This window comes from Pteronotus mesoamericanus, unplaced genomic scaffold, assembly GCF_021234165.1.
Source record: "Pteronotus mesoamericanus isolate MK-2021 breed Mesoamerican mustached bat unplaced genomic scaffold, CSHL_Meso_final contig_33, whole genome shotgun sequence".
NCBI lineage: Eukaryota > Metazoa > Chordata > Mammalia > Chiroptera > Mormoopidae > Pteronotus > Pteronotus mesoamericanus.
The window spans coordinates 9,695,406-9,835,911 of record NW_026555135.1 but is presented as its reverse complement, the minus strand read 5'-3'; the positions used below and the strand labels follow the sequence as shown (position 1 = coordinate 9,835,911).

The 140,506-nt window shown below is 39.5% G+C and overlaps 1 protein-coding gene, 1 long non-coding RNA gene, 1 other non-coding gene and 1 pseudogene across 5 annotated transcripts; 3 read left to right on the top strand and 1 right to left on the bottom strand.

Moving 5' to 3' along the window:
• Positions 1-19,541: 19,541 nt before the first annotated feature.
• LOC129072793 (uncharacterized) lies at positions 19,542-48,524 on the top strand. Its single transcript, XR_008529378.1, has 3 exons — positions 19,542-19,616; positions 22,668-22,895; positions 48,469-48,524. It is a non-coding gene; the product is annotated as an uncharacterized LOC129072793 (long non-coding RNA).
• A 6,458-nt stretch (positions 48,525-54,982) lies between these two features.
• Positions 54,983-131,684, top strand: RAB30 (RAB30, member RAS oncogene family). Of its 3 annotated transcripts, none has more exons than XM_054576344.1 (5): positions 54,983-55,193; positions 114,446-114,546; positions 118,085-118,168; positions 123,750-123,933; positions 126,040-131,684. In XM_054576344.1, the coding sequence occupies exons 2-5, from the start codon at positions 114,454-114,456 to the stop codon at positions 126,288-126,290; spliced, it is 612 nt and encodes a 203-aa protein (XP_054432319.1). In that variant the 5' UTR covers positions 54,983-55,193; positions 114,446-114,453; the 3' UTR covers positions 126,291-131,684. The 3 variants fall into 3 exon arrangements, with proteins under 3 accessions (XP_054432319.1, XP_054432320.1, XP_054432322.1); XM_054576345.1 differs by lacking the exon at positions 54,983-55,193 and adding an exon at positions 97,831-97,955; XM_054576347.1 differs by lacking the exon at positions 54,983-55,193 and adding an exon at positions 100,376-100,392.
• On the top strand, positions 68,332-69,326 carry LOC129072791 (ADP/ATP translocase 2-like; annotated as a pseudogene).
• Positions 71,336-71,527, bottom strand: LOC129072849 (U2 spliceosomal RNA). The gene has a single exon (XR_008529395.1). It is a non-coding gene; the product is annotated as a U2 spliceosomal RNA (small nuclear RNA).
• Positions 131,685-140,506: the final 8,822 nt, after the last annotated feature.

Genomic DNA, 140,506 nt, shown 5'->3' with positions numbered 1-140,506 from the left:
GTTAAAATTTAGGAACTTTCTGAGTTCCTGTTTTCTGGAGTGAGATAGTGTCTGGGGTGAGATAGTCCTCTAACAGTTTTCCTTGTAATTTTAAAGGTGAATTTAGTTACTAAACTTTGACTTAGAGAACATATCTGCTTGTCATTTTTAAAGATTATTTTAACAACCAAGAGCACTTCAAAAAACATAAAAGTTTTCAAAGCTCTGATTTGGCTTCTATTTGTAAGCCTCTCAGGCAACACGCAGAGTAAACAATATATGCTTCGGATATAAATCAACAAATCTATGAACCCGCAAAGGACATGGAAAACTCAAGAGTGGGGTAGCAATCTTATTCGAATTATGTGCTACACTATAACAATATTTTTCTTTATATCCTCAGAACAGATAGCAAACTAAGATAATCAGTATTTTTAAATATATGAATAAATGCATGAAACTTCTTCCATGAGAGTTTCAGTGACAGTTCTTTCATCAGAATATGTAACTAATGCCCTCTTTGCACCAATACTAAGCCCCAGGTACAGCCCCTCTCTGTGTTACTTGTAGCGGTGAACCTGATAGGCCCATGGTCCAGACTTCATGAAATTTAAAGCTCAATTATAATTATAATCTCACGGAGTAATATTAAAAAGTACTACATTTGACTAGGAAACTGTGGGTATTCCAGAGCTATTTTCAAAAATGAAACTCACTGGCTACTGTGTTTCTGAAGAATATGAAACCTTTCCATTATTTTGAGGAAATAACTACACTTCTTCCTTGGTTCACAGTTTTGCAAGAGAAGAGCTGATTTTTTTAAAAAACCAATAAACAAACTTTGTTCTAGGCAATCAATTACCCTTCTGATGTCAATTTTTAATATTACTAGAAATACTAAAATGTGTATACTAAACATAGAAACTAAGGGAAATAAGGAAACAGGGATTAAAAAGTAATCCCTTTGATAAGTTTTATAAATATCTTATCACTGGGTTGTGCACCTAAAATAAATATAATATTGTACATCAACTGTAATTGAAAAATATATAGAACCAACCCCAAAGACACAGCAAAAATTAAAAAATAAAAACATCTTCAGTTATTGTTTAAAAAAAAAAATCAGTCCCTTTTAAAACAGGTAGTTAACTAGCATTGCCAGCAGGTGGAATTTTGCCTTTAACATGTGAATCCAGTGTATATAAATAATATGCAAGAATAATATTTACACCACATATACAGTACATGTATATACAGGATGGGGCAAAAGTAGGTTTACAGTTGCATGTAAAAAAGTTTATTCTTGCCTTCTTATTAATTATTGTATTATTTTCCATATGAACAACTGTAAACCTACTTTTTCTCCACCTTGTATAATATTTATATGCATATATAATATATACTATATATAATATATGTTGTCTTATGTATATATAATATATAATATATTCTTACTATAAATATGAAAATGTTATCCATTTAAATATCCTTTATTGCTTACACATTTTTTAAATTTATTTTTAGAGAGAGGGGAAGGGAGGGGGAAAGAGAGGGAGAAAAGTTTCCTCTCCATGCCCCCAACTCAGCACCTGGCCCAAAACCCAGGCATGTTCCCTGACTGGGAATCAAACTGGCGACCTTTCAGTTAGCAGGCTGGCGCTCAATCCACTGAGCCACACCAGCCAGGGCTACATACATTTTGTAATTCAAATACAAGTATGTCTAAGAATTCAAATACAAGTTTGAATTTCTTTTTCCTTCACAATTTTATAGACAGAAGATTCATTCCTACCATAAAACTCAGCAACCTCAGCATATGATTATTTTTCTTATCTCTTTAAGTCAAGACCTTTTACCTTTTCATTTAAAGGAAACACTTTACAGCTTCTCTTTGGCATATCCAATTGCCAGCATCATTACTCTTGAGATTTGGGGACATTATTACGTAAAATAAGGGTTACATGAACACCAGCAGTCCTTTGTTCAATCAGGTGAGGTAATACAAATTAAAAGTATCTCTGATTCTATTTTGCTAGTTTAACTTCTCATTAGATTCAGATTCACAGATACAGAGAACAGACTGACAGCTCTCAGAGGGGACGGGCATTGGGGGGCTGAGTGAAAAAGGTGAAGAGATTAAGTGAAAAAACAACAATAACAAAAATAAAACTCAGAGGCACAGACAATAGTATGGTGACTACCAGAGGAAAAGGGAGGTGGGAGGAGGTAGAAGAGGGTAAAGGAGAATAAATGGTGACAGAAGGTGACTTTGGGTGGTGAACACACAAAACAATATACAGATGGTATATTATAGAATTGTATACTACAAACTTATATAATTTTTATTAACAAATGTCACCCCAATAAATTTGATAAAATTTTTAAAATATTTCTGATTATTTGAAATGAATATATCATTCTTTTGTTTAAATACAACAATAATCAGCTTTGGAATACATTTGGCTGCATGACATTCTTCACTTCAAAGAACTTAGGGGCCAAGCAGTGTAGTGTGGTTTCCTACTCTCTCTATTCTGCAGCCAGAGCCACCATTCTAAACATCTGGGGCAAAAACTTAAACCCTTCCATTGGTTTCCATTGCCACTATGATCAAGTCCTTAATCCTACAAGGTCCCACTTAACTTTAGTCCTTGCCTGTCCCTGAACCTCAGGAAGCCAGTCTGCCCTGATTCTCTATCCAGCCACAGAAGCCCAGCTCCAAGCCTCCTCCTTTCTAAGGGCTGTGGCAATGCAATTCCCTCTGCTTGGATTGTTTCCCTCAGCATGCACATGGCTACTGTCACTTTCCAAAAGAGTCCTCCTCACTCTTCAGACTAGGTTAAGGACTCCTGGTTTTAGTCTTTGATAAAGCTTAGCAGAAATCATATCTCTTTATCATAAGGTTGTTTAGGCATTCCTTAGCCAGCTCCCTCGAAGGTATATTTAGATTGTGTGTAGTGTTTAATTATTATATACAATGACTCAGTTAGCACCCTTCTATATTATTAATATACTACAACAGATGCTGTCAGTGCCTCATGGATATTCCCTTGGCACTCACTATTTCCTTACACTCAGAATCTTTTTCTACTTCAAGCACTTGTTACTTGGCCTTAGGCATTCTCACGAGGAGGAGAGAGCTTGGTCCAAAAATGGGCAGGTGGATATTGCCAACTCAGCTCGCCATCCAGTGATGGATGGTAATTTGTGAATAACTACCTCAGCTTCTTTGGGTAAGACAGCTTTAAGGCAAATTTTATATAATCACCTGAGGATTGACCCCAGTTGCCTACAGTTGTAATATGTTCATTAATCTTGCACCCTGTATTGCCTGTATTGGCTTTGCCACCCTTCCCTCTCTCATTTCCTCACTTCCTCATCAGTGATTCTGGAGTCACTGTTCCAATTAACCAGTTATTCTCATATACTTATTTCATGGACTGTTTCAGGAATAATGTAACCCAAAACATTATCATATATTTGCTTATTTAGATTTATTTGATAATTACTAAAGTAGAATTAAGAGTAAAACATTTTAAATTTTGATCTCTAATGCCAAATAAAAAATGTGGGTGTAAGGAATGCCTATTTAGCAAAGATCATTTAAATTTTTTATTTTTTAACATATAACTTATTTTATTTCATACAAGATTTGAGACACATTTCTAGCAGTGAGCAATCGTTTGTCAAACTACTTACTAGGATCTTTTGGTAGCTTGTTAAGAGAACAGGGGCTTTGGATCAGGTAAACAAACCCAGATTGGAGTCCCACATCTTACTGATTAACTTACTTGTTGATCTTACATTTTAACTATGTGACCTTAACAGGTCATTTTCTTTACATGTAAAACAAGCAACAATAATAATAATATCATTTTCACAGATTACATGAGGATTAAATGAGATAATACATTTAAAAACAACTTAAGGACTTTTGGCCAAGATGGAGTTGTAGTTAGATACACTTTGCCTCCTTGCACAACCAAAAGAAGGACAACAACAAATTTAAAAACAAAAAACAACCAGAACTGTCAGAATATCAAACTATATGGAAGTTGGACAATTAAGAAGTTAAAGAAGAAACATTCATCCAGACCAGTAGGAAGGGCGGAGAGAGATACCCAGGATGGAGAGGACACTAGGCAAGGCTGCAACTGGAGGACTGGGCAGGCGAGACAGCGATTGGAGGTCCCACATTTGCATGTGGATGAACTGGGAGGAACATCATAGGAGTGAGACAGACCACACAAACCAGGGTTCTAGAGCAGGAAAAGAAACCTTCAAAACCTCTGGCTGTAAAAACCTGTGAAGGTAACAGCAGTGGGAGAAACTCCTAGCCTCACAGGAGCGTTTATTGGAGGCACCCACAGGGTCCTAGAATGTATACAAACCCACCCACCCGGGAATCAGCACCAGAAGAGCCCAATTTGCTTGTGGGTAGCGGGGAAAGTGGCTGAAAGTAGGCCAAGAGCCAAACAAGCAGCATTGTTCGCTCTAAGACCACTCCTGTTCATACAGCGTCACAACGCAGTAACCTGGGTTGCCACACTCTGGCAAGTACCTAAGGCTCTGCCCCTTCCAATGTTAACAGGTGCACTGAGACAAAGAAATAAGGCCCAAATGAAAGAACATATCAAAACTCCAAAAATAGAACTAAGCAATGAAAAGACAGCCAACCTTTCGGGTGCACAGTTCAAAACACTGGTAATCAGGATGCTCACAGAAATGGGTGAGTATGGTTGCAAAATAGAGGAAAATGCGAAGGCTATGCAAAGTGAAATAAAGAAAAATATACAGGGAGCCAACAGAAACGGGAAGGAAACTGGGACTCAAACCAATGATTTGAAACAGAAGTAAGAGATTAACATTCAACTAGAACAGAATGAAGAAACAAGAATTCAAAAAAATGAGGAGAGGCTTAGGAACCTCTATAACAACTTTAAACAGTCCAACCTCAGAATCATAGGGATACCAGAAGGAGAAGAGGAAGACCAAGAAATTGAAAACTTATTTGAAAAAGTAATGAAGGAGAACTTCCCTAATCTGGTGAAGGAAAGAGACTTTCAGGGGATCCAGGAAGCTCAGAGAGTCCCAAAGAATTTGGACCCAAGGAGGCACACACCAAGGCACATTATAATTAAATTATCCAAGATTAAAGATAAGGAGCGAATCTCAGAAGCAGCAAGAAAAAGGAGACAGTTACCTATGAAGGAGTTCCCATAAGACTATCAGCTGATTTCTCAGAAGAAACCTTACAAGCAAGAAGGGCCTGGAAAAGAGTAATCGAAGTCATGAAAGGCAAGGACCTCCATCCAAGACTGTTTTATCCAACAAAGCTATCATTTAGAATGGAAGGCAGAGAAAGTGCTTCCCAGAGAAGGTCAAGTTAAAGGGGTTCATCATCACCAAGCCCTTATTACATGAAATGTTAAAGGGACTTATTTAAGAAAAAGAAGATCAAAACTATGAACAGTAAAATGACAACAAACTCAGAACTATCAACAACTGAACCTAAAAAAAAACAAACAAACTAAGCAAACAACTAGAACACGAACAGAATCACAAAAATGGAGGTCACATGAAGAGTTATCAGTGGGGAGGGGGAGCGGGAGACTTGAGGGCAAAGGTACAGGGAACAAAAAGCATAAATTATTGCTACAAAATTGATAAGGGGAGGTTAAGAATAGTATAGGAAATGGAGAAGCCAAAGAACTTATATGTACGATCCATGGACAAGAACTGAGCAGGGGGTGAGGGGTAATGCTGGAGGGAGGGGGTTGCAGGTTGGAGGGGAATAAAAGGGAGAAAAAAATGGGAAAATTGTAACAGCATAATCAATAAAATATACTTAAAAAAAGAACAACATAGTGCCTGGCAAACACTATTAAGAGCCCAATAAATGATAATTATTATTACTCTAAAAGAATGATGGCATTCATATTTATGTCCTATGGTACTAAGCACAATATCTGAGACCATGGAAATGCTCAAATGTTCATTGAATTACCTAAACTACACTAGGAAACTAGAAAGAAGCAAAGTGTTTGAAAACTAGAAAATACTCTAGAAACATGGTGCTACCAGTCCCCGCCCAACAACCTGTAACTGGTCAAAAGCCTCAATTTTTTCCAGAGAATAGTTGGCTAGGTGTATGTCACCCTTCCTATTCTTATCAAAATCAGTATTTGGGGGCATTTTTAGACTTTACTCTGTGTGAAACTTCCATTTCTGTGCCACCAAGCTCTCAGGGACAACTGCTTCAGCATGGAGTCCTACTGCCTATCAGCCTGAATCAGACTCCATTAGGCCCTGGTTTTGTGTCACAAGTAGTCAGATTTGGGTCAGAAGGATAGAGTTTTGATCTTGTTTTTTTAAGACAGTCCAAATTTCAAATATCCAGATAACCTAAGCCAATTTTTGTGAATTGTTATATTTCTTTTTATATAAATTTTCTAACACCAAATTACTCATTTCATTAGATTTTTATTGAATACCTGTCTGAAATAAGTAAGCTATGATATTGAACAAGACGGACATGATCCTCATCCGCATAGTGTTTATAATCTAATAATTACACAAATCACTAGATATGGTTTGATTTTTATGCTTTGCATGACTTTTTATATGAATAAATTCACAAATTGGAAAAAAATTTCAAAGTTTGTGTCCATATTTTTTATTTGAAAAAATTTTCATTGTATTTTTCTATCACCATTTCCTTAAAACCTTTACCCACTGCAATCACTACATTGCTATCTATGTCCATGAGACCCTTTTCCTTTTTCTCCATCCCTCCACCCCCTAACCTCCCCCACCAATAGTTGTCATCCTGCTCTCTATCTGAGTCTGTCTCTATTTTGCTTGTTAGTTCTCAGTTTGTTCTTTAGATTTCATATATAAATGAAATTGTATGGTTATTTGTCTTTCCTTGAGTTGCTTGTTTCACTTAGTATAATATGCTTGAGGCCCATCCATGCTGTCAAAAGGGTAAAATTTTCTTTTTTCTACAGCCGAGTAGTATTCCATTGTGTAAATGTCCCATAGTTCTTTTATCCACTCATCTACTGATGGACCCCTGGGCTGTTTCCTTGGGCAACTGTAAATAACACTGCAATGAACATACGGGTGCTTATGCTCTTTTGAATTAATGTTTTGGGTTTCTTTGGATATATTCCCAGAAGTGGTATCCCTGGATCAAAAGGCAGATCTATTTTTAATTTTTTGAGGTATCTCCACACTGCTTTCCACAGTGGTTGCACCAATCTGCATTCCCACCTACAGTGCAAAAGGGTTCTCTTTTCTCCAGATCCTCATCAGAACTTGTTTGTTGATTTATTAATGATAGCTGTTCTGAGAGGTGTGAGGTGATATCTCATTGTAGTTTTAATATGCATTTCTCTGATGATTACTGATGTTGAGCATCTAAAACTCCTAGAAGAAAACATAGGCAGTAAAGTCTTGGACATTGCTCATAGCAATGTTTTATCTGATATATATCGCCAGGCAAGGAAAACAAAACAAAAATATAAACAAATGAGACTACATCAAACTAACAATGTTTTGCACAGCAAAGGAGACCATCAAGAAAATAAAAGATAACCCATGGAATGGGAGAACATATTCACCAATATATCTGATAAGGGGTTACTATCCAAAATTTATCAAGAACTTAGAAAACTCAATACCAAAAAAAACAAACAACCCAACTCAAAAATGGGCAAAGGACCTGTACAGACATTTCTCCAAGGAGGACATACAGAGGGCCCAGAGACATATGAAATATATTTTTCTTTTTTAAAAATATGGGCACTTTAGTTGTGAGCAGTTGCAAAGGATCATCTCTTCCCCACAGCTCTTTCAGAAAGAGAAGGAAGAAGAAAGAGAATTTTACTTTAAAACCAGACACTTCACTTAAATTATCTAATTAAATCATAACAACTTCAGAGGAAGATATTCTCATCTCCATTTTAAGAAAAACTGAGACTCAGAGAGGCTAAATGTCTTGCCAAAATCTACCATTAACAAATGCCATTGCTAAAATTAGAACTAAGTGTTGTCTAATTTTCAAACCCAAGCTCTTTCTCTAACTCCATTCTATCCCAAATCAGCAACCATTAAGCCAAATTAGTATTAGCAAATATTATGTTCAATAATGTTATGTGACATGGGTGGGTTACAAAAGAATACAGTTCTCAAATTCAAGAGGCTTCACTCTGACTGGTGTGGCTCAGTGGACTGAGTGCTGGCCTGCAAACCAAAGGGTCTCCTGTTCAATTCCCAGTCAGAGCACATGCCTGGGTTATGGGCTAGGCCCCAGCTGGAGTCGTGCAAGAGGCAAGCACACATTGAGGGTTTCTCTCCCTCTCTTCTCTAAAAAATAAATTAAAAAAATCTTTTTAAAAATTCAAGGGGCTTAAATATGTGACACAAAATGACATGAACAAAGCTAAGTGACTCCAAGTATAATGAGTGCCCAGAACATATACATAAGTGTGTTCTTGAGTGGTTCAAAACAGTTTTGTAGAAAATACATATGTTGCCCTAAACTCTTCAAGATGTGTATTTTCCATGCTATTAATTGATATCTCTGATCACATTGTATTCAATGATATTTCTTGCCTTCCTTCCCTCCAAGAATGTGAGCTCCATGAGGTCAGGAGCCACATTCTCATTTCAATAACCTTTGTGTCCCCACACTTTAACACAGTGCCTACCACATAATAGATACTGGGAGTTTGAGAAAAGTTGAATTAAATTGAGATGGGTTCTTGAGAACTGGTTATGGAAGGATGATTTAACATTAACAAGGGAAGAGCACAACAGATGAGGGAGACAGCGAGGACGAAATTGAGGAAGTAAGATTAAATACGGCCAAGTGTGGTAGAAATAATCTGAATGGAGCAGAAGTTTGAAAAACTCAATGCCACAGCTGTTTCAGTGTTGATGAGGCCTCCTATGACCCGGAAAGGGTGACTTTTTAATCCAAAAACTAACCTGAGATTATAGATACTATAAGGAAAAATGGGAAAATATAGTTATAACCATCGTGAAAACAGAAGCAGCTGAAGTCCTGGAGAAACCTGCAAAATGCGCATGATCTCCCAGCAACAACTGGGACCTGGACGCCCCTGAGCAGCCAGCCCAGAGGAATCAGACTATAGCAATTATGTCATCAGCGTTGCTAGCCAGCATTCCAGGGCTCAGTTAATGATCCCATCTTTTCATTTGATCAAAGTATAACTCTAGGTGAGGCTCATGAAAACATCCCTGAGCACTAAATGTAGCCAATAAAAGGCTCTTCTGTCATTCTAATCTTCGCCCTGCTGCTTCTTCCACCCTTCCCACTGGGTCTTCCCCTGCTGGAGCCCACATAGCATAGGTTTCAAGCACAAGAAGGCCTCAGACTCTGGCTGCTATTTTGTGTTAGATTCAGAGAGGGTAAAGAAAGGTCTTGTCATAAATATTACTCCTAAATGAAGCATATGCGATCCTAGGACTACTTACATCAGAGGGAGAAGACCAGTTCAAGATGAGCAGCCTCAAAATGTGAAAGCTGCCCCAGCTCACGGAGGCTCTTCAAGGTCTAAGAATAAAAAGGAGGACCTAAACTACATACACACACACACACACACACACGTGTGTGTGTGTGTGTGTGTGTGTGTGTGTGTGTGTGTGTGTATATATCTATATATATATCTTTGCATCTAGAGGACTGGGAGGAAAACATTCTGAAATTGTTTTAAAAAGGACAAACTCCTCACATGGGTAATTTAAATTTGTTCTTGCTTGAAACCATTTCATTTACAAAGAGCTTTCTCTCAAAATCATTGACTTGATCACAACCACCATGTGAGGTCATTATATCCCAGATTAGAGTTGAGGGTTTAGATGTCCAAAGAGGTTAAAAATATTTAAAGACGTCACCTGGGAGGAAGTTCCAGGATTGGAACCAGGTTGTCCTTAGCCTGGTCTTGCACAGTATTTTTTCCACTAAGCTAGTAATTCAAAAGCGACTTTATGGTTTTTACTCTCACTCGAAGAATCAAAATGCCACCTCAGCTCTATCATCTCGCTAATAACTCAGAAAATGTATACTGAGTCTCAGTATGAAATGGGCCTTAGGCTGGGTGCTGGGAAGATAGAGATAAATAAGTTATAGACTTTACCCTCAAGACCCCAGAGTCCAGATGAGGAGGCAGACATGTGAACAATTAAGGCAATGCAGTATGGTAAGTGCTATAATTCAACTAAGAATTGAAAATAGAGTTGAATAAAGAAAGATCAACTCTATTTGCAGTGACTGGAGAATAGTATCCCAGAAAAAGAGATGACTAAGTTAGAACTTGAAATGTAAGTAGGAGTGTACTTTGTGAACAATGGGAAAACTCATTCTGGGCAGAAAAAACAGCTCATGCAAAGGCATGGAGGTGTGAAACAATAAGACTATAACAAAATCATCATATGTTAATGTGTACAAGATACACTTTCTGGAGCAGCTCCTTCAGTCAGCAGTGCCCACCTCTGGTGCAGTTTGCACCAGATACCATTCATTCATTTTTTTTCCCATTCTTTAGCAAGTATTTATTGAGCCCCTACTAATTATGAACTCTGTTCTAACGCTGGAGATACAACAAAACAAGCAAAATCCCTGCCCTTAAGGAGCCTACATTCTAATGGGAGGAAGCAGGCAATAAAAAAATAATGTGTTGAGAGTGATAAAGATTATGTAAACAGGAAGTAGCTACCATAGTATAAAGTCCCAGTTACAAAAATACATTATTTAGGATTTGTTTGGCTGCACATAACAGAAAAACCCAATATAACAGAGACGTGCACAATATAGAGTTTATTTCTCATGCAAATAGGTAGTCCAGGGCTATGACAGCAAGTTATCAGTTGTCAGAGACTCAGGCCTCTTCGAACATTCTATTCCGCCACCTCTGGGGTGTGGCTCTAATTCTTCTGTTCCAAGACAGATGCTGGAGCTCTAGGAATCACATCATTGTCTAGACAGCAGGACGGAAGAATAGAAAAGGGTGGACCCTCTTCCTATTTAGAAGATATAAGAACGACTATATATCATTTCTACTGCCGTGGCCCTGACTAGCTACAAGAGAAACTTGAAAAAATAGATTTTTGGCTAAGTAGCAATGAACTCAGGTAAAAATGAGCATTCTGCTTCCAAATAAGGGGAAAATAAATATTAGGAAGTGTAATAGTCAAGATTAGAAACAGTTGGCACGCTCAAAGTTAAGGAAGGTTTATTTACAAATTTATAAAAGTGATGATCAGCCCTGACCAGGTGGCTTAGTTGGTTAGTGTCATCCTGATAGGCCAAGGCATATCAACCAATGAATGCATAGATTAGTGGAACAACAAATGGATGTTTCTTTCTCTCTGTCTTTCCCTTCCCCTCTCTCTCTCTCTCTCTCTCCCCCTCCCTCCCTCCCTCCCTCTCTCTCTCTCTCTCTCTAAAAATCAATTTAAAAAAATTTTTTTAGCCCTGGTGATGTGGTTCAGTAGATTGAGCACTGGCCTGTGAACCAAAAAGTTACCAGTTTGATTCCCAGTCAGGGCACATGCCTGGGTTGCGGGCCAGGTACCAAGTAGGGGATGCACAAGAGGCAACCACACATTGATTGCCCCTCTGTCTCCCTCCCTTCCACTCTTTCTAAATAAATAAAATCTTTAAAAAATAAAAAATAGAAATTTAAAGTGAGCATCAGGGTCCCACAAGGCACAGGCGCCAATAGTAGCTGTGCTATAACCAAGCCAAGGTCCAAAGGACAAGGGGAGTGAAGGGTTTCAGAACCTAGAACAAAAGAGAAATGTGTAGATTCGGTGCCCTCAACAGGAACTGTGAGTTTGGTTGAAGGACTCAGTCAGCCAGAAGTGGCGCTGCAGGGAGGAAGCCAAGGGCATTCCTTTATTCCTACTTAACTGAAAGCAGGAAGAGCCTGAAGCCCTAGGCATGGAGTGGGGAAGGAAAGTGAAGAGTGGATCTATGGGGCGAATAGGAAATAAAAAGCACAAGAGGAGATGGCATTCTCAGCCACAGGGCAAGTCTAGAAACACCAGACCCTCTTTCCGCCCTGAGTTTTGCATTCAGTCCTAATTCTCTCTCACAGGTCTTTTTCCTCTCTGTTCTCTCTCTCATGACCGGTAGGCCTCCTCCCTGCCTGCTCCTAATCATGCTATTTTGACTCTTCTTGATTATGGTTCTGTCTTTCCAACAGACAACCAACCCTTCATTAGATCACTTCCAAACTCTTGATCTAGAACTTGTGAATTAATAGAGGAAACATGAACTAAAACTAGAGTCAGGAAGGCCCAACCTGGAACTCTCATGCTCTGCGACTCCCATTGTTAATTACCCCAAGCAGGAAGACCATGTCAATTACAGCCTCAGTTAATTCAGTTTCAGACTCCAACAGGAAGAGAGGCACCTTGCACTCACAAACAGGAAGTGCAGATACTTACTACTCCAACAGGAAGAGAGGTTTTTTTCTCTCACCCAGCAACAAGCCTAGCCAATGGAAACGCTGCAGCTTAGTGGATGAGAAGTCATTGTCACCTGAACTCTTTCCTCCAATGAACTTTCAATTCTCTCCTGCTGATGCCTCCTTGTCCCACCCTTCTCTCTATAAAAGCCTTCCATCTTGTATAACCCCTGGAGTATATAACCTCTCTCCACTTGCTAGGTGAGATGCCACCCAATTCATGAGTTACTTAATCCAATTAGATCTTCGTACGGGGTGCTCCCACTGCAGCCTGTTTCTCTCCAAAAAGTAGGTCTAGTCCAAGCTTCATAGAAAGTTACAAAATCTGAAATATAGAGAGTTCATCAATAATAATGCAAATTCAGTTTATGGATCAGTGCTCCACAAGCACAGGAAATTTCAGAACTTTAATCACCCATTTTGCACCTACGATTTTATTCCTAATTTGCTATTAATTGGAGTGTTCTGTTGGTCTCTTTCTTTGGGCTAGAATTCCAGGGGTCTGCTAATAATAGAAAACATACATACTTCCTCAAGCTTAATAATCGATATCTTGCTGTTCCCTGTTGAAGATACTGATAACCAATTCAATAAATAAACCCCAGGAACAGGGCAGTCTACCCAGGCACAATACCTGATTATTGGAAGAACATCAAGGCAAGTGGGGTAACCACAAATCGTAGGAGAAAAAAATTTGATGTTAAGCAAGGATTAAATATTTCTGAGAGTTTCCTCCTTTGTGGTTGTTTTTTTGTGGGCAGTCTGTGCTCTGGCAACTACGGTCTCCCCACAAAACTTGTTTATTTTTCCTAAAAACAATAAAGTAATCTTTAAACCATTTACTCTAATCCTGAGGTAATAATGATTGTTCCTATAGAAAAAACACCATTAAAACTTTTGCATTAATTTACTTAGAACAGAATTAATGGAATAAGTTTCAGTATAGTCCCAACCACTTTGTATGTGACTTCAAGCAAATTATTTCAACAGCTAAACCTCAGATTCCTTATCTGTAAATTAGAGATAAAAGCACCTTCCTCCCTGGAGGTTGTAAGGATTAAGTGAGATCAAATTTGTAAAGCTAGTATCACAATGCTTATCATTTAGTGGGCACTGAAGAAATGCCTGGGTTTTTTCCCTCCAACCTTCTTGAAACTATTATTTAATGTAAAATTCTGTAATTATAACACATCAACTTCCAAGCAGGTCTGGAAAGATACTTTGAAGTCCTGAAAGTAATTATTGGCAAATAATAATATTAAGTTTAAATTTTCCATTGTTATGTGTCAATTATAACTCAAAATTTAAAAAAATTCTCCCAGACATTTCTCTTCTTGATTAACATAGTACCTGGTAATAATAGATGCTCAATAAATGTCTGTTGAACAAATGAATGCATAATCAATAAAATTCTTTCCTCTTTGAAGCCCTATATCATGTTATTTGTGTTTCTGTCTCATTTTATAATACAAACTTTATTTTTAAAATTTATTTATTTTTAGAGAGAGAGGAAGGGAGGGAGAAAGAGAAGGAAGAGAAACATCTATTGGTTGCTTCTCTTATGTGCCCCGACTGAAGACCAAACCCTCCGACTAGGGACCAAACCCTCAACCTAGGCATGTGCTTTGATTGGAAACAAACCAGGAATGTTTCACTTTGTGGAATGATTCTCAACCAACTGAGCCATGCCAGGCAGGGCTAAACTTAATTTTTCTGAGGAGTTTTAAGTTCATGGAAAAATTGAGAGAAGGGAACAGAGGCCTTGACACTGCAGAGCTTCTCTCAATATCAACAACCACCACGAATTAGTACATTTGTTACGATTGGGGCACCTACATTGACACATCACTATTATTCAAAGGTTATAGCTTACATTAGGGTTCATACTTGGTGTTGTTCATACTACAGGTTAGGACAAATGTATAATGACATGTATCCACCATTACAGTATCATATGAAGTAGTTTCGCTGTCTAAAGTCCTCTGTGAGTCACCTACTCATTCCTCCTTTCCCCTTAACAACTGACCATTTTATGTCTCCAGAGTTTTGCCTCTTCCAGAACCATGTAGTTGAAGGTACACAGTAGGTAGCCTTTTCAAACTGGTTTCTTTCATTTAGTAACATCCATTTCAGATTTCCCCCATGTCTTTTCACAGCTTAATAGCTCATTTCTTTTTGGTACTGAATAATATTCCATTGTCTGGATATGCCACAGTTTATTTATCCATTCACCTACTGAAGGGTGTCTTGGTTGTTTCCAAGTTTTAGCAATTATGAATAGAACTGCCATAAACAGTCGTGTGCAGGGTTTAGTGAGGACATAAATTTTCATCCTCTTTGAGTAAATAACAAAAAGCATGATTGCTGGATTGTATGGTAAAAGTATGTTTAGTTTTTTAAGAAACTGCTAAACTGTACCATTTTGTATTCCTACCATCAGTGGAGTTCCTGTTGCGTTGGCCATTCTAATAAAGGTATAGTGGAATCTCACTGTTGTTATAATTTACATTTTTCTGATGACATATGATGTAGGTATCTTTTCATATGCTTTGTGTTTTTCCTTTGACACATTTCACATTTTATTTTAGTAATATCTGTGTACTTGCTTTATTCTTGCTGCTAGCTTAACTCTACGACCTTCCCTTGTCTAAGGATACTTCAGTTTATTACATACTGTTAGAAACCATTTGTCCAAAATTTTCCAGGATTGTTTTACTTTAATTCTTTTCCATAAAAGCAACAAAATTTATTTTTATACTACTAAAAGAATTTTCACATACACTCCCAAATCAAAATAATAATAATGAAATCTTTTATCAGATTTTATGTGCAGATGGCTTCCACAGGTATACTTAGCCAAAATTTCTATTTAAAAATCTAATAAATCTAAATGACAAAATAATAAAGGGATATAAAACTAAGTTACCTTATATAACAAGATAACTCATCAAAAACCAGGGTGTATGTTTTTCAATCAATTTATCTTGAGTTAAACACCCATAGCTGCTTTGCTCATGTTAACCGGGGTCTTCACTTACCTGGCATGCTGGTTAAAAGTGCATATTTCTATGTTCCACCCCAGATATTCTGATTAAGTTGGTTCAGGATAAAACCCTGGAATCTATATTTTTTGTTTATGTTCCACCCCAGATATTCTGATTAAGTTGGTTCAGGATAAAACCCTGGAATCTATATTTTTTGTTTATTTTTTAGAGAGAGGGAAAAGAAAGGAGAGGAATATCAATCGGTTAACTCTTGTTTGGACCGAACCCACAACCCAGGCACATGCTCTGACTTGGAATCAATCCAACTTTTCTCTTTGTGGGACAAAGCCCAACCAACTGAGCCACACTGATCAGGGCTGGAAACTATTTTAAAAATGTATCCCAGACCAGGAAAAAAACTTCCTTGGGGTGATTTTAAAACTTATTTTGCTTTACAAGTTTGTTTTGTACATTGTTTTGTACGGTTTTTCTATTTTGACTGTGCATTGTTTTTTTTTTTAAAGGAAAAGAAAACCAATACTTCAATATTTTAAATTAAATCTTCCAGGCTATGTCCTGGAAGAATAGCTTTTGGCTATGTCCAAGCATAGAGTTTGGAGGTTTAATTGATTCACTCTCTTAGATACTAAGGCAAATTTAGAGTTAATTCCTGAGAAGAAATTGTAGTCCTGTCTTGGGGTACACCTTTGTCCTAACCCCTCTTAGGTTATTCCTGATCAATTGACAGATTTGACATTATTTTCTGAAAGTTCCAAGCCAATATCAAGAGTTAGGCCCTAATGGCCATTCTTCCTTTAACCTAAAAGCATTAAATGAAGGAGATAGGTCTAAACTAGATGAAATAGGGGAAAAGTAATGCTTTTAAGGACCTTGATTAGATGAAACAGATAAAAATAATATATAAATGTGTACACATTGGTATTTTCTAAAATACTTGCTTAGAAATCATGATCTAACTTTGTAATTATAAAAATTATATATAGTTACAATTATAAATTAGTGCATACTCATTAAATACAACTTAGAAAACAAAGAAGGAAATGATTAAGTGCCCATAGATTACAAACCAAAAACAACCATTGTTTCATTTCAGTTATTTCCATTCAATTTTTTTTTGTAATACACATCAACTATACTGTATTTTAAACACCCCTCTGTCGTCTTGTTGATTATATTATGTTATACTCTAGGATGGTTACCCCCAAACTTTTCACCATTAAGGACTTGTTTTTTTTTTGTACACATACACCACACCCCTACCATCATAGGTCCCAAATTTTGAAAAATATTGTTAATCAAACTATGTTAATTAATACACATTATTTGTTTCATCATGTTTAAATAGTCAGGATCATCTGTGACTGCCTATCAGAGTGATAGCACACTGAGTTAATCATTGCAACCCCAAAGTTAACATGTGAGTTAGCCTGATGTGTCCCACTAAGGTTGAAAGTTGTTCTAGAATCTCCATTACCCCTTTCATAAACCCCTTAAGTATCTAGGAACCCCACATTGTGAGTTAGTCTTAAGAAGGAAGTGTTTGCAAAGCTAAGGTAAATTTACCTTAAACCCAGTCAAAATTAACACCAAGTCTAAACAGGTGATATTTAGATTAATGAGAGTTCAGAATCCATTTGTTCATATGCTAACAGCTGGATCTTCACCTTGGACCTAGAATAATTTCCTCATTAAAAATATGCCTTGGGTGGAACCGTTTGGGATTCTTTTTTTAAATACGGCGTAGATTCTGCTTAAAAATATAAATTTGTGAAACTTCCAAGAATTACATTGTTTACTTCAAGAAAAGTCAGTGTCCATTATGATTTCTATAAGACATATTACAGCAGAGGTGTCGACCATATTCTTAGCCACATCCTCAAATGTCTTAATGAGGCACTCAGCAAAACCTACCCCAATTAGATGATAGCATTACAGGGTTAAACACAGTTGAATCCTAGGGCTTCTACAATGAGTCTTTTTATATAGTCAGTCTGAACCTTAAAAGTATTTTGGTATCATTAATTTGATGGCTAGAACCACAGACTAACTAGAACAAAATCCCTCTCTCTGCCCCTTATCATGGCTTTAAATCAGAGCTACTAACTTGGTGCCCAGAAGACTTACTCTTAATGTTCTATTTTAAGAAAAAACATTATTGCCAGATTTACCCCTTCATTGTTGATTGAGAATGCAGAGTGCTTCCAAATATCCCTGAAGACAGACTCACGCGCCACAGCACACCTGAGTTCACATAAGTCATCGACCTCACTCCACTGGTGAAATGTCTGGGCTTTGTGGAGGTAAGGGGAAGATTCGCAGACAAGCCTTAGAGATATCACCATGTCTACAAGTCAGATAATGGAAACATCAGTGGCTTTGGACAGTCCAAAGTTCAAATCCTAAGTCACTTCCTGGCTAATCTGACTTTGGTGAATTGAACATGTAGGACCCCTAATATCTCCATCAGTATAAATTAGATCTATAAATAATACTCTATAAAGAGAATTAAATGAGGAAAATATAAACAAGGCTTTCCAAATGATGTCTCCTTGAAGGAGAATGCGCCATCCAAAGGACCTCTAAAAGATGTCATCCTCTTCACACTTGGCAGTACTTACTATTACAAAGTCATTATCCCTAGGGCAACTGGACCCTTGACAGTAAAATATGCCTCAGTTTTCCCCTGGCTCCTCTGCACCAGACTGGTTTGGAATTTTAGCCTGTGTGCAATGCAGCCAACTATTTTGATCAAAGAACAGATAAGGGATGCTTTTCTGGGAAAGTGTGGTGGTTTTTTGGCTTTGGACAAAGAACTTAGAGAGAGAGAGAGACTTGAACATATTTCTTCAGTTTCTACTATGTGCAAGGCATGAGAGAGAAGGGTACGGTGCAGTGGTTTTGAGCATGGACACCAGTACCAGACTGCCTGTGCTTACCTGTAGTTACCTGTAGGGATATCAGTTTCCTCATCCTAAAATTGGTATTAAAATATACCTGTTATGAAGATTAAATGAGGTGATGTTTGCAAAGTGCTTTTAGTAAGTGTTATGTGTTTGGTAAATTCATTTTGTCTTACAGTGTGGGAATTGGCTGTGAGAGCAGGGGGTGGGGCATGGGATGGGTGGAGGAGGGCAAGGGGGAAAATTGAGACAACTGGAACAGAATAAAATGATGGAAGGAAGGAAGGAAGTATGGAAGGAAGAAAGGAAGGGAGGAAGGAAGGGAGGGAAGGAGGGAGGGAAGAGAGAAAGAAAGAAAGAGATTCATTTTGTCTTCAGTATTCACTTCATCTATGTAGGTCTTGGTTTCTTCCACTGGATTATGAATCCCCACAGAATAAATGAATCTTGAAAAAGGAAGGAGAAACTCACATTTCCCTTTGTATTAGGGAGTGTCCCTATACCTACTCTGTGTTAGATTGTGTTTTATATCCTTTGCACACATTTAATTCCACCTTTTGAAAGAGATGTTATCAGAAGCCAAAGCTCAGAGAATACGGTATTGGATACAGAATTCAAATCTGTGCTAATGTCAAACTCCATACTCATAGACCTTAATAGTTACGAGGACATGGAGGGGAGAATCCAGTGCTTGTTGCATAATCATGTTCTGCTATTACTCTTATCAGTCACTCTAAAGTGTTCTGTGTATGTTTCTGAAATAATACAAGGACATATAGTTAATATTTGCCCATGGATTAGAGGCACAAAAACATTCATCCTACTTTCCCAAAGTAAATACAAATTCGTGTCAGAGGAAAAGAAAAGAATAATAATTACATTTCAAGGGGGAGGGTAAAGGAGTGGAAGAGATGAAAAGTGGGGTGAAGAGGAAGGGAAGGGGAGATATTTTGCTCAGTAGTAAACACCATAAACTTGATTTACAAGACTGGTGAACACAGACATGCAGGACACATCCTAAGGGACACAGAATTAGCTTCTACCTGGAGAGAAGACAAGGCCAGCAAACAAACATGTCACAGGCCACCAGGAAGCACCCATGTGAACAGTCTCAGGTGCAGTCAAGCATAGGAGGCATCCCCAGGACAGATCAGTTCCAAGCCAGGTATTAATACAATAAGGAGCATCTGAAGAGAAGACTGGGGCCCATTATCATTGCTACTGACCTTCAGGTAAGGCTGACAAATCAGTAGCTTTTGGAGTTGGGTTTTCAAAAACGCTGTTCAGAGCACTTGTGAAAGATTGTTCCGTAAGACAAGCAACGTAATGAGAAGGAGAAAAGGGATGGATAGGACCGATGTAGAACAGGCAGGAGGAAGGGAAAAGGGGAAAGACAGAATGGGGTTAGTAGAGAAGAATATTAAAAGTACAGATTTTTAAAAATCACACCCTCAGTCAGACATTTTGATTTAGCACCCACTATATGCAGAACACTGAAACTATATGCTGAGGATACAACAGAATAATAATAGATACTACCATTTTTTGAATGTTTACAAAATGTCAGGTGCTATGGTAACAGGTACATATTTTCTTCTGTTTTGTTCTCAACAACAGTTCTGAGTTGGGGATTGTAGGCTAGAAAGTTTAATCAAATCTAGTTGGTGGCAGTCAGGAATTCCTAAACTGGGTTAATCAGAATTAAGATGACATACTTTCCTTCTCCTCCCTTCTCACCTTCCCTTCAATTTTTATAAGATTTAAAAAATGCATTTATGTATATTGTAATTGTAATAAGAATACATACTCACTGTAGAAAAATTGGGAAACACTGCTGTTAGGGTAAAAAATAATAAGATTTTTCAAATCTATACTATTTTAAAGAAGTACAAGAAAGAGCATCCTGAAGTTGATTGCTAAAGAATGGATGAAAGGCCCTGTTCTTACACTCAACTCAACGTTGAGCATCATCATTTCTAAAAATGCCCATTTGATAAAAAGAAAAGGAAGCTCACTGTTATTTCAATTTACATTTCTCTACTACTACTGAGGTTTTATGGGTTTACATGTTTTGGCCTCTACTACATTGTGCATGTCTGTGTCACACACTAATATCCTTATTTTTCTTACTGATTTGTAAAATTAATTAAGAATATTAACTTTGTCTATTAAATGCAGCAAACATTTTTCCTAGCTTCTCTTGTTTTGTTTATAGTACATTTTGACATAAAGAAGCTTTTCATTCTTGTGGAAGCAAGTCCATTGAACAATATCTTTAAATTTTCCTCTTTTGCTTTCTCTACTTTGGAAAGGCTTTTTCTGCCCCAAGACAGGTTTTGTTGTCTTCTAATGGGCTGGGTTTTGAAGGAGGCAAGGGACATGGATTGACTCAGAGGAGGAGGAAGGGATCTAGGGACTCAAGGCAAGTAGAATAATAAGGCCCATGTAGCCAGAAGCAGGGACGAGGCCCAGGGATTAGCAAATATAACAGAAACTCGATTGCCCCAGTGTACTATGGCATTTATGGAGAGGACACTATAGGCTTAGGGACTTAAAAGCTGGGCTGTAGAGCCTGGTATTGATTTGTTAAACAGGAAATAGAGACTCATGCCAGCTTTTCCCAGAGGGGAATCCCAGGTGGTAAACGGACACTATATAAGGATAAATGAGAAGCTGCACAGATACAGGGAGCCAGAAGGCTGGGACACTGTTGCTGCAATCCAGGCCTCAGGTGATGACACACCAAAATTGCAGGTCCAAGAAACATTTTTGTAAGAAAAACAACAAAAAATAAACAACAGCAATAATAACAAATACAGGATTTTGTGACTTGGCACACTAGAAAACACACAAAACGTAGGTTAAAATGTCTTCAGTGTTTGGAGAAGGAGGCGAGACTTCTGTTTCAATGACAGCAGCAGAGAGATTTGTAAGGATGAACTGGTTTCAGGTGCAGTGCAGGTGAAACCTAATTATAGTGTTAGGATGATCTAATTTCTTGGCACTGATGGAGTATTTACAATCACTTATCCTATGACTAAGACGAGAGAGAGCAGCTCACTGGTGGAATGAAGGAAGTTTGAGATCAAGCAGGAAAGTAGGGGGCTTGAGTATCTCTTCCCAAACACATGACTCTGAGAAAGGCCTGGGCTTAGAGGAAGATAAAGCAACTGACTGACTTCTTAGGAGTGTTTGGAAACTGACTAATTAATGAGCCAGATCTTGAAGGGAATAATATTGAGAAATGACAACTTGCATTTTGGTGTTAATACTTGGGGTGAGACTCTCTCTCTAAGGAGGGTTGCCAGATAAAATATAGGTCTCCGTTACATTTGAATTTCAGTTAAGCAGTGAGAAAAATTAGTATAGTATGACCCAAATGTTTTATGGGAGATATTTATACTAAATTTTTTTTTGTTGTTTATCTGAAATTCAAATTTAACTCGATGTCCTATATTTTTATTTGCTAAATTTGGAAACCGTACCTCTGTGGGAGATTCCAAAAGTCTCCAAGAATATGACAGTTTGTACTAGCAGTTGGTAACTGCTGGTAAATGGAAAACACGCCAGGAAATGTCAACTTCCCAAGGAAGGGAAGCTGAAAATCAAGCAAGAGGAGGATAAATGCAGAATAGATGAATTAATCAATATGAATTTCTTGAGCACTTGTTTCGCACTGTGCTGAGTACTTTGGGGGCTTCATCAGGATCTTACAATGAGTTTTAAATTAATTCCTATAGTCAGTCACTTAACAAGCATGTATTGAGAACCTACAGTGTACTGGGTTCAGGCCTTGACACTAAATTATCAAACAAAGAAGATAGTATTGAGTTCACAACAATAGGGGAGACTAGGGTAACTTAGGGAAAAAATGTGGAGACCAATTCCAGATGGAATATAATTGGGAACTAAAGCTGTGGCTTCTAAGAGCAAAGGGGTGAGCTAAGAAGTGATTGATGTCTCCTCTATCTTCATGGCTTGGCTTAGGCAGACATAGTTCAAAAGAAAGTAGCTTTGAGAGGCAGACATAGTTCAAAGGGAGTAGCAGTCAGCTGAAGGCCACACATTAATTAAAGGAGAGGTGCTTTGAACCAAGCCTTGAGTCACTGCAGAGCTCTTTCCATGACACCATACTGGTATTGAAAGGGAAGAGCTCATGAAACATGCCAATTGTTTCCATTGACATGAAGATGAAAAAGTCTGCTCTCACGGCAGGAGTGTTTTTCTGAAAAGAAACTACTGGGCAAGAGCCTTCTTCCTAAAGCCTCCCCTTTTCCTCCAAGGTCTTGGACCCTTCATAAAGACGTTTAGAGTGATGATGAATTTCCATGATGAAGATGAAGGATGGTGAAGTGATCTCCTTTATATCTCCTCCCCTGCAATGATGGTGGCTCAGTATCTGATAAGAGATTGGCTGTGAGGTCATGAGACCTCTACAACCCAGCTGATGGGAAACTGCTTAAAGGATCAGTGCCTGGCTTGAAGTTCTAATCACAGATCCTGACCTGCAGGTGAGGACCACCGACTTTTTTCTTTTTTAAAGCTCACATATTTTGAGTTTTTACTATTTGCCTGGTGATATGCTAAATATTTTTTGTATTCATCATCTAAGACTCTGATTCCTTATCTGTGAAATAGAGGCAATAATAGTAGCTACCTGGAAGGGTTATATTAAATGAGATGATGATACTAATGGCCATAATTTATTGAGAGTGAACCATGCCAGGCACCATGGTAAGCACAGTAACAATTTCATTTAACCCTTACAAAAGTCATGGGGTGGACCCTGACTGGTGTGTCTCAGGGGGTTGAGTGTCATCCCACAAACTGAAATGTCACCAGTTTGATTCTAGGTCAAAGCACATGCCTGGGTTGCAGGCCAGGTCCCTGGTTGCAGGTGTGAGAGAAGCAATCAATCACCCCCTCTTTCTCCTTCCCACCCACTCTCTCTAAAAATAAAGAATTAAAATCTTAAAAAGAGAAAAACCATGAGGCAGGTACTCTTATTAGCCACATTTCACAGATAAGCACATTGAGGTGCAGACTGGTTATATAAATTACCAAGCTCACAAGAAAAATAAATGATAGACTTTGGACTCTAATCTTGGTTGGTCAAAGGTTAAAGCTATGTGCTCAACTACTGATTCATGGTGTCTTCATAATAAAAGTGGGAGAAGATTTTAATGCATTTTGGTAATGGTTGTCCTATGTTTGTTGTTTCTAATCCATTTTGCAACACTATTAATAAATAGTTTTAAAAGTTAAAATTTTCTCTGCTAAACCAAATTGGACAGATTTATTCTTGACCAAACAAATACAAACACAAGGTTATCCTTTGAGGACTTAAAAGCTGAAGTGACTACATTTCTACCACATGCTCCCTTTTTACCTTTTTTTTTCTGGTTAAAAATAAGATTTGGTGACTTATGAGAGCAAACTTGAAGGGAAAAAAATTCACCAAAAAGCAACATATAGCCTGAACTCAAAATGAGAATGGTGGAGAGTGGGAAGAGAATTAATATTTATTAAACTCCTCCATATAGCAATCATCTTAAGTATTTTATTCACTTATTTTACTCAACAAAAATTTTTGAGCACCTACCGTGTGCCTGGAATCGCGCTGATGATGAGCTATCTAACTCTTACCACAACATTGCAAAATGAGGACACAGAGCCGCAAAGAAGTTAAGTAATTTGCCCAAGATCATATGACCAGTTGTTGACAAAATCTAGTTTCAAATTGTGGTCAGCCTGCTTTCAGTCTGTACTATTTACCTTCCTTTCTTTCTTTTTCTTCCTTTCTTTCTTTCTCTCTCTCTTTCTTTCTTTCTTTCTTTCTTTCTTTCTTTCTTTCTTTCTTTCTTTCTTTCTTTCCTTTCTTTCTTTCCTTTCTTTCTTTCTTCCTTCCTTCCTTTTTTATTTTGAGAGTATGTTTAGTAAAGCTGGGGATAGTGAAACAACAGATGGACTTAGAATAGAAGAAACAGCAAGAGAGCCTAGGCAATGCTCTGCTTTGTTGCTCCAGAAATGTTATAAGAAAGAAGTGAGCCACACAGAGCAGTGTGGACTCACTGAAAAATATAAGTCACAGTGACAGAGGTGTGCCAAGTGGAGCAGCTGTTGGCTCACTGAAAAGCCAGAGAAAAGGGGGCCTTAGAGACAGGTTTAGGGGTTAGCCTGGGATGAGCTGTTGTTTTCTTCTGCTCCCTTGGTTGCAAGTCTTGCCAGGACCCTTAGAGCTTAGTAGAAAAAGAGCAGAGATACACCTGTGAGAAAAGGGAAAGAAAGGCGTGTGTGTGCTCCAGAGGAAGCCCACCAGTCTGTGCTGGTTTCACTGTACCTTTCACTTTGCCTAGGTGATGCAGAGAAAGAAATGCTCTGAGATTCTAAGTTGATAAGCCCAAGGTTTAAGTCCCAATCGATAGGCTCAAATGGTACCCCTTTGATCTCCATTGGTTAACTCATACTCACAGAGCAGCTGGGAAATTAGGGGAGACCCATACATGATTTCCACAAGAAATCTTTCTTATAGACTCAGGAAGCTAAGCATGGCTTTAAGTACTATTTTGGAAAATTTCCAGGAGCTTTGAATTTGGCTTTGAAGAAATGCCTTTTAGGGATTGCTGACTGGTCTAGAAAGTCTCTTAAATACCACAGTGTTTATACATCTCAGAGGCAGGTCACTAAAGCTGGTGGGGACATATGCTTCTTCATTGACACATGATAAAAGTCCAAAGGGAACTAGAAGCTAGAGGCATCTAGTAAAATGTTTCACAGAATAAACCACAGGGATAGTCTCATATGCCCCCATCAACTATCTGAAGACACGTGAGTTTTTAGAAACTTTTGAACTGTTCTCCTGGCCCTGGCCAAGTACCTCAGTTGCTTAGAGCCTCATCCTAATACACCAAGGTTGTGGGTTTGATGCCCAGTCAGGACACATACAAGAATCAATCAATGAATGCATAAAAAGTGAAATGACAAATCAATGTTGTTGTTTTTTTTTTTTGTCTTTCTCTCTCTCCCTTCCTCTTTCTCTCTCTCTAAAAATCAATTAAAAAAAGATTAATGAGAACTATCCTCATGCACTGGACAAACAAACATCAAGGAAAATAGCTTGAATTCTGTGGCTGCAGTGTTTAACATCAGTGCCATTTTTCCTTCTTAACTTGTTTTGGTATGATGAAGACACAAATTAAAATAGTTACTTTTTTAGAAAAAAGTGGCAGGTTATAGTATTTACAGGTCATAAATATCTGGTTGCCTAAAGAAAATCATCTAACTCTTCATGCTAACTCATCTAAGCTGTTATTGATGACTTAACATGCAGCAGTCATCGTGATAATTACTGAAGATAAAGTGGTGAATGGCTCCTGTTTTCAAGAAGCGTCCAGCCTAGTGGGGAAATAGCACAGGCGTGCAGAGTCATACTCAGAATACAATGGGGTATTTTTCACAATTGAGGTACTCTCTAGGCGGGCTTTGGGGAGGTGGTGCCAGCTAGGCCTGGCTCGTATCCCTTCTGCTCCTTTCTTTTTTGGACAATTTTTATAAAAGTTTATTTGAGTCAGAGGGTACTCCTGGAAGCAAGATCTCAACAGACTGAGAAAATGCTTTCCCTTCTGCCTTCTTTTTCTAAAAAAAGATTTTATTAATTTATTTTTAGAGAAAGGGGAAGGGAGGGAAAGAAACATAGATGCATGAGAGAAACATTGCCCACCGGCAAACCAGGCACAGACCCTGACTGGGAAATGAACTGGTGACTTTTCGCTTTGCAGGACGATGCCCAACAATGGAGCCACATTGGTCAGGGCTCCCTTCTGGGTCTTAATTACCCAAGGACTTTAACCTGATACCCAGTCTCATCAATCATCAGTTTAGCTCTCTGTTAGAGATAAACAGTGCAACTCATAGTACTGTTTTGAGATGCAGCACAGTACCAGACTTGTATCATTGCCCTGTTACTTTTGAAAAATAGTGTCTGCTGAAAAAAATCAAACAGTACTAAAAAGTATAAAGCGTCTCTCTATTACCTTGCACCTTGTCCTTAGATAGCTGCCCCAAAGACAAAACTTCTCTTCAGTCTTTTGTCTATCACTCCAAAGATGTTTTAATACTTGATACATATGCATATATATCTTCTTAAAATTTATACAAATAATAGCATCCTACATAGCACAAAAACTGCTCTGCACTTTGTTTTTATTTTGAAAATTTTCTATATCAGTACACATAGATTGCAACATTCTTTTTATTGGCTCTGTAGAATTACATTTTATGCATATACTACATTTTATATAACCATCATCTTATTGCTATTTTGGTTATTCTTCATCTTTTGCTATTAAAATTCTTCAGTGAATAGTTTTCACCAACATCTTTGTGTGTATATTTCTGTAGGATAAATGAAATGTTAGATCAAAGTTATGGTCATTTTTGATAGATACTGTCAAAAAAGATAGAACCAATTTATACTTACATGATTAATATATGAGAATGTTTCCCCACACCCTAGCAAAAACAATGTATGTCAACCTTTTTGATATTTACCAAACTGATAAAATTACCTTAGTTTTATTTGTCAGATCTGTTATTTAAGTCAAGCTGGACATCTTTATCACATGTTTAAAAGCCACTTATATATATTTTTGTTCAGAAAGTTTGCCATAACCTGATTCAATTATACAGAATTAAAGAAGCTAATAGAAAGGTAGTTAACATAGAACACCCTGTTAGACATTTGAGATGAAAGATGAAGGAGACAGATCTGTGCAATAAAGATGGTCATGAAAAGTATTCAGGCAAGAGAAGCTGACTCATAATCAGAACTGTGTTTTGAGAAACTCTGGATGGTGTGGAAAATGGCTTGGAAATGGCAAGACTGGAGGAAGGGAAATAAATTAATTAAGTTGTTAAAATAATCTAGGAAACAGACAATAGTATTCTGAACAAAGGCACTGCAAGAAAGAATGGAGATGATGATGATTTACAAAGCATTTCAGAAGCAGAATCAAAATAACTTGATGACCCAATAAATGTCAGATATGAAAGAAAGAAGTAATTTAGGCAACTTAATAGATTAAAAAGAAAAGGAACACATGATAGGGAATTTGGCCTCTACCATTACTAAACACCTGCTAAGAAAAAGTTTTCATTAGTTATATATACATTTACATATAGATGAAAATTGAGCAAAAGAAAATAATATGCACATACTGCATTTATTCAATTTCACAGTAATTTTATTAGGAAAATATTACAATCCATTTAAATATTTTGAAAACAAATTAGAAAAGTAACATATGCAAAATAAAAAAACCATTAGGTTGTCCCAATTTATATCAGAATTCGAAGTCAGACGTATCTGACTGCAAACTGATGTTCTTTGCACTGTTCCAAGTTATCTAGCATGAAAGAGATTGTTTAGGGAGAAAAAATTATCTTAATTCATGCAGGAAAGCAAACTGCCCACAACATTGGCAAAGCACAAGGAATTATTCCTGAGCTACTGTATATCAGTTTAGTTTAAATATGACAATTCTCAGAGGAACCCATTATAATTCGCTGCTGCCTCCATTCTGGATGGACCAGGGTCACCCTCTTACAGACAAAAAAGCCTCTTCTCCTCCCTCTCTGTCATTTCTCCGCAACGCATTTGGAGAAACGTGTCCAATTGTACTAAGATTTTTGACACTGTAAATGTAGTCATATTCAAATGTTACACAAAAATGCCTCCTCCAAATGATAACATCTTCATTAAATATATGGACTGTTAAATTGGATGGGGATTGTGAACACATAATTAACATAACTACTTTGGAAGAGTAATGGGCTGTTGGGGGAAAAAAGAAACACTTGATTATTTAGAACTCAATCTTATAGAGTATCTGCCAAAATAGACTCTATATCATTGCCTTTCTTGGAGAAATCATGTATTTACATTTTACTCAACATTAATCAACTTGCCAGCTTCTTTCCATATGAATCATTATTTTATTCTAGTCTTTTCACTGGACAAATGCTTTCATCATTGTAACCAGATAGTGTTTGCTGAGCCTAGCACGGTAATTGATTGCATGGTTGTTTAGACTTTTGTTCCCAAAGCTAATTATACACTTAATTATACTAAGTCCTTAATGAAGACAGTTAAAATAAAATACTAAGCCAAAACCAAAAATATGAACAATAATATATAACTATAAATAAATGAACATTAATTCCCTAGGTATTGAATTATGGAGTAAAGGTAGAGATATGACATAATAAATCTTCAGAAGAATAACACAAGTTTCAAGTTTCTCAAATTTGGATAAGGATCAAGAAGGAACTTGGTGTCAGATCAGGTTAAAAAAAGGGCGGGGATGATAAACCCACAAAGACTATGATCATCTCTGCAAACATTTAGTAATGTGCAAGGAGAGAAAACAGACCAACAAAATAGAACGCAAAGCCCAGAAAATAGTGGGGAAAAGACAGTCTTTCAGTAAGTGGTGCCAAGTCATTAGATGTTCATATGCCATAAAAAGGAAAGACAATATATAAAACTCAACATCAGGTGGATTATAGCCCTACATATGAAAATCAGAACAATAAAACTTATATAGGGTTATGTAGGAGAGTAGCTACCTAGAAGTAGATGAAAAGATCCTAAACAGAGCCCCAAAAAGCACAATAAGGATAAGACTGAACAGTTGACTACATTAAAATGAAGAACTTCTATTTACGCCCAGATAGCATTAAGAAAATGAAAATACAAAGCACAGATAGAGAGAAAATATGTTCAACACATAATCTACTACAATTTATATCTAGTACAAAAGAAAAACACCTACAAATCAATAACAGAAAGTCAAACCAGCCAGTTTTATAAATGGGCAAAATTTTTCAACAGACTTCTTCACAAGAGAGGATATATAAATGGGCAATAAACATTAGTATTCAGGAAAATGTTAATTAAAACCACAATAATATACCACAACAGACCCACTGAAATGGTAAGTATTAAAAAAGAAAAAGAAAGAAAAGGATGTGGAGCAACAGCACTTACACATTGCTGATGAGAATATAAATTGGTTCGACCAATGAAGAAAACTCTTTTGTATTAGCTATGGAAGTAAATTTTATATACACATCAGTTCTGCTCCTAGGAATATACCCAACAGGAATGTATGCACATGTGCATCAAGAGACATACACAAGCATGCCCCTGTGTATGTTTTGTGTATAAAAATTCAAGTTGGTGATTACTGTTTCATGGGAGGAAGGGGATGCCAACAGTGTTCTAGTTTTTTTAAATTTATTTATTGCTTACTTTTATTTAAAAAATATGCTTATTGATTTTAGAGAGAGCGGAAGGGGGAGAGAGAGAGAAACATTGATATGAGAGAGAAACATCTGTTGGTTGCCTCCCATAAGCTCCCCAACTGGGGATTCAATCTGCAACCTAGGTGTGTGCCCTGACAGGGAATCAAACTACGACCTTTTGGTGTACTGGACAACGCTCCAACAAACTGAGCCATACCGGCACGGGCAGTGTTCTATTTCTTGATATTGGTGGCGGTTACATGGCCGTTTGCTTTGTGATCATTTCATTGAGTTATACATTTTGTTTTATGAACTTTCCTGTATAAGCATCATATTTCAGTTTGAAAAATATATTTTTTAAAAACTATAGAGAGAAAGCAAATGTGGCAAAACATCAACAGTTGCTGCAACTAGGTGGAGGGTATATGGATAATGTACTGCTCTTTCTACTTTTCTGTAAGTTTGAACATTTTCGACAAGTCAGAGGAAAAACTCTCTTTGACCTGCCTTCCCGGGGGATGGGACGCTTCATCCTTTCACCTTATGATAAAACTTCTTAAAAGTCTCCAGGTCCCTTCTTCCAACTATCTCTTGAACATATTCCTACCAGGATTTTGCTTTTACCACAGCAGTAAAATGGTTCTTCTCAGGGCTACCAATGATCTCCATGTTGCAAAATCCAATGATCGTGTCTCATTTGTCATCCTTATTTAATTCTATAGCATTTTTCATTGTTGAACTCTCTCCTCTCTAAAATATTTTCCAGCTTCCAGGATACCTGCCTGACTTTTCTTTTACTATTTCAGATGCTTCTTGCTATTCTCCTTTCCTGGTGCTCTTAACTTCTCTGACCTCTAAATATTGGAGTGGCCTAGGGCTCTGCTGCTGGAAAGCACAGGGACACTTCAAGTCTTTACTTAAATGTTTTGTTTTTTCAATGAGGCCTTATCTGGCCACTCTTATCTAAAATTGTAACCTGATACTTAACTCCTTTAAGTTTGTTAAAATAGTCTCCTTAGCACTATCCAAAAAGGTTATTTTAGGTATTTTGATTACTGCTTGTCTTCCCTCCTAGAACCTAACGTTCTATAGTTACTTTCAGTGTTACTGCTACACACCCAGAACCTAGAGCAGTGCCTGGCATTCACTAGGCACCCAATCAATGCTTGTTGAATACTTACTAAATTGCACTCAGAGTAAAATCCATAGTCCAAGTTTACAAAACCCCTGCCTAATTTGTCTTCTGCCAGCCTTTCCACTCTCATTTCATACCCCTTTAATTTCTCTAAACCCACCAAGCCCTGTCCCCACTCAAAGGCTTTTACACTTTGCCCTCTACTGAGATTTTTCCTGGCTCTTCCCATAATTGGCACCTCAGGGCTCAATTTAAATATTTCCTCCTCGGAAAAGGCCCACTCTGACCACTCTGTTTGCCTCCCATCCTACCAATTACTCTTTTATACATTTCCTTCATTAGTTCTCTCATTTGTTTGTTTGTTTGTTTTGTCTGTCTACCCTGGAAGGATGTAAATTTCATGAGGCTAGGAGTCTAGTCTGTCTGTTTTCTCATTTATTTCCTTAAGATCTGGCACATAGTTGGTGGTCAAATAGTGTCTACTGAGTGAACAAATGAATAAGCAAGAAAATAAATTTTTTAAAAATCAACTTTCCCAGTGTTTAGAGCAGGATTCAAGTAGGCACAAAGAAGCAATGCCATCACTATCCAGAAGAGGACAAAGGACATTTGGCTTGATGTATCAAGAGCCCAAAATGACACGCTCAGCATTCCTTTAGAGTTACCTTCCTTACAAGACCCTTTTCTCCTCTGCATAGTCTGACCAGTCACTGAGGGACAAAGAGCCAATGTAGAAATAGCCCACCTGCACCAAATGGACTCCTTTTGATGTCTAAGCAGAGATGGCCTGCAATGCCTGGTTACAGACAATTAAAGGCGACTGGGCTTTGTAGTCCGTGCTGGAAACAACGGTGGCTGTGTGGGAAGAGGAGCTGGCAGAGTGGCTTCCTGGTTGGGGGCAAAGTACACTGTGTCCCACCCACTTCTCCATTTTGTTATTATATGTTTGAGAACAGGTTTTACAGCAAATTAAGATCAGGTTTAAAGGGAAAATGACTACAAAACAAAAAAAGTGCCACTTGGTGCATAGATGTTGGAGGTGCAGAGGGCCGGATCATTTTCATGAGAAGGGTAAAGAATGTTACATAAATGACACCACTGAATCTTCATAATAACTCTTCATGGCAAGTATATCATTCCTGTTTAACAGATGAAGAAATGGAGGTCTAGGTATATGAAGCATTTGTTCAAGTATACACAGATTGAAATTTTAATCCCTCTGACGTCAAAGCTCATGCTTTTCCTACCATATCTGATAATCTGTCCCATATTCCTCCAAACGAGCATTCTTAGACTCCCCCAAACTGTGATGCCTGGAATGATCACCAGAGAGCTTCCTGTGCAATGCTACCTTGTGATATATTTCTCTCCATTCTCAGTGACTAGCATAATATTCTTCAGTAAATGTCTATTGAATATAAAAATAAAAGAATGAACAAAGGAGATGCCTTAGACAATATAGCTTCCTTTATGATTTACATGAGAATCAAAAATACTTAGACAGCTTCCTTGGGTCTTCCTCTCCACTGTATTTCTCCAGGGAAAAAGAGCCTGCAGTCAGTCTGGTGCTGTGCTGTTCACCCTGGCTGTAATACCTGCAGGATTATCTTCTTGTGATATACTGTAGTTGTTACCAATAACAATAGTTAGCATACTTGTATATTGAGCAAGTCCTTTTTGTGTTTTCCTTTATTTAATACTCAGAAGCCTGAGGTAAATCACAGGCAAGGGAAAGGAGATTTGGGCTTGGCTACAAAAAATCAGCTGCCAGTTTGTGAGACACATACTGTAAGGTCCCTTCTTTTCTCTCTCCTTTCTTCTCTCCATCTCTTCTCTTCTTAAGATGTAAAAATATGCCACAGAAACTCAGTTGTTTGAGAATAGAGGCATCAGGACAAGATTTGCCTAGTCCAAAGACTCAAGAATACATAAGACATTCCATTTGTCCAGATAAATGTGTTATAACAAGGCTGCTCTAAAAAATATGTTATTTTTAGGCCTGGCTGGTGTGACTCGGTTGGTTGGGCATCGTCCCACAAACCAAAAAAGTAGCAGGTTCAATTTCCAGTCAGAGCACATGCCTGAGTTGCAGGTTTGGACCCTGGTCAGGGTGCATGCAAGAGGTAACCGACTGATGCTTTTCCCACATCGATGATTCTTTCCCTCTTTTTCTCACTCCCTTCCCTTCTCCCTAGAGCCAATAAATGAAAAAAATATATTATATATAGTTTTATATATATTATAGGTTATATATATTTATATATATAGTTTTTATAGAAGAGAATGCTTTACATTTGATGTCAAAAGCCCTGGGTTTGAGTCCTGGTTCTATGACTGACTGCGGGTCTTTGGTTGCCATTAACTTTGAGAAGCCTCAGTTTTCTCACATATGAAATGGAAATATATATAATACAGCCCTTTCCTGATGGGCTTGTACTAAGGGTTAAATGAAGGAATGTTATTTGAATAGAATGAACCTGTCTATAAATGTTGACTATTCTCCTTCTGTTTGGAGGTGAGCTGGGCTTCCCTGGGACTCCCAAAGATCAAGGTCTACCATGCAGCCTCACTAGAATGTTCCTTGCCATAAGAGCTGGCAAGTGAGCTTGTGTTCAGGACTGTACAGAACAGTGCAAGGAAGGTTTCTGAGACACCGGGATTCGGGATCCAGGATCCAGGTAGAATACTTTATCCAGCAGTAAGAAGCAGGGTGAAGATGGTCTGAACATAGTATATATTTCTCCATTTATTTATGTCTTCTTTGATGTCTCTGAACAAAGTTTTAGTCTTCTCCCTAGAGATAGCCTCATCTTTTTTAACATTAGTCCTAGGTCTTGATATTTATAATGTTATTATAAGGTGTCTATTTCAGATACTTATAAAAACAATTTATGGCTGACATATAAAAATGCAATTGATTTTCATACATTTGTATTTAGTAACTTTCTAAGCCTTTATTAATTCTAATAGTGTAGTTGTTTTTAGATTTTTCTTTCTCCTTTTCCAATCCTTAATACCTTTTATTTATATATTTTTCTTGCTTTACTGAGCTGCCTATGATCTCCAGGACAATGATGAATAAAAGAAATCTTCTTGATTTCAAAGAGAAATTTTTTATCTTTTAACCATTTAGTGTGATATACTTTTAAAAGTTATCTTTTATCAACTTAAAAAAGTTTTTGTTTTCTTAAGTAGAAGGCTTTTAAATAGATATCATTTATCAGTTTACAGAGTTCTATTCACAATTTGCCAAGAGTTTTGTTTTTATGGGTGCATGCTGAATTTTATAAAAATGTTTCCTGCATCTTTGAAATGACTATATGTGTTTATCCCATCAATCAGTTAAGATACAATTTACATCTTTGATTTTTAAAAACACTGAACCAAACTTGTATTCTTGCTGTGAATACATAGTTATGATTTGTGTTTTAGGTTTGGTTCACTAGTGTTTTATTAAGCTTTTTGTATCCATATTCACAAGTGAAATCAGCCTAAACACCCCATTTGCCTTAGCAAGGTGGTTTTTTCCATCAATTTCACAAAGTGGGTGTACCATCTCCATTTTTCTTGTGACTCCTAAGAAGTTGAATAACTGACCAATGTCACATAGAGCTAGGTGGTGACTACTCCAGGACTGGAAATCAGGTCTGTCTGAACGCAAAGCCTGTTTGTTTCCTCTGAGCAACATAGCTTCTGTGAATATTTATCAAGGCTTCAGAACCAATCACGCAGCTCCTGAATGTTTTAGAAACATAAGGTTGAGAACAGATGCATGATGAAGGTAATAGCTGCAGTCTTTGAGGGGCTGTACTAATAATCTGATTCACCAAAGTCAAGAAAAAAATAGCTCTGGCTGGTATGGCTCAGTGGAGTGAATGCCAACCTGAGAACCCAAAGATTGCTGGTTCAACTCCCAGTCAGGGCATGTGCCTGGGTTGCGGGCCAGGTCCCCAGTTGGGGACAAGTCAAAGGCAACTGATTGATGTTTCTTTCCCTCTCTTTCTCCCTCCCTTCCCCTCTCTCTAAAAATAAATAAATAAAATGTTTTTTTAAAAAAGGAGAAATAATTCCTCTTTATCTCATATTTGAGGAGAAAATGTGAAGCCAGGAGCCTGAGTAGCTATTCATGTAATTCTATAAGAATCAATTTTACCAATAAGCATGAAAGAGAAAGAGAGGAAAACATAGCAATAATTGCTAGACCAAAAATATGGCATGAGATCATTCAGAGACCAAGGGTAATCCAAATCATAGGAATTCAAAATCTCAAGGTAGAAATACGGCTCCAGCTAAATATTATAATGTGCAGAAAATGTGTTAGAATGAAGGAAACTATTGATTACATACAGGCTAACTTGAGAGATCAAGATGGAGGATCAATCCCCAATGCAGTATAAAAAACATATTTATACTTGTATATTTTTATAAAACCTAGAGAAATGTGTTGAGTTGAGGTGATCTCAATGGTGTCTATGAAAAGTTTGGAAACCAGAGTGTAAATAAAGGATTTCTGACATTTTCTCATACTTTACCCAAAAGACTTTTACAGATAGATGCAGATAAGCTATCTCATAAAAGTAACCTTTATCTCTCCTAAGTCAATGTGGTTAATTACCCGTTTTTATGATACATCATGTGCCAGACATTGTAAACAATCTATATTTCCCTTCTCTGTGTTCCTATCAAACTTTGTTGCATTAGGGTGCACTAACTTCTGTAACAACCCCACATCTCAATAACTTAAAATAGTAAGAGTTTAATTCTGGCTCACATCACAATCCAATGCAGGTTGGAGGTAGGAGGGGGGAAGAGAGAGACCCTTGCACCCAATGGTTTTGCTTGCCCTCTGAAAGATGATGGAAGAGAACACAGAGAATTGCAAAGGAAAGGTTCATGGGACAGGCCTGGACATGGTGTTCATCACTTCTGTCCATATCTCATTGACTAGAACACAATAATGTAGCTGCAAGGGAGGTCAGGAAATATAGTCCTTTTGTGTGCCCAGGAGGAAATGAAAATGTTTTGGTGAACAACTATTTAGCCTCTACCACACTAGTATATTGTGAAGATTAAAAGAATTTCTCGTAGAGTTTAGCTCAGCATCTCTGTGCATGTCATGAAGGTTTAATAGTATCACATTAAACTCTTCTCAGTGAGATAGGTGTTGGTATTAATCATCCTCAAGTCAGAGGTGAGAAACAGATTCAAAGAGGTTGTTGCTTTCCCAAAATTGCATGGCTAGTCAATTGCAGAGCTGGGATTAAATCTAAGTACTTATGACAAGGCCCATTTTCTTAAAAACTAGAATGCATTTGTTTGAGGCACTTGCCAAGTTAGCTTATGCCTTTTCTAGGGACAGGCCACACTCTCAAAGGTTCAGCTATGCTCAGCTCTTCTGATTTCCTGGGAAGTCTTTTTGTACCCTTAACATTTGCCGCCCGTAAATGAATTTTGACCAATCAGTGCTAAAGATGGGAGTGGTAATTCCCATTTTATTGATGCAGGTTTTGTTCCTTAGCTCACCGATCTCCAAAGTGGAATGTGCTCACTCTAAAGCAATGATTTTCAACCAGTATGCCACAAGAATTTTTTAAACATGCAATACCTGAGTATTTAATCAAGGGCACTGACCTCTTTCCCCTTAGATTGTCAAATTAAAAAAAAAAAATGACAACAGCCAATACAACAACAGCTGTCCAGTGTGAATGAATCAAAATTATACCTATTGTTTGTCAGATCAACAAAAAAATATATTTTTTGGTGTGCCACAGAATTTAGTAATTAGTTTGTATGTGCCATGAAATGAAAAACATTGAAAATTGCTGCTCTAGAGGTATGCAAGACAATCCACTAAAGTGTGATAAAAATTTTGTAACTTCAGTGTATGTTTGTAATTCATTTAAAAATAATTAACTTCTATTAATATAGATTGAACTTGGCATGCCCTCATTGTCCCTATATTTGATGCTCACATGTCACATGAGGTATAAATGGAAGTTCTTTCACTTTCAGCATTCAGTGACAAATGGCAGTTCAAAAAAAAGATTTATAAATTTTTTAAAAATCTAACTTTCACTAAATTAAATCTCACAAAATAAACAACTGGTTTAAAAAGGTTGCTGGAAAAGAACCCGATTAATTGAAGGATTAAAAAAAAAGTCAGAATCTTACTTAGTATCAGTCACATTATGAGATTAAATACAATGATGATCTAATCAAATCTGATAAATTGACCAAAAAAAATCCCCAAACTATTATGTAGCCTATTTAAAACATTAATTTATTTTCACTATTAAAAACATATACCGAATCCTAAGTATATCCTTTGACCTGAGGTTAATTCACTTATTTCAACTTTATTTCCTTTCTTAAAGTTCTCGATTTTATCTACATCTCATAATGGGCATCATATACTACTAGTGAGGTAATCTACATATATTGAGGATACTTGCCCAAATTAAGTGTACTTAATTTGAGACATAGTAGTTCCCCCTTATCTGTATGAGATATATTCCAAGACCCCCAGTACATGACAGAAACTGCAAATAGTACTGAACCCTACATATACTATGTTATTTCCTATGCATACATAAAGTTTAATTTATATATTAGGCACAGTAAGAGATTAACAATAACCAATAATAAAATAGAAAAATTATAAAAATATACTGTAAGAGTTATGTGAATGTGGTCTCTCTCAAAATGTCTTATTGTACTATACTCATCCTTCTTCTTGTGACAATGTGAGATGATACAATGTCTCCACAATGAGAGGAAGTGAGGTGAATGATGTAGGCATCATAGTCACCTAGAGTTAGGCTACTACAAGGGTTATTTGAACACAAGCACTTCAATACTATGCCAATAGATCTGGTAACCAAGCAGGCTATTAACCAATTAATGGGATAGGTGTTATGCAGGAGTATCCAACATTTTGGCATCTGTGGGTCACACTGGAAGAAGAATTGTGTTGGATCACGCATTAAATACACAAACACTGATGAAAACTGATGAGCAAAAAAAAAAGATTTTAAGTAAATTTATGATTTTGTATTGTGCCACATTCATAGCCATCCTGAGCCACATGTGGCCCACAGGCCATGGGTTGGACACCCCAGGATACAGAATAGACTTGCCGGACAAAGGAATAATTCACATCCAGAAGGAATGGAGTGAGAAGGAGCAAGATTTCATCATAGAACTCAGAATGGTGTGCAATTTAAAACTTATAAATTGTTTTTATCTGGAATTTTCCATTTAATTTTCAGACCATGGTGGACAGCAGGTAACTGAATCCTTGGAACGTGAAACCACAAATAAGGGAGGGACTACTGTATGGATTTAGACAAAAAACCTTCCACCTCTCTCCAGTTAAAAGGCAAAAGATTTACACAATCTGAAGAGAAACCAGAGTATCTACCTCTCCCCAGTTAAGAGTTCTGGCCTATGAAAACAGTAGTGACTCATACCTAATGATCATGCAGTAAGAGTTATTGCAGGAGGGGGTTGTATGGAGGTGGAAAAGGGTATAGGGGGATAAATAGTAATGGAAAAAAATACAATTAAAAATTAGTAAGAAAAAAAAGTTAGTTGCTATTATTTGTATTAGGTTCAGTCCAAAAGCCCAAGGTGGTGCAGATAATTCTGATGTAGAGAGATTTCATTTATATAGTAACCCCTTACCATTTCACTTCAAGTAAACAACATAAACTGGTCTCTTGGGAGACAGGTGTTTTTTTTTTTTTTGCAACCATAACATTTGCTGCAATAATAATACTAGATCTAAAAGGCAGTCATATGACTTGAGAAATTCCAGAAAGCCCTTCTTCTAACCCCTCTTTTATGTACTTGAGGAAACTCAGAAAGACCTCTTTTAACTCCTCTACCAGTAAAAGCCCCTATCTCATTCCCACTTGAAGTCTATTAGCATTTATTCCTGTGAAGGGAACCCAACCCCTGTCCCAAGTTACCTTCCCTCCTCTGTGCTCCCGAGCACCTAGTACAAACTTCAATAACCGCACCTTGAATGCACATATTTGTTTATGTGTCTGGCTGCCTGCTGAATAACATGTTCCAGCGTGGATAAAGGCTATCTTATTCATAGACTTTGGAATTAGTGTTGATTATATGATCTTAAGCATGTAACTATACCTCTCTCAATCTAGGGTCTTATCTATAAAGTGGGAACACACTTCATAGGATTTCTGTGAACCTTAAATAGGATAATAATTTTACAAATATTTGGTTCACTGCTATGGTGCCCCAATCCTAAACCCACACTCCTTAGCTTGAGCCAGCTCTTCGCCAGCTCTTTGCCAGCTCTTAGGAATGACAGTGCAAATGCTATTCACAAAGATGTCTTCCCCTGAGTCCCTGGATGTAAGTTTGGAGTCTGAAGAATAAAAATCAATTTCCCAAAAGAACTTGGTTAAAATAAAGGAGACATTATATATAATTTTAGGTGTTAAATGAAATAGCTGTTTTCTTTACCCCTCCCAAACAACAAAATCATAAATACCTGGAGTGTATGTTAAGTGAAAGAATGATGAAGCATTAATTTACTTTGTTTAAGCTCTTATAAAATATAAGTTTTCTTTAAATAATAATAATATTTCAAGAGTGTTTGTTTAATTTTCTCACAACAATCACACGAAATAGGTACTACCTTAATCTTCACTTCATAGATGAAAAAACTGAGGCCTAGTCATTTATCCACAGTTGAGTGGGATCCAAGATTAGAATCTGACTCTCAGGCCCATATTCTTAACCACTGTGTTTACGGCACAGAAATACTTATGATTTAAATACCCAATTTTCAGCCATGCTCAGGGCTAGAACAAAGCTGTGTATATTTGGATTTAGGACAAACACTGCCTTGGCCTTTGACAAACACTTCGGGGAGACCATCTTGTTCCCTCACCCATAAGACTGTGCCCTCTGAAAAGCAGTGCACATAGCAGTGCCAGGAATCAGATCCTTTGAAGTACGCAGCCCATGAAATCAACTTGTCTGGGCTTTGGCCAATCAGCCAGCTCTGAGTCAGCTGGCAGGCAAAAGGGACAGAGGTTCCGATGTAATCAGTTCCTGAACGGGTTCAACCACACCACCTCCACCTTCCTCAGCCTTTCTTTTATCCTTCCAACCTAATTTCACTAGAAACTTATTTGCAGAGGAAGGCAGCACATCTCAGAAATGGTTCAGTAACTCCCCCTTAATCCCTCCCTTACCAACTGGCCTCACCTCAGGGACAGCAATGATTAATAATAATGCTTGGAAGCTTTGGTAATCTATTGGAATGGAGTCAAGACTTTGGAGTCAAATTAGCCAGTGTTGAACATCTCAGCTTTTTAATATTGTTAGACAAATTGTCTTATCTCCTTAAATTTCAATTTTCTTTCTTTTTAAAAAAATCTTCACCAGACAATTTGTTATTACTTTGAGAGTGAGAAGACAGAAGAGAGAGAAGCATTGATTGGTTGCCTCCCACATGTGCACTGACTGGAGATCAAATCCACAACCTAGGTGTGTGTCCTGACTTGGGACAGAACCCTCAACCTTTTGGTGCATGGGATGGCGCTCCAACCAACTAAGCCACCTTACTACAGCAAATTTCAATTTTCTTATTGATAAATTAGGGATGACAATATTAACAATATTTTACCGAGTTTTTCTAAATATTGAGAAACTTCTGAATGAAACTTTGCTTACAGGAAGAGATCAAATGTTAGCTGTAACTGTGTATCCTTGGATAAGTAAACAATGGGGATTCTCTCGCTCCCACCCAGAAAGCTTTTGTGTAAATTAAAAAGCCCCTGGCACAGAGTAAGTGCTCAAAACATTAATTTATTTGATCAAAAACTCTGTTTTCCAGTTTAATAATAATAGTAAACAACTCGAGCTTCTTCCATTGCAAACCTAGTGAAATGCATGCAGTCTTGCTGTCATATATAACAGGGAAACTGTCTTGGAGATTAGGTAAACATCTTGTTGGACTGTATAGGTCCTGAGATTTTATTTTTTAAATATATTTTTATTGTTATTACAGATGTCCCATTTTTTTTCTCCCTTTTATTCCCCTCCCTGCACCCACTTGCACCCCCCACCCCCTACCACCAGCATTCCACCCTGCCTCCTGCCCTTAGTTCATGTCCATGGGTAGTACATATAAGGTCTTTGGCTTCTCCATTTCTATACTATTCTTAACGTCTCCTTATGTATTTTGTACCTATTATTTATGCTTCTTATTGCCTGTACCTTTCCCCCCGTTATCCCTGTCCCCCTCCGCTCTGATCTCCATTTCTGTGATTCTGTTCCTGTTCTAGTTGTTTGCTTAGTTTTTTTTGTTTTTGTTTTTGTTTTAGGTTCAGTTGTTGATAGTTGTGAGTTTGTTGTCATCTTACTGTTCATAGTTTTTGATCTTCTTTTTCTTAGATAAGTCCTTTTAACATTTCATAATATAAGGGTTTGGTGATGATAATCTCCTTTAACTTGACCTTATCTGGGAAACACTTTATTTTCCCATCCATTCTAAACGATAGCTTTGCTGGACAGAGTAATCTTGGATGGAGGTCCTCGCTTTTCATGACTTTAAATACTCCTTTCCAGGCCGTTCTTGCCTGCAAGGTTTCTTTTGAGAAATCAGCTAATAGTTTTATGGGAACTCCTTCATAGGTAACTGTCTCCTTTTCTCTTGCTGCTTCTGAGATTCTCTCCTTATCTTTAATCTTGGGTAATTTAATTATGATGTGCTTTGGTGTGTGCTTCCTTGGGTCCAACATCTTTGGGACTCTCTGAGCTTCCTGGATCCCCTGGAAGTCTCTTTCCTTGGCCAGATTGGGAAAGTTCTCCTTCATTACTTTTTCAAATAAGTTTTCAATTTCTTGGTCTTCCTCTTCTCCTTCTGGTATCCCTACGATCTGGATGTTGGAATGTTTAAAGTCATCCCGAAAGTTCCTAAGCCTCTCCTCATTTTTTTTTTTAATTCTTACTTCTTCATTCTGTTCTAGTTGAATGTTTATCTCTTCTGTTTCAAATCATTGATTTGAGTCCCAGTTTCCTTCCTTTTTCTGTTGGTTCCCTGTATATTTTTCTTTATTTCACTTTGCATAGCCTTCACTTTTTCCTTTATTTTGTGACCGTACTCTACCATTTCTGTGAGCATCTTGATTACTAGTGCTTTGAATTGTGCCTCTGATAGGTTGGCTATCTCTTCATTGCTTAGTTCTATTTTTGGAGCTTTGATCTGTTCTTTCATTTGGGCCATATTTCTTTGCCTCAGTGCACCTGTTATGTTGGAAGGGGTGGAGCCCTAGGTATTCACCAGAGTGGGGCAACCCAGGTTGCTGTGTTGTGATGTTGTACGTGGGGGAGGCACCTGAGAGGGAACAACGTTGCTTGCTCGGCTCTTAGCCAGCTTTCACTCACTTCTCCCATTGCCTACAAGCAAATTGGGCCCTTCTGGTGCTGATTCCCAGGTGGGTGGGTTTGTGTACATTCTAGGACCCTGTGGGTCTCTCCAACAAACTCTCCTATGAGGCTGGGAGTTTCTCCTGCTGCCCTATCCCCCATAGGTTTTTATAGACAGAGGTTTTGAGGCCTTCTTTTCCCCACACTGGAACCCTGGGTTGTACAGTCTGTCTTGCTCCCCAGCTCTTCCTCCTGGTTTATCCCGTGGGACCTCCCAGTCCCCCAGCCACCACCTTGCCATACATCCTCTCTGCCCCGGCTGCCCATCTCCACCCCTCCTACCCGTCTGGATGAATGTTTCTTCTTTAACTCCCTGGTTGTTTGACTTCCATACAGTTCAATTTTCTGGCAGGTTCTGCTTATTTTTTCTTTTTAAACTTGTTGTCTTTTTCTTAGTTGTGTGAGGATGCAAAGGGTATCTACTTATGCCTCCATCTTGGCCGGAAGTTGTTCTGAGGGTTTTGTATCAAAACAAGTCATTACTTTACCTTTAACTAGGCTGATCCTCACAGTTTTATTGGGGTAGTTCTCAAATCATATTTGTAATTATTTAGAATACAGCTGACCCTTGACCATGTGTCTACTTTATATGTAGATTCTTTTTTCCAGCTTAACCAGAGCAGTTCAAACCGTTGTTCATGGGCCAACTCTTCGGTTGAGAATCACTATGCGTTGATGGCTGTCTGTAGTTATACCTGAATTTTCCACTGCATAGGAGTTTGGCATCCTTAATCCTGGTGTTCTTCAGGTATCAACTGTATTTGTTTTACATGTCATTCTTCTCCACTATGAGACAAGGCAGATTTTTCATCATCTTTCTCTATCCAGATAAAATGTTATTGATAAGGGTACTGCCCTAACAGTGTTTTAAGTGGGTATTTGAATGGGGAGGGGTAAAAATAGAAAGCCAGAAATGTGTTACTTACATAAGGTAATGCTAATCCTTTGGTTGTATCACACATTAATCGACCTAAGTTCAAGTCAAATACAATCTTTGCTCAAAAAAAGAAAAATGGACATGACCATTAGTTAATGCTTAGGAGGCATTGTATAATTTTCCCTCATCTATAAAGGACCAAGAAAGGATGATAGCACTGTTAGTTAATGAAGCTATGCTTCTAGACTGCCTGGATACCCAGAAATGTTCCCTGGGCTGAGTTCTTAACCTGGACCTCAAGAAGAGAATGTAAAGAGGCTAAAAACATTCCAGATACAAATGTGAAGGTAGTTAGGATGAGAATGACTTGGGCTCTGTGTGTGTGTGTGTATGTGTGTGTGTGGAGGAGGTGACATCCTAGATGGGTCCATAGCTTTCTAAAATTCTTAAAAGGTTCATGGACCCTAAAAACCACTACTCTAGGATATAAGAAAAACCCCTATTCATTCAACAAACATCCACCAAACTCTACACAGAGGCACTAGGCTGTCTGTGCCGTCATAGTGAAGAGTAACATTAAAAACAATGTTCTGAATAATTCCAATTATTTAAGGTATGAAATAGTTTTTTTCTTTTTGTTATCAAAACAAGCAGGCTCACCCTGGCTGGTGTGGCTCAGCTGGTTGGAACGTCATCCTGTAACCAAAAGGTTGCAGGTTTGATTCTTGGTCAAGGCATATACCTAGGCTGTGGGTTTGATCCCTAGTCCGAGTTTATACAGGTGGCAACTGATCAGTGTTTCTCTCTCTCCTTTCCTCTCTCCAGAAAGCAATGAAAAAAATGTCCTCCAGTCGGGGGAGGGGGCGGGGAAGCAGGCTCTCTTTGTGATGCCTCTACCTATCTGCTTATCTCAGTCACCTGAAAAAAATAGGCATGTATGAAGTGCCTAGCACATAGTTAGCCCTCAACCGTTAGTTCATTTCCCTCCACTTATCAATTTAAAACCACATACATCCTCCCTGTTCTTCCATTCCTTAGTGCTACTTTTAATATTCATTGAATGGAGATCTTGCTGTAGAAATATGTTATCCAGGATGGCAATAGGAAGCATGGTGTGATTTTACCATATCTGTATGTCTGTTAAGGATGGCAGCAGTATAAAAGTCCCTAAATACTGTAGGTCAAATACCTTACATTCGAAGTTCTGGCACATAAAAGCTACTAAATGAATAGTGGCTAATAAAAATAAACCAAAAATTTTAAAATTAGAACAACAGGTGCAAACACAGAGGAAGTGAGAAGTAATACTGGTAAGATTTAACAGGTTTCATAGTCATAACATATGAGAACTACAAAGAACATTAGAGTATATTCAGTCATTCTGTACATGAGAAGGCTGAGGCATTACCAAGCTAGTTCACTGGAGCCTAGTTCAGATGAGCCTAAACTTTGCAACTTCTGATATCAACTTACATGAAATTTTAAGAGACCATAATGCTTGCTGAGTTTGGTGGTGGTTGTCTCATCTGTCTCTCTAGTTAAAAATGGAGGAGAGAAAATGAGGACACACTCATACTCACTCACACACACACACACACACACACACACACACACACAGAGTTTTACTTGTAGCTGGAGAACACTGAATTAGACTTTGGAACATACTCAATCTAACCTTATTTTTTTATACATGATGAAATTGAGGCCCAGAAAGGGGAAGTGACTTTTCAAGACAAGTTACCGGCAGAGACAGTACTGGAATCTCAATTATGCAGCTTCAAATAAAGACAGATCAAATGTTACATGAAGGCCAGCCTTCTTCAGGGCTCATCTCCTCTTTCTTTGGTGCCCCCTATCTTTAAGAACTCAGGGCCCTTAATAGTATTCAAAACACAAAACACACTACCCATATCTATCATTGCATGCACATTGTTTGGAACACATTGTCAGGCCCTAATGCCAACTCCAGCCACTGACCCCATACTCTTTCTAGCCTAACATACACGCTACATATGCCACATGCACCCTTTACCTATTCTGAGTCTTATTTTTAACAGCTTGATCTACAAACTAAGGTGTAGATAACTTACAATGGTATAACAATTTAGCACCTCCTTGGATATCTGTATTTCTGAAGAGGTACCTTTTCTTATTAGAAAAGGTACTATCCCAAATATGTTTTTTGAACAAGGACAAGTTGTACCTGGAACATTCAAACATTACTTTTTGAAAAGTAATTTTTTTTACCACAAAAAATTATAAAAGTGGCAGCACAAGAAAATTTGGGGGTGGGTATAATGGAACTGTTTGCTATATTGATTATGGTGGTGATTACATGACTATGCATGTTAAAACTCATAGGATCATACATCAAAAGTATGTCTTACTGTATTAAACATTTTAAATTAACAAAACATTTTAAAAAGAGGGGGGAATAAAGCAATTTCATAGCCCATTAATGGCCCTTAGTTTTCCTGTCCAGAGGTAATAGTGGTCTTATAAAACATGACATTACTTTAGTGAATATTTAGTCATGGAGGCAGACGTATTGGGTGGATATTTTTAGAAATGATGGTTGTTAATCATCTCAAACCAGGAACTCTCCTACTCCATAGAGTATATTAGACTGCAACTTTTTGGCTTACAGATCTATTTCTCACCTTTTTTCCACAAGACTGTTAGCCTAAAGGCATGTATGTCGCTATCTTGGTGTCCCAGAATCTACCTAGTATATCTGACACCTAGTGGATACTCAGTGAATATCTGAAGAAACAAAAGTCCTGCTTTAAGCACAGGAAATGTGAACTTAGTGGCCATTTTGCAATGTAGTTAATAGTATACAAACACAAGTGGGAAATAAGAGGGCAGAAGGTAGGGAAAGACTGAGTGTAGGCTGATCATGGAAACCTTCAACCTATCTTAATGTTCTAATATAAACGTTAGTGCTATAGTGTACAACAGGAGACCTTTTAATGTCCCTTCATAAAACTATGGCTGATGATGAAAAACCTTACTGAGTGACAGAAAAATAGACCAGATGGAGATAGTCTATCTAATAATGCTTTACCTAATTGCAGAATGAAAAAATATATATGGCCAAAAAGTTCTTTTGGTTCATTCCTTAAGATGGTTCTAGTGGTGCTTAGTTATCTCTAGCTTCATTTGAAACAACTGTTAGATTGTATTGTGACAGCTGTCATACCAGCATGCATTTTTTAAAAACATAAAAATTGGTGAATTTTTGTGTAGTCATTTTAAAATTGAAGATGGAAGAAAATAAGCAACATTTTCAGTATGTTATGCTGTATTTCAAGAAAGGTAAAAATTCAACTGAAATGCAAAAAAAGATTTGTGCAGTGTACAAAGATGCTGTGACTGATGGAAATGTGTCACAAGTGGTTTGTGAAGTTTCATGTTGGAGATTTCTTGGACATGTAGACCAGCTGAAATTGATTGAGACATTGAGAACAATCAGTTATTCCACGGGGGAGATAGCCAACATACTCAAAATATCAAATCAATAAAGTTATTGGTCAAAATAAAAAATGTGTCTTTTATGGAAAAAATGGACTTTTTGGAGATTACACACACACACACACACACACACACACACACACAGTCTCCAGCCTTTGGCAAATCTGCATCATCTTGAAATCTGTTAAGAATTAGGTCCCAAAGGAAAACAGTAATTATTGTTACCTTAAAGTCATTTTGGAGTAATTTTGCAGGCTTCCTTTAGAAGATAAACTTAGGCGTTACAGTAATGGCTTTATGGTCATGGCATTAAATGCATGGCACAAAGCCCAGCTATAAATAAATATTTTATTCTCACATATCATGGTCTTCTCTGACTTGGGAATCAAGGATTCCAATGGAGTTTCCTGTCCATCTTGAAGAACTTCATCAAGCAATGTTCTATTTCCTTCACTGATATAGTCTACTTCACTAGCACAAAATCTGTCTTAAGAGTCAGGTGGTAAGGGGTGATGTAAATCTAAAGGACTAAGCAATGAAATTACTATTAATTTTATGATAATTTAACAACTTATCTATTGAACAACTGCTGCAATGTCTATTGTGTATATGTCAGGCAGAAATATATTACCTATAGGGAGTAATAACATCTGGTCTATGAGCGAGTCATTTTGCAACTTTGTGCTACAAGGGAGTTAGAAGGTAGAAATAAGTCAGGTCCTTTCCTAGACATCCTAATCAGCTTTTAGGGTGCACTGTGAATTTTAAAGGTGGTCTTCTAATTCTCTTCATTGGCACTCAATTAGCCACTGGTTCTACCTTTTACAGGTCAACTAATAAATGATGCAGGGTACCCATAATTATTTTCAAAATAAATCATGTGGACTGCACAAAAACTACAAGTTAAAAAAGAATACTGAAAATGAAAATTGTTCTGTAAAATCTGGGATACACTGTCACTGTGTTTATGCTTCTAAGTACCAAATCACCTAGATGACCTTTGTGGAAAGGAACTAAGTACAGGTCAACAATCCCTTATCCTAAACCCTTGGGACCAGTGTGATGCAGAATTCAGAAATCCTTGACATTTAGGATGGCAGTAAGGTCCATATCCTACGTACTATGAAACATCCCCAGCAGGGTCAAGGTCAGCACACTGTTACCAAACAGTATTTCTGCAGCGAAGTAAATGAATGCTCACACCTAGCAGCATGAGTAAAACTGTAGTTACGCATCACCACAGATTAGGCCAGGGTATACTTGCCAGTTGCCCAATTTCCTCATCTGTAAAACGAAGTTCAACTTCTTTAAATTATGAATTGACCAGCATTAGTGCCTGAGAGTCAGAACTGAAATACTATGTACCTGCACTATGCATTAGACATCAGTCTAACGTGGCCCATATGGGTCAAAAAAGCTTGAAAATCACTATTAACTTTCATTTTTTTGCAGCAGTTTTTTTCTGTAAGCTGCTTTACAGCATTCTGAAAAAGCTATGTGAAAACATACCCACTGATATTGACGAGGGGTAGAAGGGGAATTAAATCCTTTCAGCTGTAAGTTACCAACACAAACCCCAGAAACTTCGAAATGTTTTTCTTGGGAGGGTAGAAAAGATTCGAAAAACATTGTGAAGGAAAAAGTGAAAAATGCAACATAAAATGCAACTTTTTTTAAAAAACGTGTTTGTTATGAACCTTTTGTTTCACCACGCGGTCTGTTTCACATGGTTTTCTCTCTGTAAAATGTGGGGGAAAGACCCTATCTGTAGCCTTGATCAAATGGAAAATACGTCTGGGATTTTACTTCCTTGTTTCGCCTAAAACAGGGATCCCCAACATCCCCGGGATGCAGCCTGCTACAAACTGGAGGACACAGACGAGTGGCGGACAAGCGAAGCTTCACTGGCATTACAACCTGAGCTCCGCCTCCTGTCCCCACCCCACTGCCAACCGGTTGGGGAAGGCGGCCCTAAGATACTGTTTGCAGATCCTGCGTAGACTTTGAAAGTCAACCACCTGGGTTCTGTTCCTAATTCCTTTAATTATTAATGGGTGACATTGAGCGGATTTGTGCCTTAATTTAAAAAGGGAAGCTAAAAATGTACTCAGAGCAGGAGTTACTAGCTTTCTGCTGAGAAATTCTCTCGTTCACTTAGTGAACATCTAAGAAAGGATTTTTACTTTCCACAGTTGGAGGTAGGTTAATGCTGAAATGTTTAAGCAGTGTCTATAGACAGAGGAACCACAGATTTGAGTCTGATCAGGTGAGGAAAGAGTTGGTTGTACCAGGCACTTGCAGTAGGCATTTGTAACACATCAGTTGAAATGAACCACACACACACAAAACCTTCCCTCATGGAGCTCACACAACAGTGGGACCACTTGAGGATGTTAATCCTGCTAATTCTATTTAGAGACTATGTTACAAAACAGCCCCTTCCAATCAGCAAATAAAGCATTTAATTCCTACTATAGTATTTCATTTTTCATGTTGTACCTTGGTGAATAATTTAGTGTTCCCAAATTGTGAACCCCTTATGAAAAAGCCCATTCATTCATTCATTCTACTCTTGATTGAGCTCTTACTACGTTCCATGTATAGTGGATATAGACAAGCATGGATAATAAATACACTTTCAAACAGCAAAGCAGCCTCTTTCCCTGCTTGCCTCTAAATTAAACAAAAGCAGATAATTTAGTACTTTCTAAAAAGCACATCCTCACAAGAAATACCAGAATTTCCTTAAATCCACTTTATGGTATATTCTGATTTTGAATTATAGGAGGTAAAGCATCATAGTGTTTCAGTGAATTAGGTCTCTTAAGTTCTTAATCAGACTTTAGGTGCGGTAAAAAAAAATTACATCTCTATTTTCGGTAACTTCTAATGAAATCTGAATGTAGGCAACAGACCAGTGTTAGCAGTGAAGGTAGACAACTTGAAATAAATGTTGTCTACTACTGTTGAAACTGCATAATTACATCCAGGGACAGATCTTGTTAACTAGTGAGTTAATAAAGCATATATATTTCTGTATCAAAAAAATTGATAATTATTTCAATATTGGCTCCTTTTGTAACCCAGTATTCTGTACTTTTTTTTGAAAATGACACTAAACAGATTGAGTTTAATGGTCTGATGGATCACAGTCACCATATACCTCTAGAGCTTTGTCCTTATTTGGTAATTATTCCATATTTACAGAATGAAATGGATTTGGAACTGGTTGGAATACCCATTACTGATACTTTGATGTCTAAAATAAGAGTACTGCAGGGTTTATTAAAAAGTATCTTAATCAAATGCATTTGAAGACATGAATCATGTAACTTGTTCATTTCCCTAAGAAAACTATTACACACCTTCGTTAAGCAATACTTGTTCACGTGATTGATTATATTCTTCATTGAATATATGCACACAGAGACAAAAAAATTTGGCATCTGTGTCTTGGAATTTCAGAAAGAGTAAGAGGTACTGAGCACAATGGAAAAACTAAATTAGGAACATAAGAGAGGGCATTACACTTAGAGGTCTAAATTTGGTAAATTATTTCACCTCAGTGCTATTAAGTGAAATTAGATGGACAGGAATCACCTGGTGAGTTTATTAAATGGCTATATTCAAGAACATATTTATATTTGATTAAGTTCATTTTCATATACTTATTCTTACAAATTTTCTGGTGCCACCTTAATTACCCAAACCTATAAAAACTAAGGAAGGCAGACTTCTCCGGTTAATAATTAACTGTGTACATTTGGATTTTAAATTTTGACTTTGGGGTATTAACCTTTACTGGCATTTTAAAGACAGAGGCTGAAATTATGTCAATTTGCTACAAAAACAACTCAACAAGACTAGAAAACATGTTTTCTTTTCCTGAATATTAACTCAAACTGTGAAATGTAAAAAAGTTTACGAGTTAAAAATCTTCCTTAGGAAACTGCTGAACATGAAACTGCTCATGAAAACATGAGCAACATGAACATGCTTGTGTCCACTTACAGAAATGTACACTGTAGAAGACTTTTAATTCCATCAAAGGTGAGGCCTGAAAAGATCTTTTGGTAAAGTGTTTTTTCCCCTTAAGCTTGCTAGTCTCAACTCTGTGATCAGGTTAGAATGATTTTAATGTGACTGCTGGGTCTACATCACCTTTGGGTTGCTTGCATTTCTTTTCTGAGACAGGTAAGAAAACTGATTCTATTTTGGAAAATAGATATAGAAAGGCAGACAACAGATAGCTTGTTCTCTCAAACTTCATGGCTTGGACTATAAAAGCATTACTTTAGAACTGTGTGAAGCACGGAATAACCTCTAACATTTTTCATAATTTAGATGATCGTTTTCTTCTAGATAACTAACTACAGCAATCCTCAATTAAGAGGGGTCAACTATCCTATCAGCTGTGGACCTTTTGCAAGCTAGAGGTACACAGCAAAATCTGTTATCACAAGTTTTACTTTTTTTAACTTCAGCCACCCCAAGCACTACAATAATCTTAATAACACAACTCAACAATGGGAATTTTACATTCCTTATGTGTTAAGGTCTGAAAAGAATTGTTATTGCTATCATAGGAAGAAATGAAGCTGTATTTTGGTAACAGCTGGCATGTACGTTTGACTTACTGTTTTAGAGTAAATGAGGTAATACCTGTCTTTGGGGTTCTATGTACTCTGGGGCTATTTTCTAACCACACACACTCTCTCACTCTCTCTCTCTCTCTCTCTCTCTCTCTCTCTCTCTCTCTCTCTCTCTCTCACACACACACACACACACACACACACACACACACACACACACACACACATCGCACGCGCAAACATCTGGTCCAAAGCCCTAGCTATATGCTTTACATAGATTATTCTGTTTAATCCTCTCCCACACCCTTGAGGCCATTATCACTGAAGTTTAGAGTGCTGCTAGATTTCAGCCCCGACTGGTATAGCTCAGTGGATTGGGTGTCATCTCCCAGATCAAAAGGTCACTGGTTCATTTCCTCATCAGGTCCCTTGTTGGGGGCCTGCGAGAGGCAACTGATGGATGTTTTTTCTCCCTCTTTTCCCCTGCCTCCCTCTCTAAAATAAAATCTTTAAAAAAAAAAATTTCAAACTGCAGCAGTGCGAAGGAAGCCAGAGGTCAAGACACTACAGTTGAGTTTTCACTTACCAGCTCCAAGAGGACCTTCTTTCTCCAAAAAAGACAGACCCCCTTATATGTCTCAATCTGGGGGCTGCTTTAAAAATTTCAAATGCTTGTTCTCTTGAGTTTTATTTTTCTTTAGCAGATATGGTTAAAAGAATGCTACAGGATTTTGAGTATAAAAAGCTCAAATTTAGCATTCAAGTCAAATTTGGAACTAAAAAAAAGATACTGTATTACCTATCATGTGCCCAAATATCAAGAATGCTAGTATCAGAAATTTTTAAAATTAGGCTTCAGGGAGTTATTTGAAAAATACTTTCAGGAAATTCTAGTATCTGGTTGCTTCCACCTAGAAACTTCTTTCTTTACCATAATTCTGTCATAGCATTACTGGATGTGTCTCTTTATCACTTCCTTGGCATTAGACTAAGCCCTTACTCTCAAACTATCCAGGTTAAGTCAAGATATTTTGGTATGTATTCTCAAGGCTAAAACTGATCTTTACTTCCCTCTCTTACCAACTACCAAGTATAAATTAATCCCTAGGTGAGTTCTTCATCACACATTTTCAAAATTCATGTATGGGTATTAGTTATAAACCTGAAGTCTTTGACAAAACTTATTACTAGTGTGACATATCACTGAAAACACAAATATGGGATGTGAAAGACAGCTCTACCCTACCCTTGTATAGTCACCTATAGTTTTAAAAAATACACAGTAACTGGTTTCAACCCTGGAGAATTTGGAAGGGATGGGTGGGTAATAATTATATATTTTAGAGTTCCACAGGTGATCCTGATACTTAACCCCTGCTCTAACAGCAACTGACTCAGTACAACTCTTTAACAAGTTACCTATAATTATAATAAAAATCAATGTCATAATTCTCTTTAGAGATGAAGTAGGTTTCTGTATCTATCTAAGGCATTCCTAATTCTACCTTTCAAAGTTTCCCTAACCCAATGTTTTTGCTGGGACACTGAAGTTACTGTTTCAAAAGCTGACATCACCAACTCCTCAAAAATTACTTCTGCAAATAAAATTTCTAAAAAAAAAAAAAAGTATAGATTTTTTCCCCCTAAAAGTTAATGGTTAAATCATGGAGTCTTTTTGTAGATATTAATTAGATCTATTCCATTTCTTTATAGTTAGATGTCCATAGGATATAAGGCTGCAAAAACTTCAAACTACCCAAACACATGACACATTACAGAAATCAGTTCATTACACAGGTCTCACTTCTTACACGTGAGATTTTTGAGAAATCTGCTGGAGCTTCTTCCCCCACAAATATGCCATCCACAGTAACTCAAATTGAGGAAGTTATTGCTTATATAAAGAAATATAAAGTGAACAAAATTCACTATACATAGGACACAAAAACACCCTAAATAAACAACTCCTAAAAATAATTTGAATTTGAAACTAAGCCTAAATATAAATCTGTCTAGTCTCTTAAGCTTAAAACTCTTCTATAGTTATATTGAAGGTTAGAAAGAAAATAGTAAACTTTTTTTTCCCCCTTTTCCTATACTTACCACCATTACTTGCAAAGGTATTTTGGAATGACAGAATTATTTGCATGTGCCTTTCCCGTTGTATTCATGGACAAATGAAACCAATACGTATTACCTTTGTTTAAAACTGAAACAAACCCATTCATCTTGTGACTTGTTCCCAGAAACATGACATGTAAGATCATTCTTCATAAAACTGTTTTTGTAGTTATCTGTATACATTTAAGATACTATTTCTACCATGTTTTTATCATTTGTAATCATTGTACCTGGCCTTTCTTTGATAAGAGAATTTGTTTATCAGCTACAGTTGTATTAACTCTTAACAGGTAAAGTGCATACCTTACTGACCCAAAGTAACTAGTTAATTTTGTTTTCAGAATAAAGTGAACAGAGAAAGAAAAACAGCACAAAGTATATCAGCATTTTTAACCCATCAGACACCCTCAGGAGGAAAAGAAATCTCCCATCCTTTCACAGTGTAGCCTCTGAAAAACAAACAAGAGCATTGTTTTAGTAACACAATTGGTTAAAAATACAGTTCATTTGAGATACTAGACAAGTAACAAGTGATTTTGGTTTCAGTTACTTAGTTTAAAAAAATTAGTTGTTAAAGTAGTTGTAAATACAGAGTACCACAAATGTAAATAAGCTGGTTATGCATGCTAACATCCCATCTCTGCAGTATTTTACCGTATACTCTAGGTTGACCCAAAAACCGTGCTACTCGGGAACCGATCGCCAACCATCAATAAAGTCCCTCTTCAATATCTCCCTCCTTCGGCTGGAAGGTACAAAGATGTCATTTAAACCGGGGTGTATTTCTCCTTTAGGTCTCTCCTTATCTTTCCTTAATTGCGGTGGCAAAGCACGGTCTGTTCCAAAGTGCTCGTCTACCTTACCAACATCGATTTCTTTGGACCCTTTTGCAAATCATTCTGTATGAAAAAACCAACGAGGGTCCGAAACCTTGGGGAGGGGTAAGGAAGGATGGAAAATAATTTAGAAAGTTAAAAATAAACTTGGAAGGGAGAGCCCAACTCCATGGATGGAAGCCTCTCTGACCACAAGCGAGAAAGTCGCCGTCCGACATCCCCGCGTCCCAACAAAGCTACCAACCACCCCGACTGTCCTGTTAAATGGTCTAAATCATGCTCGGGGCCGAGAAATGAACTGATTCCCTCATACCTTCCTCAGAAAATAGTGCAAGAGGCGTAGGAGGCCTATGCAACACGTGCAGGACCGCGAGGACGAGGCCCACTCGACCTCTGGATGCCGTCTCCGGCCAGACCCACCCTATATTTGTCGCCGGGTGAAGCCTCTACTCTCCGGTTCCCAGGTTCGGGCCCCCGGATCTCTAACAGGCTTCCCCGCCACCTCACCGTCCCCAACGCACTACCACTCGGCTTCCGCGCCCCCTAAAACCTCAGCGCGGCTCCGCAGAAACGTCCCAGCAATCCTGACATGGCGACAGAGTTTTCTTCACTCCTTTCGTTCGCTCTGGGTGCGTCCTACCTAGGCGCATTTTGGGCATTGTAGTTCCGGCAATAGCCTCAGGGTTTCAGCAGGCCGTCAGAAGACTACAATTCCCAGAATGCAGCGCTCCTGAGCATGGCTATTCGGACCTTGTGGACAGAGGGATGATGTCATTGCAAAAACCCCACTGCATTCATTGTGCTACGGTCTATCCGCCCCCCCTGCTGCTGCTGGGCTTGTGATTGCCGCTCGCTCCAGCTGAGCTAAGAGTAGCAGCGGCATCAGGGCAGGGACTCACTCCAGCCCTCGGACTTAAGACATCGTACCACCATACGTTGCGTGCGTGACTCATTCGCACTCATTTCTGTTTATGTCTGGGGTGGGGAGAAAAATCCCAAACCAGGTGAGTTGAAGTGATTTATTCAAATGGTTATACCAAGTTATTCCTCCCGCTTAATTCGCTAGGCTTTCTTTTAGGAAGATGGGGGGCGGGAGGATTGTGGAGGTGCTCGCAAGCGCTGCGAAGCGAAAAGCTCTGTGCAATTTGGGTCACTGCAAAGAACAACTCCAGCAACCTTCCCCCGCGGGAGGACCGATTCCTGCCAATTCTCTAGTCGCAACTCCCCTCAACCTTTTTGAAGCTGAGAGAGGGGGCTGGGCTGGGGAGGATGTTGGGAAGTGCTCTTGGAAAATCAGAAAAAGGCAGAGGTGGGAGACTGCAGTCCTGTCATAAACGGCCCGAGTGCTGAGGTTTGAGTATGAAGGGGTGATGCGCGGGGAGAAATGGAGACAGTGATTTAATGTTGTCGCACTACTTTAGAACATTTCTGTGTCACTTGGGCGAGCACACACTCTTCGTTTTTAAGATAAGCGTGCTTCTTCTGAGTAGGTTAAGTTTTGTGGGGCTCTAATTTATATGTGTGTCTATATCGTTTGCCTCGCCTTTTCTGCTGATTTGAGGTGACAGTGTCCTTTAATGGTGCACTCCGTGCCAGTCAGAAATATTTCACGTGTCTGGGGAAGCTTCTCTTAGACTGCTGGAAGCAGCATTTTTGTTAAATGTTCTCCCGACTGCAGGATTTCAGGATTGTTTGGAAGTGGAGCCGACAGATTTGTGCTTGTGTGTTTTAAATTACATTGCAATAGGCTCCTTGCCACCGGCAGTGGTACGTACCATAATGAGCTGCTGTTTCCTGAGGCACAGTCACCAGCTACAAATAACGGTTTGGAGAAGGGATCATTAAGGAAACCTGGGTTAATTTTAACGCATTAGGGAAGGGGAAAGTTAGAAGCACTGTTAACCTTCACTTGCCATTACTGAAAGGTACCCACGGAAGAGTGATTTTGGCCAAGGAAACCAAGGATCATAGTAGTGTTTTTTTGGTTTTTCTTTTTAAAGGAACTGACACATTTAACAGTACAGAAAGCATTTTTGACTTGTATGATGTTGGCTTTCTTGTAAGTTATTAGGGTGATTAGTGCAATAAATATGTTACTTTGAGATAAACAGCTGGCTGACCCAAGAGCAGATGGGGCCAGTCTTAGCTGAGAGATCTACAACCTTGGAAATAAATGGACCTGGGGTCAACCACACCTCCTTCTTGGAATGTCAAAAGAAGGAGAAATGCCAGTACTTTAAGCTTAACTCTAAAATGCCAAACCTTTTTATAGTCAAGTCAGGCATTGGAGGAAAGTATTTACTGGTCGTCTTCTGCTGCTGAACTGATTTTGTCCATTTTTAATTCAGACCGTTAGATCTCCAAAGTTACAGATGGTGATGCTTCTTTTAATACTGCTTGTTCCTGAATGCAAAGGTCAATCCATTGTATGAGCTTTTTAGTAGAGTGATTTATTGGAATGCAATGAGCAGCTTTTGGGCTTGGGGAAAGATGGACTGCCTGGCTTTGCCTCTCTCTGTTTCTCTGTTGCTTACTATCTACTTTTGGGGGGGCACCTTACCCTTTCCCACCCTTCTACATCTCTTGAAGCTCTTTCAGTTTCTTACCCTGTTTCTCTATTTGCAATTCTCATTTTCCCCTCTGTGTTTCAGAATCTCCCTGTTATCACCAGTATATCACATCTATTTATTTATGTCTCTTTCCAATGTCTGAATACCCTCCCTTCTCCTTCTCGACCTCACTCAGAAACTCCAGGCTGCGTGTAGACAGGGTGAATATTTATTCCACAGGATTCTCTTTGAGGGAGCTTTGTCTTCCTTTTATCTTGGAGTTGGTGCTTGGCAGGATGAGCAACAATGAGCCTGACCCCTTAGCCTGGTTTGTGGCTCCTGTGACAGACATAACTTGGCCCCAGGCATGTGAACAATGAAATGTTGCAGTAGAGCTCATGCCCACTGTATTGCTACCTGTGTTAAGGACCGCCATTGGGATAGCAAGGTTTTTAAATGCTTTACATAAAATGTTCTCTTTTTATTTTTCTTATCTCTGCTCCAGTAAGTGGTGGGATGGTGGTCTTTCCCCCTTCCCTTCTCTTTTGGTTACTGAGAAGCACTATCCAGGTGCAAAACTCTCTCTCTCTTTTTTTTTTCAGGGTGGAAAGAAGGGGACATTTGAGCAAAAAAATCTTTCTTTCCTGTGGTTTCTTCTCATTGTGGATAAAAGTAGTTTGTTGTTTTATACCCTCCTCATAAGAGAAAGAGTGTGGTGGTAGTTATATTTAACAGTAGTGCTTCTTTAGGCATGGAAAGTCTGTCTGGCAGTTAGTCTTTCCCAGAGGCAACTAGTGTGACTATCAGATTCAGAAGCTGTCATCCTAGACCTCTTTATCACTACCTTCTCATTTCTAGCATTCTTTTCCTAAGATGCTCCCTCTTCCAACCACACTTTTTAGTGTTTTAGGGAGGAGAAATGCTATCTCTCTGACCTTGAATAACGACGCGATTCAGGGATGTCTCAGTTTACATATTTGCAAAGGGATAATGATCCTTGCCCCTTGGTTTACCTGGCCTCATGTCATAGCCTCCTACACTCTGGCCCCAGCCTGTCATTCTGACAACAAATCTTAATTGAGCATCTACTGTGCTCTAAGGACTATGGATACATCAGTGAAAAGAGAAGCTTCTCATGCCCTCATAGAATTTATATTCTAATAGAGAAGATAATCATTGGACAAGTTATTGCAAGTGTGGTGAATTTTACAAAGGGAAATGTATTACAAGGTGGAATAGAAGTGCGTAACCAGTACTCTCCCCTTGTCTGGGGAGTCAGGGAAAGTTTCCTGTAGGAGTGACATTTCCAGAGACTTGAATGAATGCAAATACTTTAGGATGTCAATGAAAGGTTCTAGGAGGGGCACAAAGAGGGTTTCTGACAGAGGGAACTGCATGTTCAAAGTACAAAGGAAAAAGTAGTGAATAGGAGGATTTGAAAGCAGATCAGTCAGTATGCTGGGGAAGAGACCTGAATGAAAAAGAATGAGGCTGGAGAGGTGAGCAGTGTTCTGAGCCACAGGGAATTTTGGCCTTTATCCTAAGAGCAATAGGAACTTAGTAGAGGCCTTTAATTAGCTAGATCAATTACATATGTAGAAAGATATTTAAAACATCACCGTGGCTGTAAGTGGAGAACAGATTGGAGAGAACTGGCCAAACTGAATGGGTAAAAACCAAGTAGTCATTTTTTGTCTATGTAGGTGATGATGGTAGCTTTGATCTGGGGTGGTGGCAGAGGGCTTGGAGAGAAGGGAAGAGATTAGGAAGACACTAAATTTGATAAGATTGCTGATTGATTGGATGTGGGAATAGGGAGAAGAGAGAATCAAGGTGACTTGAGTTTTTTCTTGAGCCACTGGGGATGCCATTTATGGAGAATGAGAACACTGGATGGGGACCAGATTTCTGTTGGCTTTTTTCAAGAAAGAGTGACTTTTCAACATGCTGAATTTGAAGTTCGAAGAAGACATCTAAGAGCTCTCTCTCACCCTGTGTGCATGTATGATGCAGTGCAGTGGAGTACAAGGGAGCTCTGGTGAGAGTTCTCGCTAAGACCAGGTACTACTTACTTATTAGCTGTATGATGTTGGACATGCCATATTTTTTTCCTGACCTTTAATTTCCTCATCTGTAAAATATAACTATTCCATGAATTTATCTTGATCACCAACTATTTATGTACTGTTCCAGGAAGATAGCATTGAATAAGGTAATATTTGCTTTGGAAGAATTTGCCCAGGTGAGGGAGAAAGACAAATAATCACACATAGATAGGTGTGCAGGTCTTGATAGGAGAGCAAAGCCCCAAGGGAGGCTTTTATTCTTCTTTCCTGCGGTAAGGGATAGCATCTACAAAGTGGCTGGTGACCCTTGACCTGAGACGTGAAGGTGAGAACTCTCCAGATTGTGTCCCCAGGCACCACTTAGAGCACCTTGCATAAATTAGGGACTCTGAATATTTGTTGATTGAGCTAGGTCACTAAGGGCCCATTCAAAAGCAGAAAATATCCACATATTGGAAGAGGGTAATTAGTAATGCAGATGTCAAATGGGAAATGCTTTTAACAGTTCAATTAACATGTATTCCTGAGACCTGAAGCCTTTGAGATATTTTGTGGATGACTTTTGGGGAAATTCAGAAATATTTCTGACTTGTTTTCCTTTTGATCTGCACTTCCTTTATTCAGTTTAGTTTCTAAAAAATAATTTAATTGTAGTTCCCAAAATCAATTGGTCTTAGACCTTTGAATTTTATAGGTAAGTAAAATTACAAAAAATAAGATAAAATGGTGAAGAGGGCGAGCTGTTGACAATGGTTATTTTTCTATAGCAAAGAATTTTGAAAAAATTTAGAATTTATTTTAAATTTATTATTTTACTATATAATATAATTAATATTATTTTGACCCAAGATTGAACCCACACCCTTGGTGTATCGGGACAGTGCTCTAACCAGCTAAGTTACCTGGCCAGGACCTATAGTAAAGATTTTTAAAATTTTTTAAAAAATTCATTGATTTTAGAGAGAGAGAGGAAGGAAGAGAAAGAAATATCAGTGTGTCAATCCATTTATTTATGCATTCATTGGTTGATTGTTGTATGTGCCCTGACTGCGGATTGAACCCACATATTGAACCTTGACATATTGGGAGGACAGTCTAACCAACTGAGCTACCCAGTGAAGGCATAAAGATATTTTCTAATAATGGAAAAAAATACAATAAAAAAAGAAAAAGAAAGATTTTTTTTTTAAAAAGTCCCCTTTCACTTATAACTCAAAAGGTAAAGGACATTTAATAACTAGAGTTGTAGGAAGAGCATAATTTTAAAATAAAATTAGCTTTATGAAAAATTCTTTACATTTTCTTACTTTGTTGAATAATAGTTAAAAGAAAAACATTAAAAATATTTAATATTATAATAATTTATGGGAACATTGCCCTATGTTCTTGGCTGTGTTGAAAGTGTGGCCCATCTTCAAATAAGAACATTTCCAAGTATGGAATAATTTTATATGGGCTATAGATATTTTATATTGTTTCTTCCACATAGGAATCCAACCTTTAGAAACTAGATAGGGCTCCTCAAGATTAGTTTGAAGTAGCGGTTCTTAATTTGTCCCTTGAGGATCCTCAGGGAGACCATGAACCCCTGAGATCATATGTTAATGTGTATGTGTGAGTTCACATGTGCATACACATGTTTTTATACACTACATGTGTGTCCTTGGGCAAGTTACCTAACTTCTTTGAACTTCTCTTTCTTTGCAAGATTTTTGTAAGTTTAAATGAGCTAAAAATTTTAAAAGTCTGGTCCTATGCCTGGTATAGCTGGTGCTCAAGGTAGCTGTTTTTAACATTAAATGTATTTCTTGTTTTAAATATTTTATTTATTGTCTGGTGCTTGCTTAGTGCCCACAGTGACAAAATGAATAGAAGATAATGAATAGTGTAGCTAGAAAACCTGATGCAATGGAAAGCACATAACATCACTGATGTGGAATTCTTGCCAGAAATGTTTAAAGTAAATCTAATTATGATGAAATAAATAATTGGGCACATCCAGATTGTGGGACACACTGCAAAAACAGCTGACCTGCGATCTTTGAAAATGCCAGTGCCATGAAAGACAAAATGAAATACAACAAAATGTATGGGCAGTTGATCTAATAGATTAAAGGAGACCAAATAGTTGTGACAACCAAATGCAACATGTAACCCTTGATTGGATCCTGGATTTAAAAAAAAAAAATAAAGCTATAAAAGACATTTTGGGGACAGTTGAGGACATTTTGATGGGAGCAGCTTATTAGATAATCAGTAACATGTAAATTTCTTTGAATGTGATAATGGGTGCCGTCCACTTAACCTGACACATTGTCTCCAGGAATGTTACAGCAAAGCTAGAAGACATCAAGGGCTGCTTCAGAAGGTAGCGATTTTCTTGATCACTGCAAGTATTCAATAGCGTATGTGCTGAAATGCCATTTGTTGGGGATATTGTAAGTGATCTTTGTGTCTTTTCTAAACAGATCCTGTCTATTCTATAAGAATGCAAACTTCTATAGCTGGCACTCTATCTTTCATATTACTAGAGGTGGTAATGCAGGCAGAGCCGCAGACTAGCTGTTTCCAAACTGAAAAGGAAAGCACATGAAAGGACACATAAATATTGACCTTAAATTTGTTTTTTGATTCTAGACAAAAGATTAATCAACATTTATTACAGAAATACACAAGGAACTACATAGGAAGAGTTCCCCTTAATTCTACCCAACAATGATAATCAACTCTTGAAATTTTGATGTGTATTCCTCCGTCATTTTCCCCCATACATAAAATAATTACATCAGTATAATACATATTATTTTGCTTGCTTTTCTTAATATATTTTGGGAATTTGTTCCATATATTTACATTTTGCTCTAACTTACCCACTTTAATGGCTGTTGGGCACTGCTGCAGTGAGCATTTGAGTATGCATCCTTTAGTGATGAATACTAGGTAGAAATACTAGGTCACATGGCACGAACAGTTCCCCTTTAATTGTCCCTTGATTTAGATTCTTATGAACAGTCTTTGACAGTGCCATTTCTACATACCTTTGCCTGGTTCATTAACCACTTGAGCTAAACTCTTGTTAAGGGAAGGAAGTTGCGATGGGTGGACAGAAAGTGGACAAAAATGTAATTTCAGCGTTCCTGCTGGTTCTTTTGATGGTTGTAAGAAAGGTTGATATGTAAATAACATGGAAACCTCTGGAAGAAAGAAGTAAAATACATTATCCCTGCCTGCAGTACAACGTAATAGTTAAAAAGTGAACTGAAAGAATAAAGCAGCCAAGAGTTTTCCCCAGAAAATTCTGCAGGAAATTTTATTTTTGAGTTATGGTTAACTTCACCAAAATGTGGAAACCATGAAAATAAACTTCTTTTGCTTACTTCCTCTCCATTTCAGTCACATAACTACACTAGAAAGGGGAATTCAAGCTTCACTTTTAAAATATCTGAAGCAGTTGGTGAAAGGCCTGATTGTTCACCTTTCTGGATATCAATAGAAGCAATCCTAGGGCAGATTTTTGACATTATTCTGTAGAAAAGGTATGAGGTTAGGAGTGGCCATCAGTAACTCACTCTGCCCCAGCACAGACCCCGAGGAAGAGATTGTAAGGATCATGAGCTGTGAATTATTTCCATTCTTTTAGCCATTTATTTCCATTCTTTTGTGGCTGAGTGGAGCATACCCAAATTTGAGTTGTGTGCTAAGTGGGTAATTTATCTTTTCAAGCTGCAGTTGCTTCATCTATGAAATGGGGATTATTGTGAGGCTCAAATGAGATAATACGTATAAGGGATTTTGGCAAATTTATGTGCACATAAACATGTGCTGTTGTGAAGGCGGTGCTGTCTCTGACTGGGCCAGCTCATATTAATCTTCCCTTTAACAGAAGTTGTAGCCCAAGAGACATCTGTCTCACGTTGTCTCTCGTGACTTCTTTAACCAGTATTTGTGAGCATAAGCTAAATGCAAGGTCCTGTGCTGGGTGTTCTGATGGGGAAACAAAGGTGGCACCATCCAGGAGTTTTCCTTCTTCCCCACTTTTATTCTAGGAGACTAATATCTTTTAAGAGTCTTCAATAAAAGATGTTTTACAAAGGTGCATTATGTATTCTGTCTTATTCTCTCAACCCTAGGTGTAGATTTGAGCTCAATTTTTCCATATAAATGAGGAAACAGTTCTTAGTGAGGTTAAGTAACTTTTTTTTTTTAAAGTTAACTAGCTTAAAAAATTTTGCAGATTTAGGCCCTAGGTAGATTTTCTGGAACCAAAACTGGTGCTTCTGCAGCTGCTTCCTGTTTTTGCCTTGCCTTCTGATCAGAATATAAATCTCATGAAGGCAGAATGGGCTGGTGGCCTTTATTTTAATGTGGTTCATTTTACCTTCAGGCATAGGGGTAGGAGCTTTGTATAGATCTATTGAGTTAGCTGAAGCCGTGATGGGAACTATCATAGCATCTTCTGGGTGCCAGATGGTTTACATGTTTTATTTGATTTTACTCCCCCCACCAACGTATTTTGAAAATTTTCAAACATATAGAAAAATTGTAAAATATGACAGTGAACACCCCATACACCCTTCCTCTATATTCATTTGCTTTCTTTATTTACACACACATATATTTTTTTCCTAAACCATTTGGAACTGCATTGCAGACATCACAACACTTTATCTCTAAGCACTGAAGCATGTATCTCTTAAGAACAAGGACATTGTCCTGTGTAACCATAATATGTTACATCAAAACAATAATATTTTCAGATTTCCCCCGTTCCAATGTTGTTTATAAACCTTTTTTGGAACCCAAGACACAATCAAGGATTGCATAAGGTAGTTCTGTCTCTTTAGTTTCCTTTAACATATCTTTTATGACATTGCAATTTTATTATATTATTTAAATCCTCACCTGAGGATATGTTTATTGATTTTTTTTTAAGAGAGAGAGGAAGGGGGAAGGGGGGAGGGGAGAGAAGAAGAGAAACATCCATTCGTTGCCCCCTCTATGTGCCCCAGCCAGAGATCAAACCTGCAAGCTAGGTATGTGCCCAGACCAGGGATTGAACCCTTAGCCTTTTGGTGTACAGGACCATATTCCAACCAACTGAGCCACCTGGCTAGGGAGATATTGAAATTTTGAAGATTCCAAGTCTGTTGCTTCGTTGTAGACTGTAAGTTGGATTTGTCTGTTTTCTCACTATTAGTCTCAGGTTAAACATTTGTGGTAGGAATTCCCTGTAGGGAATGTTGCATCCCTCCCCTTGCGTCACATTAGGTGACACATAATGTAAGTTTGTAACACCCTTGGTGATGTGAGGTTTGATCATTTCAGTGAGGTGGTACTGCCAGATCTCGGCATTGTAAAGGTACCTTTTCTATTTGTAATTAATGACATTATTTGTGGGGTGATCCTTTGAGATTGTTTAGATATCCTGCTCCTCAACAACTTTCCTCCAATGATAAGGATTATCGTATATTAATAAACTTTGCCTGGGTGAGTTGGTATCTATTGGTGTTTTCCTGATTGATTAGCTTTCAGCTCCCCTCTTCTTCCTTTTTTTGTATCACTTGAACTCTTTTATCCACCCAATGTATTATAATCCATTACCAACCTCCTGTCTTACTTTTTTCAATATTATGATATTTGATACATAAATTGTCTCAAATTTGGCCACAGGGTATATATCTGTCTAATTTTAACTCTAAAAGCAACCTAATAAAGTAGATGAGATTTTGCCCACTTTATAAGTGAGGAAATTAAGGCTCAGAAAGTGCAGGTTATCTTCCCAGAGTCACATAGCTAGTCAGCAGACAAGGCCAGATGCAAACCCAGTTCTGACCAACCTCAAGTTCTGAGGTTGTTCCTGCTACTCATGCTGCTTCCTGGCAGTCCAGGAGCAGAAGGTCATCTGATGAAACCAAGTTAAAAGCATTGCATCATTGTTGGTAATAGCAAAGGATTGGAAGCAACCTAAGTGTAGGTCAGTGGGAAACCAGTTAAATAGGTGTGTTCACACAAGGGAAAACTATTAAACTACAAACAAGAATTGGGATATTCTTCAGGTACTAAGATGGAAATGTCTCCAAGGATATATTAAGTGAAAGAAAGAAGGTGGTAGAATAATGCATATTTTGTGAAAGAAATGGGGCTAAATCCCATATTTCAATTACATCCCTGGAAGGATGTAAAATAGCACAGTTGTTATTGGTATAGGGCAGTAGGAGTGAGTGCGTGTGTGTGTGTGTCTGTGTGTGTGTGTAGTGAGATTTCTTAACATTTACTATTTTATATGCTGACTTTTTAAATAGCTTTATTGAGATGTAATTCACATGTCACATAATTCACCCATTTAAAGTGTACAATCTAGTGGTTTTTAGTATATCCACAGAATTGTGCAACCACCATGAAACTAAATTTAGAACATTTTCATTATTCACAGCAGAAGCCTGCACTGATTAGCAGTTGTTTGCCATCTTCCTCACCTCAGGACCCCAGCCCCAGGAAGCCACTGATCTTTTCTGTCTGAGGAGATTTGCCTATTCTGTACATTTCATATAAATGGTTTCTTTAATTAGCATAATATTTCCAAGGTTCATTGTGTTGTAGCATAGATTAGCACTCGATTCTTGTTTTATTAGCAGGTATTTTATTGTATGAATATACCATAGTCATTTATCAATTTATGAACATTCAGGTTTTTTCTGCTTTTTGGCCATTATATGAATAATGCTGCTATAAACATTTCATACAAGTTTTTGAGTGGACATTGTTTTTATTTAATTTACACCTGTATCCAAGAGTGCAATTTCTGGGTCACCTGGAAAGTTATGTTTGAACTTTTGAGGAAATACCAGTTTCCCAAAGCAGCCGTACTATTTACATTCCCTCCAGCAATTTCGCCACATCCTTGCATCCTTGCCGACACTTGTTATCTGTCTTTTTATTATAACCCTTCTAATGGGTATATCACCTTGAGTTTTGAACCATATGAATATATTGCCAATGTAATATCTATTCTAAAAATAAAATAAAGTAAAAACAAAAAAAATAGAATAACAACTCAAAAAGAAGTTTCAGATGGCCAGCCAAAAAGGGTCAAGGTGTGGTGAGATGGCCTTAGGGTAGGGTTTTCCTTGTTTGGCCTGGTATCTTGATGTATGTACATTTTCTTCTGCTTTTCTGTACCAGCTGACTTTTCCTTCTTCCGTGTTCTCCCAGATTCATTGCTCAGAGATTTGGGGGCTTTGGTATAGTGTTGACTTGAGGATTTCTTATACTTCAGAAGCAGCTCTAGAGACAGAGTGGCTAGGACCATGTTAGTTCTTACGACCAGGGAAGTACCAGGATTCTGTGGGCCATGATGCCCTCACATTGGTGTCCCCCATTAGCATGGTGGGGACATTAGACAAGGTTGCTTTGGGCATTGGTGACTGGTCTTGGAGGCATGGGGGCTTTAGAAGAAACCCAAGTATGGGAGCCTACAGCCTGGAGTTGGAATTTGTGTTCTGGCATTTTTAAGCTGTGTGATCTGGAGCAAGTTACAACTTCTCTTAGCCTCAGGTTCCTCATCTATCATAGAGGAGTCTAGTCTAAAGTAACTCCTCTGCAGATACTTTATTAATTACAAAGGCGGAGAGAGTGACTTTACAGTGGAGAAAACTGGCAGACACCATTTTTACTAAGTGATCACAGTTAATTCCAGTGATGAGACATGTAATTTGTGTGGCATTCCTGTTGAAAATACATGATCTGAATCTAATCACAAGGAAATATTAGATAAACCCAAGTTGAGAAACATTCTACAAAATAAGTGGACTGTATTTCTCAAAAATGTCAAGTTCATGAAAGACAAAGACTGAGGAACAGTTCTAGATTAATGGTAACTAAAGACACATGGAAACTAAATACATCACATGATCCTGGATTGGATTGGACCTGAGAAAATTTTTTTCTTTTGCCATACAGACATTATTTTATGAATTGTTGAAATCTGAATAAGGGTTGAGATTAGATTGTAGTATAATATCTATATTAATTTTCTGATTTGATAATCATATGAAATATAATGAGATGAAAATATAAGAGAATGTCCTTATTTTTAAGGAAATACCAAGTAATGATAATGTAAAATCTATTTACAGAGAGAGAATGATAAAGCAAGCATGGGAAAATATTAACATTTAGGAAATATGGGTAAAGGGTATATATGAATTCCTAGTCATTTTGCTTTTTTTTTTTTTTGGTATGTCTGAAATTAATTTTTAAAAAAGGTTAAAAAGGAGGGAGGGGAGATGCCAATACCTAGAGTACAGGGTTGTTGTGAGTATTAAAAAGGGTCCTGTGTGTCGAGTCTCAGCATGGTGTCGGTCACCTGGTGGGTCTCGAAGTACATGTGAGCATCCTGGATGGATAAGGCAACCAACAGCTCTTAGCCATAGCTTGGGAGCCAAATTAAAATGGACACATGGCACATGGTAACATTATTTTTCTGAATCCAAAATTGGAATTCATGGTCTGACAAAGAATATCTTTGTTTATAAATTCATTGAATTACTCAGTCTTAAAAAAAATACATGTGTGTGTGTATTTATATGTATACATCTCAAATCTCATTTAGTTATCCATTTAACAAATCATCTTAGTGTAGTGTTAAATTTACATGAAGTCATGATTGACCTAAGGAAGTACGGGTTGTTTACTTGGGGCCAAATTTGGGCCAGTATTAGCATTTAGGCAACTTCCATTTATCTTTTCTTTTCCTTCCCGTCTCTCTCCTCTGACACACAACCAAATTTCTGATTTTGTCTCAGAGAGCCATTTTAATTAGCCATGTCAAATGTTAATTGTTTTGTCAGACAAAAAGAAACTTAAGAAGCTTTTTCTTCTAATACTTAAAAACTGTACTTTCTAAGAGTTAACTTTGGAGGGAATGTTTCTGGTCTGGAAAATCCGGATAACAACCTCAAAAGGAATTCATGTCTTAGAGGAACTGGGAGTAGGGTGGGGAGTTCAGTTTCCTTTCAGTCAGATTGAAATAAATATTTCTGTCTGAAATAGTTATAAAGATCTATTTATTTCTTTTATCTTTTTGCTAAAAGCTTTAAAACATGAATGATTAAACTCAAAATAGGTTTAGCTGAGGTACCAAAAAAATGTCAAATAATTCTGATGAAAAAAACATTTATGAGATCTTGGACAGGCTGCTTTGCTAAGTGAGGTGATCCTTAGTATAACATTTAGGCCTGTCCCTTTGAAGTGAAAACATGTCCAATTACTGGAGTTGCAACTCTGCACCTCAAGATTCCACATTCAGCAGATACCAATCTGGATTCATTGTTACTGCTGTGATAGTATCTGTTTTGACTGTTACTTGCCATAAATTGTTTGGTCTCAGAATATTGCATGCTCTTTGCTCTTAAAGTTCATCGTGGTCAAGAAGTTAAATGGTGTGTTTGTATGTACAATAACTGACTTTTATTATATAACTTTATAATAATAATATTGGCAAACAGTTTTTTTTTGCATATATGATGCTCCAAGCACTGTGTTGCTTTACATGAGTTATAGCATCTAATTGTGGCAAAACCACATGAGGAAGGCCCCAGACTCCCAGCCGGTTACAAGCCCAGTCCTGCAGTTGCCTGCTTCTTCTTTCCTTTCAACACGACGTGCCACCGTGTCCTTTGCCAAGGACTTCCTGGCAGGTGGAGTGGCTGTGGCCATCTCCAGGACAGTAATAGCGCCCATCAAGCAGACAGGCAATACAAGGGCATTATAGACTGCGTGGTCCTTACTGCGGAGGAGCAGGGAGTCTTGTCCTTCTGGTGTGGTAACCTGGCCAATGTCATTAGATACTTCCTTACCCATGCTCTCAATTTTGCCTTCAAAGGTAAATACAAGCAGATCTTCCTGGGAGGGTGTGGACCATCATACCCAGTTTTGGTGCTACTCTGCAGAGAATCTGGCATCAGGTGGTGCTGCTGGGGCCACCTCTTTGTGCTTCGTGTATCCTCTTAACTTTGCCTGTACCTTTCCAGCAGCTGATGTGGGCAAAGCTGAAGATGAAAGGGAACTAACTCAGAAGGCCCAGTGACTACCTGGCTAAAATCTGCAAATCTCATGGGATATAGGGATTGTACCAAGGCTTTAATATGTCTGTGTTATTATCATCTACCAAGCTACCTACTTTGGTATCTATGACACTGCAAAGCGAATGCTTCCAGTTCCTAAGAATACTCACATCTTCATCAGCTGGATGATTGCACAGTCTGTCACAGCAGTGGCTGGGCTGATTCCTATTTGTTTGACACTCTTTCTTGCTGCATGATGATGCAGTCAGGGTGCAAAGGAACCAATATGTATAAGACACATTCGACTGTTGGAGCAAGATAGCTTGTGATTAAGGAGGCAAAGTTTTTTTCAAGGGTTCATGGTCCAGTGTTCTCAGAGGCATGTGGTGCTTTTGTGCTTGTCTTATGTAATGAAATCAAGAAGTTCACAGAAATTATTTCCTAGTCTTTCCTCACCCACCCCCCATGAACAAGCATGTTGTCTGTGTAACATACCTTAAGCATTTTTGACAGACTGTTGGCTGTCTATTTATCAATGGCAGCTATTGAGTGGTTGAAAGTGGGAAGCAGTAATATTCATCTGATATTTTTTCTTAAAGACATTTCCATGATAATGGTGGGACTCAATTATATATTTTTATTTCAGTTGCTCCTGATAAACAACACATTTGAAGAAATAAGAAATATACAAAATATTAAAAAATGAAACAAAGCAAAACAAAAACCACACAAGGAAGTTAAAGCTCTGAGAGCTTGAGTATTGATAAAATGCTTCAGAGCCAATGACTAGTAAGAAGCAGATCCAGGATCAGGAATGAAGACTGTCTTACTGGAAAGCCTGTGTTTTTCTGCTGTGATTTTGCCTTTTGGCAAATTTGTGTGGAAATGATTGCTTTTTCACTTTGTGTTTGGAACAGAGTTTTGTCTTATTTACTGGATAGACATCTACTGTCTATCACCTCTCAAGCACCTTGAGAACTGTAGAGATGATTGAGATCCAGTCTTTGCCCTTAAGAAGTTCACACTTAAGTCGAGGCAATAAAACAGACATACCCCTGTACACCTGTGTTCATAGCTACATTATTCACAATAGCCAAAAGATGGAAACAACCCAAGTATCCAGCAACAAGTGAATGGATAAGCAAAATGTGGTATGTACATGCAGTGGAATGTTATTCAGTCTTGAAAAGGAAGGAAATTCTGACACATGATACAACAGGGATGAACCTTGAAAACATTATCCTAAGTGAAATAAACCAGACACAATTGGACAAACGTTGTATAATTCCATTTATTGAGAGGTACCGAGAGTAGTCAGATTCATAGAAACAGAAAGTAGAATGGTGGTTGCCTGGGGCTGGGGTGAGGGAGAAGCAACTGGGAAGCTGTCATTTAACAGGTATAGAGTTTCAGTTTTGCTGAATGAAAATGTTCTGGAGGTTGGTTGCATAACAATATGAATATACTTAACAGTACTGAGCTGTACACTTAAAAATGGTTAAGATAGTAAATTTTATATTATGTGTATTTTGCCACAAATTAAAAAACCCAAACAGATACAACCCCTCTACCATGTGGTAGAAACTAATTAGTGAGACAGGGAGGTCTGATTAAGTCATAGGAATTAGAGATGGCTTCCTGGATGGGGTGGCTGTGGCTGGGCAGTGCGAGATGGGTAAGATTTGTGTGGCAATGAGGAAGGTGGGAAGGGCAACCCAGGTGAAGGGAGCAGTGAGCAAAGTTACTGAGGCTACTTAATGTTGCTTTAAGATCCAATTCTAGCAAGGAACAAATCTCCAGGTATGTGGTTCTGTAATTGTGGGTGTCTCAGCCTTCTTCCATGTGGGCAGAGACTTAATGCAAAGTCTAAACCATATTCATGAGGTCGTGGTATGCTGTACAGGGACTCATTCATGATTCATTCAGTAAACATTTATTTAGTACATAGTGCTATGCTAGGCACTTTATGTATGTTGGCAGATTTAATACCCCCAACAACTCTGAAGTTATTAATAGTTCCAATTAACAGATGAAGAAATTGTGACTCAGAAATGGAGTAATTTGTGCAAAGTCACATGACTGATAGGTAGCATGAACAAAAAGACTTTGCCTGTGGAGCCTATATCAGTCCTCCAAGCTATACTGCCCCCCCCCCCGGGGGTGAATGAGAAATGATATCTGTCTTTGACCTCGCAGTCAAAAGGGCATGTAACTGCCACCCTTATCCTCTTCTTGCTGCTTTTGAGGCTACCTTGGCTGAGTTATCTTAGAGCTCTGAGGCTCCTTTTTTATCTGTGAAATGAAGACATGTTTTAGACCACATTATTTCTAATACTTCTCCCAGATTAAAGACCCTATTCACCCCTCCTTCCATCCATCCAACATTAATTTATTACCTATTATATACCAGGTACTATGCTGGTGGGTACTGGTAATTGAGATTTCACAGAATACTATTCTTCTTTTTCTTTGGTCCACCATTTCTGGAAGTACTGCAATACCAGGTCGACGCGTGGAGTGGATGGAGCAAGCCCCTGTTCCATCTCCTAATTCCAAAAATCCATAGAATATATTGTCCTTGGATAGAGGATGTTTCAGATAGTAAATCTTATAAGAACAGACACTACACTTGATCTTAGCCAAAAGGCCGAAAAGCGATAGAATACTATTCATATCTGAAAGGAGATTATATCCTAGGGAGGGAGACATGAAATAGATGGTTATTGTACAGTATGGTCATATTGCTGGTAGTGGTGTATACGGAAGACTAGAGCGTAGAGGAAGGGTGCCTGACCCTCTCTTGGGTAAGAGGATGTCCAAGAGGAGATATTCCAAAGATCAGGAGAATGATTAAGAAGACTGCAAGAACCTCATCCTTCCTGCTGTCCCTATGGCTATATTGATTAAATTCAATAAAATATAGGTAAAGTCAGAACTCCTTTTTATTTTAAGCCTTGTGGAAAGTTTAGCTGAATTTGATCATTGTTGAGTACAGCTATGTGCTGAAGATCTGTAAGGTCTGGATTCTCTTTCAAATTAGAGGAAGATTGTAAAGTTGAACAGAGACCTAGGAGTTTCTCTCTCTCTCTCTCTCTCTCTCTCTCTCTCTCTCTCTTTCTCTCGTCTCCTCCTCCTCTTGAAATTTAAGAAGCACAGAGTAGGCTAGTAAGAGGCCCAAGGGCCCAGAGTTATTTGAATATGTTCAACTAAAGTCACAGATGGTTGTATTTCAAAGAGGCAAGTAAAATAGTCAAGATACTGGATAATACGCGTGATTTTCTCCAGATGACTAAGGACTGGTGGATTAATAATAATTAGCGTGACTAAGTATTAGAATTCCAATACTAAAGAATTGAAGTGAAGTTGAGGAGGGAAACTTAGGAGCTAACATTCATTGAGTAGCTACTGTGTATCAGGCACTGTGCTATGCCTTTTAGATTCACAGTTTTGTTTTATCCTCCCCATAGTCCTATAAGGTAGGTGTTCTTACTCTTTAAGATATAGAAACTGAAGAGGTTGTAACTTGCTTAAGGTCACAGCTAACTAGAGATAGCACAGGTTATTAAAATCAAAGCCTTTGCACTTTATACTACCTCATGCTTCTTCAGGATCCTGGATTTTCTATTTCTGGAGAAACTTCACTGTGGTACAGGGCCTCCCTCTCGTCCTTGGAGCCTAGGAAGTTACAATAGTCAGGAGAGTCTAGCTGTTTACATTTTCCAACATGCTGAAGGACAGCTCCCTCCATTCCCTGTCTTTCTTCTGAGTTAGTGGATCACCAACTACCAGGGATAAATGGCTCTTACTAAAGTGTTAATTTTTCCCCCCTTTTTTTGCTTTTCCCAGACAGTCTATGAATGTTTTTGACAATTTGTCTATTATAATTCACTCATAGAAATCACGTGACACAATGCTGATTGAGACCAGTGAAGTCTGTGTAGTTGATCACCTCTCGTTCTCCAACAAAGTGTACCTTTAGCTCATTTGCCCTGGATTCTATTTTTGGAGTCCCAGGAGACCTTGTTTTCTGGCTCTCCACAGCCTCCAACTATGAGATTCTGACAAAATCTCATGGAGTCCTCTGCACTTCTAACCCATGCCTCAGGCTCCCTCTTCCTCCCTCAAGGCCTCCCTGTGGGCATAAGCTATGGTGTCTTATATGAGGGAAATTTTCCCAGCTGGATTTGGAGGCAGGCCAGGCATCTATCCCAGGCCCTTTAAACCCCGGCAAGTTCCCACATATGGCTGCATGAAAGAGAGAAAACTAGTCTCCAACATGGGCTGAAGAATTATGGCACTGGGAAGAAGTGTCATCCAGCCAGGCCATTTCCCTGCCCTGGAACTCCATCGTTTGCACTACAGTGAAATGGACAGAGGATCTGGGGTTAGGACACTGGACCTCAAGTCTTGGCTCAAGTCACAAACCCTGTGGCCATGAGCACATGACCTTTCTGAGCCTGTTTTCTCAGCTATAAATGAAGGGCTGATGACAATCTCATCTTTGTACTGTTCTGAGAGTCAGATAACTCAATGTATAGTATAAAAGTGATTTACAACAAGACCATAGAATATATCACAGATGTCAATGCTTGTTGTTATAAAACAATTTTGGCTCGATGAGAAACATTTCTGGAAACCGAGTAGGATGCATGCTCTGTCATCACTGGCCCCCAGTTCCCAGAAAAACTTTTTATTGCTCAAGTAGACATTAATGGCATCATTCTCCTGTTTATTTTTGTACTCTTTTCATTTATAGTCTTATAAATGCTACCAGAAACTTTGCTGATTCTTGAATATTTATCTTGGAAAACTCTGGTCAGGGTTGTACACTTATACCCAGAGCTATTTACCCAAGATTAATTATTTGAATTCTTAGAGCTGGATGTCAGTCCATTTCCCAATAAATCATGGGACAGGAGAGCTGGTTATGGATGATAAATGAGGTTTATCTTGCTTGTTAGGACTCTAAATGGCTGAGGACTACTGAGGGTATCTGATAGTAGGTAAACCCTAAGGCCGGTTTATTAAAACTTGGTACATGCTTCTGGTAATGAAATGAGAATGGGAAGAGAGTATCTTACTGTAATTGGTTCATGATTTTAGAGCTAGTAGCCCTTGGAAACTGAAGTCTTTTGTGTATTGTCGTCAGTGTGTTCGAATTATATTCTGTTCAGAGAAATTTTCTAGCTGTTCCCTAAACACTTGGGGATTGTTGCTTGCTTCTTTCTTCTTGCCACTTCAAATGTTTGCAGTTTATTCTTCTTGACTGTGTGCCTCAGAACTCCTGAAGTTGTAAATGAAAGACCCCAACTCAAACTAGCTTAGGCAAAAGGGAATTTATGGGAAGAACACTTGGGTATTTCATGTAGCCATAGGAAGGATGGGTGCAGCTGGAACCAAGAAATATTAGAGCACATAGTTGCCCAAACAACTCTCAAATTTCAATGCTTAACACGAAGTTTATTTCTTGTTTGTACAGCAGTTCAACATGGTGTTTCCTGGTTAGGCCATCCAGGCTCCTTCCATCTTGTGGATCCCTTCTTCTCTAGGTGTCTCGAAGTTCTCTCCTTTTAACCTGCAGGTGGAGAAGGAGATTGAAGGGTCTTGTGTGGGAGGTTCTCATGGGCCAGGTCTGGAAGTGGCTTATATCATTTCTGTCCTCCTTCCTTCAATTACTACTCAATACATGACCCCATGTAATGGTAAATTAGGCTGAGAAATATGGTCTGTTTGCAGAAAGAAAAAGAAGTAGGTTTGGTGAGCATATAGCTCATTTGAGTCATGAAGGGAGTCAAATGACATGAAGTTTCTGTTTCTTGCTTTTGCTTCTCTCCTATGCATCAGGGAGCATGACCACAATTGTTCCTGAATTTAAAAAAAAAAAAAAGCATTAATTTTTGAGAGAGAGATTTATTGTTTCACTTATTTATGCATTCATTAGTTGATTCTTGTTTGTGCCCTGACTAGGGATCAAACCTGCAACCTGGACATCCCTGAACTCTTAATCTCACTGTTTTTAACAGCTGAGAAAACTGACCTACACTCTTGCTTCAAGTAAAAATTCTTTAAGAGTAAGGACTGGGTCAGTTTGGTTCCACTCAAGAGACCACTCTGGAACCAATCAGTGGTGGACAAAGGGGAAGGGTCATTTAGCATCCACCTGGCCACTGAGAGCCCCACTGGGGCTGCTCTTAGAGGAGGAATCATTGTGAGGCAGCCACTCCACTTGCCAGCCTCTAAAAAGGCCTAACCTTTCCTGTTGTTTCTACTCTTGTGGAAAATTCAGTGCGGTTTTATAGTCATCTTTCTAATCCTTCTTACCACAGCTAAATCAAATGATTATATTTCACTGGATAGATGCCATCACCATTTGTAAAATGCATGACTTTCTGTGTACTACTGAGAAAGAGAATAAGGTTCCAAATAAACTGCAGCGGCACCTCGGTTCTGGAACTCTTTGATGAGTGCTGAAACTGACAAGTACTGAACAAGCTTTTCCCATAAGAAATAATGTAATTAGAAACTTTTTACTACATTAATATTAAATAATGAGGTTGTTTTGTAATACAGAACCTTAAAACTAAACAGACATGGACAAAAAACCAATTAATTACATAAAAATAAGATAAAATTTAACTTCGCTTTACCTGTACTGAGAGTTCCTGGCATAATGGGATGGTGGAGAGGTAGAGAAGGAGGAGGAGAGGGGTTAATTGTTAGAAGAGGAGTCCTCTTTCAAGACAATGTCAGGGGTTTCTTCTATTTTCTGTCTCTTGGCTTCACTGAACACAACATTGGAGACTCAGATTTAGTGAGTTTCTCTAAAAACCTATCAAGAGAAACTTGTTTCTGTCAACATTTCAAAATGTTTCTAAAGTGTGACATTGTTCATTAAACAGGTCCACATTCCAGCTGCTTGCTAGAGCTTTGTATGGGTGATACTTTTCCAAAAAGTTTTGAACCTATTTACCCTATATTTCTTTCATTGGTTCAGTAAACACTTTCTTCCTTCCCTCCTCCCTCCTGCTGACCTGAAGAACTGTCCTCAGCCACTCTCTGTTGCTGCTCCTTTTGAAGTTCCGCTCCTCAGTGTGGAGCTCTGCTCTGTGCTCCTCCACTAACTCTCCCGCATCTTTATCAATGACCTCCAGGCTCATGGACTTGCCCAGAGACACAATATGCTCCACTATTGGGCTTCCAGGTAATATCATCCTCAAAGCCTTCAAAGTCCCTTGAATTACAGCTTCTGTCCACAATTTCTTTCAGGCACAGTTCATGGTCTTGTAAGAGACTTCACACCAGGCCTCATCTATGAGAGTAACACAGTGGAGGATATTAAAATGGTCCTTCCAGAGTTCTCTGAGTGTCAACTGTTATCTGAGGTTACTTTAAAACACCTCTGGAAAAGGACCGCTGGACAGAGTTTTTTGACATTGGAAATGACCTGCTGGTCCATGGGCTGGAGCAGAGGAGTCAGGGGGCAAGAACTTCACAGTTATGAAACTGAACTTCTCCACTAAGTCATCTTCTACCCATGGAGGGTAAGCAGGAGCATTGTCTATAATAAACAAAGCCCTCAGAGGCAGTTTGGTTTCCTGCAAATATTTTTTCACACTGGGGCCAAAAGCTTCGTTCATCCACTCTCTAAAGAACTTCCCTGTCACCCAAGCTTCAGTACTGGCCCTCCACATCTCACTTAACTTGCTTTTTATCACATTCTCTCTTGAAAACTCATGGGTTTTCACAGTGATACCCTAGTAGAGGCTTAAGGTTTAAATCCTGACTAGCATTCCTACACATCAACAGAGTTAGCCTGTCCTTCATCAGCTTATACCCTGGCAACGCCTTCTCCTCTTGAGTGACGTAGGCTGTGTTAGGCATTTTCTTCCAGAACAAACCAGTCCTGTCACAGTTAAACACTTGTTGTGGGACAAAGCCCTCAGCCTCTACATACTCCCTAAACTCAGTGACATAGCTTTTGGCAGCTTCTTTGTTGACACTGGCTGCCTCTCCATGCCTCACCACACTAGGAATGCCACTTCTCTTTTTAAATTGATTGAACCATCCGTGACTGGTTTAAAACACTTCGGTGCTGGAAAACAGTTTTTCCAGGCTTGCCTTTTTAACAGATCAGCATGCGATTGCCTAGCTTTCTCAAAAATGATCGCCTCAGAAATGCTGTCACCTGCTGTTTTTCGGTAATCCAGATGTAAAGCAATTTTTCAGATCCTTCCAGTGTCTGTGAACATTGCTTACTCACAGACTTTACACCTTTAGCAACACTTGCGGCTTTAATTGCTTCCTTATTTCTCACCATCGTCGAGATCATCGTTCTTGGCATCTTGAACATAAGAGCAGTATCAGTCACACCCACACCATTCTCATACTTAGCTACGATTTTTTTTTCTTTCTGATCATGGTTCTAATTAACTACATTTTAGGCTTAGTGGTGTCACTCTTACCTTTTTGTGACCCATGATTAGCACTAAAAATGCACAGAAGTACAGGGCAGTAACACCGAATACGTGAGGATTCTGCACTGTTTGCAAGCTGCTGGGAGACTGATGCATTGACCTCTGTTTCATCAGGAGAGAGGGGCACCGCCTAGCGAGAAAGCGACGTGTGCTGAAGCATTTTCTCTTGTGGGACAGTGTCCTGACTCATACAAGTTCTAGCACATGTGACAAATCCCGAGCAAGCGCTGAGTGCTGAAACATTTTTTTCCTCCTCAAAATGTGACGAGTACAGGGTTTGACGAGTTTTCAAGCCGATGAGTACTGAGGTCCGGCTGTATTACACATTACCAAGATGCCTTCCATTGTAAAATGCATCCTAGCTTCCAAACTGCCAAAATGTAAGAATGTTTTTAGAATTAATGAAAGATGATATTTATTACCCCACAACCAAGCTCTATACTTTCATGCCTCAGTACCACTGCTCTTTTGTTCTTTAGTCCATCCATTAGTTAAAAACATATTTATAGGCCAGGTAACAATGAATAAGACAGATTCAGTTGTTGCCCTCTTAACGCTTACCATCTCTCCCCCTTTTCCACCCTGATGTTATGTAGTATCTCCTGTTGGACACTGAGGACTCACAAAGGAATAAGATGGGGTCCTTGTCCTCAGGGACTTAGCCTGGGGTAGTAGAAGCACTGGGGTGTTCGGAGACAATCATAGACACAAATGAGTAAATAAAGGGTCACAGGTCCTGTTATTAAAGTCCTTACAGGGTACATTTCTAAGGACTGTCTGACAAAGTAGAGAGAATGGTCAGTTCTGCTGTGAGGCATGAGAATGGTTGTACTATGTTTACCAAGATCAATGTACACTAGTCTGTTTCGAGTATTAATATGCAATTTCCCCATATATACTTGATAAGAATAGGAAGGCCACCGTGTTTTCCAATGCTTATTTGAATCGCCTCAAACTTCCTTTTAAACTTCACCTTCAAAAGGCATATGAGTCTCTTCTTTGTGTAAATATTAATAAATAGTCTGCGATGCCTTTCATAGAGACAAAGTATGTGGATAGCAGTTTTATCTTGTGGTGGAGGCAGTCTGCATTTCTGTACCTTAATTACCTAGGCTCCTCCCAGAGATTCTTTTTCACTGAGTAGTGATTTTTCAGGCCCTAGCGGCTGTCCTGGATCACATGCTCTGCTGGAGAAGAGCAAGAGCCATCAGGAAGGGCTGAGGCAGGCACTCAGGGCCGTGCTTGGCACATGAAGCAGGGATTAAAATGGTAGGACCACGAGAAAATTTGGTGAGGTTCTGGGGACCAGGGAGCAGAGAACAGCCATTGTGGGTTTTTTCCTCAGACAGTCCCAGAATCTGATTCTATAACCTGAGTGCAGGATCCTTGTCTTTCTAGCGAAGGTTATACTTACCCTTCAGCTAACATTAGGCTTCTTTTTATTGATTTAAAGCACATGAAAACAAGAACAAGACTCTGGAAATAAAGGGAATTTTCTGAGGTACATACAGAGGTTAGCAGAGGGCCAGTGTCTGTTTGTCTCTTCTGGCTTAGAAAAAGCTTGCCTAATGAGTCAGGAAGACAAATCCAAACTTTTTTCTCTTCTATGGTTTATGAAGAGCCTGGAAATAACCATTGAGATATACAGGTCAACCTTTTTTTCAGCCTTCCAGGTCAGTGTGTCTGGAGCATGGTGCCTGGGGGCCGGGTGGGGAGTGACTTGTGTGAATCCACCTCATTATTGGGCGGGGGGCGGGGATGGGGGGCTTTCAGGCTTCTGGTCAGTTGAGAGGAGGGAGAGCTCCAAGTCGCTTCTTTAGAGGAAAGTAAAGAGAGCAGAATCTCCAGGTCAGCTTTGCAATTTCTAAGGACTGTCTGACAAAGTAAGAGATCTGAGTGTGCTATACTTGTACTACTGGAGATGCGTGATTGAGGGATAGCAGAAAAGCCTCCCTAGACCCTTTTGGGAGAATGCCCTGTGGGCATACAGAATGAGGAAGAGCAAAGGGAAGGGGGAAAAAGAAAGAAAGAAACCCGTCTTTTGAAATCAGCAAAAGGTATATCCTTAGGAGTGATTTATGGGTGTACAGGGGAGGAACATTAAAAGAATAATTACTGGCTGTTTATTTTGGGCAAGTGTGTGTAGTGAGTGCAGAGGCAGGGAGCTTTGTTTTCTATTTCACCTTGATCCAACTTCCATTAGTGTTAATAGGATCATATATTCTAGACTTTCCTTGGCTTGCTGCCCTGATAGAACTGTTTGAATTCCTTGTTTGGGTATTATATATTCTTAACAACAGAGGGAAAAAAGAAACAATGTTGTGTGCTGTATTATTACATATGGCTTACTGTAGATGGGATTTATTCCCTTGGGTCCAGGGCTATTAAGATAATCTGTTCAGATGATCTGTGTTTCTGATAGCTACTTCTAGATAGCTTTATAATTTGCCCAAGGGGTTTGTTCAGGGGATGCCTAAATGTCTTTTTTATTTGGTGGAACAAGGTGAGCCTTAATCCTGGTTATCTGAGCTCCAGGCTGGTACGGGACCACTTTCATCCAAAGAGCTAATAGAGCCACGTGTTCCCCTTGTTGTGGGGAGTCAATCCTGGGGCATTTATTAGGCGGTCATTTGATACGCATTGACCCTTTTGGTGGGGGACTTAGTTCTTAGGGTTACTGCTGAAAAATCCATTTATTCAATACTGAATACCAACTGAGTTTCTGCTGTGTGTGCCTTGAGTATTATTTCAGTCTTGGGACTACTCTGTGCAAAGAGCCAGAATTGGACTGTTCAAGGAAATCAGCAGTTCTGAAGGAACCTAATAGATAATCTAATCAAGGGCAGCAAGCTTTTTCTGTAAAGGGCCAGAGAATAATTATATTAATTTTAGGGCACCACAAATAGTTTCTGATGCATAGTATTCTTTGTTTGCTTTTACAACCATTTAAAAATGTGAAAATTATTCAAAGCACGGGGGTGGGGCACAAAGGCTGGATTTGGTCCACGAGCCAGTTTCATAGTTTGCCAACCCTTGATATAATCAATTCCCCTCTTTTTCAGAAAAAATCAAAGGAGAAACTTAGAGCCAGAGGGTGAAATGACTCCCCCCGCTCGTTATTTTTCCCTCCTGCCCCCATGGTCACACAGCTAGTTTTTGACACTGCTGGGTTGGTGAACCTTAACGAAAGGATCCCCGAAGGGCCTAGTCATTTTGCAAATGTATAGTTTTAGTCCTGAGGGAGGTATGAATTTTACTCAATTATTAAATTATTAGGTGCCTACCACATTCTGAGCGCTATGCTTTGGACCGAGGATGAAAAGTTAGCACGACAGAGTCTCAGGCCTCAATCAGCTTAGCTGTAGGTACAGGCAGATAAGATGGCAGTGTGGAAAGTGGGATATGCAGACAAGAAGTGGGTGCTGTGGGGCACATGAAGGCGCTCCTCCTCAGTATGTGGGATGTTTCTGTGGGTGAATGAATGAATCCATTCATTCACTGAGCCTCTCCCACTTGTGTTTTGGATGCTGCTACCCAGCCTAAAGGAAGGGGACAGGGGCCTGGCTTCTGCCCCCACTTGCTTGTTTTTCTTTTTGGGGACTCATACCTCATGCACAGTCTATGTATGCATGGGTGGGTTATGAAATAAAGGAATTAATGTGAAAAAAAGATTCAGACCCTCACTAGAGAAAGATGATTTAATTGGCACTTGCTTTTTTGTACTGGTTTATTTAAGCAGAGGCACTGAGACACATCTGAAATCATGTAATATCAATCATAGAGCCATTTAATATTCTAGAAGTGGAAAGACTTCAGAGATCACTTAACTATATACCCTTTCATTTAGCAGGTAAAGAACACGAGGCCCAGAGATGTTAAATTTCTGGGTAACACAATTAATCCATAGAATCTTAGTGCCACAAAGGACCTTAAATGATATCTAATATAACCATCCAAATTATAATAAAGAATAATAAGTATAGCTAATATTTGTTGAAAGTTTATTGACATGGCCTTGGCTGGATAGCTCAGTTGGTTAGAGCATTGTCCTGATACACCAAGGTTACAGGTTTGATCCCAGGTCAGGGCACATGCAAGAGTCAACCAATGAATGCAGAAATAAGTGGACCACCAAATCAGTGTTTCTCTCTCTCTTTCTCTCTCCTTCTCTTTCTCTTAAAATCAATAAATACAAACAAGAAGTTTATTGACATATGTAGTAATATATATTATCTCATTTAATTCTGACAGTAACCCAATGTAATAGGTAAAATTACCAACCTTGTATTACAGCTGAGGAAACTAAGTTTGAAAGAATTAAGTAAAGTTTGCCTAAAATTCACCCAGCCAAGAAGTAGTAGAGCCAAGATTCAAGTCCAGGCTCAAATGCTTACCCTGTTCAGAGTCCTTTACTCCCACTTGCCCAAGTATTTAGACTGTGCTTCTTCATTAGCTTGTGAGCTCCTGGGGGCAGGGCCCATGTCCTCTTCATGTGTGTTTCCTCATTCTGGGATTGGCACATAAAATTTGCTCAACAGGTGTTTGTTCAACGAGTGAATCAATGAGTCAGTCAATCAAATTCTACTTTAAGCAGTTAACACGTTTAGTGACAAATGAATGGGAACTCAGTAGCTGAGCTAGACCCCATGCGCAAGTCTATTGATGTCTTATCCTTTCACCAGGATAATGTATGTGCTAATATGCAGATGTGAACCAGAAAAGCCTATTACTCTGCAGCTGTCTTAACACTGTCACTGAACAATTCTGAGAATTAACATGCATCGTAGAATTCTCTTTGAACATCAAAGGTTCCTTGAAAATGTGACAGTCTGGTTGGTTTCTGTGAATCAGATGAAGTTTGTAGAGGCAATTGGAAGATTCTCTCTGCATGTGGTGCCTTCTTCTTCTTCTTTTTGTTTTTAAAACCATTTGATTTAAAGTTGTATTATAGTTTCAAACTATAGTCTGAGGCATTCTGGGGTTTGTGGGCTAGAAAATTGAGGGATTCTGTAAAAAGGTGTGGCCAAGCATGGATTTGGCTTTGAACCAAATAATACCCAAAACAAATATCTTTGCTGCATTAATTTTTTAGTTCTCTAAGATGGGACAACCAACTCATTAGATGTACGGTACCTTGTGATGTTTTCTTTCCTTGTAAGTTGAATACTTTTCTCACCTGACAATGGTAATACATGGGCTTGTTTGATTGGAGGTTTTGAAGTCAAAGACATTTTTAACAGATTTCTAGAGATTGTTCTTAAAAAAAAAAAAACCTCTGTCTAGATTACTGCTTTTTATATAAAGAACAGCATGGGCATTTTTTGCCATTTATTATAAGCACAGTTTCTCTGTATGGCATAGAAAAGCTGAGGTTCTTGGATTTAAGCTCAGAAAGCTATATCCTTTGAACCTAGGCCCCGGCTTGGTTCATATAAGTCAATACACAACATTAATAATTGCTGCATATCACTTGGAGGAAAATGCAAATTAAATAAAGGAGACTTTCATTAGGTTGTAAAAAAACAGATTCGGGCTCTATTGGTAAGAACTTGAGGGATTTTCAGGGGGAAGAGATATAATACAAAATACTCTTCTCATTAGTAGGCATTTGAGAAATCCCTTAAAATAGAGAAACACATGAATATTTGTTTTCTAACACAAACTAACTCCAAGATCTGCCCCTGATTTTTGCCAAACTTTTTTTCTTTTCAGGTTTCAGCCAACCACCACAATTCCACCCCGCCCCCCACACTCCCTAATTACATTAGGGAGAAAAACCTCACTTAGTGATTGCTTGCTATTAATATCCACTTTTAAACATTTCTTATTTATTAATGAATCTTTTTCTTAACTCTACCAGGATGTACTCCTGGTTTACTCCACCTCCTCTTCAGCAGCAGTAATCTCTTTAAGTAAAAAGGGGTAGACCTTGGAGGATGGCAAAAAAGGACAGAAGGATCTGTTCACTCCATGGTGGCTGCTGTGTTACCAGATAAGTGTTAGTGTTACCATGTTCTGGAGATAGGTGCGCATTTGTATTTCTAACTTGTCAGTTTCAAAACTTTGAAATGAACAGGTTACTGTAAAGGATATTCAAAAGGTCTTAGACTTACGAATTCTTAATGTTTTGCCACATTGGCTTTATCTTTATGTATGCGGATTTATGTCTTTTGGGGACAGAGATCATGATACTTGATCTCTAAATATGTCAGTATTTGTCTCCTAGGTATAAGGGCATTCTTCTACATCACCACAACAGCATTATCATGCCCTAGTAAATTTAACATTGATTCCGTAATACACAGTCTATATTTAAACCTTGTCTTTAATCAGTTAACTTTTGCTGCATAACAGATCATGCATCCCCTCCCTCTTTAACCCATTCATCTAAATCATCTTAAGACCTGGTGTTCTTTCCCATAATTCTAATGAAGTTCATTAGCAAATTCCTAGTTATTAAGCCAGGCTTTGTTCTCTTAGATTCTCCCTCCTTTGGAAGGCTTCTCATCTTTTCTTTGAAACTATTTCTTCTAGGCTTCCATTTATTGTGTACTCCATCTTCTGCCAACTGCTCTGAGCACTCCTCTAACTGTCTGACTTTCCAAAGAAAGAACAACAGTTATTCTGGCTTATTTTGGTGTGTATGAAAATGACATTTCTTAGGACTTTCTTTTTTGGACTATGGGCTATTATGTTGGCAATTTATCTGCAGTTTGAAGATTGTGGTTTAAATGACAGACTTGCATTTAAATTGATGTTCTGCAACCGTAGTTTTTTGATGCTGTGTCTGGGAGGAACTCAGTGTTTGCTGGAATGATTTATTCATTCAATTATTCATTTATATATTCATTTTAATTTTTATCCTTCTTCTTAAAGCAAGCCCTTTGACATTTGTCACAGTGCTGGTTTGGTGGTAACATACTCCTTTAGCTTTTTCTTGTCTGGGAAGCTCTTTATTTCCCCTTCAATTTTAAGTGATAGCCTTGCTGGCTAAAGTAGCCTTGGTTTGTAGGTCCTAGCTTTTCATCACCTTGAATATTTCATGCCAGTCTCTTCTGGCCTGAAATGTTTGTTGAGAAATCAGATGACAGTCTTATGGGAGCTCCATTATAGGTAACTAACTGCTTTTCTCTTGTGGTTTTTAAGATTCTCTCCTCGTCTTTAAGCTTTGCCATTTTAATTATGTGTCTTGGAGTGGGCCTCTTTGGGTCCATCTATTTTGGGACTCTCTGCACTTTCTGGACTTGTATGTCTTTTTCCTTCACCAGATTAGGGAAGTTTTTGGTCATTATTTCTTCAGATAGGTTCTCAATCCCTTGCTCACTCTCTTCTCCTTCTGGTTGTCCAGTGATGCAGTGAAGCACAATGTTGTTGTGCTTCATGTTGTCCAAGGTGTTTCTTAAGCTCTCCTTATTTTTTTAAAATTCTTTTTTCTTTTTGCTGCTCTGCCTGGTGGTTTTTTTCTACCTTGTCTTCCAAAACACTGGTTTGATCCTTTGCTTCACCTAACCTACTGTTTATGCCTTCTAGTGTATTATTTATTTCAGATGTTGTATTTTTTATTTCTGAGTGGTCCTTTTTTATTGTTTCTATGTCTTTTTTCATGCTGTTGAGCATTTTTATATTCATTACTTTAAACTGTATATCTGATAAATTGCTTGCCTCCATTTCATTTAGTTCTTCTTCTGGAAAATTCTCTTGTTCTTTTATTTTGAGCCTGTTTCTTTGTCTTCCCACTTTGACTGCCTCTTTGTGTTTCTATGTATTAGGTAGATATGCAAAGACACTGGTGCAGTCCTATGTCAGGCGCTGCCTGTGACTGGCCCTGGGCAACCTGTTTGGAGCAATCAGCTTGTGGCTCCCTCTGCTGGGCCTAGGTGTGTGCAGAAAGAACCAGGCTGCACACCAAGGCTAATTTGTACCAGCACCCAGCCCAGGGGAGGGTCAGCTAAAGTTTCAAAGCTCCTAGAGATCTGCCTCCACTTGCAGGCTTTCTGTTAGGTTTAATCACTGGAAGTGCCTCCAGATGTACTCCTCAGCAACCAAGGTTATGCTCCACATGGTGGGGAAAGAGGGATTCCTGCTGGAGGGCTACTGCTTCCTCTCAGGCTGATGCCGCATGGAAGGGAGTGTTCTGCCCAAGAAAGATGGCTTCTGCAGTATGGGCCATGACTGAGCACAGGAATCCTGGTAGCTGTTCCTTCAGTTTTCTCCCCAGAGCCACCACCCCTGGACTCTTCTCACATGGCTCTGGTCTCATCTGCCCTCCCTCTGCTGGAGCCCAGGGAAAGTGGCTGCAAACAAAACTTTGTGTGTTGGCTCTTTAAGAGACTCTCTGCATCCCTAGCCATCTTTCCCTAGTGGAAAGAAACCCTGCTGCTTTTCACAGCCATATGTTATCTGGGTTCCTTTTCTGGTTCTGGTGTGTAGGCTGGGGAGCCCAGCTTGGAGTTTAGACGCCACAGTTCTCAGGGGGAACCCCCACCTCCACTGGCCACTGAAATATCCTTCTGAAACTTCAGCTGCCATCCGTGGGAACCCAGCTGGCCCTCTCACACCTCCTCCACACTCCGTGCTAGTCTTGTTGTAGTGATGTGGTTTCTTTTCTAAGTCCTTGGTTATAATAAGTCTCCAGGTAGTGTTCAGTTGGTTATTCAGGATGATTTTTTGATAATTTAGTTTTAATTCCAGTTTGGTCCTAGGAGGGGATTAGTGTAGCTTCCACCTACTCTGCTGCCATCTTGGATCCTCCTTTTTCATTTATATGTTCAATAAATATTTACTTACTAAATGTCTAGTCAGTGGATTAAATTGTATGTTAAATTTAACAGCAGTTTACATCTTTTCCCCCAAATTATGTATATATGGGTTTCTTTGCCTTTTTCTTTCAACTTTTGTTGGAATTTATTTGCTTTTTTTTCTAATTTGAGCAATAACTAGCTATATGACTTGTGGATAAATGATTTAACCTTTAGAAATTTGTTTCCTAATTTTTAGTACAGGGATAGTAACAGTGCCTACCTTCTGGGTTTTTGTTTTTTGTTTTGTTTTTTTGTTTTTGGTAAGCATTAAATGAAAAAATGCACATGGATTACATAGTACATGCTAACATATACTGATGGCTCAATAAATGTCAGTTATCTTTATTCTTATTATAATGTTTGAGATATTGGACTTTGGTCCTCACAGCAATTATCCTGAATTAGGCATTGTTTTCCTCATATTTTTCAAAGAAACGAAGACTCAAAGGATTTAAATAACTTGTGAGATATCACAGAGCTGGTCTGGACTATCTGATTCCATAGTTTGTGCCTTTTAGTTACACCGAAACCTTTCATCAGCTTGCGTGACACTTAGAAGTAAACTATGAATTACTTTATATTGACTGAAATAAGCTAATACTGTTCTCATTTGCCTTTTAAAATGTAGGATTTGCAAGGGAGTTGTGCCCTGTTGTGGCAACTCCAGTCCTGAAATGATTTTATATTAATAATATAAATAATGATTAATAATGATTTTATTGTATATCCATGGAATTCTAAGATTGAGAAGGATTTTAGGCTTACGAGGGTTTGCTTGCCCAATTATTGAATTCTTTAACCATCTAGCCAAGGGGTCATCTGGTTTATTTATTTTTTTAACCCTCACTCAGGATGTGCTTATTGATTTTAGAGAGAGGGGAAGAGAGGGAGAGAGAGAGGAAGAGAAACACCGATGTGAGAGTGAAACATCAGTTGTTTGCCTTTTGTACATGCCCCAACCTGGTACAAACCCACAGCCTTTCAGTTTACAGGACGAAGCTCCAACCAAGTGAGCCACACAAGCCGGGGCTGGTTTATTCTTTAACATTTCCAATGACAGGGAAGTCATCAGCACCCCAGGGCAACTCATTCCACTTTCCACAGCTCTGACCAGGAGACAGCCCTTACATCAGCTGAACCCTTCTCTTGTATCTGTCCTCATTCCTAATTCTTGCCCTTCCCCTCTATTCTGTCTTCCATCCAGTAACCAGAATTCTCTCTTTAAGGCACAAATCAGATTGTCACTCCCCTATTTAGAACTCTTCTTTGATTTCCTATTGCCCTTATGACAAAATCCAAACTCTTTTCTGTGGTCACCAAGACCCTGCCTCACTTCAAACATTCTTTCTTCCTTGTTGCTCACTCAGCCTTGGTCCTGGTGGCCTTTGTGTTCTCTGACATGCCAAGCGTTTTCCTGCAGACAGCTCTTGCACTGTTTTTTTTTTTTTTTTTTGCCTGTGCTCTTCTTTTATGAGCTTTGCAAATGGCTGGCTCATTCTCATCTTTCAGGTCTCAGCTGAGATGCTACTTCATCCAAGATGTCTGTCCTGATCTCTCATCTGAGGCTCTAGTCTCATCATCCTGTACCTGTCTTTCAGACCACCTTCCTTCTCACCTCATGAGAGCATACATTCTTTGATGACTGGACCTATGCTATCGTGTTAGCAGTTGTATCCTCTATAAGTGGCACAGTAGCTGTCCTCACAAGGTGTTCCATAAATGTCTGAGGAATAATGAATGGCCTCATCATTGACTGAATGTAAAAATGTGGAGTCATATTAAAAATGGAGTTGAATCAGAGCTTTGTAACTTCCTGTGTGACTTTGGGCAAATTATGTTACCTCTCTGGGCTTCAGTTGCCTTACCTGTATAATAGCAGTTTTATCTACCTCACAGAATGTTTTGAAAATAATTAAGATACCTGCTATTAATGTACCTGCCATATTACCTGGCACATGTTAGGTGTTCAGCTTACCTCAAAGCCTGGTGCTTAATTCTGAACACATGCAGAAGAGTTCTATGAAGCTTCAGCTTGATTAATGGAACTGTCTAAAGAGTGTGTCTGCGTGTGACCCATCGCCTGGGTGTAAGATACATGTGACTCCTTTGAGGTAACAACATTTGCATGGCTGGGAAGACAGTTCTAACCCTGGATATCAGTTGTTGTGCACAGTGGTGTTCAGTCTGATAACACAGGGGTGCCAAGTCCATAGCCTTCACTGGGCCACTGAACATACACACCCACAACTAAGTGCTCAGATGTGACTTTGTTGTGGCCAGTCTTTTGTCAAGATGGATTGGGATGCTCTGTCTAGACAGTTGTCTCCCTTGGGAAATCACAGTTGCTCTAAGAGGAGGCACATGGTCTCCTGTTAAGAATACAGAGTAGGCCTGTGAGCTGTTTTGTGGGGAGTGGGTGGAGGGTGCTGTGAGGCGTGTGGGCCTGTGGAGCAGAGTGTGCGGAAAGGAGCTGTCAGCATCTACCCTCACATGCACCTCAGGATCATGGTGGCAGCCTTCTCTTTCACATGCGCAGTGTCGACAGAGCGCACAGTCCATGGGAAGGTGGAAATGTCACTGTCACTTACCCAGAGCCAGTGATTCTGTGCCCTCACTGAGGAATGCTCAGGAGAATTAGGAGGTAACCCTGGACTCCCTGGCTGGTGTGGCTCAGTTGGTTGGGCATCATCCTGCAAAATGAAAGGCTGCCGAATCAATTCCTGGTGGGGGCATGTATGAGAGGCAACTGATCTATGTTTCTCTGTCACATCGATGTTTCTTTCCCTCTTTTTTTCCCTCCCTTCCCCTCTCTCTAAAAATAAATAAATAAAATCTTTTTTAAAAAAAGGTAACCCTGGAACAAGGATTACCTGCTGGCAAGGGGGACAGAAGTCTCTGCAACTTGCTTACTTGGCACGATGGCCTAGGTGGTTCCCCTTCGTAAGCTGCTAGGGTGAGAATTTTAAGATGGGGGCTCTGAAATGAGATAGACCTGGGATCAGATCCCGACAATGTCATGACCTTAACCAAATTACTTACCATGTAGCCTTAGTTTCCTCATCGAAAATGGGGATAGTGATGATTCCTATCTTATTTGGTTGCTGTGAGGATTAGATGATACAGTCCATGCACAAAATCTTAGCTTAGTCCCAGGGCCATTGTCGACGTTCAGTAAGTAATGATTCTTTTTATTAGGCATGACAGGATAGGATTCTGAGTTTATTTATGACAAGTGTCACCCAGGTTGAACTTTGAGTCTTAGTTCACCACTTGGCCAGCTGTGTGCCTCAGACAAGTTAGCTAACCTCTGAGTCAGTGTTCTTATCGGTTAAATGCAGTTTATAATTCCTACCTCAAAGTGAATGTAGAATGAGATAAGAGTGCCTGACACATAGTAAGTGCTCAATATATTAATTTCCATTACTTTTGGTTCTTGAGTATCTGAAATACGGTCCCTTTAAGCTTGTTAAGATTCCTCGCTGCCTTGTATGCAGCTGTGTTCAGGCAGCTTTGGCAGAAAGACAGTTTTTTTTTTTTGTTTGTTTAAATGACTGTTTCATAATCTGTTGGCTCAGATCTGCTGCTGCCACACCCTGTGCCTCTCAGGGTCCCTGGGTTCTTGCAGTTAGTGTGTGCCTTGCTTCTCACCTAAATGACCCTGGAAAGTGGCTGCTATGGAAGGCTGCTGAATGCAAAATGGATTTTTCTCTCTGCTCTTTGGGGTGATGCTGGCTCAGGGATTCTTAGCTGCAGGAGGAGGGGCTGGCGGGCCTGAACTGCATTTGGACTTAGCAGCCAGGAGTTTTCTGGTTTTCATTAAAATTCCCTGGCTGTCTTTTGGGATTGCTCCATTCCCTATGACTATGCATTGGAGTTGGTGTGTTGTTCTTTTAGCTTCACACACCCATCAAATCACAGTGGCCCTGAGGATTAGTGAAAGTTGAAGGTGGGGAACATGCTGGCTAAGGCGTCTTACTCACCAGCCTTTGCATAAGGGACCCTCATCTACAACAGGAGCGCTTGAATTTTGCCAATTCTTAAATACAGGTGGGGAGGCAGACATAACTGAGCTAGGAATCCTTTTACAGCTTGCTCTTGATGACAGACTTGCTCTTGAGTGCAGACAGAAGTTTCCTAGAAGCTGTCAGAGGGTCCCTGAATGTTACATTCATCAATGAAATCAATCTGGTCTAATCATTTTTCTGAGGTGCTGATACCCTCATAGGCCCAAGGGAAACAGGATTGGGTGGCAGTTCTCTGAGGGTGACAGACTGAATCGAGTAAAGAAGATTCAGTTTTTAAATGTTAATTTTTGGGAGCTGAAGAAATCTCACTTGCCGTTGTACTTTAATCTGAAAATATAGGTTCAAATTATGACTCTACTATTGACATGCTTTGTGACCTTGGGCAAGTTACTTCCCTGGGTCTCAGTTTCACAGTGGGATTGTGAGGATTAAATGAGGTAAATTATGTTAAGCTCTTGGCATATCATATGTTCTCAGTAAATGGTAGCTGTTGATGTAAATTGGCTAGATTAGACCTGTCACTCCACCTCACCAACATCTATCCCGGTTCTGTGGTCTAGAACATTTGTTCTGCATCCCTCCCAGCTTTGTGTCATTTAAGAATTTGGGCCAGACGTGTTCCCTAGGGCAAGTCAAAGCTCCTCGCTTTGGAAAAATACGCCAACACGTTATGATTCCCACTGAAAGCCTTACAACATCGGATATTTCATCTCTGGACAACTTAATAGGGAAAACAAGGATTTTTGACATCATTCTTAATGGATAGATTATGAGAAAGCCATTGTAATTGATCTTGCATATAAATGTCCCCTCTAGATATTCTTGAGAGAGCATCACTGAGACTCCCAGTTGCCTGCAGAGTCAACTCCATTTACAGCCTTTTCTCCTTTCCCTCTACTCTGCAAGCCCTGTGTTCTAGACGCAGTGCACTGTTCATGTAAAATAATTAATATGGAACACATTATACACATTTACAATTTAAAGAAGAATAATAGAATGAAAATCGTGTACCCACCATCCAGCTTACCAAATGAATATTATTGGTACCTTAGAAGCTGCTTCTGTACTCTTGCCTCCAAATCACGTCTCCTCCCCTCCTCACCAGAAGTAATGATTATCTAGACTTTTGTGTTGATCATTCCCTTACTTTTCCTTATGGTTTAGTCACCCATGTTTGTATTACTGAACTATATGTTTAATTTTTTTAAAATAAAGATGCAAGCATAAATCTAGCAAGCTTGCCATTATTAGATCTAAAAATAAGCTGAACTTACTTGGGTTCATAGACTTGCTTTAGCTTCTGTGGGAGTTGCAAAAGGTCCTAATGGGGTGGGTCATTGGCCAAGGTTGTGAGTGAATCCTAGGAAATCTGAGGCTCACCACTGTTGGGGCATGAGACAGTGGTAGCGTGGCCCAGGCACTGGACATCTGGTAGGGTATGGTTGCGGATAGTGGACTGCTTTGTCTTTTCTGCTGCTAGTCTCTCTACTGCCTTTCTGTAGCTGCTAGAGAGCAGGCCAAAGCAAAACTCATCTGTGGGATGAAGTAAAGGCCATCAGCGTAATGCAGACAGACAGCGGGAGGGGACAAGCAGATACTTCATCAGCACATGGTTAAGGCAAATGGAATCAAAAGAATCTGGTCCAAGTTTATTTCTCATAATTTATCAGGTTAAAAAGAGAGTATGTAGTACCTCCTATGGAATATTCCTACCTAAAAGTAGACTTCTAAATCTTATCAAGCCTCTAGATCTGACTTTGACTTTGGAAATGCAGGGGAAAGCATGACAAATTAAATTACACTCTAAGAGCCCTGGCTGGGTAGCTCAGTCAGAGCATCATCCTGATACGCCAAGGTTGTGAGTTCAATCCCCAGCCAGGGCACATGCAAGAATCCAATGAATGTATAAATAAGTGGAACAAAATATCTTTCTCTCTCTGTCTCTCTCAAATCAGCAAATAAATTTAGTGTTGAACAACTCACTTGGCTTCTGCAAGAAGTCAGTGGCATGAAAAAAATAATGTGGCTTAAGAATGATAACCAAATATAATATATAAACCTTGTTTTGATTTGTATGGTCTATGCATTAGTTTGCTATAGCTGCCACAACAAAATATCACAGACTGGGTTGCTTGAACAACAGAAATGTATTTTCGTATAGTTCTGGAGGCTGGAAGACCAAGATCAAGGTGCTGTCACGGTTGGTTTCTTCTGAGGCCTCTCTCCTGGTTTTCAAATAGCTGCCTTCTTCCCATCTCTGCATGGACAGCCCCTGTGTGCACATGCAGCCCTGGCGTCTCTCTCTCTTTCTGCGTCCTAATCTCCTCTTACAAGGACACCACTGGGGTTGGATTAGGGCCTATGTTAAAGGCCTTATTTTAATTTAATTAGATCTTTGAATCCCTATCTTCAATTACAGTCACATTCTGAAGTACTGAGGGTTAGAGCTTCAACATAAAAATTCATGTGTGTGTAGAGGGCACACTTAAGCCTATAACAGTGTCATTGTAAAAGGCATTTTTGAGAAGTTGGGAAAATTTTATTATGGACTGATATGAAGGGATTATTGTTAATTTTCTAGATGTGATAGTAGTAAAGTGATGTTAGAAAATGGGTAATGTAGAGATGGGTTCTGAAGTACATAGAGGTGAAATGATATGATGTGGAATATGTTTTAAAATATGTGAACAAATTTTAAAAAGGAAAAAAAGGACAGATCAAGTTAACAGGCCAAATGTTCATAATTATTGAATCTGAGTGATGGGTATTGGGGTTCTACTTGTGAGTATGTTGAAAATTTTATAATCATATATTTTAAATATTTAGAACAAGGAGGCTTTAATAGCAGGGGGGTTGTTGATGGTGACCATCTTCAGTGAGTCTTTCTCTGGAGTTACACGTCTCTGGCCCGGTCGGCTTCTTCGTGTGGTAGTTATCTTGGGGTCCTCTGTTGCTTATCTCTTCTGGATCCTCTGATTCTTTATACTACTCGGTGAAGGACATCCTTCAGCTTCTAGAATCCTCTCTTTTTTTTTTTTTTTTTTGCAGTTTTTGCAATTTCTCAGTAATTTCACATTGCACTTGGTATGCTGGACCCTCTCAGCCTGACAAACTGCACCCCTCAGTTCTTCAAAGTTTTGTTGAATTGTATTGTTATGATTTTTGTTATCTCTTTCTCGGGAATTTCTCTTATTCAGATATTGGATTCCTGTACTGGTCCTCTAGAATATTAACTTCTCTCTCCTGTTTTTCATATCTTTGTCTTTTGACTTTATATACCAAGAGAATTCCGCAACTTTATCTTTTAATCTTTTTATTGAGTCTTTTTAAATTTTTGCTGTGAAGTCGTCAATTTTTAAGAGCTCTCTTTTTGTTCTCTGTGTGTTTCCTTTTATAGCATCTATTTTCACTTCATGGATGCAGTTTTATTTCCTTTTTGTGAGAATATTAATGGTACTTCTTCCTCTCCCCCTGCCCCCTGCATGATATCTGTTTCCTTCAAGTTGCTTTTTTTGGGTTTACTGTGGTCTGTATCTTTATTAGAGGCTTCCCCAAGATACCACTCCCAATGTGACCCTTGGTTGCGTTGCTCTTGATTGGGGGATAGGGAGGTTAAAAGAAAAAAAAAGGCTGTCAAGACTTTGACATTATGGTAAGTGAAACAAGCCACTCACAAAGGACCCCATAGCACATGCTTTCATTTTTATGAAATGTTCAGAATAGGCAAATCTATAGAGGCAGAAAATAGATTAGTAGTTTCCTGAGCCTGGAGTGTGGGTGAAATGCAGAGTGACTGCTAATGGGTATAGGGTTTTCATTGGCAGGTGATAAAAATGTTCTGAAATTGATTGTGGTGATGGCTGTACAACTCTGTGGATATATGAAACACTGCTGAATTGTATACTTTAAAAGAGTGAATTGAGTATGTGACATATCTTAATGAAGCTTAATATTTATATCTTAATAAACCATCCCAGTGGTGATGGTTATACAACTCTGAGTGTGCTAAACACCATGGAATTGTACACTTTAAAGAGGTGAATTGATTATGTGAGTTATGTCTTAATAAAGCTCTCCAAAAAATAGCTATCAGGGAACTGAATATGGGATGGATATCGTTAACCGAGCCTCACTGTGGCATGATTGGGCCTGGCTGTTTAGGGGAGCCCCTGAGGCGGCTTCTTCCGGTTGCATGCACCCTTGAGGCGTCTTACACTTCTCTTTGCAGAGTGTGGGCTTTCACCTGCAATGTCCTGGCAGTCAGGAAGACGTGTGGCATTCTACCTTTAGTACACATAGTGCCCTTTGTTATGATTCCTTTCAAAAGTGCTGGGTCCTTCTGGACCAGATACACTTTTACTTTTTATGAAGGAAAATGTCAAAGGTTTACCAAAGTAAAGGATAGTACAGTGAACCTCCATGTTCCCATCACCCAGCTTCACCAATGATCACTTCATGGACATTTTTGTTTCGTCTATATCCCTCAACCCATTCTCCTAGATTATTTTTTAAAAGATATTATTTGTTTACTTTTAGAGAGAGGGGAAGGGAGGGAAAAAGAGAGGGAGAGAAACATTGATGTGTAGGAGATACACTGATCAGTTGCCTCTCACAGGTCCCCAGCTGGGTACCTGGCCCACAACCCAACCACGTGCCCTGACTGGGAATCGAACCTGCAACCTTTTGGTTCGCAGGCCGGTGCTCAATCCACTGAGCCACACCAGCCAGGGGATCCCAGATTATTTTAAAGCAAATACTAGACATTTCTGTTTTATGCTTTCCAGAGACTAAGCCTCTAGAATTCTAGCAGTGGGAAAAGGATATAGGGACTGAATTTCTTTTAAAGCAGCTTGCGCTCTTGTCTTTGTTATTGTAGCATCCTATACCCTAGGTACATGGTACTGCCAGTCCCAGACCTGGGAGGATTCTGTGGTTTAAACTGGCCCATTTCTCAGCTTTCCCTGCAGCCGGTTTAGGATTCAGATTTCTGGAGTCTGCTAAGTCAGTCTTCTTTTTCCCTGTACTTGTATGGTTTTGTTATAAAGAAAAAAAGCGCTCACTGACTTTTTGTGGGGGATTTCAGGAGCAAGTGAAATTAGATGCAGCTGTTTCATGTGGCACTGATCTCAGGAAAATTGGCTGCTCATTTCTATTTGTTCTTTCAGCCGTGCGCTATCTTCCTCTGTTCTACTCAACCCTAAGACCCTCTTTTACTTATTTATATGTGTTTTGATTTGTCTTCAAAACTCTTTTCTAATCTTTTGAGCACTAAGGGGAATCCCCTTGTTTTACCATGTCTTTCTTCTGACCTTGAGTCTATGCAAAGTGAAGGAGGCCCTGCATTTGTGCCTTGCTGGCATTTTGTACTTACCTCCTATAGAACTGTTTGCTTGCACTTTGCATGCTGCATTGCAGTTTTTTATTTTTACCTGCCTATTTTCCCTGTGAAGCAGGATTTGTGAGTAGGACTATGTCTTGTTTTTCTTTGAATCACGAGCACAGTGCCTCACTGCCAGTAAACATTGTTAACTCACAGACTGGATCGTTGAACGCTGTGCTTCCAGGGTGGGGACAGGCAGCGGACAATGCCCCTTTCCTTCTTGCCTTTTACTGGCACCACTGTTTTGGTAAATATTAAGGAGCAAAGCATGCCTTGTCTGATGGCTTCTTGTTATGCAACGCGGTTCCCTGTGCTTTCAAGCCTAGTGTTTATTCCCCAGTCAGCAGGTTGGAGAGGGAGGGAGGGCAGCTACTGGAGTGTAAACATCCTACCAAGGGAGGAATGGACTTGGTCAGAGATGCGTTGTTTCCCTGCCTTAATGGAAAGGCTTGTGGTCTACAGTCCCCCTCACACTTGAGCAGGAGGGGATTTGTTGTTTGACGGCTACATCATTCTGCACTATCTTCCATTGCCTTTTTTTCCCTTTGGGCAAAATGCCAGGAAAATTTTTAAAATTACTGATTACATTGTTAAAAAAATCTGGTGTTAAGGTGTTATCTCTAAGAGGTCCTATTGCAAAATATAACTCTGCAAGGGTAACTCTTAACCTTTCTTTTCTTAAAGTATGTTCCTCAAGATGCTATGATGATCCTCCAGGATGGGGGCGGGGGCAGGTGGGAATAGAGAACTAGTAGTCAAATTTGGAGTGCTGGATTAAACAAAGTTCAATAATGTCCCTTATTTCAAGACTTCTCAGAGCCTTGCTACTGTGCGTTTTGGGTCTCCTATAGGGTATGCAGTAGGCAGAATTTCCTAAATTTACTTTTTATCTGAGGAGCAGGTGATTTTAGTTTTGTGTTTTGTGGAACACACACAACTCGGGAAATAGCCCCTCAGCATAAACTCATCCTTTGAGGTCTAGTTCAAATGCCATTTTCTCCAAGGCTTTCCTGTCTTCCATCCAGAAATACATAACCTTTTCCTTTTTTGAATTGCCCTGCCTTCATTTGTCTGATTGTCTCCCTTCCCCTTCCCTACTCCTTAGTGGATCATAAATTCCTTATACATGTAGTATTGCTTCCACAGCATCTACAACATTGCCTTGTACAAAGGTGCTCAAGAAATGTTTGTGGTGCTGCCTTTGGTGCCTTAGCTGAGTCATCTGCAGAGTCCAGAGGGCACTGGCAAGGGTGGGAGCCCCAGACAGGTCTGGAGCTTAGGACTCTCACTGCTGAGGGATATGGGTGGGCGGGGGGAGGGCTCACAGCAAGGGCACAGGGCTGACATAAGACCCTGGTCCTGAAGGACAGAACAGAGTAACTAAATTAGGAGATGCCGAGAATATTAATCAAATGTACTGAAGGCTGGTTGAATGCCAGCCACTGCGTGGTCAGCTTTGGATACCTAACCTTAATCCCAACCTTATAAGTAGGTGATCTTCTTCCCATTTCATAGATGAAGAAATGGGGCATCAGAAAGGTGAAGTAGGAGGAAGTACCTGTATGTTCCAGCACTTTGCTGGGGACACAAAGATGAATAAAACTCAGGCCTTTCCCTGAAGGAACCCTAGTTTTATGCAGTAAATAGTCCTGTAAGTAAATAATTATAAACAGTGGGGTATCTGCAACGATTAGGCTGTGGTCGGGGTTATCATGGGAGAACCGAACCTGGGGCGGGGGGCAAACCCACGGAAGCTTCCTGGGGAGCGGTGCTGGGCAAGCTGGAGCAAGAGCACGGGGCTCGAAGGGACCGAAGATACATAGAGGCATACAGAAATAGACACAGACAAACAGACAAACGAATAAAAACATGGGGTGAGAAATATGAGGAATTTATTGTTACTGGACTATGAAATGTGAGTTAGGTGAGAAGTGAGGCTGAGAAAGTTGGGATGATGCTTTAAACATGTTGAAGAGTTTTGGACTTGATTTTGAAAACCATGGGAAGCCACTGTAGAGTGTTCAGCAGAAAAGCAAGCTGTCTAGCACATTTTGGATACATACCCAGGTAGCGGGTAGTAGGTAGTAGTATTCCCATTTTCTAGATGAGGGAACCGAGGCTCAGAAAGTGTCTTGCCCAAGATTACCCAGCTTGTCAGAGGAGGAACAGAGCCACAGTTTCAACTCAGATCCATCTGAATCTTTCCACTACTAAGCAATCTCTCAAAGTAGCAATGGCCAATGATTTCATTGAATTTCCTACTGAAAAGCACTGTCACTCTTACTCTGATATTTAAATCAGAGGATAGTTTTAAGGCTTAATATGAACAAGAGCCAGTACCTAGTGCCAGAAAGGTTCAGAGAAGGAGACATCAGAGAGGACTGATGGGAGAGGGATGGCACAGCAGGTAATGGGAAGCCGGGGGGTGGGGGGGGGGAGATGGGGCTGTAGGGGTGAGGTTGTGCTACCATGTGGTAGAGCAGGAGTGAGCACAGGGGACGGATGACCAGAGGCACAACCATGGTCACTTGCTTTATGAGGTAGCCGTATAAAAAAGAAGGAAACACAAATGATCCTGCTCCTTAATTTCTGTCTTCGTTTTGCTGAATATAAATACATAATTGGCACTTAAAAATCTTTTTACTACCTTATTACAGTCAATGGGGAGTATACTCTCTATAGTGTGTCCCTTACAATGCGCTGGGATTGATTTTAGTGGCCCCACCCTCTCCTCAAACCCACTAGGAACATAAAAGGGCAACTGTTGAGGGTCCTACAGCTAGTAGGACCAAGGCCAGATGTCATCTGCAGCAAATGACATCCGAGGGAAAGTGCAGTGATAGAAGTCTGTATGAGGAACAGGACTCACTCACACAGAAGCAGGGCGTGCGTGTTTGTGTTGGCTCTCACAGGCTCTCTAAATATTCCTTCCATCTGTGTTAGGATTCACTTCAGAGACTGCAGTTGGGAATTTTTTTTTTCAAATACTGTTGTGTTATACAGGGTGGGACAAAAGTAGGTTTACAATTGTGAGTATGTGAAATATTTGTTTTTGTATTATTATTTATTAATTATTACATTATTTTCTATACAAACAACTGTACACCTACTTTTGCCCCACCCTGTATATGTTACAGTCAACGGTGTGGTAGAAAGAGGATGCGCCTTTGAGTGAAAACACACCGGATGAGTATCCCAGCTCCTCTACCTACGAGTTCTTTCCAGTTCTTTTACCTAGGGTACATTATTGACTTCTTTAAGACTAGACTTATAGATCTTTGATCTGGTAATTATGCCCTCTTTTTTGTCATCATTAACTTCATCCTCATCCTCGGGTAATTCTCAGTAGCAAACAAGCATGTTCTAGTATTTAACTGAAAGCAAAATAAAAAATCCCAATACCTTTTTCTAATTTTGTTTATTATTTAATTTTAAACTGTTAACATTATATGTTTCTCTAGCTATTTTCTAGTTTTTTCCCATTTTTCTCCATAAAACTTAGAAGTTGTTTAAGCTTTGACTTCTTCCCCTCACTCTGATCTCTTCCTATCCTCCCACCAGGATTGTTCTTGTCTGTGACCTTCATGACCTTCATGTTGCCAAATCTAAGGCCCCCACTTTCTTTTAATCTAACTAATTCTCCAAGCAGTATTTGTTAAGGTTGATCATTGTTTTCTTGGAAACTCTACTTTCCTAGGTCTCTTCCTATCTTTCAAGTCTATTCTCTTCAGTCTCTAAATGACAATATGCCCCATCTTCTGAAATGGCCCCCTTCTTTTCATTTACTCACTTTCCATAGATAAACTCTTCTAATGGAATGGCTTCAATAACAATTCCTTTGCTAATAGCCCTTAAATTTGCATCTTAATCCTCAGACTTTCTCAGGACAGCCAGACTCCTGTCCAGATAGATGCCTAAGAGGTGTTGCAAATTCTGCGTGGCTGCATGAGAACTCTTAATTTTTCCTCCACAGTGGACTTGCTCTCCCCTCTCTTCCCCACCTCAGTCAGCGCTGCTACTGTTCCCTCCAAGTGCTCAAGCCAAAATATCTAGGCGCTACTTTCGATTCTTTTTCTTCTCCATCGTTGTCCAGTTCTTCAGCAAGTCCTGTCTCCAAAACCATTCCCAAGTTTATCTCCTTCCCTCCATCTCTGCTGTGAGCACCCTAGTCCAGGCCACAACATCTCTCACCTAGATAACTTGCAGTAACCTCCTCACAAGTCTCTGATTCTACGTGTATCCACGTACCAAAGTATCCTCCATGACAAGGACCAGAGAAATCGTTTGAAACTGTCCTTCGGTTTGTGTCACATTCTGTAAATCCCTCCAGGTGGCCTCCTGCACTCGGAATGACATCCGACCTCCTGCTCTGGCTTGGCCAAGCTCTACGTGACCTGCCCCATATCAGTCTCTTTGCCTGTCCTCATTGACCAGGCGCTCAGCCTCATTATTCTTCTTTTGGTTCCTTGAACATGCAAAGTTCATTCTCACTTTAAGTCCCTTCAGTCTGAAATGCTGTTCTTTCATTTTTCTGAGCTACGCTCTTTATTATTCAACTATCTTAAATATGGCCATCTCAGAGAGGCCTTCTCTGACAACTTAGTCTACAATAGCTGCCCAGTCAGCCTCTGTCCCTTCCTCCACTTTTAATTCTCTGCCAGCACTTGTCACTATCTGATGCTCTTCTAGTTCATTTATGTATATGTTCATTTCCTCATTCACTCATTGCTCTGTTTTCTGCCCACCTGGAATGTATGTTTTATGAGAGAGGACTTGGCTTGTTCCTTTGTGTAGAGCCTGGACCAGTGACTTGCACATAGTAGATGCTCAGTACAGATGTATGGGTGAGTGACTATATTTTTTTTATCTGTAAAATGGAAAGGGTAATTATATCTCAGAGTTGTTGAGGACTTATTTGATAATACATGTAAAGCGAATAGTTCTGTGTCTAGCACACTTTAATAAATGGAAGCTGTGTTATTTTCTAAGTGTCTGGCTTTTCATAGACATTGAACAAAGACTACTTGCCTTTCTTCCTTAAAATCTGCACCCCCTGCATTATTTTTTATTTAAAAGCCTGTACCCTGGACAAAGTGAAAGGTACTCTCCAGTCAGTCATGACTCTATTTTTTTTTTTTTTTGGAAGAGGTTTAAAAAGCATTATCCGATGAGTAGTTAACGTAAGCTAATTTAGAACCATTATTAATGTCACCTGTCCTCTGACCCCCAGGACACACAGAAACACTGCATTAGAACAAGGTTTGGCTTTCTCTTGGGAAATTATAATTTTCTTCTTCTCTTTGGTTGTATGGTCTTTGCCAATTAATTCTCCATGGAATCAGGTTCTCTGAAAAGTATTCCCAGCTTTTGTATGTTCTGATCATTTTTTCTTTTGCATTTATTTAATATTCATTTAGGGTCAACTGAGTGCCAGGCAATGGGGATGCAGATGGGATTCATAGGGGCCTCTGTCCTTAAGGTCTAGTGGGGAAAGCGGGATACATAAACCAGCAAGGATAGTAAAGGGTCCACGGGGAGGGTCTCCTTGGACTGTAGTGGAGCCACAGAGGCATGAGTGGCTAATTCACATGGAGGGGGAAGGAAGGTTTCAGAGAGATGTGGTTGCTCACCAGCCAACAAGGAGAGAATGGGCATGTGAGTCAAGTTCTGAAGGGATGAAGCTGCCTCAGGGTCCAAACGCTGGGAGCCTGCCGTGGCTGTGTGATCACAGGGGCAGCCAGAGAGATGTGCAGGGGCTGAGTCATGGGTGGCGCTAGGTGCCCTGCTAGGGAACTTTCCAGCAGCAACAGTGACAGGAGCAGCACCTAACATTCACTGGGCGCTTCCTCCATGCCAGGTGCTCTTCTTTATGCTGTATTGTACCGATTTCTTAAACGGCACAACGACCTTAGGAGTAGGTACTGTTATTACCCCTATTTACAAATAAAGAAGCTTAGGCACCAAGAGGATAGGGAACTTGTCCAAAGTCAGCAGAAGCAGAGGCAGGGCTCAGACCTGGGCAGTTTGGCTCCAGAGTTGGCCCTCTTCACTGGGGCACTGCTGCTCTTTTCCGATGGTTGTGTACAGGCAGCCCGAAGCCCCTGAGGAGATTTAAATGTGGGAATGACATGGTCAGATTAGTTCTTCGGAAAGGTGGCCGTGGAGTCACACTGCCTCTTGCCACAGGGGTTGGTTTCTAAAGGCATCTCAGGCGGAAAGTGCCGAGTTACATTTTTCCTTGAAGTGAGGAGTACCTGAGTGAGGTTTGCTGTGTTAGCGGTGGTATCCCCTATCTCAGTCAGCCCCACACAGCAGCTTTTCCTCCGGCCTTGGAACAGACGGCAGTCTTTGGTAGACACGCATGTAAGAGATGAATAGTCGGTTTGTGTTGAGGGGCCCTGTTGTTTGAAATGCACAAAAGCGTCACACTCCTTTGGAAACTGAGCCCCTCAGTGGTGACAGCAGACTCAGCCGCCCCTCTCACTTTCACCAGGGCCCACAGTCACTTCATGGGCGGCAGGGCCAAGTGTTGCTTAGATAGTGGTTTTCCCTGTCCCTTTTTCTCTCCAGGGAGGAGTGGCATGGATGTAAGTAGGCCTGTGCGTGAGGAGAGCAGAGTGGAGGAGGGTCTGCGTGAGAGCGGGGAGAGGGGCAGGAGGCAGAGAGAGAGCAGGCTGCACAGGGCAGCTGCTGCCCAGGTATGAGAGGGCGGCCCAGTGAAGGTCGGGCAGGTGGACAGGAGAATATTGACGTGAGAGATGTAGAGGAGGTTAAATATTTTGGACCCAGGGACCAGCTGGATTTGTTCCCTTCAAGCTTCTTCTGATTAGAAAACATAGTTCATCGTTGTATCTTTCTATTTTCAAAGTCTGATAAAACCCCTGCTAATTTCCACCTACATGAACTTGTTAGTACCACAGCACTCACTGTGCTCCTGGCTTATGGCAGCTGAAATGGGCTTAAGAGTCACCTGCAAGTATTAGGAACTTTGATCAATCCGTCTGTTCTATCACAATGACTTGAAAAAAACCAACATGATGTTTTCTCTTACAGGTCTTACGTTAAGTTATGGATTTTTTTTTTAATTGAAATGATTTTGTAATTACTTTAAGGAAAACTTTAACATGATTACAACAATAAAAACAAAATTAAACCACCCAGTATATAAGAGAAAGAGACAAGGGGAATCACATCAAAATGCTGATGGTGATTGTGTTCCTTCTGGTAATTTATTTTCTCCTTTTCTGTGTTTTCAGAGTCTTTAAAAAAAATGTGTCTGTGGTACATGCAAAATATTAAAAACTTGTTTAAAAAAGGACAAAGCTTAAAAAATAATAAGCTCCCTGTAATCCCATGACTCTTAACACGTGTTCTTTTTTTGAAATGTCCTTGCTCACATACATGCTTATTTTTTCATAGCCGCAGTCCTGACAAATGTAGCTTTTATATTCTTTTTATTTTACAGCCTATTATCAACATTATTTCATATTTCCACATAGTTTTCATAATTGGCATTTCTAATGGCTGCCCTGCATTCCATGGTGTTGATGTTCCATCTGAACTGTCCCTTGTTGGACATTTGGATTCTTTCCAGTTCTCTTAGATAAGATGTAATGAGCATTTTTGTTCATTTAGCATTTTGAGTTTGTTCAGTTTTTTTCCCTAAAGTGAATTCCCAGCAGTGAGCTGGGTGAATGAAAGCTTTGAACACTGTAATAGCTTTGGTTGGTACCAAGTAAGATTATGATTTCTAGAAGGACCAGTTGAATGTGGATGGTCACTGGCTGTGTATGTGTCTGTCTCATGTTTCCCTCACCAGTATTGAGCCCTTATATTTCAACAGTGTATTTCTAAAGTTTATGTTTACTGAAGGAAATATAGAAAAGATATAAATATATAAAAAAAGAAATAAACTATCCATAATTCTACCACCCAGAGGTAGGCATTTAAAAAATGTATTTTCTTCCAAGTATACACTTCATAATGTTACATCATCTGACTCTCTATAACCTGTTCTCTATTGTTGGATGAATATTTAATCCTTTCTCCATTTGGGTTTTTTTTTTTTAAGTAATACTGGAATGCACTTTATTGTGAATAAATTTTTGTGCACATCTTAGAAACATTCCTTAGGAAAAGTCCCCCAAGCAGAATTGCTAGGTCAAAGAGCATTGGTATTGTTAAAGCTTTTAATGAAAACTGAGAACTTGCTATTGAGGAAAGTTGTGCCCTGTTATACTGTACCTGGTTAGAAGTGTATAGGAGACATGCTGGGTGACAGCTGACAAGGCCTGAGCCCAGAGGGTGCAATAGAGACAAGCTGGAGCAGAGGGGGTTTCAAGCACCATTTCCGAAAGACAGTCTGCAGAACTTGGTGACAGATGGCAAGTTGTGTGTGTGAGTGTGGTGGGGAGACCACGTTGAGAACGAATTTCTACCTTGTCTTCCACATCGGAAACTTGCCAAGAGGCAGAGAAGGTAATTAGAAAGCACTTGCAAACCTGAGGTGCCGTATAGAAGTAAAAGCTTATTGATAGCAACAGTAACTAAGAAATCCCACCCAACAGGGCTGTTTCAAGAATGAAATGGGCTGGTGTGTGTAAAGCACTGAGGCTCTGGGCAAATAGTCATTCTCTTGAGGAGCTGCACAAACTCGGGAGAATTCCTGTATTTTTCCCTCATCCATTGCAGTTCCAGAGCATGCAGACAAATTCTTCCCTTTTACTTCTCCTGCTTCCTGGGAGGAGGGAATCTGTGTAAACAGCTGATAAAGGTCCAGCCTGGAGCGACAGTCTTCTGGCAGGGAAGGAGACACCTTTGTCCTTGGTAGGTCTTGGGTCTCAGACAGAGGGAAGCCTTGAGCCCACTTGTGGGCTGCAGCCCTGACCTCTGGCTGCCTGGCGGGATGCATTGTGTGTTCAGTCCCCGGGAGGAGACTGAAGATGGTGATAAGGAAGCCCTTCCCATCCAGCCAGACGGGCGCAGGAAGGCTTCTGCAGAGGAAAGATTAGACACAGTCCCTGATTTAGAGAACAACAGGAGGGCCACGGGACAAAAACAGCCCTCCCCCTAGCCCTTCAAGGGTGTATTGTTTATTGTTGAAGGAGGACAATAGAGGGAGCCAGGCCTGCTTGTGCAGAAGAGGAAACAGCAAGTTGGGCCTGCAGGGGCCTCTTTTTCCTTTTAGATCAGTTCAACGAACAAGATTTGCAGACAGAATCTCTCCATCTTGTAAAGGGATTAATGAGTGGGAAGGGCATCTTTCTTCTCCCCTGGAAACAGGTTGCTAGTATTTCCTGGTGCATCCAAGACTCTGTCAAGCACCTGCTCCCAAGTGCTATGTTACAAAACAAATTAGCATAGGGAGTTAACTGAATTGGGGGTCCAGTGCAGGGCTCCCCTTTGTCCTTTCACTTCTCTGTAGGAAACCAAATCTGTGCTCAGTGCAGAGACACGCACCTTCTCAGTACTAAGGGGACTGAACACTATGACTTCAGCAATATGATTTAGACACATGCTTTGGTTAATGTGATGAAATGTTGTTTCAAGTCTTAATTTTCAGTTTCCTTACATGTCTAGTATCCCAAATATGTTGTAGTTTTCTAGGAAATAGGAAAATATAAAAGACAGTATATGAGGATACAAAGAATAAAAAGGATAGTAAGGTATTTTATTGTTGGAGGTTCTGAAAATAATAATTGTGGAGGTCTTAGGTCTACTTTATTTCTTATTTTTGTATTCTACATGTCTTTTTTAATTTAATCTTTTTTTATTGTTGTTAAAAATATTCCCAAGGGCTGCTTTTGAGCTGCCCCCCATCGATGGGTCCATGCCAGCCTCCCTGGCAGTTACGCCCTCGGCCTTGTTCAGTAGGGATTACCCTCACGGATGTTTTTTGACCTAGCAGCAGCTCGGATTTGGAGTCAGGGGACCTGTGAATGTTCTCCTGGCTGTTGCTGGCATGGTGCATGGCCCAAGGCAGCTCATTCTTTGGATTTCAAAGCCATTTCTATAAAATGGGGAGAAAAAGATGGGCTTCTCCTGCTTCTTCAGGAAGATTCTGTGTCAGAATGCAGTGAGAGTAATTTCTGAGCGCTAATATATTATACACATGTGTGGGAGTTTTATTTTTATTATTGACACAAATAAATTATTTTTTTAATATAATTTAGCAGAGAGAATGCTGTCATACATTTTAAAAAATTTATATAGAGAGAGAGAAGGTAGGGAGAAAGAGAGAGAAACATCAGTGTGAAAGAGAAACATCTATTGGTTGCCCCTTGCACATGCCCCAGCTGGGGACCAGGCCCGCAACCTAGGCATGATGGGAATCGAACCCACGACCTTTTGCCTTGTGGGACAATGCCCAACTAATTAAGCCATGTCAGCCAGGACACAAATAAACTATTGTTCTACTCATTGGTTTTGGCTGTCATATGGTGGATACTATGTATGAAGGAATGAATCTCCCGTGCGGGAACTTGCTGAGATATAGCTTAATAGAGAAGCGGTGGTACGCACATCATTAATTGGAAAAAGCAACTGAGTCTGGGTGGGACAGTCCTTCCATGCCATGTGAAAGGGTTCAGCAGAGCAGACAAAGAAAAAGACAGACAGAAACAGAGTATCCCAAACAGATTTTTTTAAAGAGGGGCCTCTCACTGTATTAGGAAAACTGGCTTGCCTTTTGAGCACTACTATAGACTGACTAGAAGGGCAGAGTGTGACTTGTTAAGTATTGGAGCTTATCTGCCTTCCTAGAAAGAACTAGATACTGCAGCTTCCCCACAGGCAAACACTGTTGTTCGTTTTCTTTCGTATCCTTCCAGAGAGCCTTCATGCTATATACAGATAATTAGGTGCCCCCCCTTTTCATAGTATACATACCACTTTCTACCTTCTTTCACTTAGTGCACATTGCAGATGTCCGTAGCAGGCTGTGTGGTACACTGATGTATAGTTTCCAAAATCTGTACAGCCATTTTCCTGGTGCTGGACTTTTAGGTTGTTTCATATTTGCTATTGCAAACATTGTTGTAATGAATATCCTACTCTATGTGTCTCTGTACACGTGTATCAGTGAAACTATGGGATAGGTTCCTAGAAATGGAATTGCTGGTCAGAGGGTTTATCATAGCCTCTGTGTTTTAAATCAGTATTGCCCTCCACAGAGATGATGTTGCTTTCCCCCACCATAGTGCACCATGCCCCAGTTCTCCACGTTCTCTCCAGGAAAGATGAACTTTGCCAGTCTGTGACGAAAACTGGTTTCTGATTACACATTCATTATAATTGCATTATGAATTAAATTTATATTTAAAGTTATAATTATAATTATAAATTCATTAGAGTTTGATTTATGAGTGAGGCGGATCTTTTAAAGATATATAAGTGCCATTTTTATTTCCTGTCTTGTAAACTGTCTGCTTATGTCCTTTGCCCATTTTTTTCTGTTGGATTATTCAATTTTTCTTATTGACTTGTAGGAACTCATTACGTATTTAAGGAAGTTAGCCCTTGGTTATGTGTATTTCAGATATTTTAATCAGTTTATTTTTTATTGTTTTGCTATACAGAATGAAAAAATTTAATTATTTACATTGGTCAATCTCTTTTATTTTATGGCCTTGATTTTGATTAATTCTTAGGTCATCCCCACTTTAAGAGTTCGTATGTATCAAGATTTCTTCTAGGACTTTCATGCTTTTATTTTTTAAAATCCAAATCTTTAATTCATCTGGAATTTATTTTAGCATGAATAGTGAGCTAGAGTTCCCATTTAACTTTTTCCCAGAATGATGTGGGCCTTGAATCATGCACTTTTACTCACTGGCTTTTTAATTTTTAACAAATTAATTAATCTCTCAGAACTTCAATTTCCTTATCGTATAATGGGAATAATAATAATACCTACCTAATGATGCCGTCGAAAAGGTTAAATAAAATTATATATGGAAAGCATTTAGCACAGTTCCTGGCACATATTCCGTGTTCAAATCATGGTCCAAATACTCAGGAACCTGGGACTACTACTGCGTCCCAGCCAAGGGGAGAAGCTCTAGGTGGCTGGGATATAGAGGTCACCTTGCAACTCACTGCCATGTGATTTAGGGTGAGTCACTCTATCACCTAAACCCTCAGTTTCCTCACCTGCACATTGAGTGATAAGAACCAATCCATGAGATCGTTGGCAGGTCCGGATTACATCACATCTGTAAAAGCACTGTGTAACCTGTAATGGACCCCATGAAAAGGCTGGAGATTATGGCCTGGTGAGTGAGGATTTCATATTTGCTTTTGCAAACATGGAACAGGTGGTTGTTGGACAGCCCTGGCCACGGAGCCCAATTACCTTGCAATAACATGAAATTAACAGCTGATGTAAAACAAGTGAGCTTGCAGCAGTTGATTATAGTAATGTTTAGTAATTGCCTTCTAGTAATTAAGCAATAATGAGCTTCCTGAGACAGAACCCTGTTAGACCGAGAGATGGAGCAAACGCTTCCAACGCAGAGTATACATCTTGAGCACAACAGTGGGACATGGAGGCATGAGTGTCCTGTTGAACAATACTTCTCGTCCGTAGGGAGAGCGGGGGCAGTAGACATGTAGAGCGCCACCCCCCCGCCCCCGCCCCACTGCCAGGCAGGTGCGCACATCTAGATGTACTCGGAGGAAGTCCCATCGCACGCTGGGGTTGTCCAGGAGGGAGAAACTTCTCCTGCAGAGCCCCATATGCCAGTGTGAGCCTGGTCCCCAGAGTGTGGCCCTGCATCTGAAGGGCCCCTACCCAGCTCAGTGATGCCTTCTTCAATGTCGCTTGTTGTCCTTTTTTTATTCTCTCTGGTTGTTTTGGATTCATCAGGCATATCCTGTTTCTTAGGCTTGACCCATCTCCCTCCCCAACTTCTGTGGCCCTGGTGTTGTGTTTAGAGCCTTTGTTTCTACCAGACTTGCTGGCTCAAATTTTCCCTGGGCAGGGTTGCCAGATAAAATATAGGATGCCCAGCTACATTTGAATTTCTGATAAACAACGAATAATGTTTTAGTGTAAGTATGCCTCACACAGTATTTGGGTCATAACCTGTATTCTCAAAATGATTCGTATGCCCATGTCATATTTGGAACAAACATATTAAAGTTGATTTGTTGCTACCTGAAAGTCAAATGTAACTGGGTGTCTTCTTTCTCCTTCTTTTCCTTCCTCCTTCCCTTCCTTCTCTGCTCCCCTCCTTCCTCCGTCTAGCAACCCTACCGTCGTGGCCCTGCTTTCAAATGCTGTAAATAGCAGTTACCACACTACTGTTTCACAGAGTTGTAGTAGCAAGGGATGTTAAAAGGTGTTATATGAGCAATGAATTCTGAGCTAAAATCATGCTTGGTAAATCCTAGATTAAACACAGGCAGTCAGTTTTCTTCATTATGGGAATTTTCGGAACCTTTTAAATCTCCAACACTGGGTTGCAGGATGTAGTATTTCTCAAAGGTGTGTCTCTCTCCTCCCTCCCCCCATTCCTGAGTTTTTATGGCTATAGGAGCAAATGAGGAACGGATGCTGACGGTCACTATTTGTAGACCATGGGTTTTCATTTTGGGATTTGGGAAAATACCACTCTATAAAAAAAAAAAAACCAACTAACAACTTTGCATAATGTTATAATTCTGTTTTTGTTTTAAAAAGTATACATTTATAAAATATACCCATAGATGTGGGTATATGTAAATGAAAAAACTAGAAAGATGTATACCAAAATGCTAACTGTCATCCCCAGTAGGGGGTGTGGATAGGGAAAGGTTATGGGTGATTTTCTTTCCTTTCTGTTTGTATGTTCTGTAATCCATATATGTGACTCCTGTCAGAAGGGTTACAATGTACTGATTATTTTATTTTTAGAAGGGGCACTATTCCCCCTATTATTTTATTCACCTCCCAAGCAATTCCGCGGAAATGGTTCTAATAGTATCCCCACTTCATGCGGGAGGGAACTTGACACAGCTCTGGGGCAGACCCAGGTCTCGTGATTTCATGGTGCTGCTGCCCCTGTGGCAGAAGGCGGCGGCGGCTCGCGCTGTCCGGGGGAGGGGCTGTGGCGCCTGCCCACCCAGCCCCGTTAGGTCACAGGCTGAGGTTGAGACCCTGAACGGGAAAAGTACCTGAAGGAGACGCATGGTTTTTGAACAAGGATATGTCCTTGGCCAAGGTCTGGGGATCAGAAGGCAGAACAAGGACCTGGCCTTGTCTTCACTGCTGGCCTTGACTTTATCTGTTAGAGTAGATCAAAAGGGCAAGGGGAAGAATGTTCTGATGGACAACGTGAACACACTGCCATTTTGTTTTTAAAAACTGCACTTTGATGTATGATTTGTGTTGCCAAAATCACATTGCTTAGATTTTTTTTTTCTCTTTAAACTTTGCAAAGTGCATGTTTTCCGTATCTTTTTTACACTGATCCTCCCCTTTCCTTCATCTGTTTTTCCTTTTTTGAATCTTAGACGTTTGTCTGTTTATTTACAGCTATTGTGGTCATTATGTTATTTGGGGTTTTACTTGTGTGTCTGAGTAGTGATCCTATTTACATCCCCTGCGCCTGGTGCTTAGTTACATGGATTAATGACAACGGAATTGCGGATGTGGTGTGCAGGGCAAAGCCTGGGTCTGGGGCCTGAAAGAAACCTGAGCCTGGGGGGTACAGGGAGGAGCACTGTCGTACGCCCCGGGATCAGTGTGTGGCCCTGTCTCGAGCGCTGCAGTTCCGAAGGGCTGGGGCTCCGTTCAGCCGAGCCTCCAGCCCTCGTGACACACACAGCAGTGCTGCCGACCGCGAGGCAAGGGGCAGGGCACCCTCTCCCAGAAGGCGCCGGCCTTTGGAGCTTGTGGGATCTGGGTTTGAATCCTGGTCCTAAGACTAACCAGCTGTGTAATTTTAGGATAATCTCTCTGGGCCTCGGTTTCATCTTCTGAAAGCTAGGGGTGATAATAATAGGCCCTACCTTACAGAGTTGTTGGGAGGATTCAATGAGTGAATACGTGTGTTAACAGAAGAGAACTCGGCACATCATAAGCACTGAATAAATGTCAGCAGTTATTATTATTAACAATAACAGAATGTAACACTCCTAGCATAGTGCTTGGCCAGTGGCATATTTTGGGATAGGTTTGCCCCCCAGACAAGGTGTGACTCTGTTGCCGGTTTAGGGCTGGGTGTAACTGATTGCTTCTTACTGGGTTTCCCTTCCTGGGAAGCTGCCTCATCAGGGGTGACCAGAGATGCCTGAGCTGTTGTTACATTACTTATCAAACAGAAGGGCTTTCTCAGAGGGCAGTTTCCAGAGACTTTTGTGAGCTTTTGATTCAGCTTTGTGTTTTCTGTTAGAAATAAAACAGTAACCACAGAAGGTAACCTGGTGTACAGCCTTAGCCCCCAGCAGCCTGCGTTTTTAAATAGACCAAACACTGTTCCCCCAGATGTTTATTTAAAAAACAACAACAACAATGTTCAACAGAGCATTAAAGTAATTTCTTATAGAAAGGAGAAGGGCCTTAGTTTTTATTCTGTGGCTCACTCCAGGTGGTAACTACGTGAGACTTGACTATGAACGTTGACTCTGAGCAAGTAACTCTTTGCCTTCCTTCCCTGAAGGTTCATGACTTGGGCACCAATACCCTTCTCTTAGAAGCCCTGTTTCTCAGGTCTTTATATTTGGATGCTGTTGTCCGTATTCTCTACTTGTTTCTTTGACCTCTGCCAAAGATGGAGAAGTAAATGTGTGGCAAACAATCTAAGCACAGGAAAAGATCTCAGCCCCGTCCTGTGTTCCCTGTTCAGAGGCTTATGAACGTGGTGAGCCGTGGTCCATGGGTGGTCCACAGAGTCTCAAGTCTTTCTGCTACCCTTGTGCCTGTCTCTGAGTTTTAGTTCCTTTTCATTATTAATGGTTTGAGTTTTAATTAATATACTGTGTCCCTGAGTTTTTACTCAGAGTTTGACCTTGATTCTTGTTTAGATTACTACAGTGTGATAGAAAAGAGTTTTGGATTTGAAGCCAGAGAGAGAAGGGAAATCACATTTCTTAGTGCTTACCTTTCCTTATTTAATTCATCTTTCCTCAGCTCCTGCTATGAGCCAGGTATTGTGAAAGGCACTACAGGGTAGAGTGGTTCAAGGAAATGGGCACCAGCCTGAGGCGGTCTGGGTTCCAACCCCAGCTCCACAGCTTAAGTGGGACCCAGCAGTAAGTGAGGCTTTAACCACTTTTCATTTACCTTCTCTTCTGCTTCAGTATTCCCATCTGTCAAGTTAGGATGCTAATAGTGTCCACCTGACAGGATTGTTTGGCGAATAAAGATAATTAATAATGTAGAGTGAGATGGTGATGATGGGGACAGGTTGGGATCAGGATGGAACCACTTCATTGCTCTCATGCTGCTCATGGTCCTGCGCATGTGCGCGCGCGCGTGCATGTGTGTGTGTGGGAGGGGCTGAGATGTTGAGGCATGATGTTGGAGTATGAGACAGATACATATGATCAAGTACAGTAGAGCATGGTGAGTTTTACTAAAGGAGGGCCAGAGCATTGCAGGGGCACATAGCAGGGTGCCCAGCCTCCCTGACAGGTCAGAGGAGCATGCCAGGGAGAGTGATGTTTAAAGAGGAATAAAAGTTAGCTAGGCTGGGGGCGGTGAGGGGAGGTTGTGTCCTGTGTTGTGTGCAGAAAGAACAGTATATGTGAAAGTCTGAAAGGGAAATCTCGTGGTGTTTAAGAAACTGGAGAAATCTAGTGAGCCTGGAGCATGAGGCGTGAGGAGAGTGGAGAGAGATGGCACTGGCAATAGTGAAGGGCGAAACCAGACCGTGGAAAGTGAGTGAGTCATGTTGAGGATTTGGGGTGACTAAAATGCTGTTTAGTCAGATGTTGTTCTTGGGGGGGTCGTTAATTACTTCAAATATCACAACTCTGTGATCTAGATGTTATTAGCCCATTTGGTTGATGGTGAAGTTAAGACTAAAAAATTTTCACTTGCCCAAAGGCACAGACTTAGAGGGCCATACAGTGCCCTCTAGATGTGAACCCAGGCTTCTTTGGCTCCGAAGCTAGAGTCCTTTTGATGACACCATGTCCTCTTGAACCTGAGGTCTGGCTGTTAGCTTTCTGACTTCAGGCTACTCTCTTAATTTCCTTTATCTTCAGTTTACTCGTAAAATAGAAAACATAAATACCAGCCTCATCGACTTGTGAGAACAAATGGAAATACACATCAAGTGCCAAATATTGCACATTGCCTGGCATATAGTGAGTGCAACAACTCCCGATGGACCCAGGCTCCTGACAGAGAAACATTTTCTTTTCCTGGTCCCATGAACTAAGACAGGTCCCCATGAGCTGCTGGCTGCACCTGGCTTGGTTGTCAGTCATCTTTCCTAGGATCAGTTGAACGCCACATAGAAATCACCTTTGCACACAGGGATTCTACAGATCTCAGTGCCGTGGGCTCTCCTTCTGCCCCGCAGCCCTGCAGCTATTTGCCCTTCACCTGGCCGGTGGTGAGGCTTCTCCAGCTCTCCCAGGCTTCCTTCCCCTCTTGGGCCTGCCGTCGTCCTTTTCCTCTTCCTCTACAGTCCTCTGGGATCGTTCTGCCTACATCTTAGGAAATGGGCACTGTGCAGATTTGAATTGAATTTAACTTTGTTGTTGTTGTTTAAGTTTTCTCATGTTAGTCTAGAGGACAGATATTATCTTGTCTCTGTATTTCCTATGGTGATTAGCGCAGTACTATCATAGGTACTCAGTAGATTACAATTGTTTTCACTAGGATAGGGCTTGATGGATACTGAAGCTCTTTTGTATAGTTTTATTTTTAATCTTCACAGCAGTGCTCGGAAGTAGACAGAGCATATAATATTCTTTTTAGCATAACTGGAGAAACTGGGGCCTACACTTAAGCAATACGACCATTGGTTAATTCTTTAATTCTAGAGTAGCCATTTGCTAGGTGTAACTGTCCCGTGAGCTAGGAAGATAGAGCTGAAAGATGTAATCCCTTCCCTCGAGGATGGGCTAGACATTGAAACAAATAATTGTATATAGTAAGTGGAGCTGTAGGACAGAGGAATGGGGAAAGTGTTTAACTTTAGTTGGGGAAGATCAGTGAGAAATTCAGAAAGAAAGAGATGGTTGCATTGGACCTTCAAGAATTGGCTTCTTGGTGCAGAAAGAGTGGGAGAGAGGACATCCCAGGCAGAGGAAAGGCCATGTACCAAAGCCCCTAGGAATGGAGACAGGCACTTTGGGCAGCCCTGCAGCGTCAGCGGGGCCGGCAGGAGGTGGAGAGCGGTGGGTGGTGGTGGAAGAGAAAGACGGCGGTAACTCCCACTGGGGAGACCCCGAGGCCCCACAACTTAGGAGAAATGGAAAAGTTCCTTGCTAGTTTCTTCCCCTCCATCTGGCCTCCTAGTCCCTAGCCCTTCCTCCCAGAAGCATACACAGCCTGTACATAAACCACCTTGAAGCTTTGGATGGACTCCCCTTTGCCCTGGTTCCTTGCACCCCCAGCTTGACTGCACATGGGTTTGTAATCTCCTTTCCACTGTGAAAACATCTTACCACATGAGTGACCTGTGACCTGACTACTTGGAAGAATAAAGGTTACCAGGTGAAAAGACATCTGTGACATTTACTTTCTGTCATGTGAGGTGACTGGGAAGGAATAAAGTCCATCTGTGACCACACACCTGTGTTCCTTCCTCACTGGCAGAGTCACCAGAGGGGAGCATTAAATTGCTCTTCAAATGAGTCAGACCCGTTGTTCCCGAGGAGACAGGGCCGGCGCAGCTTGAGCTCTGCGGGCAAGCCTGACCAGGCCCCGTCTCATTCTTGCTGTGTTTGTTTGCCTTGCAGCTGTGTAAATGAGTATGGAAGATTATGATTTCCTGTTTAAAATTGTTTTAATTGGCAACGCTGGTGTGGGGAAGACGTGCCTAGTCCGACGATTCACTCAGGTAAGAGAACTCAGAAGTCCAGGGTTGGCCTTCTCCGTCTGGCCCGTGGGGTTAGGATGAGTGACTGGCCCAGGGCCCGCCTCTTGGCTGCCGGTTGTTAACGGACGTTTTGAAAGGGCACTGGCTTTGTGGCGTAGACTAGAGCTTTTTAAACCACTTCACAGGAGTGTGGCTGTGTGAGCTACCGCCATCCTCCCAAGCTTCTTGTTGCGTCCTTTACCGAAAGGGAGCAAGTCGTTTTGCTTTCAGTGTGCAATATTAAAAATAGATTATTAGATTAATAAATAAGTTTTTAGTTAATCATAATCCAAAAATGGAAACAAATGAATTTTGACATAAAATTAAATGTAAATGTTAATTAAAAAATGTAAATACAAATTAAACCAATAAACTCCCTGCCTCTGCCCACTCAAGTCCTCCCAGAAAACTGAGTGAATCATATTGGTTCAGAACCAGATATGCTGATTTTTCGAGATCTATTAAATAGGAATGAAGTGAGAATGGTGAAGGACTATTTGAACTAAATCAAATGTTCTCTCTCTGGGCTGAGTCCTTATCTTATGATCTAGTACAAGTTTCCTTTGGGGCTGCCCTTTTGAGAATTACTGCCAGAGATTAAATACTTGTTTTTATACAGAAATGGTGGGAAATCATTCTGAGGTTGACCTTCTTTTGTGTTTTTCCAGAAAAGATATGAATGGCATCCTTTTTGGTATTATGCATGCATGCATCTTGCATTTTCATGAAGTGCTAGCTGGGAAAGTTGAAACTAGCTCTTCTATCTGAGGCTTAGGGCAGCTCGGTGCCATGGAAAGGACATTGGCCTGAGAGTCGGGACTTAAGACCTAGTCCCAGCTCTGCCCCTGGCTCATTTGTGAGCCTGGGTGGGTTACCCACCCTTGCTGAGCCTTCCTGCCTTCCTGATGCACGAGGGGTGATCTCCCAGGCCACTTGCAGCAGTAACAGTCCGTGGTTCTGCAGAAAACTGGAGAGGCAGATTGAATAAGACAAACGGCTCTAGGACGGAGAGTCACCTTTGGAAATGCCAGGGTTTCCCCCCATGATAACGGACACAACAGAACTTGTGCTTTTTACTGAATCTTAGCCTGGTGAAATCATAAGTAACAAGCTAACTAACACATCTGGGGTCAGTCAAAACCACCATGGTGTTACACTGGAAACTCCCACTGGTTTTACTTCCACCTGACATTAGCAATCTTTTCTGTTCTTGGCAGGAGAACAAGACAGCAGAGATGTAGAGAAGTCGTTAGTCCCCTTTTCAAAAATTCTTTTGACTTTGTCTTATTACCGAAAGATCCCTTATAGATTATTCAGCCCACTCCTCTCATTTTATGGATGAAAACTGGGGATGAGATGATTTTTTAGTACCTCATATCATGTTAGTGGCAAGGCCAGCATTAGAACCCAGGTTGGTCTCCTGGTTCTCAGCCTACTCATTTTTATCTCCTGCGTGTTCTAATCTCTGAAACCATTGGAATCTTGCACTTATTTTTAAAAGCATAAGCCTTGTCAGTAGGGGTAAAAATGTGTTCATTTTTTAATACTAATTTTTATCAATACGCACTCTACCCCTTATTTTTCATTTCTGTCTACTTTTTACCCCTCCCAGTCTCTCAGCTCCCCCAAAAGTTCGTATTTCATAGACAGGATTATGTTTGTTTTTGTTATTTAGTAGACAGTTAAAATGAATTGGATTCAGCTGTTTTTGAGGCATGAGGCGTTGGGGAATAAAATGAGGGGAGAAGACACTGGGAAGGATTTGTTTTAATTTTTGGCATTTGTCAGACTGCAAAACAGCTGGAGCTGTAAACTTGAAGCTTGGCAGCCTTGTGTTTGAGCCAAACCAAAATAGAAGAAAATTGATTCAATATTTGTAAGTAAAGTTATGAATGTTGATGTTTACATCTTTTGCAGACATGCAGTGGAACATTTTCTGTTGGTTTGAAGCTCAGTCTTTTAAGTTTAAACATTAATTAAAGAATGCTCTTGTTAAGGAATGGACTTAATTAAAGAGGGCCCAATCTTAGCTGCTAGAGCTAATGAAGTCCATTTTACTTTAATTTCTGGAAATCCTGGAATGTAAGTGAAGAAGGAAGAGAAACTAGGTGAAATGTTCTTTCTTGATCGAATTCCTTTCTACCTCCATCTCCCTCCCTAAGATTACAGGAAATATTATGTAATATTATACATGCGATTTTGATGAAAACTTTCTTGTGTAGCTTCCAGTTTGAGGTTAAACTTTTTAAAAAATTTGTAAATGTGTGTATTGTTTATTCTGTTACAGTTGTTCACACTTTTTCTCCCTTTCCCCACCTCAACCCCTACCCCCTACTCCCACCCCTCCCCAAGTCAATGCCCACGCTGTTGTCTGTGTCCATGGCTTGTGTATCAATGTTCTCTGGTTAATCCCTTCACCATCTTTCATCCCATTTGCCTTAACCGCTCCTCGCTGGCAGCTGCCAGTCTGTTTTATGTGTTTAAGCTTCTATTACTATTTTGTTTGTTAGTTTATTGTGTTCATTGGATTCCACATATAAGGTAGGTCATGTGGTATTTTTCTTTCACTGACTGACTTAATTCACTTAGAATAATTTCCTCCAGGTCCACCCATGCTGTTGCAAAAATGTAAGAGTTTCTTTCTTTCTTTTTTTTAACTGCTGCGTAGTATTCCATTGTGTAAATGTACCACAGCTTAAAAATTTGACCTCAGCTATCAGTAGATGAGTGAGGTGAAACTTTCTTTATTTTGAAATGCTTAGGTCAGCCTCAAACTGATTGACTTGGAGGCCCAGAGGGGGGATCTGGTTTGCCTGAGGTCACACAGAGATCCCAAGGCTGATACCTACTGGTTTAATGCTATTCCTACTACATTTTCTCCTGAGTGACTTCATTTTTGTTAGTTTTCTTCCCAGTATCATTGGCCCTGATCTCATGTAATTACATAGTTATGACCCACAGGGCAGAGGGAAATCCAAAAGCTTCATTGCCTCGTTCATTTTCATACTGAGTTCTTGTGTCTCACATTGGGTGTCCACCCCCATGGCTGTTCATGTCCTCCTTTTAATCTTCCTTGATTTTACCTCTTTTAGAGAACCTACCCATTCTGCCCTTACCCTAGCAATCCTGATCTCATCCCTGTGGCTCTAGGCGCCTCAGTCTTACTCTAGTACCTGACTTTTCTGTTTCATTTTTTGAAATTGGATCCCCTGGCCCTTTCCCAGGTTTCTGCCTTCACTCTCTGTCTTCCTCTTCCTTATTTGTCCCCTGTACCCTTTCTTCCTTTTTCGTTCAGAATTTCTCCCTCTTTCTTCTTCCTTTCTCCTTCCCTGAAAACATACATATGTGCATGCGAAGTTAAATTAAACAGGGCTCTCAGGGCTCTAACCAGAGTTCTTTTTTCTACTGGTGAACTCAGCCAAAGGAAGGGACTGGGGAGGGGTAGTGATGGGGGAAGTAGGAAAATTTTATTTAATTGAAAGATTTGCTTAATTGTTATTTTTCATTATTTCCCCTTTAGGGCCTTTTCCCCCCAGGTCAAGGAGCCACAATTGGAGTTGATTTTATGATTAAGACAGTGGAGATTAATGGTGAAAAAGTAAAGGTAAGATGCTAAGTTTTCGGTAAGGCTTTTATTGTGCTATGTGAGAGAAAGTCGTGTTTTCATAATATTTATCATATCTCTTCATTGAAAACCACATTGAAAGTAATATAACTCAGCCATGGCGGCTTATTTCTAAACATTCCCTTTATGGGGGCAGGGAGGGGTTGTGGATGATGCATTCGCACTGGGGAAGGGAGAGAAGGAAGAGCGGAGGCAGGTTTGTCTTGTCTTCTGTCATGTCAGATGTAAAGACAAGAGATTTCTTGTTGGGCTCTCCTGAGCTGGGCCAGGAAACAATGCTACCTCTTCTGAACAGCAGCCCCACGAAAGAACCAATGGATTCCTACATAGGTTATGGGTTATTCAGTCAGACGGATCATTTACTGTCTCCCATCATACCCCCATTCCTGGCAGGGGAGAAATATTAAAGGAGGGTTCCATGATTCCTTCCTTCCCCTTCATGACCTGTGGATAGTTTGGCACCTATAAGAACTGTAACAGAAGTTCTTAACAGGAGTCCAGTAACAGAAGGGAGATAGTGCTCATCAAGTACCTAGTATGTGTCAGTCCCTCTGCTAGGGGATTTTGCATGTGTTGTCAGGTAAATAATAAATTTTCTTCATTTTGTGTGTTTCGGAGCGGTTGAGTGACTGACCTGTGACTTCACAGTTAGGAAGGAAGGTAGGCAGGACCTGAACCAGTTTGGTGAGCTGGTGCACCCCACTGTCTTCCTGGGGTCTCCCCTGCCGTGAAAGAAGAGGGACATGAAGGCACAATAAGCTCATCACCTTGGAGCAAGGAAAGAAGATGATGAAAAGGTGAAATGAGACTAAATCACATGCAAGGAGGGTAGAGAGACGTGCCCCTTAGAGTTAGTGAAATTCCACTGTTAGATCTTCTGGACCTCAGGCTGATGGAAAGTAGCTACAACCCTGGCCTCCGCTGCACAGCAAAAACTGTGGCATCAGAGTCCCAGCTAGATCCCAACCAAAGCTTCCCAAGTTCGAGTCCGTGTCATTTGTACCCTTCTCCTACACGCACCTGCATTCCGGTCTCCGCACGCTTTGGGAAGGGCAGAGAAGCTGCTGGGTGCTCCTGCACCATTTCATAGACACGCAGAAAGGTGTTTAGGACGAGGCTCCTGTGTGGGGGACAGAAGCTCTCCAGTGTCTCATCCAGCTATGACTTTACAGAGTGGCTCCTTCCTGTACACATTTATACCAAACACAATAGTGATGGGGATCTGGGGGCTCTAGAAAACAAAAACAGAGTGTGAAATCCACATACATGCCAACCGGAAGGCTCACAAAAGTACTGCATTGGGGCGGGAAGAAGGTGCCAGGGTGTGGGGACCGGAGGGAGACAGGTGCGTGCACTCAGCCCGGGCATTGGCAGGGGCAGCCATGTGCTGTTCCAGGCGAGCGGAGGAGCTGAGCGGAGATGACTGCTGTTTCAGGCATTTTACTTCCAAGTGTCTGGGTTTCCCGCTTATGTACATATATATGCATGAGTTACTTCCTTTCACCAGAAATTTTAGTGCCTGCCAAGTGCCAGGCACTGGGAATGGATAGGGCTGAGTAAGAAATGGTCCATGCTGTTAAAGGACAGGCTTGTTTTTCTTTTCTGAATCCCCAGGTTTAGTTACTAGATTTATCCCACTTCCTGCGAACCATAACCTCATTTTTAAGTGCTCAGCTCAAAATCCATCTTTTTATATCATCTGACTCCATCCTGAGGCCACAGGCTCCCCAAAGGCAAGGTTTGTGTCTTACTCGTCTTTGTATTCGCAGCACAGTTCCTGTCACTGTCACCTGTTTAGGCCTCTGGACCTTCACTCATAAGAAGTGAGGGTTGGCCAGTCTCCCTGATGAAGTCCTAACCCATTTGCCTGTGATTCTCTCCAGCCATATGTAGAATCAAGGTACAAAATGACCCTTTTCCGCCACATTAACCCATGGGCTTGATTAACACTTGGACACATGAGGAACGCCTTCCTCCATCTTTTCAGTAGAAGAGAGCAGAGTGGCCCAGCATTTGCTAAGGAAATACTTGCTGTCTTTTTGTTGTCCTTTTTCTTGAGCATTTACTGGCACCTCTTCTTGGTGATCAAGGTCTGTTTTGCTAGTAGTTTGCAGCCTTTCTTAGAGCTCCATAGAGACCGTGGAAAAGAGACCACCCGCCGGGTGCGCGGGAGGGCAGGGCCAGAGACAGGTCTGTCCTGACTTCCCCTCCCCGCCACGTCTCAGCTTTTTCTAGGAGGGCTCCCAGGATTGAGGACAGGAAATCAACATTAGAAAGATTCTTATAGCTCTAGCGCAAACAGTAAAGGCAAACTCGAGGAAGAGGCCCTTTTCTACAGGTGCCTGGAGTAGAAAATGTAATAATTAAAGCATACATAGAATTTTCTCCCATCCATTGGTACTTTCTTTTGTAAGTAAATAATAACTCTAAGCTAGTCTAAAGCCTTTTAACTTTAGGGGTTTCATTACAGCAATAGAAGTGTTTTTGTATTTCTCTCTAATATATGTTTTGTATAGATGGGAAAGCCTTGAAAGTATGCACATACATTTGCTCATTTGACTCTCTATCCATCCATATATTCATCCATCATGTGTTATAGTGCATGCCTTGTTCCAAGCACTGTGTTAGACAAAGCACCTTTGTTCCCTAGGAACTTACTATCATCTATCTCAAACATTTTATCTATGAAAACCTCTTTAATACCCTACTAATCATTATGCAGAATTACTTCTTCCTCTGTGATGCCACAGCCTTTGTTATTCAGTTAGCCATTGTTCAAATGGGTCCACCATGCATGCGCCATGAACCTTGTTAGGAAGGCACTGGGAGTACAAAGTTAAGTAAGAAACAGTCCTTGCCCTTTAAGAGCTCAGTCTAGCAAGGAGACACCCCAGTAAACCAACGATTGCAATAGGTTATTGTAACAGTGAGACAACAGAGGTGTAAGTAGTGGTGTAAAGAAAGCGAGTAGGTGAACAGCGTAGCCCCATGCTGAAGGCGACAGTGGCCAGGAAGCCCATGGCTGTGGTAAAGAGGACAGATGGGCACGAGACTAACACTAGGAGACGTTTTCTCCTGCTGGTGACTCTTAAAAGGACATCTCATATTTTATATTATGGTTAGTTAATATTGTGCCTATCCTCCCTATAGACCGTGAGCTCTTTGAGGTCAGAGATTGTGTTTTATTCATCTTTATATCATCCCTGTGTGTAGTACAGTGCTCTGCATATATTGATTAGCTATAAATGCTGAAAAGGAGCAAGTGAATTGCAGAGGGAACGGTGAAAACCAACTTGAATGATAAAGGCAATGGAATATGGATATCTCAAAAATCAACTATACGGCTAAAAATAGGTAGCCTCATATGATAAAGCATCTTGGCAAGGCAATACAGTCACTTTTTTAAGAAAATATTTCAGTGGCTTTAATTCTCAAAGCTGTTTTCAAGAAGTGCCAGTCATGCAAACATACTGATTTCTAATGATTGACAGTATTAAATCCCATCACAAGTGTTTTTAGAGGCTCAGCGTGGCATTAAAGCAGTAGTCTGTTGTTCTAAGATCCTGGCAGAGGGGAACCATGTTCCTATATTTGGGGCAGAGCAGAGAAATAACTTTTGTCCGGGCAAAAGCTGGAACATCTGTATGGTCGCCTTCAGCATCCACAGACTGTCCTGTGCACCGTCAACGAGTAGCTGTAACTCCAAATTGAAGGAGGGCCTTTGTGCCACTAGTTGGTGGCAGGGACTACCTACCATCACGCATCAGTTTCCTCCCCTACACTGTGTGAGCAGAGGGTGACACCAGCTGACTCATCCTGTCTGGATGCCGATGAACATTTAAATCAGTCTCTGGGAGCGAACACAGCACAGTGGCCTGAAATGAGCCCCCAGCTGGGCATGAGAAGGCCTGGCATCTGGGGCCCAGCTTTGTGAGGAACCAGTTAGGAGTTGGAGCCGCCTGCTAATGAAGGGCAGGCCTAAACTTGCCTAACCCACTGATTGCTCTAAGGACTAGATGAGACTGTCGTAAATATCTGAAAAGCCTATACTATGTGCCAGGCGCTCTATTTGGTGCAGGGAAGACAGAGTAAAATGGACCCTGACTTTCCTCTCACTAAACGTTCAGTTTAGTAAGGAAGACAGCTATTAAACAAATTATTACAACTAAATAAATGATTCAAATATGTCAAGCACTATGAGGGAGAGTTACAGGGTGGGTTGCAGGAGAGAGTGTGCGGGGCGACGTGGGGACGGGGAACCTGGCCTCGTTGGAGGCTGCCTGAGGCCTTCTCTGAGGAAAGGATGTTCTGTTGATGCGTGTGAATGCATTTTGTGATGTGTGAAATTTATGCAATTAAAAGTGAAGATTATTACTGTTATTTCTTAAGGCTTTCGGATTTGTTCCGCACTCAGTGGTCTCTCTGGAGAACAGTTCTCGCTCCGCATCTTTTGCTCTGGGCAGGGAAATTCAGGGAGAAGTGAAAAGTGTTTTGCCCCCCCTTTTTTTTTTTTTTTTTTTGTAATTAGGACCATCAGTTATAGGTCATAGAACTGGTAGATGACTTCGGAAAACGTGAACTTTCAGCAGGAGTACATGGTTATTGACCTCTTCTTAAAAAGAAACCACGGAAGCCTAAAGAGGTTAAGTGACTTGCTCAAGGTCAAAGAGCAGAAGTGGTGGGAGAAAGTTATCCTCTTTGTCTGCCCTAGCATCGCTCCTGTTTGCAGTAACAAAGACAGTACCGTAATAGAGTCAATAGAATCATTGAATTTTGAACTGGTAAAGGTGGTAAGGTTGGATTTTCTCCCTCGCCCACTGCTGACTGAAATGCCCGCGGTCACAGGATGACAGCTTGCCCTGTATCCTGCCTGTCATAATATGGCATCGTGGTGAAGAGCATAGACTTTGGGATCATATCGCCTGGCTGAACTGGCTCTGGAACATGCTCTCTATGAGATGTCGAGCAACTTAATTAATGCCCTTGTGCCTTATGTGACAATTAAATACAATACAAGTACCTATCTCATAGTTACTGTGAGGATTAAGTGAGTTACTTCATGTAAAGTGCTTAGAGCAGAGCTCAACACATAATAAATGCTCAAAGACACAGACTACAGTGGTGTATTGGCCAGAGGGAAAGGATGGGTGGGGATAGGTGGAGGTGGGCAAAGCGGGGTAAGTTGGGATGGAGAGAAACTTTGGGGTGGTGGGCACACAGTGCAGTGTGCAGATGATGTTTTGTCAAGTTATACACTTGAAACCTGGGTGGTTTTGTGAAACAGTGTCACCCCAATAAATTCAATAAAGGAAATAAAAAAAATAAAGGGGAAAACTTTTAAATAATCTAACAAAGAGAAAAAAACCCCAAAGCAATCCCCTGTCCCTAATCAGACACACTCAACAGATTTTTTAAAAAGCTATTAAGTGCTTTTTCATTAGGGCAGAAAATAACTGTGAAATTATTTGGGTGAAGGTGTTTCCGCTTCTGAACTAAAGTAAAGCAGTGCTTTCTTTCTTTTCTGCTTCTCCAACCTGATCCTTCTCGTATGCTTTTACAGCTTCAGATCTGGGACACAGCAGGTCAAGAGAGATTCCGGTCCATTACCCAGAGTTATTACCGAAGCGCCAATGCCTTGATCCTCACCTATGACATAACCTGCGAGGAATCCTTCCGCTGCCTTCCTGAGTGGCTGCGGGAAATAGAACAATATGCCAGCAACAAGGTCATCACTGTGCTAGTTGGTAAGTAAGGACTAATGAGGAGAGAAATTGATTTTGGGGGCATCAGAGAATTTACAGTCACATAAAGCTTGTGCCTTGGTCCCTTTCAAGAATATAGTCTAGTCTATGGCTCTATAATTCAAGCAGTCAACATTCAGCTCTGCAATCAAAGAGGAAGTGAAATAGGTCTGATCCCACAGTGATGGTTTAGAAAAGTACAATAGGAAACATTGTGGATTGACTTTTCTATCCATGTAGGCTCTAGGGAAGAAGGTCGACTGCCATGGAGTCATGGGGACTGCCAGACATTTTAAATCTAATAACAAGATCATGAAATGCTGATCTATAAGTAAAATGTATCTTTTAAGTAGATAAAGAATTCATCTATTGAAGCAATTGTTTTTTGCCTAAAAAATGGAATTTGTCTTAAGTTTTTCCCTTCTTACATTTATGCTGACTTAAGAAATTCTAATTTTCTGAGATAATCTACTAAGGGAAATTCTGTAGTTTGTGTCATTTTGTAGGAAAGTGGGACTGTTTCGTGTGGGGGCAAAGCAGAATACAGCCCATGATTTTCTGTGGTGACAAATACACATTTTGAGAATGGAATTTCAGTGACATATCAGATCATTAAAAATTCCTCTAGTGGTGATGGAAAAATGTTAATAATATATGGTTGTTAGAATGTTTTCTTCCTAAGAAGGAACATTACTGTATATTCTAGCAAGACATGATTTGGAAATCTGGGTAGACAGCCTCACAGAATTCCCAGGCCAAGTGGGATTTATTATAGAAAATATTGCCAAGTAACATGGTTGACACATCACCTTTGTCAGATTTCCCAGAAAATAGAGGTAGACATTTTTTTAAAGATAAAATATGCCATGAATTATTCATGCTGATACTTCCAGTTATAGTTTAGAACTTTAGAACTTTTACTTAACCTCATAAGTCTTTTTTTTTAAAAGATTTTATTTATTTATTTTCGGAGAGCGGGGTGGGGAGGGAGAAGGAGAGGGAGAAAATCATCAAAGTGCAGGAGAAATATCAATTGGTTGCCTCTCACATGCACCTAGCTGGGAACCTGGCCCAAAACCCAGGCATGTGCCCTAACCAGGAATGGAACCAGTGACCTTTAGGTTCTCAGGCCTGTACTCAGTCCCCTGAGCCACACCAGCCAGGGCTTAACCTCATTAACCTTGTATCTATAGTTCCTTTTTCTCATGCCAAAAATCCCTGCCCCAGTGTTACCTGAATAATTACTCATTTGCTTTCTCCCCAAAAAACATTCATAGCAGCCTCAGAATAACAATGCTAATACTACCACTGAGAAGATGATTACTGCAACAATTCAAGAATCTTTTCCTTCAACTCTTTTTTGTCCTTGGGGTATATATGACTGGGGACACATAGCTAAATTACTGTCTTCTACACACACATGAATAGTTACTCTGTGTGGTTATGCCACTTCATGACAAACAGGCTCATTTGTTTAGTTTTCTTTCAATTTTAGGAATTTTAAAATTTCATAATAATTGTATAATTAAAATTAATTATATAATTATGTAAAACATTTAGATTCTGAAGTCAAATCTATAAAATAAGGTATATTTAGAGAGGTTTAGTTTCTATTCCTCCCTATCCCTTAACCTTATTTGTTTAATGGGTAACCATTATCTTTAAAATTAAGATTTTGGTTTATTCTCCCATTAAAAAATAAGCAAATAAACTGTGTGTATATGTTTTATACTTGTTCTTAGATAGACAATTGTATATTATATACACTTTCTTCTACTTTGCTTTATTTACTTAACAATATACCCTAGCGTCTCACTACCTGGAGAGATTCTTTTTTGCTTTTGACAGTGGCAAATAACTCCAAATAACAATCAATGTATGATAGCTATTTAGCCAGTGACCAACTGGTGGACATTTGGGCTGTTTCCAGTTCTTTGCCATTACAGATGGCACTAGTATTTAAAAATAAACATTCCAGTAATCACACTCCCATTTGTTTGGTCCTACTTGCCCATTGTCTGGTTTGACTTCAGATAGGGAAATGAATTTTGATGTTCGTGAGCCTACAAAAAGCCAATGATGATTCCTTCTGTGATTTTACCCATTTAGGCAACAAGATTGATTTGGCTGAAAGGAGAGAGGTCTCCCAGCAGAGAGCTGAAGAATTCTCTGAAGCCCAGGACATGTATTATCTGGAGACCTCAGCCAAGGAATCTGATAACGTGGAGAAACTCTTCCTTGACTTAGCGTGCCGCCTCATCAGTGAAGCCAGGCAGAACACACTTGTGAACAATGTATCATCACCCTTACCTGGAGAAGGGAAAAGCATCAGTTATTTGACTTGTTGTAACTTCAACTAAAGGCTGAGGCAAGGAAAAGCGAAGGAATCAGCAGCTGCCCCGATGGGCCACATATTGCTGGGGAAGACCTGGCGATGATGGTGGCTCCCGCCCTCGGACCCTCTGACTCCTGAGTTTACAAAGCATGGCAGGCCCGGGGCCTGGTCCACAGGCCGGCATTAGCAGAACATATAATGTTTTCATCCTTTTGCAGTCTGGAGGCAGAGCAAGGAAAAAATTGCACTAGGCACTCCATGACCTGCAGAGCATGTTGCTTTTGTTTTTTTAAAAAGCAAGCAAAAGCGCATTCCTGAACACAGTCCGGAGAAATCCCTCCTGCACATCAGTGGGTGCATGTGGGGGCTATTCTTGGGGCTTCTGGGGGCCTTGGTTTTCTTGTCCACCAGATAACCACACCTGGGAAGGCCAAGTACTGTCTCCATGGTGCGTGTTGATGACCCCATGGAGATTTTGAAAAGTGTTATTTCTCTTGTCCACAGGCACTTTCAAGAACTTTGGGATGTAAAAAATGAAATGCAACTTTTACCCATGACCAACAGTTCACAGTTATTGTTTTAATAATATATACAAGCTCCACAACTCCTTTTGGTGCTAATGATTCTATTTCACAGACCAAATGTTTTAGTACATTTATGTCCTTAAATGTATTTCATAGAAATAAAAAAAATAAGGGAAGTCCATGAATCAGCACTCTTTCTCAAAGTCTTATTATACCTTTTCTAGGGTGGATTTGTTGGAAAAGAGAAGACTTTCTTTGATGTTCCCCTTTAAATCTTAACCATTTTCTTCTGTTTTCTCATCTTTCCTGCCCTTTAAAAAGTAAATGAAAAAAATGGAAAAATGAAAAAAAAAAAGGTAGATAATATTCTAATATAAAGGATTAGCTCTAAGACATTGTAAGTATGAGAAAACAGACCAGATCCGACCAAAATACTGTGGATTAACGGACTGCAGTGGGGACTTCCAAGCAGAGCGCAGCCCCTGTAGCAGGTCACATCTGCTTTCCGGGACTATCTATCTTGGACAGACCAAGGCGTAGGATTTTGTAGGTTTTTAGTATAAGTGAAAATAGCAACAGATGCAATCTCTCATGAAACATTTTTGTATCTTCAATGATAACCTTAGAAAATATCTGCTTGTGGAAGCAGGTTTAATTGTTATTTGTCACCTCCTTTGTGTAGTACTGTTACACTCAGACATACATTCTTTCCTGTCTCTTTTTTCTTTTCCTCTTTCTTCTCTCCCTCTTCCTAATTCTGTCCTTTCCTTACATGCATGTGTTACTGCAAATCTCCAATTCATATGGAGGTGTATATGCCTTTACTTAGCCAATTTCAAACCAGGACTCAAAAATGGAAGACATGCTGCTGAATATGTGTTATTTCTTCAGTGCCATACTTTGATACTGTCCAATTTGTTTGCTAGTATAAATACAAATTGGAAAAATAAACCTGTATGCCATCAATGCTATCAGATGTTTAAGTAGCTTGCTGCTTAGCATAACTGAGGGATGAGTAATGGAATAAGGATATAATATGTAATTCCACTGTTTCTGTAGATGGTGGCAATCTCGGTCCTGATAGATTGAGGTTGGAAAGCTAACTTTAAAGAAGTGAGTCATGTAGAGACACAATATTGATAAAGCATTTCCAGCATTCTCTAGAAGGTTTCCGAGTGACCCGTCTCTTGCACAGGTGGACTAGACATTATTCTCTAAGGTACTGATACTTTTGGTTCACCCCACGGTGTTTCTATCGTATGAGTAAAAGATCCCAGAAGTTTGAATTGTTTTTATTTTAGAATCTATCTCCACAGGAAAGAAAAGTCGTTTTAATAAAGACTAACCAAAAGAATTTATAACTGTTGGCTTTTCCCCCCTCTTCCCTACTAAGCCAGCAACTAAAGTATTCAGAAAACAAGTTGATCAAGGTGGACAGAAGAACTTTTTAAACTGTGAGGAAATGTGCCTAAGTTTAGATTATCTTTTAATAAGGGCAAAAATCCAATTACCCTAGTACACCATGACCCAACTTTGTCTCACAGCAGCAAGTGTGTGGAAAATAGAAAGTTGTTCTGTGAATTTAGAGAATAGTACTTTTGTTAGACTGGACAAATTTATGTAAAATAACAGCTTTTAGAGTCACTCTTGTGTTCTGAAATTCTGATTCCCTGAGGCTCACCTTCCTCTATCTGCAGTCGGGGGCACTTACAAGGGGATTAGAAAGCTTTGATCTTGGCCCCTTTCTTCCATTACTCCTTCCAGCCGGCCTGTAACTGAGTCGCGCAGCCGTGGCCCAGCAGCAGGCCACATGAGCATGTAGGCCTTGTTTCCCCCCAGCTGTGTGAATCCCACGTTGGGCTTTATGGACCGTTGGTCATGGATGTAGCTCGTTTGAAAATAATCCCTGACAATATTGTAGGTGCTTAGTACGTATAGTTGGATAAAAAACTTAGTGCCAAGAGGAATGTTTTTGGTCCAATAGAAATTTCTCAAAAAGAACTTGAGAAAGGACATTAATTAAACGTGGTCATCTCAACATGGGCCAGGGCCTAAACTTACTTGTTTGCCTGCTAGCTCTTGTCATGGCAATATTTGCTAAGATGAGTCTTCTTAAATAAAAATGAATTTTCATGTAATGGTGGATGAAGAAGGAAGTTGCTTTCTCATAATTCAGTTTGGCTTAGTCTGACTCATAAGACTGTCAGACTCCACAACTACTTGCATTTTTGGTGTGATATCTCTCCTGTTTTAATAAAGTTAGTAAATATTTGGCAATGGAAATGTATCATTCATGTCATGGAGTCAGGTTTGGGAAAATCTGTGAAATCATAGAGCTTGCTGATATTAATGATTTATTATGGCTTTGTGTAGACTGTATCCTCAAAGGATTTTGTGCTTCCTCCTTTACCTATGCAAGGCTTTTTATTCCTTTATATGCCTTTATTAGATGTATTGAATTATGTTAACATTTAATTTTGATTATGCAAGGCCAATTACCCTTTCTGTGGATTACTTAAATTAGTCTATTAGCTTTTCCTGGCCTTTCTTTTTCCCTTTTAGTCATTTCATGTTCACATCTCTTCCTGAGTAAAGCAGCAAGAAAACTAAAAATGAACGTCAAATGGATTGATTTAACAATGTGTCAATTACTGATTTAGAGTTCGATAAAAGCCACTGGCAGTAAGATACTTGGATTAGGATTGCTTATTTTAAGCAATTTAGACTTGGTGGGTGGAGGGAGAATTTAATAGGAAGCTGGATTCTTCTGCTCATGAATGGATGCCCGTGGAAGACACTGGTGACTTCCAGTGTTAGGTCAGTGATCTGGCTCATTTACCCTTTAGCTATCCCATCATGCTTCCAGAGTTAGCATCAGCTTTCAGATAATGAATCATTCTGAGTAAGTACCAGTTGTAAGTGATTTTGAATTGGGGTTCTAAAATGACAAATGTATTTGAAAAAATAAAATTTTAAAAAAATGATTTTTTTTTTTTAAAGTAAACCAAGCCACATTAGCCTCTGGAAGAGCTCCCTAAGGTTTGCTGTTTCTTTCATCTAGATTTTTTTTTTTAACTGCAACTGGTTACTTACTTTGCTCATTCATGGTCCAGAGAGCTATGTTCTAAAGCAAGTGTAATAATACTTTTAATACTTAACCAGAAAATCAAAAGCAGTGAAAAAAACCATGTGTGTTTCCCATCTTTCAGACATAAGCAATATAGTTGAACACCAATTTTGGGAGAAGAGAGGGCTATGTTTCCTTCTTTTTAGATTTCATTTCTGTCACATGAGCCTATTTGTGTTTATAAGGAAAACTGTTTTCTCTTACGTTCTTCACATTGGGTAGAACACATACTGAATTAAGAACTTACCATCTCTTCAGACAACTAATTAATATCATAATGTTAGGCCAAGGAAGATGACACTTCATCTCCTTCCCTAAGTCCATAACATTGGAATGTTGGAAGCCATACCTTGACATTAAAAACAAATAGAAGCATAAAAAAAGATGGTTAAGGGATTTAAAATTTAAGACATTTGACTATTTGAAGGATTTTTGGAGGTAAAGCTTGGGAAAGAGGAATACAATTAGTTCATTAGAGTGACTCTGTGGTTCAAAGGGGTGTAATGAGGCCTATTAAAAAGAATCAATAGGGCCACAGATTTGGGCTCCATGTCAGGCAGAACGTTCTCAGAAAGATGGTTCACCATGATGGTGCTGCTTCAGCCAGTCTCTATCAGGCAGTCATTAGATAAAAACTCAGCAAAGATGACGTAGAGAAGATCCCAGATTTGATCAGGCATTGGACCAGATGGCCTGTTAACTTAAGATTCTATGTTGCAGTGCTTTGCCCCTCATAATACATTCAATTAAATACTTGCTGACCAATAGCGAATGGTTAAAGAGAAACAAAAAAGGCTTCGCTTCTCTACCAAAAGTGTACCCTCCCCTCAGGAGGAGGTTGATTACCTGTTGTTAGGCCAAAAGACTACTTGCCCTTCTGTCCTAGGCTAGAATTCCTTTGTCAGTCCATTTGTTGATGTCCTGTTGAGATCACAAACTTAAAATTTTTTTAAAAGGTGACGTTTTAATAAATGTTACATGAAATCATGAAAATTGTGTATTTGTCACTTTCCAAAAGTGGACCAGGCTCAGTTTAGGGAATAATAGATGTTTCTTCAGGATTTCAGGATAGGCCTTCTTAGTAGAGTGGAATCTTGAGTAAGATCCCATAAATATTACCAACCTGATGCTACACAGCTCCCATCGGAGACAGGCCAATAAATGACTGGCATAAAGCAGTCCCCAAGATCTGTTTTGGAAAAAAGTAACACTTGGTTACTGGGTTTGATTTTCTTGAGGGGGAAAAAAATAACCATGATCTGAACATGATTTTAACAGAAAGGAGGCCAAATTGCTTCATGTAGAAAGTAACAAAACATAGGTCTTTGAAAATCAGAGATAACTATAAGCGACATTTGCTAATACATCCCATCACCCAAATGATTCCACCTGCATCCTTGCTGTGCCGATAAGATTCCTTGGTCTTGCATCCACAGAAACACTTGAGTTGGGGCGAGACTTTCTTTGATTCCTTTAGCTAAAAGCACAGAGCATAAAAGCTATCCATCTCTTATTTGGCTTCCTGAGATGCATGAGTCAAAATTTTACTTTCCCAATGAGTTAAAGCAGAATTTTTGGAGATGTTTTATTCTAGTTATTGATGGAATCCTTAGCTGTGATTCTGACATGTAAGGGAGTGATGTAGGGAGGTATAGAGGGGGAGCAGTAGATGAGGTGTCTGGAGTCCCGGTGCGGCCATGAATTAGTGAACTTTATGCAAAGTACAAGCTCTTGAGCATAAGTTCATTCATCTATGATAGACATAATACCTGTCAAGATTGTGAAAATTAGATAAATTGAAAGTGTGGTGCTTAGTAAACAGTAAACACTCAAGTGTTAGTTCTTTTCTCTTTGATTAAGAGCAGACTGGCTGCTCTGATGCAAGTATAGAAGGTCTTTAAGACAAAACAAAGAATCCTTTTTGATTAGAAGAAAAGAGCTCTATTTTTGAAAGGGCCTTTGGGCACTACTGTTACCCAAGACTTCATTTCTTTACATACTTCAGGAAAGGCATTCTCTTTCTCCCAATCGGCAATACCAGGGTTGTAAAATCCTCATTAAGGAAACTTAACCTTAACACTGAAATACCTCACAGCGCAATTTGAACCTCTTTCTTCTTGATCCTATTCTTCATGGGAAGAAAAATGGGTTGGTCCTATCTTCTTTTCAAGGGGTCATGTTTGCCATTTATTATTGCCCTTTTGCCTCATTTGTAAAAATGACAGAAAAGCTCATTAAAGTGGTAATTATTCCTTGAAGGAATGTCAGGATAGGTTTAATAAATTCTTATTGGTATGATTTAGATCATGATCTGTTCTCTAACTCTTAAATTATCATGTATTTTTCTTCTTTATATAACACAATTGATAACAAAGTGTGCTTCTGAAGAATTATTCTGGTTGTGTGGCTCTAGTTTCTTCCTCTTAGTAAAAATGAAGTCATAATTCTAGTTATGTCATCTGCTTTTAGAACTTTCATAGATAACATTATTTGGTAGACATAATTACCAACATTGAAATTTAACTGGGTTTCTTTCCCTTTTTATGTCTGCACTAAATTCTGAAATAAAAATTGGAACACCAAATGTCTAATTAAGCAAAAATTCACATACAGAATAACAAAAGGTAAGATTCTGGTCTGTTAGGATACCTTGTAATTAGTTGGTTGAATGCTGCATAGCTTTTGTTTAAGGTTAGTTATGCCTGGATTAAATAACAGTAACAAGAATTGATAAGCCCTCTGAAAAACAGCTGCTAAACATATTGCTTTCTGAAATGCAATCAATAGGAATAAATATTCTCTTGTCCTATACAACTGCAGAATGCTAGTGGAACTTTCTTATAGGCTATTTGACAATGAATGTTAATTCATTTAAATAAAATTTTTAAAAATCCTCTTATCCCTTTAAGTTGTGTTGGGGCTTTCAAGTCGCTGTTGTAGAACATTTCAAATGACTGAAATGCTAGCTTCTGAGTTTTGCTCACTGAAGTTTCCATTCCTCTAGACATACCAGATGCTTGGAGCGCCTTTGACAGTATGTAAGGGAGCTATATAAACACATTTGTCAACACGCGTAAGTGTGTACCTAAGTGTAGGTGTGTAACATTGCTGTTTTCAGCAACCCCACCCCCAAAGAAAAACCCCCCAAAACTGCTCAAAATTTCAGATAATAAAGGGTTGAGAAAAGATTTTTGATAATATAAAGGGAAAAGTGTGCCCCATATATATTGTTGCATATGGTTTAATGCATGACTTTTAGTATAGGGATGAAATAAAATGCAAAAAATCATTCTGGAGGTCTTCTCAGCAGCTAGTAAAAATGCTTAGCGAAGCTGTTTTACGAAGATTTAAAGAGTCCTTCACTCCCCCCTCCCCGTCCTGACCTGTTCCCTATCTCTTATTAAAACAGGGACTTTAACTTAGTTTTAACAAACAGTTAATCATCAAATCATATGAACTCAATTCTTAATGTTTGGCTGTTGGTTTTAAGCATAGGCTCTCAGTAATATGTGAATACACCAGTGTATTAAGTCTAACCATCAGCTTCAATGCAAACATAACACTTGGCTCTTAAGTGTTAATATGCAGATATTAACAGTGCATTGTATCATGTATTTTTGAAAGTATATTTTATTGATTATGCTATTATAGTTGTCCCATTTTTTTCTCCCCTTTATTCCCCTCTGCCCTGAACCCTCCCCCCATGTCTTATGTGATCATGTTTTTTCCCCTTAATAAAAAGCCTATTGGAAATATAAGCCCATAATGACCAGAGTGCAGTTAGTTGAAAACATTCTGTAGAAGGGTGATTGTATGGAAACTTCAATCAATATTAAAAGGAGGGATGAAGTTGCATCTCTCTTTAAAAAATTTAAATATAATCCACATACCATATAATTCTGTGTATGGCACTTTTTGCTGTATAACTTAATTCTTCATAGCACCATTTTGCTATTAAAAAAAAGATAAAATAACTTTTTTTGGTTTGGTTTCATTTCTCTATTGACGAATCAACCGCTGTAAAAAAGACAAAATAACTTGTTGATAGTTAGTTTCATTTCTTCATTGACAAATCAACTGCCTTAATGTTTTTAAGACAACACATTTAAGCTAGTTGTCAATTTGGTTTCGTGTTCCCATTGACGAAACTGTTACTCCCATTTCTGTATTATATATAAATCTTAGCCCTTATAATGATCTACACAGTGATAAGTACAGATGCTTACAGTGAAAGTACTGAAAACCATACAGTTCACCCCTTTAAAGTGTACAGGGGTTTAGTATTTTTACAAAGCCATACAACCAGTACCACTATCTATCTACAGAACCACCATCCCAAAAAGAAACTCCATACATATTAGCAGTTACTCTCCCTCCTGCCTCCCCCAGCATCTGGCAACACTACTTTACTTTGTCTCTACAGATTTTGCCTATCCAGGACATTTCGTATGAAGAGAATTATATAATATGCGGTCTTCTGTGTCTGACTTCTAAATTTAGCATACTGTTTTTAAAGTTTCATGTTGTAGCATAAATCAATACATTCTTTTTATGACTAAATAATATTCCATTATATGTATATCCCACATTTTATTTGCCCATTCATCAGTTGATGGATATTTGGGTTGTTTCCAATTTTTGGCTATTACAAATCTGCTATGAACATTGCATACATACGTTTTCACATCTCTCTTAAAAGGAATTAGTCTTGCAAATCAAGTCATGTGTGTTCGTTTAAGCAGAACACCTTAAACTCCTACTTAGGGAATGCAACTTAGAATCTTAAATCAATTGTTCACTTAGGAGACCCCTAAGTAATGGCTAACTCCCCAATATGTCCAAGGATTTTTCCACAAGCTTATTGTTTAGCTATGATAGTTAATTTCATGAAGACTGCTTCAGTTGCCATCCTACAGAGAATTTCTAAAGTCCTTTGCACTGTTTTAAAGGACAGCTACAAATCATGGAGAGAAGTACTCATTCAATCTTCTAGGATTCAATGAAGGAGCACCTTTAATACTCTCTACATAGCAACTGTCTTTTAAAGTTTGGATTTTCCTTATTGAAGAGATTGCCAAATAGCCAAAACACCTGACTGTCCACTGTAGCTTAAATGTTTATTATTAAGAATTATAATTCATACTGAGAGTCAAAGTTAAAATGTATTTTGTGTGCAAAGGATGAATGTATCAACAACTATTTGTAACATATTTTTAAAAAACACAAATGGAAATTGCTCTCCCATGTACTTGCATATAAATAAACATTTCCTGTTGCCCACATTTGGAGGATATGCTATCAGAGTATATAAAAAGCAAGTAAGCTTTAAGTACACCAATGTCTTTCAGCATGGAATGTGCTCTGCATTTGGCCATCAGGAGACCCAAGTTTGTTGAGTCTTTAACTGGCTAGCCTGGACAAGGCATTTAATATTTGACACCATGGATTTTTCCTCTGTAAAATAAGGGACTATACTGAATAATCTTTATGGCCTCTTGAAACACTAAATAATATTATTCTGCTATATTCAGGATGTAAAAATTGTGTTATTTTTAATGGTGAGAAAGATGCTTTATCTGACGACATCTTGGAAGTATTCTTACATGAAGAAGGAGTCATAAATTTTAGCCTCAGTTCTGGCACTGAGGAGCTGTGGGACACTAGGTATCTTTAACGTCCTTTCTAGCTAAAACACATTGTATGGTTCTACATTCTTTAGAGATTATCACTTAAGTTATCATCCTCCATAATTAAGAATGAGACTACTTCATTGCTAGTGAGGCATTCATTTGGCCGTTCATTTACTCACCATATACAATCGGGTAGGTGCAGGAATCTGCTTTTAGGTGTCCCCTATCTCCATTGTGGTAGTCATGGGGGTCTCTCTCTCTTTTTTTTAATTCTACCCCAATCCAGTCCTTATCCTTATCTCTCACCGTCTGCTTTGGGACATGCATTTAAAAGACAACTTAAATTAAGGGTACACTGGGTCACGGAGCACAGCAGAGTCAACAGGATGACAAAGGGATTAAATCTATAACTTTGGACTCCCTGGCATTGTATTTTTTAGTTAACTAATAAGCATAGGCAATCTGTAACCTTAGATGTTATCATATAACATTTATAAAATACTGGGATTTGTAAAGTCATTTACTATAATTTTATGTTATCCTCTACAACTTCTCTGCAGTGTTAGGAAACATTTTTTTTGCTATTTTAGCACCTTCACTAGGAAGATGTTTGCAGAAATTTCTCTTCTGAATTTAGACATGCTGTGGTTTTAAGTATCCTATTAACATTAATTTGAACCACATGAAGTAGTTTTTGTAGGTCAAAACCGATTAAGATATTGGCCATTTCTTATGATTATGACTTAGTAAGTCGTAAACATCAAAGACAGGGAGACAAATACCACTGGATGAAAAAGGAACTTTGACTTACATATTTTCATCCTATATTGTTTAGCTTTTTGCCACTAAGGAAATTTGGACAAGTAATTTCACCTTGCACATTTGTTTTTCCACTAGTTACATGGGAGAAATTGCAAACTTGAATAGAATTTTTAAATGCTTATTGATGTACAAGTCATTACAGATCACTGAAGTATGAATGTGATTTATTCCCCAATTAACTAAACGTTTATCGTGCTTCTCACTGGGTAATACAAAGCTTCAGGTGCTCAATTCCTTGGTAAATTAGAAACTGGTTTTGAAAAACCTTGAGGATCGCTATCAAAATTGACTCAATTACTCCACATCCACTACCCAAGAACTATACCTGATAATGCTCTCTATATATCCTCAAACACATCTGTAGCTGAAAGGTGAAAACTGGAGCTATATTTAAACCACACCATGTGCCTGTGCTTTTGGCCAGGTGGTCACCTCTGAATATTTTAAGAACTGAAATGTCTCATTTCCATTACTTGTAGGAAACCACATAAGACATCCTATCTAAATGTTCACATCTAGAATTTACTCAGGCTTCCCAGAGAACATTTATGTTTTCACATCTAGGTAAAAATAAGCTTGAAAACACAGGCTAGCCTTTCTGACTTTGACCTTAGAGATGAAACCATAAAAACTAACAACTGTATGTGGCCTAACATTCTACAGATTTTATTGATGCTCAGAAGGGGTGAGGGAGGTTCCCCGTGCCCTTTCTGTAAGGGCACTAATCCCATTCACGAGGGCTTTGTCCTCATGGCCTAATCACCTCCAAATACCATCATATTGGGGATTTGGTGGGGGGACACAGTCAATAGTAGATGGTATCTAATTAATTGGGCTGATTGGCCACTCAGTTATAGGTTTACTATCCGAGTAACCATACCCACTTCCATTTTGTTATATATGAAAGAAATACCCCATGGCATTTATTGACTCCGGTGAATTTAGTCATGTCTACTCAGCTTGTTCAAATTCACATTTGTTCAAATGCTTTAAATCGATCCCTTCATCTGCCACCAGCCAAACTGCAAGCCCGGAGACAAGAAATCTGGTTGAGGCCTGATGAATTATGGCTATTTTATCAAATGCATGAATGTCAAATTTACATCTTCAAAGAGTGGAAAAATGTTTTTCCAGGTACTGCTGATTTTGGGTCTCTGTTCTAGTGATCTTGGACAATATCTATTGTCATATTTTTGGTTGGCTGATTTTGTATTTCAGATCCTCTTCAACTTACAATGCTGTTACACTCAACAAACCCACAGCAAGGTGAAAATATGCATTAATAAGTCAAAAATGCATTTAATACATAACCTATTGAACATTATAGTTTAACATGATCAGAGAACTTGTATTAACCTATGTTTGGGAAAAATCCACCACAGCCCATTTTGTAAAAAGTGTTGAATCTCTCATGTAATTTATTGATTACAGTATTCAGGAAATGCTGAGGAAATGCTGGCAACACAGGACCCTATGGCGTATTGGCCATTTACTCTCATGATGGTGGCTGACTAGGGGCTGCAGTTCGTTGCCACTGCTCATTCTCACGAGAGGGTATCTTACAGCATATTGCTAGCACCGGAAAACATCAAAATGCAAAATTTGAAGTATGGTTTTTACTGAATGTGTATCACTTTCACACCATCATAAAGTCAAAAAATCCCAAGTTGAAACCATGTGTATTCTCATAAACTAAGCATGTATGTTGTAATTCCTAAGGTAAAAAAAATAGCACTTAACTTCCAAACCTACGAGGGAAAAAAACAGAATGACCAAAAAAAAAAAAAACCCCAGGAAAAAAAAGAGAACAAAAGAAATATTAAATAGACAGGATAAATAGGAAGTATGAAGTATGATAAACACAAATATATTTTAATCATGACATTAATCGTTAGTAGACTAATGTTCCAGTTAGAGGGCAAAGACTGTCAAACTGGACAACGAAACAAACCACATCGATATGAGGCTTACAAGGAGCATTTCTAAGACATAAAGATACAGAAACACTAAAAAAAGAAAAAACAAAAACAAAAACTTATTACAAATACTGACCAAAACAAAGCTGATGTAGTAAAGTGACAACAATTAGATTTTAGGACAAAAAGTATTAACAGTAATAAAATGGGGCTTTCATGATGAAATTTTAGTCCATTACAAAAATACAAGATTGAATTTGTACATAATAATAGCTTTGAAATAAAATAAAAACTGACAAAACTAAAATAAGAAATATGTACATTCACAATCACAGAGATTTTAAAATCCCTTTCAGTAATTAACAGAATAGTAGAAAAATCAGGACATATATAATTTGAGCAACTTAACATATCTAGCATACACATATAAATTTCTCTCCCAATAACTGCAGAATACATGTTTTTTTCAAACATGAAACATTTACAAAAACTCCCTATACATTGGGCCACTAAACAAGTGTCAACAAATTTTAAAGGACTGAAATAATATAAAATCCTTTCTGGCTTGAAAATTAAGGAACACATTTGTAAAAAAAAACTTGGAAGTCAAAGAAAACACATGGAAATAAAACATTTTGACCTGAATGACAACATAAACACTCACATACAAGCTTGGTGTCAGGAGAAAGTTTAGATAGTAGACATCACATTAAACAGCTTATAGGTGGTAACTATAGATGAATGAATGCATTCAACCAAAGAGTATATGTAGAAGTGGTAATAATAGAACACTCAAGGCACCATCTTTTTTTAAAAAAAATTCTGCCTTTTATCTCTTTTATTTCCCTCTAACTCGTTGATATTTAAAAAATTTTATTTTTACTTTATAACATTTTATTTTTAAAAACTTTTAAAAAAGATTTATTTTTAGAGAGAGGGGAAGGGAGGGAAAAAGATAGGGGAAGAAATCATCAATGTGTGGTTGCCTCTCACATGGCCCCAGCTGGGGATCTGGCCCGCAACCCAGGCATGTGCCCTGACTGGGAATCAAACCAGCAACGCTTTGGTTTGCAGGCCGGCCCTAAATCCACCAAGCCACACCAGCCACAGCCAGATTTTATTTATTTTTAGAGAGGAGGGAGAAAACATTAATGTACGAGAGAAACATCAACCAGTTGCCTCTTGCACACCCCCAACTGAGTACCTGGCCCACAACCCAGGCATGTGCTGACTGGGATTTGCACCAGGTGACCCTTCTGTTTGTGGAACAATGCCCAACCCACTGAGCCACACCAGTCAGGACAAATCATCTTTAAAAAGGCAGGCAAATAATGAGGCAGTCAAGGACAAGGGGGGAGATGAAACAGTAGCTTTGAGACCTGAGTAAGCAGACCCCACACTTCAGGGATACTTGTGCTTTAGTTTGCGTTCAAGATTTCACAAATCCTCCTCCAGTTCCTGAGTCCTAGAAAGGCACCCCGAGCCTGGATTTGGTCCCATGGGGGACCTGGTTGCCAGAAGTCCCTCTCTTCTAAGAGTTTCCAAGTCTCACTTTGGTGCCTGAAATAGGTGTCTTTTCTCTCCTTTGAGCCATGCTTGGTGTGAACCAAATGCCCCACGGAGTCCAGGGTCTAAAAGTGGACCATTCTCACCAGCTGAGTAACATTTCCTTCACACACCAGTATAAAATTAGGCTGCTGGAAAGGTGCTGATGTGCTTTTAGGTGACCATCACATTGAACACAGGATAAATTCAGGGTTCTGTACTACCAAAGGTCACCAGGGACCCTTGGGATTTCATTGTGCATGTAGGAGGGGCTGTTCATTGGCTCTCAATTTTCTTTGTTCCATTTCTGATGCTGCCTCCGGTCCGCCCCCGCCCCTCCCCCCCAGCCTCCTCAGGCATGTGAGGGTGGTGGCTCATAAACCTGAGGACTGTTGCCTCCAGGATTCACTGTTATCTCCAGGATTTGGCTTAAGACCTGTTGATGAAGGAATGGACATTCCCTGCACAAATAAAACCATACTCCTTGCTCCACCCAATGCAGTAACTACAGCTTAAAATGTTCAGAAGACATAGATGAAACGTGTTCTATGTTTATGCTACAAAAGTCCAAATGGTAAATATAATATCACCAGGAAATAAGTTATTATCCACACTTTACTCCGGGTAAGACTTTCATTTTTGGTAATTAACAGTGAAGCACAGTTACAGCCTTTGAG

What these genes read in the sequence shown, in the direction of transcription:
- RAB30 (XM_054576344.1), top strand. Translation starts at nt 114,454, where the DNA reads ATGAGTATGGAAGATTATGATTTCCTGTTTAAAATTGTTTTAATTGGC. An exon ending in TTAATGGTGAAAAAGTAAAG is followed by an intron (nt 118,169 to 123,749) that starts GTAAGATGCTAA and finishes ATGCTTTTACAG; the next exon opens with CTTCAGATCTGGGACACAGC. An exon ending in GGTCATCACTGTGCTAGTTG is followed by an intron (nt 123,934 to 126,039) that starts GTAAGTAAGGAC and finishes TTACCCATTTAG; the next exon opens with GCAACAAGATTGATTTGGCT.